This window comes from Balaenoptera acutorostrata, chromosome 16, assembly GCF_949987535.1.
Source record: "Balaenoptera acutorostrata chromosome 16, mBalAcu1.1, whole genome shotgun sequence".
Classification (NCBI taxonomy): domain Eukaryota; kingdom Metazoa; phylum Chordata; class Mammalia; order Artiodactyla; family Balaenopteridae; genus Balaenoptera; species Balaenoptera acutorostrata.
The window spans coordinates 12,548,180-12,692,358 of NC_080079.1; the positions used below are offsets into that span (position 1 = coordinate 12,548,180).

Genomic DNA, 144,179 nt, shown 5'->3' on the forward strand with positions numbered 1-144,179 from the left:
CGTGATAAGAAGTATGGAGGTAAGGCAGTTCCAGGGTTAGTTAATTTACTTTCAAAACACCCAGGCTCATTCCATCTTCCTGCTCTACTAACTTCAGCATGTTGGCTTCTAACCTCAAGTTTGTGGTTGTGTGACCGTTGCTGCATCTCCAAGCTTTCCCATGTCCCTAGAAGAGGACATGCCTTCCTTGCATCCCTTGAGTCTCCAGTAGATTAATCATGACTCCTTGGCAGGACTGCCACCCAGGCCCATTCCTAAGTCAACCACTGTTCCTAAGGAATCACCATGATTGGCTTGGGCAAGTCAAGACTCATTTTGTAGAGCCCATGGTTGCCTGATACCTGCCAGCCACTTAGTAGACCTGTGGGGAGAGGGAGTAGCTGTCGGTTAGGCTACCAACTGTCCTTGCCTGGAGCCAGTGTGCCCACGGAAGATCTGGCTGGACCCAGCCTGGGTCTGCAATATTGTGATCAAGGGAATCCAGCTGCAAATCATTGCTTCTTGACTTTCCATCCGTTGTCTGCTATCTCTGTATTCCTCAGGGCTAAGCTTTAGTTTTGCTTGTAGGTGGTGTTGGCAATATAAGGCACAGCAAGGCAGGGAAAAAGGATGGAAAAGAGCAGTTAAAGAGGGACTTCCCTGGTGGCACGGTGGTTAAGAATCTGCCTGCCAATGCAGGGGACATGGGTTTGAGCCCTGGTCTGGGAAGATCCCACATGCCACGGAGCAACTAAGCCCGTGCGCCACAACTACTGAGCCTGCGCTCTAGAACCCTCGGGCCACAACTACTGAGCCCACGTGCTGCAACTACTGAAGCCCGCGCGCCTAGAGCCCGTGCTCCACAACAAGAGAAGCCACCGCAGTGAGAAGCCCGCATACCGGGACAAAGAGCAGCCCCCGCTTGACGCAACTAGAGAAAGCCCACGTGTACCAACGAAGACCCAACACAGCCAAAAATAAATTTTAAAAAAAAGAGTGGTTAAAGAGAGGACTGTTTAGAAGATGACGGAGGAGGCAAGCTGACTGGAGGATGAGAGAGATGTGTGTATGGCTCTGAGGGTGGCCAAGCTGACCCCGTTGCCTCTGGGGAATATCGAGAGCTCTGCCTTGGGAAGAGGGTATCAGAGAGAATGGGACTGGCCCTCAGCACCTCAGGAAATGCTCCCTCTAAGGTGGTATTATCTTTCTGACCCAAACTCTGCTGTTCTGCCATACCAGGCTGCCTGTCTCTCCTGTCAAGCCTCCAGAATGATGCTTAAACGATCACCTTGGAGACACTGGGCTCCAGGAGAGAGGTTTCCATTTTGAATTTCTGCTGACAGCCCAGGCAGCCTCCGCTTCCCTACAAAACATGTTCTTCAAGATGCTGGGACAACTGTATGCATGAAGTTGAACATTGGACCCACAAAGTTATAAAAGGCTGTTCCATTCTCAGAAAGCTAAAAATACCATAAAATCCTCAATCACGATTGTCCTTTTTAACACTCCTTGATGATATTCTGTTGCCTTTTGAATTTCATTTTGTTCTTTTATTTTGCAATTAAACACGTGAGTAAGTGGCTGAAGTCCAGTGACTGACCAGTAGAGATTAGACTTCTTGCGGCACTCCTAATCGTTTCCATCTGTGTCTAAACAGGATTAACTTTACAGCTTTCTAAAAATCACTAGTATCAGTTCATCCAGTTTTCCATTTTCCACTCATTTTTACAGAACAGTACGGCAAAAACATGCAATTCTCATAAACATATACTGTTGACCAGATAATGAAAGGGAGCTGCCCAAACTGACCAGTTGGCAGACAGGAGGCACAACTGTGCCAAACCTGGAAATATTTGGGTTTAGAATATGAAAGGCAATTTGGGGTATAATGTATGAAAGTGCCAATTGTGTGCAAAACAGATGGAGTTGAGGCCCATTTATGTCTGTCCCTTCTTAAACATGACAAGATGGATGTCGGCTGCTACCAGATGATCAGTGTGGCCTTTAAAAGGCTCTGGGCCCTGCCCAGGGCTAATCCATTGAGTATTGGCCCCAAGATCATGACGCATCTTGGTCCAACCACCTGGAATGCTGATGAGAATTGCTTGGATTGATTGGCCATGAAGAACCAGGTGTTTTGTGCGCACCGCTGCCAACCATGTTTATGTCCATGGCACCTGCTGGTGCTGGCTGAGGGCGGAGGGCCAGTCCTGAATTTCAGTCTCAGGAAGGCCCTTACTTCCAGGCCACAGCTGAACTATGTTAGGACCAGATGTTCCCTTCCCCTAAGACTCCATCGGGCTTGGATGCACTGGACCTTTCAACGCCATTTTATCACTCTAGGTGCAAGTGGTAACTTTTAATAAACTTCTAATTCTCATCTCCAAACTTCTCTGTAATCTTCTCCCCTGACACAATCCTTCACCCCTTTCCTCCTTCATAATCCCTTTCACTGTGCCTTCTAGAATACTTGTTCCATGATCAGCACATTCTTTCATGTATTTTTCCTTCAAATATTCCCTCCATGTCATTGTCTTAACCCAGACTTAGCTCTCCCCTGAGCTCAGCTTCCCTGTGACCTCCCAAAGGGACACATTTCTTGTTGCCTGTGTTCCTCTGACGGGGAGGTGGCCTTGGTGTCCTCCTTGTTCCATTCCATTCCTTCCCGTGCCTGAGCTCCACTGAGGCTCACACCATTGGAGTTTTCTACCCCACCTCCTCATAGTGACCACCTCCTGGTCATTAGCACTCCCGTCACTTTCGTTTCCAGATTCCCGTTATCTCCACGTCAGCCCCTGCCGTCATTCCCATGAGGGAAACACCAGCTTCTGTGCAAACGGCCCTTCCAGCCCTCTAGCTTTGTATGTCGCTGACCTCCTCACCAGGCCCATTTCTAATATTCGCTGCAAGAGTACAGATGAAGGCTCATCTCTGTGTCCAAATATTGACATGTTATCCATCCAGCTAACAGAATATTAAATAACACATATCCCCTTTTCTTGACAAATATACCTTTATATGATGACAAGATTAAAAAATGTATAAAGTGATGGTAAAATTTCAAAGATGACCGAATTTAACTTTTTTTAAAAAATTTATTTATTTATTCATTTATTTTTGGCTGTGTTGGGTCTTCGTTTCTGTGCGAGGGCTTCCTCTAGTTGCGGCGAGCGGGGGCCACTCTTCATCACGGTGCGCGGGCCTCTCACTATTGCGGCCTCTATTGTTGCGGAGCACAGGCTCCAGACGCGCAGGCTCAGTAGTTGTGGCTCATGGGCCTAGTTGCTCCGTGGCATGTGGGATCCTCCCAGACCAGGGCTCGAACCCGTGTCCCCTGCATTGGCAGGCAGATTCTCAACCACTGCGCCACCAGGGAAGCCCTAACTATTTTTTGTGTATGGCTGGGTGTTCTTTCTATGACCTTATTATTTGGATAAGTAATAAAATGAACTCATACAAAATTCGTAAATTATATTTACTCCATGAAAGTTAATCTTCTTGCCTTCATTTAAGTAAATTATTAATTATGCTGTTATAATCAAGACTTTCACATAATTTGTGTTCTATTGACAGTAATGATGACTTAGGCAAACTTCTGGGGACGTTGTGGTTCTTAGGGTGTTCTTCATTAATTTCAAAATGAAGAAACTATGTTTGGCTGAGGTTGGAACAACTGGAATTGTCAATTAAATTCTTAAAGCAATACTTAGATTGGAAATGAACTGTGAGTCTAACATATCATGTTCATATGATCATGATTTATCATGAGTTTAATACATCATGTTTAATATAGAACATTTTGATGGGGTTAGGTTGTATATGATTAATTATTGTTACAGAAAATAGCACAAAATATTTTAATTTCATTATGAAAGTTTCTTTCACCAATATCATGAGTTTCACTCTCTCTTAAAAGCAAGATCAAGATTCATACATTCTTTTTTTTTTTTTACCGGAACATCATGTAAGTTTATTTGAGATATAACAGCCATGTTAAAATCAACAAGTTTAAATCTTAACTGCACTAAGTAAACTCAGCTATTTAAGTGTTTTTAAAGTTATTCCCTCCAAAAAACTGAGGGAGCTTTTCTTTTCCACCCCATATGTCATGGTTTCCCAATAGTTCTTTTTTTGGAGGACTTTCAGTTGATGAGTAAACTACTTTGGGGATATTTCAGAATTCTTTCTGCAAATGAAAACTAACCTGGACAAATTATATATTGCATAGATTTCTCTGCAGATTCTTTTCTTTAGAACCTAAATGCAATTACCATACAATATCATTTTTACCTATTTGCCCCGCAGAAAAAACTATCTGCCCTGAAAAATATGGTGGATATATCCTGTGATCTTCCAGTTAATAGAATTGTTTTACCTCAATGATAATTTTTATCATATTTCAAAATAACCGACTCAACATGGGACATTATTTCAATCTTTACTGACTCACAGGCACATGAACTAGCGCCCAGCTTGTATATCTTCTACATCCTCCTCCTCCGTAAGTGGATGGAATTATTTCATGTAAGTTTGATATAGGACAATTCACCCTTTACAAACACTTACACGTTAGGTTAAAGTCAGTGACTAATGTGGAAAAAGAAACACTAAAATGACAGGGAGCCTACACACTCAATTCAAAATTTGATATTTTTTCCTCCGTAAATAATATGTACTTAATTGTCATGAGGCAGCTATTTGGTTTTCATTAACCACATTTAGGGATATATTCATAGGACTGATTAGATAGTCCAGGTGAAATGGTTATAGAAATAGAGGCAGTGTCATCTCACAAAAGTCATTTATATATCAAAATCTATTTTGATATGTGAAGTTTACAAAAAGGCTGAATTTTCAAACTAATTATGCCTTCTGTAACTCAAGCACTCTTCTCTTGGCAAGAGCAAGCTGAAGCTTATGCATGAAGGTAAATGTGCTTAATGCTAAACTTTTCTTCTAAGCTTAGATTTGGACTGCTTAAGAAACTGATACCCAAGAAACCAGCATGGTCTTTCTACATTTTTACCACCTTAAGATTATAACCCTATAAACTCATTTATCAGCTATCTTCCTTTTCTATATTATTCTTGGCACTCAACTAAGACTGTTGAAGTCTACTGTACCTTGTATTTTTACATTCTCAAATAAGAACTTAAGATTATAAAATGTGCATAAACATTGTGTAAAATAATTTTGCCATTCCACATATTTGAAGAGATGAAACTTTTATGCCAGAATTTACATAAGAGGATAAATATTATGAAGCAACCTTCCTTTTAAAGTCAAATGACAGAAAATTCAAGCCCTGTGCATTGTTTTAAAGTCTAATGAAAACATTTCTTGGTCCAGCAATATTGGCAATGTAGAAAATTTTAAATATTGGAGATGGGATTATGGAGGAAAATATGAAAATTTCAGATGTCTTCTATCTTACAAAAAGTTATTGACCCGTCAAAGCCACTCCCTATGTGCCAGAAAACGATCTGGCATAAACGAGTCCTGTCACTAGAGGAGGTCACAGTGACATTTGCGTTATTAACATTTCTAGACTTCTACTTTTTCCAAGAATAGAAGAAATATGTTTAATAATTCCCCCACCTCCAAATCCTTAAACTCAATATCACAAGCACAGAGTGTAACCAAATCTGGGATGTTCTTCAACAGATAAGCAATAGCACAGCTATGTTATTCTCAAAAATGCTGTCTAGATATTCCTTCCTCTAAAATCAAATGCTCAGTGGCCACACTTCTGACAGTCTGCATTAGCTGACATTAAATGCATTTGTTGTGCCACAAGTCCATCTAAGCTTCCTTTTAGGTATCTTTTAATATGTCCAAGAGACAGCACCTGCTTCACGTTTATTTAGGGGCACTGACCTATAAGGACATCAACTCCATTTTTAAGGTTTGACTAACTATTGTGGGTTTACTGAAGAAAAAGGACAGGAGAGAAAATAGCAAATCACAACAAACCTCTTTAGGTCAGTTAAAGGCCATATCTCTAGCTAGGATATTAAAAAAAATTAATCTCACCAGCCCACACTCTAAAAGTTAATGCCACTTCTAACAATCAACAGCAGGAAAAATAAACCTGCTAACAACTAGACCACTCATTAGCAAAAAGCAGCTCAACTCAAATGCTGAGACCAAAGTATAATACTACCTACTCAGACTGTCCCACCTACCCTCAGCCACCAGCGAGGAAGGAAGAAATAACTGCTTAACAGAACAAAATAAGCTTAGGATTTCTTACAAGGATAACAATGGTCCAACTCCTGAGCTAATACTCAGAAGGACAAAAGGTGGAGTGAAGGCAATGTATAGGGATTAGTATCCCACAAAATCTTGAAAAACCCAAAGTACCACAAACACACTAAACTTGTCTATGAGTTAGAGAACAGGATATTGCTGCTGCTGCTTCTTGGCCTTTGAAATATACGATATTTTGTAGGCTCTGCCCTTCAATGTGAAAGCAGGACATTAAAAAAAAAAATTGAAATTGACGCTCAAGTTTTGGGGACCATATATCTTAACTGTGAAACTAAACAGATCTATACCTTCTCCTTCCTACAATCAAACCACCTCACAAAAATAAGAAAACTAAAACAATCCAAACACGATTAATAAGTCCTTAAAAGTTTAAAACTTTTAGAGGAAAGGGAAGGAAGTTTTGAAAGGAAGAAACACAAGAACAAGGAAGGGGGAAAGCTTTAAAAGAAAAAAAGGGGGAGCGGGAATCAGTGGGCCTCTCTTTTATTTGGTGAGCAGCAAGTGCAAGAAAGTTCATCTGTAATTTGTTCAGTTGTCTGTCTTTTGCACATCTGCATTCTGGCCAGAAGGGACTTGGAGGTTTTTCTGCAGCACATGAGTGTCAGCGGGCTCTATCCTCTTATAGTAGTTCTTCTTTGTCTCAATAATCTCCAAGCCAAGCTTTCTGTAGAAGTCAATTGCAGACTCACTGCTGATCTGGACATGCAGATAGTTGTTGTCAAAAGTGCCATCTTTTTCACAGATGTTTAAGACATGATTTAACATTTTAGTTCCTACTCCTAGCCTTCCGTATGGTGCCAGACACCCTAGTGTCATGAGGTAAAGTCTCTTCTGATTCTGTGAATGATCCACCCTACAGCATACTGCACCTACTGCAACATCATTGAAATAGGCAAGTTTTGCTAGCTCGCCAACCTCCAGCGCATCCTTATAGAACTTGTCATTGTAGCTGACTGGAAAGATGACCTCTTCAGCCGATTAATATGGTGTGGTGTCACATCTCCCAGCTCGATCCGGCCTTTCATCTTCCCCGCCTGCTGAGGACGTTGTTACCTCCGATATCAACGCCCGTTGTCGTCGCCGCCCCGAGCTCTCCGCGCCCTCAGCTTGGGCCACTCAACCCGGCCAGCCGGCCTCCTCGCCTAGGGCAGGGAGGGAGCTGAGCCGGGTGACCGAGGCCGCGAGAGTGGAGCGCGGCCCTGCGTCTCCTGAGGGGGCGGGGGTACCTCCCGCCGCCGCGCTGGTGCAGCGTCTTCTCCACACGTGCGCACGGGGCACTCGCCTCCCGCCGGCCACGCCGCCGCGCTGTCCATACATTATCTTAAAGTATCTTCCTTTCAAATTCCCCAATGCTGAGATAGAATAAGAAAATTGACGATGGCAGCGTGTTATTTAATTTGTTAAAATCTTTCTTCAGATTGCATTTTGATCTATAATGGCCAAAAATAGTCTCCAAAAAACTAGCTTGGGGAAATTTCGTCCAAGACTTTCTGCAGTCGTGCAAACATTTCTGTTTCTCTTAAATTTTTCTTTAAAAATAAAAATATTAATGCTTTAAAAAGTGAAATAAACAACTGTGTATCGTTTTCTTTCGTGAGCAGCAATTCACACCAAACACCTGCAGACGGTGCAAATACAAATACACAAAAAAGTAATTTTATTTTCCACTAAAAACTGCAGTTCACTCATACTTGAGGAACTTCTATTGTTTCACTTAACTTTTCAAGTGTATCTCATCTATCTTGTCTCAACTAAATCAAATGGCTTTAACATAGGGAGTAGCTCCAAGACTATAAATTAGAACACGAAAATGGACACTTGTCACAACTGGGAGATGATACTTTGTTATGCAAGAATCCATCACATTAATGCCAAGCGGAAAGGATTTCAGGAGTTATAACTTGTCTTCTCTTTCAGTTAAGCACTTCTGTTGCTCAGATCCTCCTTGCACTCTGATATGTCACTGTCTTGTGTGTAGGTGGTAGACCCCACCCAGAAACCTTCATGGCATCCGGAAGCTGTTGCTTGTTGTTTTGAGGATGTGGGGTGGGGAGAAGCAATACTGACTTGCTAATTCAAACATTCCACCCTTCGGTTATCATCTATCCTGCTGGTTTCTTAAGGACAGACATCCTTGCAGTAGCTCTTCAACATCATGGAGACCTCTCATCCATGAACAACTCTCCCTCCTCTCTCGCCATCTGCCCCATCTGTCTTTATTTTCTTATCCAGCTTGAAGTCCATGGCTGATTCATCTTTTTCATAACTAATCCAACTCCCCTTCCATTGCACGCCTCTGACAAAACCCCAGCTTTAGAGAAACATGATCATCTATATCAGAGCAGCTGTGTCATCCTTGAAACCTTTCTTTCCCTCAGCTTCAAACTTTAACCCATCAAGTCCTGTCCATTCAAATTCCAAAAGAGGGACTTCTCTGGTGGTCCAGTGGTTAAGAATCTGCCTTCCAATGCAGGGGACATGGGTTTGATCCCTTATCGGGGAACTAAGATCCCACATCCCACATGCCACGGGGCAGGTAAGCCCGCTCACCACAAGAGAGAAGCCTGCGCGCCGCAACGAAAGGTCCCGCCGCAACAAAAGGTCCCGCCGCAACGAAAGGTCCCGCCGCAACGAAAGGTCCCACATGCCTCAACTAAGACCCGACGCAGCCAAAAACAAATAAATAAATATATTTTTAAAATGCCCAAAGAAACCTGCAGTCCACCACATCTTTCTATGACCATTACCGTCCCCATAGTCCAAGCCACCATCATCTCTTTCCTGAAGTATTGCTTTAACTCCCTAATTGGTCTCTCTTTCCACTCTTTCCTTCCCTATAGGCCACTCCCCTCAGGGCAGTGAGATGCTCCTATAAAATGTAAGTTACATCTTACAGCACTTCCTTACCTCTTTTCCATTCAAACAGAAACACAGAATCCTCAACAGCACTTACAAGAGTACCCATAACGTGGCTATTTCCTACCTTTCCTCCATATGCCAGATCCCTTTCTCTCTCCTTCACGCCACTAGAGTCTCATTACCTTTCTTTCAGTTCCTAGATGATGTCAAACGCTTTCTGCCTGGAAAGTTCTCTCCCTAACTTGTTGACTAACTTCTACCCATCCTTTTATCTTGGCAGAAATACACTTTTTTCAGGATGATTCTCCTTGATCACCCAAAGTAAAATAACTTTCTCTGTTATGCCCTCTCATAGCACCTGGTACCAATATTTTCCTTTACTGTGCTTGTCAGGCTTTGGTTCCTGTGGTTAATTGTTAAATCTGGATACTTCAGAGGACTGGAAACTCCATGAGGGGCAGAAACCCTTTTTGTCTGTTTACTCTTGTAGCCCCAGCACAGTACCTGAACACAGAAATATTTGTGAATGACTGAATGAAAGGAATAGGCCAGCAACAGGGTGCTGGTAGGGAAAGCTTTTATCCTACAGCCTCCTTCAGCCTGAAGTCCTTTCCTTCAGCTCCTAGATTCATCAGGTTTACAGAAAGAATCTGCATCATTATCTTTGTTCCCCTGCTAGGATGCAATTTGGATTCAGATGCTAAGATATACAAGGAAGGAACAAAATCCAACATGGAAAGAAATATTGAATAGAGAATACTCCCCCGAGTGGCTACACATCCTCACTGTAAGCAGTAATCTCAGTGTGCAGCTACTGAGGCTTGCTTGAGTTATTTACGTATCTCTAATCCTCTTACCTTCTAACTGAGATCATTCCAATAGCTTTGCCTTTAGACTTCCAATTGCCTTATGCATTCACAAGTCATTTCTTTGTCAAATGCTGTATTGTAATCTCCTAGGGAGATTATTTAAAAAGTATTCATTCTTCTTTATCCTAATATAGTTTATCTATCTCCATCGAAGTTGTGTTTTAAATTTTTCTGTGCTAATGCCTTCATGAAATTAATAGTAAATTTAAAATGAAATAGAAATTAAAATAATTAAAATTAAAACATCATCTATAGGTATGTTGTCTACCACAGCTTGTCTGATTCAATGAGTTCAGACTTGACTACTTAGAAGAAGCATGTATGGTCTGTGGATTTTTTCATATAATTTTTCATCTCTTCTTTCCTCTTCCTGCTCACATCTGAGCAATTTCATTTCTTTCTAACAATGCAAGAATTAGGATGAAAAGATGTAAAAATGGCAATAATAAGTTTGCTTTCTCTTAGGAAAAATGTATCTCTCATCATACAGATGATGTTTTAAGAGTTGACTGAAGAAAAAAGGACTATTGATATAAAATAAGATTTCAAGTAGATTTAAGGTAGTCATGCATTTATTCATTCAAAAATGTTGAACAACTGTAATGACATATTCTGTGGGAAAGGCGACATAAAGGTATTTAAAGCCATAATAAACAAAGACTAATTTTTAGTGACGAAATCTGTGCCACAACCTCCACTCCCATTTTAACTATTTTAGATAATTAGCTACATATTTATTTTGTAATTGTCTTTCTTGATTCTAATCAGAACATACACAATCTTGCATACATATATTTATTAGGGAGATATTTGTGAGGCGGAGGGAGTCGAGTGGTTGGGATGGGTAATGTAATGGATAGGCTTTGGGGCTTAGGTACTTGGGCCTATAATGGGAATTGCACCCATTTCAACCTCCCTACTTGACCCCAGATTTTATTCTTGCGTCCCACTCTGAGTACCAGGAGTGGGCCTCATTTTCCAGGAATAAATCCATACCCTTTCCAGTAAATGGCTTTGGAATTCAGGCGTAAATGCCATGTAGATTGGTTCAGGAATGAGTCAATGAGACATTGGAAAAGAAGTATGCTGAGGACTTCTGTGAAAGAACTTGCTTGCTCACAATAGATGTCTACCAGAAGTCACGGGTCCTCTTCTTCTGGACATTGTTGTCCAAATATATGAGGTCTGGGGCTGTGGCAGCCATTTTGGTGGCAGCCTAAGGATGAAGCTTGCAAAAGAGGAGATCAGGTCAAATAACAAGGCAGAGAACAGAGCTGGAGACCTGACTGAACCACGCCTCACCTTTGCCCTTCCTAGACCCTGTCAGTATGTTAGCCAATGAATAACCTTGACTTTTAAGCAATATTTTAGTTGAGATTTCTGTTTCTGGAAGCCAAAATAAATATTTTAATGTACAGAATCCCAATTTATAAGTTCTTTTTTTTTTTTTTTAATTTTATTTATTTATTTATTTATTTATGGCTGTGTTGTGTCTTCGTTTCTGTGTGAGGGCTTTCTCTAGTTGTGGCAAGTGGGGACCACTCTTCATCGCGGTGCGCTGGCCTCTCACTATCGAGGCCTCTCTTGTTGCGGAGCACAGGCTCCAGACGCGCAAGCTCAGTAATTGTGGCTCACGGGCCCAGCTGCTCCACGGGATGTGGGATCTTCCCAGACCAGGGCTCGAACCCGTGTTCCCTGCATTGGCAGGCAGATTCTCAACCACTGCGCCACCAGGGAAGCCCAATTTATACATTCTTAATATTGTTTTTATTTTTTAAACTTTAAGGTTAAGAATGTTTTTCTGATTATAAAAATAATATGTGCTCACTGTAGAGAATATAGAAAAGATAGAAAGATACGAAGAGGATAAAAACCATCTATAAGCCTATTAGCCCTAGATAATTGCTATTGATGTTTTGAATTAGTCTTCTCTTTACATAAACAAACTTACATATATATTTTACATATATATGTATTCTGCTAAATATAGATTTTTTTATAATGGTGTGTTTAACCAATTACAGTTTAAATAAATGTCTTATATAGATTATTTTGGCAGTATACATGTAAAGGGTTCAGTGTTCACCAGTATGCTGGGTAAAACCCCCTGGAGTAGGGCCTTACTAGATGGAAGTTATATTGCTGTGATAGTACCAATCCCTTCAGTTCTAAATGTCTTCTAGTTTCCATCATGATTTTCTGACCCATATGTTGACTGGAAGACTAGAAATACTAGCTGTCTGTTGGTTATTGATTTCTAACTTAACTACACAGTGGGCAGAGAATGTGGTTGCTATGATACCAGTCCTTAGACATGTTGAGAAACTTGCTTTATGACCCAGTATGTTCAATTTTTGTAATGTTTCACATATTCTTGAAAGGAAAGTATATTTTGCAGTTGTTGAGTACTCATTAAATCAAGCTTGGTAATTGTGTTATTCAAATCCTCTAGTCCCTTAAAGATTTTCTGGTCCCTTTGATCTGTGTGTTAGTTTCCTGTGGCTGCTGTTAACAAATTAGCACAAATGGGTGGGTTCAAACAACAGAAAGGTATTCTCTCCCAGTTCCAGAAGCTAGAAGTCTGAAATCAAGGCCCTGGCAGGGCTGCCTTCCCTCTGAAGGCTCTAGGGGAGAATTCATTCTTTGCCTCCTCTGGCTTTGGGTGGCTGTAGGCATGGGGTGTGAGTGTAGCTGCATCACTCCAACCTCTGCCTCTGCGGTCACACTGCCTTCTTCTCTTCTGTTTCTGTCTCAGATCTCCTCCTCCTTTCTCTAAAGAGGACACTTGTCATTGGTTTTATGTTCCGCCTGGATAATCCAGGAAGCTATCCTCATCGCAAGATCTTTAATTACATCTACAAAGACCTTATTTTCAAATAAAGTAACACATAGATTCCAGGGATTAAGACACTGGAGATATCTTTTTTGGGAGCTACTATTCAACCCACTGCAATCTGATACAGAGATATGTAAAAATCACCTACTCTGATGATAGATTTCTCTTTCTTCTTCTACTTCCGTCAACTTTTGCTTCATATATTTTGTTACCATATTATTAGAGACACATTTATGACTCTCATATCTTGTGTATTGAGTGTTATCTAGTCACACCCACCCACCCACCTCAGAAGTCTATTGATGACAAACTGTCAGCAGTTGTTTGTCTGAAAAAGACTATAATTTGTCTTTCCTCTTACATTCTTTACTTGCAGGGCATAGACTTCTAAGGTTACCTTTTTTTCCTCCTCAGCATTTCACTCAGGTGTCTTTTACTTGAAAAAAATTTATTTACATATTCCTAAAATGTCCCAGGGCCAGAAAATTAGTACGGTTCCAGGCCCAGAGAATCAAAACCGTGTGCTGATTCAAAAAATATATGCCATTAATTAATATGAGGGAGCGTTGTCTGAAATTAAATCATTCTAAGTGATTGGTCAAAACATTTCATTTAGTGCAGAATATATTGGGAAAAAATGTGTAGAGAAGATGAAACAAATGTGGACACTGAAGTATATCAGAGACAATTTCTCAGTGACTGAAGTGATTCTTCACTTCACACTAATTGCATATCTGTGGAAATAAAGATTCATTATTCTCATATAATATACTGCTATTGCAGAGGAATCAAATAAATTATAATAGAGTTACATAATCTTTCTTCCTTGCCCCTCAAGACTCTCATACATAATCTCAAATTTGTAGTTAGATTTGTGAAACAGCATACGGAGACAGGCTTTTTTTTTTTTTTTAAACATCTTTATTGGAGTATAATTGCTTTACAATGGTGTGTTAGTTTCTGCTTTATAACAAAGTGAATCAGTTATACATATACATATGTTCCCATATCTCTTCCCTCTTGCATCTCCTTCCCTCCCACCCTCCCTATCCCACCCCTCTAGGTGGTCACAAAGCACCGAGCTGATCTCCCTGTGCTATGCGGCTGCTTCCCACTAGCTATCTATTTTACATTTGGTAGTGTATATATGTCCATAACACTCTCTCACCCTGTCACATCTCACCCCTCCCCCTCCCCATATCCTCAAGTCCATTCTCTAGTAGGTCTGTGTCTTTATTCCCGTCTTGCCACTAGGTTCTTCATGACCATTTTTTTTTCCCCTTAGATTCCATTTATATGTGTTAGCATACTGTATTTGTTTTTCTCTTTCTGACTTACTTCACTCTGTATGACAGACTCTAACTCCATCCACCTCATTACAAATACCTCCATTTCATTTCTTTTTATGGCTGAGTAATATTCCATTGTATATATGTTCCACATCTTCTTTATCCATTCACCTGTTGATGGACACTTAGGTTGCTTCCATGTCCTGGCTATTGTAAATAAAGCTGCAATGAACATTTTGGTACATGACTCTTTTTGAATTATGGTTTTCTCAGGGTATATGCCCAGTAGTGGGATTGCTGGGTCATATGGTAGTTCTATTTTTAGTTTTTTAAGGAACCTCCATACTGTTCTCCATAGTGGCTGTATCAATTTACATTCCCACCAACAGTGCAAGAGTGTTCCCTTTTCTCCACACCCTCTCCAGCATTTATCGTTTCTAGATTTTTTGGTGATGGCCATTCTGACCGGTGTGAGATGATACCTCAATGTAGTTTTTTGTTTTTGTTTTTTTAATTTACTTTTGGCTGTGTTGGGTCTTCGTTTCTGTGTGAGGGCTTTCTCCAGTTGCGGCGAGCGGGGGCCACTCTTCATCGCGGTGCGCGGGCCTCTCATTGTCGCGGCCTCTCTTGTTGCGGAGCACATGCTCCAGACGCGCAGGCTCAGTTATTGTGGCTCACGGGCCCAGCTGCTCCGCGGCATGTGGGATCTTCCCAGACCAGGGCTCGAACCCGTGTCCCCTGCATTGGCAGGCAGATTCTTAACCACTGCGCCACCAGGGAAGCCCCTCAATGTAGTTTTTTTTTTTTTTTTTTTTTTAACTTTTTGGGTTTTTTTATTTATTTATTTATTCTTGGCTGTGTTGGGTCCTCGTTTCTGTGCGAGGGCCTTCTCCAGTTGCGGCAAGTGGGGGCCACTCTTCATCGCGGTGCGCGGGCCTCTCACTATCGCGGCCTCTCCCGTTGCGGAGCACAGGCTCCAGACGCGCAGGCTCAGCAATTGTGGCTCACGGGCCCAGTTGCTCCGCGGCATGTGGGATCCTCCCAGACCAGGGCTCGAACCCGTGTCCCCTGCATTGGCAGGCGGACTCCCAACCGCTGCGCCACCAGGGAAGCCCCCCTCAATGTAGTTTTGATTTGCATTTCTCTAATGATTAATGATGTTGAGCATTCTTTCATGTGTCTGTTGGCCATCTGTGTATCTTCTTTGGAGAAATGTCTATTTAGGTCTTCTGCCCATTTTTGGATTGGGTTGTTTGTTTTTTTGTTATTGAGCTGCATGAGCTGCTTGTAAATCTTGGAGATTAATCCTTTGTCAGTTGTTTCATTTGCAAATATTTTCTCCCATTCTGAGGGTTGTCTTTTGGTCTTGTTTATGGTTTCCTTTGCTGTGCAAAAGCTTTTAAGTTTCATTAGGTCCCATTTGTTTATTTGTGTTTTTATTTCCATTTATCTAGGGGCTGGGTCAAAAAGGATCTTGCTGTGATTTATGTCATAGAGTGTTCTGCCTATGTTTTCCTCTAAGAATTTGATAGTGTCTGGCCTTACACTTAGGTCTTTAATCCATTTTGAGTTTATTTTTGTGTATGGAGTCAGGGAGTGTTCTAATTTCATACTTTTACATGTAGCAGACAGGCATTTTTAAGTTTAAAATTTCTGGCCTCAGTGTACGAAGGAGTTAAGGAACTTTTAAAAAGTTCTTGAATAGCTCAAACACATTTATTTTTTAAGCCACTCTGCTGTCTCGGTTGTTTTCCTCGATTTTGAGGGTTTGGGTCGTGTGGGCTGAGGCTCAAGAGCAATCCTGCCAAGGGCCGCCCTGGGCAGTCCCACCCGTTTATAATGTGCGACGCGGAGCTTCTACTGGCCCCCTAGCTCCGTGGTCAAGCAAAAGCTGGGGCTGCAAGGCCCTCTGCAGTGCGAAACCCTGTAAATCGGGCGAGCGGAAGAAAAACACCGCCGAGACGGGGAGCCTGGAGCACACCGACCGAGGGCCAGGCTTTGAGCGCGTCTTCATTCCCCGGCTCATCTCCCCGTAGTCCTGGTAACCAAACTCTGAATGCGCGTGCGCAGCCAAACTCCCTTATCACGTGAGGCCGGGCCGGGGGCGGAGCCGACGAATGCTCCTCAGGACTAGTTGCCCAGTTCCTCTCTGCATGGGACCAGCCGAGGCGGGGCGAACCTCCACTGTACTGCGATGGGGTGGCTCACAGCTCCCGCCCCTTTTCGCTTAGCTTTCTCGCGGCTGGTTCCTCGCACCACGTGCCCTCCTGGCCGCTCCCCCAGCTGCCCTTTCCAACTGCCTGTTGGAAGCTGCTGTAAAATGTCGTGAGGGGCGCTGCTGCTTTACGGCTGCCTCTCCCAGACTGGAGCCCGGGAGCGCCCACCGCCGTCAGCCCTGTCTCTACAAGTCGGCCCGGCGGAGATTGAGAGACCCGGCGCGCCGCTGCCCTCTCCGCCGCGCCCGTTCCGGCCCTCGGCGATGTGAGCTCGAGGAGGCTGCGGTGCCCCCCGGCCCGGGGTTGAGACGGGCGGCAGGTGCCTGTGAGGCGGGCGGGTGCTGGGGGCCTGCAGGATGGAGGAAAGCATGGAAGAGGAGGAGGGGGGCAGCTACGAGGCGATGATGGACGACCAGAACCACAACAACTGGGAGGCCGCCGTGGACGGCTTCCGGCAACCCCCCCCACCCCCTCCGCCCCCCTCTTCGATCCCAGCCCCTGCCCGAGAGCCTCCGGGGGGTCAGCTGCTGGCGATGCCTGCGGTCTCCGTGGACAGGAAAGGCCCCAAGGAGGGGCTCCCGATGGGGCCGCCGCCACCGCCGGAGCCGAATGGGGTGATCATGATGTTGAAGAGCTGCGACGCGGCTGCCGCCGTGGCCAAGGCGGCCCCCGCCGCCACCCCCACCTCCAGCATCAACATCAACACCTCCACCTCCAAGTTCTGTGAGTGCAGCCTTTCGTCAGAAGCCTTGGCTTTTCTCCTCCCCACCCGGACGCCGGATCCTTCCCTCTCGGCCGTCCCGCTTCCTTTGTTTCAGGCCTGGGTCTCTCCTCCCCTCCCCGCCTCCCTCCCCCCCGCGTTCGGTGTCCGCGGCTGGCGCCGGAGCGGCCCTGGCTTCTTGTATTACCTGGCCTGAAAGAGCAGCCTGGTTACGCACACAGCCCCAAGTTCTCCTACAAACGCGATTCGTATCACGACTGGCTATCTCTCAGCATCAGGAAGCTCTTTTCTTCTCCGTTCCCCCTTAAGTTTCACCCTCAAACGTGAAGGGAAAATAAGGCTGTCCGAGTTTCGTTAGGGAGAGGCCTTCAGTGTTTTTTTTTTGCAACCAGGGGAAAAAGAAATCTGGCCACTTGTGTTTCTGTGCTTTTAGCCAGTCTGCGTTAAACAAATCAGGAATTAGAAAGTTGACCTATATCTACACTTCGTTCTTTCCCTTCTCCAGTGCACGCCTTCTGCATCCCGGTAGGGAAATGTATGAGTTGCTTCTTGAGTAACAGCAGCGCAGTGGGAGCTGCGACATCCGTTTTGAAGCTAATAATGTATAAAATTACTTTTTCAAAGCCTACACTCATAAGAATAAGCCATTCGGTATGTGTCCAATTCTAAGATTCTGTTCAATGTTGAACTTTTATGTTAGTGATCTGCCTTAACGCTCAACTGCAGGCAGAAAGATTTAAGACCAAAATCTGTTTTGTAACTGACACTATCTCCAACCAAGGATGTATGCTTCCACAGCTAGGAAGAAAAGTGCGTTTGCTTTAAGTGGTGTTTTTGGGGGCTGGTGATGGTGGAAATTGACCGTCACAGCCAGAGTTTTCTCTCCTATTAATAACTGCAAGTTTTGAATGGCATCTGGTAAAGCAACTGGAGATTTCATTTCTAGTTGCTAATTTTATCAAGCTGTACCAGTAATTGTGCAATTAGCTGTGCAGAGAAAATATCTGTCTTGGTTCAGATGTATAGTCATAGCTTTACACATTTTTTTTTTTTTTTTTTGGAACAAGCACATATTTGCCTTCAAGATACTGCTTTAGTCAGAGACGTTCATATGTAGGTATGGTTGGTAAGATTTGTCTCCGATTTTTTCCGTATTATGTGTGAAAATAATGTTTATATTGTATAGTTTGTGTGTTGAAGTCTATGTAGTGAAACCAGACCTGGGACACAGTGGCAGGGTGACTTATCTAAATGCTGAAGGAAGCTTGCTTTAGTGTTTTAACCAAGTTCATTTTAAGAGTTCAAAAAACAGCATACAGCTAAGAGCAAAAATTAGTGAAATTAGGAACAAAAGAAAGATTTGCCAAACCAAAAGATTGTTTTTTGAAATTAATAAGCTAAACGGACCTCCGATTTTTAAAATGCAAATACAATAAGTGATAAATGGGAAAAAGGTACAAACATGAGGTGTTTAAAAGAAGAGTTTTATGAATTGCTATGGGTTTATAAATTTGAAAGCCTAGAAGAAATGTGTAAATTCTTAGAAAACTACAAACTATGAAAGTTGGTAACAGAAGTAGATAACTTGAGCTGACTAATAAATATTTTTTTTAATTTATTTTATTTATTTTTATTTTTGGCTGCGTTGGGTCTTTGTTGCTGCGTGTGGGCTTTTCTCTATTTGCGGCGAGCGGGGGCTACTCTTCGATGCGGTGCGTGGGCTTCTCATTGCGGTGGATTCTCTTGTTGCGGAGCTCAGTCTCTAGGCGTGCGGGCTTCAGTACTTGTGGCACACGGGCTCAGTAGTTGTGCCTCGCGGGCTCTAGAGCTCAGGCTCAGTTGTTGTGGCGCATGGGCTTAGTTGCTCCGCGGCATGTGGGATCTTCGCGGACCAGGGTTCGAACCTGTGTCCCCTGCATTGGCAGGCAGATTCTTAGCCACTGCACCACCAGGGAAGCCCGAGCTGACTAATAAATATTTAAAAACTGAAATAGTAAAACGTCCCCTTTCAAAAACTCTGGATGAAGATAATCTTATAATTGAGGTGCAATGAGCTTTTAAATAACAATTCCTTTTTAAAAGTTGTTCTGGGAAATAGGAAAAAGAGAGAGAGAGAGATGCCAAGCTCATTTTATGAAGTTAGTGAAATCTTGATTCCAAAACTAGGTAAAGTTAATATGAGAAAGTTATACATCTGTTTTCAGTTATTAGCATAAATGTAAAAATCCTACACAAAATACTAGCTCTTCAAACCCAACAATGTGTTAAAAGAATCTTGATCCGTAGAGTTTGTTTTAGGAATGTAAGTGTGGTTCAACATCTATTTATCTGTTAATGTAATTTATCTTATTAATAGACTAAAGGAGAGTATGTGGGTTCATCATTCTCTCTACTTTTGTATATGTACTTGAAAATTCCCATATTAAAAAGTTAAAAAAAAATAGACTAAAGGAGAGAAGTCATCATTATTTCGATACCATAAAATTATTTGATAAGATCCAGCACCCATATATGATAAAAACTCTTGGCAAGCTTGGAGCGCAGGATAACTAAATGATGGTCATTACCAAAAACCTACAGCAAATAATAATACTTAACAGAGAAATTTTAGATACATGTACTTCAAGATCAGTAACAAGGGACTTCCCTGGTGGTCCAGTGGTTAAGACTCAGCGCTTCCACTGCAGTGGGCACGGGTTCAAACCCTGGTTGGGGAACTAATCCTGCATGTGGCACAGCAAAAAAAATAAATAAAAAGATCAGTAACAAGATAAGGATGCCCTCTGTCATTGTTACTGTTTAACATGGTAAGAAAGGTCCTGACGAACACTACAGGGGGAAAAATTAAAAGGATAAGGATAAGAAGGGAAGCAATAAAACTCATTATTTGCAGATAATATCACTTATCTAGAAGAACCATTAGAACCAAGAGAAGCTATTAGAACTAGTAAGAGTTTAGCAGGGTTACTGGACTTAAGATCACCCTACAAAAGTTAGCAGCATTTACTACACTAGCAATAACCAATTAGTAAAGGTAATCAAAAGTAAATATTGTAGGGCTTCCCTGGTGGCACAGTGGTTAAGAATCCGCCTGCCAATGCAGGGGACACTGGTTCGAGCCCTGGTCTGGGGAGATCCCACATGCTGTGGAGCAACTAAGTCCATGCACCACAACTACTGAGCCTGTGCTCTAGAGCCCGCGAGCCACAACTACTGAGCTCCACATGCTGCAACTACTGAAGCCCGCACACCTAGAGCCTGTGCTCCACAACAAGAGAATCCACTGCAATGAGAAGCCCACGCACCGCATCGAAGAGTAGCCCCCGCTCGCTGCAACTAGAGAAAGCCTGCGCGCTGCAACAAAGACCCAACACAGCCAAAAATAAATTAAAAAAATAAATTTTTTTTAAAGTAAATATTGTATACAATAATAGCAAGAAAACTATAGTCTCTAGGAATTACCCTAAGTACATAAGATCTTTAAGGAGAGAACTTTAATAAGGAGCTAGAAGAGGACCTAAGTAAATGGGAAAACTTTCCATGCTCTTGGGATTAGATTACTTATTGTTGTAAGGAAGTCACTTTTCTCCATTTTAATCTATAAATTTGATTAAACTGCCATCAAAATTCCAGTTGGTTTGTCTGACAAACTCAATAACCTGATCTGAAATTTATATGGCAGGTGGGATAAAGTCTGTGAATAGCTAAATCAGTCTTAAAGATTTGCTTTCGTGGGGGCTTGCCTTACCAGAGGTTAAGATACTGTTTCAAAACTATAGTAATAAAAACTAGTATAAGTGCAAGAACATAAAAAATACACTGGGGGAACAAATTGGAGAGCAAAGACTTAACTATATGTTCAGGAAGTTAAGATAAAGGTAGTATCATAAATCATCAGAGAAAGGAGTCATGTTGCTAGGAAGAGTGGCTCACTTTATGGAGAAAAACCTAACACCACAGATGGGATGAACTATGGATAATTAAAGATCTAAATGTGAAAGGAAAAGTTATAAAATTAATAGAAGACAATGTTGAAGAAGCTCTCTCCCTAGGGAAAGCTTTATCTCCTAAAACTTATAAAGGTGAAAAAGTAATGAGTTTGATTATATAAAAATTAAAGGTTTTCATTCAGTGACAGACAGATGATAGAATTAGGGAAGATATTTGCAGTGCCCAAAATTGCCAAGGGATTTAGCCTTGAATTTATTCAGCTTTTGTTTGTCCCCAAAAGCATTTTACCTTCATTTTCTAAGGATATTTTTGCTGGATATAGAATTCTAGATTGATAATCTTGTTTTGTTTTTGTTTTTCCTTTCAATACTTTAAAGATGTCTTTCCGTTGTCTTCTGGCCTGCATTATTTCTTTTAATAAATGTCTGAATATTCTTATCTTTGTTCCTCTCTAGTAATGTGTCCTTTTTTTCTGGCTGCTTTTAAGATTTTCACTTTATCTTTCACTAAATCAAATTTAATTTGATTGTGATATTCCTTGTGGTAGAGTTTTCTTTAGGTTTATTCTTGTTAGTGTTCTTTGAGCTTCTTGGATCTGTGGGGTTCTAGAATTTGTCAAATCTGGAACATTATCATTCATTTTATATTTTTTCAGAATTACTGCCCCATGCCCCTCAGTTGCATATGTGTTACGCCACTTGTTATTGTACACTAAATCACTGAGGCTCTGTTCATTATCTTTTTCAGCTTTTTCACCCCCCTCTGCTTCAGTTCAGATAGTTTCTATCGCTGTGTTGTCTCTGGTGTCTAATCTGTTGTTAATTCACTCTTAATCAGCAAGAGTTCCAACTGTTTTTAACATAGACTGTCATTGAGTCCGGGTTTCAGTCAGTTAACTGAGCAAATTGTTATAACCATATCTAGTTTCTTGAGATACTGCAGTGAATAAAGAATCTTCAGTAAGTGTATTCCTTTTGATAACTTAAGTCTTACCTAAAGTTATGTTTCAGTCTTTAGAATTCTTAAAGTCTTCCGAAAGTCCACAGTGGTGTACCTCAGAGATATTATGGGTTCTGTTCTAGACCACCACAGTAAAGTGAATATCACAATAAAGTGAATCACACAAATTTTTTCATTTCCCAGTGCGTATAAAAGTTATGTTTACAGTATAGTGTAGTCTGTTAAGTGTGCAATAGCATTATGCCTAAAAAAAAAATTGAACATATCTTAATTGAAAAATACTTTATTGCTAAAAAATGCTAAATATCATCTGAGCCTTTAGCAAATCATTATCTTTTCGCTGGTAGAGGGTTTGAAATATTGCGAGAATTACCAAAATGTGACAGAGATGCAAAGTGAGCAAATGCTGTTGGAAAAATGGCACCGATAGACTTGCTAGACTCAGAGTTGCCCCAAAACTTCAATTTGTAAAAAGCGCAGTATCTGCAAAGTACAATAAAACGAGGTATGCCTGTAGTTCTTTTGGAATGAAGGCTGGCTCCTGTTTGTTTAGATTTGGTGCTTCTCCCCCTGGGAAATTTGATTTATAATAGTTGGAGGTTTAGAGGCGGTGGGAGCTGCTTGGAGGTAAGGCATGAGGAGAATCTGCATTCCCTTGCAAGGCTGCAGGTAATATTACAGCAGGGGAGCAGGGGCTTCAGTCAAGGAAAGATTAGCCTCATATTGGGTGGGAAGGGTGCTTCTCAGGTATGGAAGGCTCAGTGAGTTTTGTAAGGTCAGGTTTCTCAGATCGATCAAACTCCACCAAACTGACCCTGTTTCAGGCCTCAGGGTCTTATCATTTCACCATCAGTGCCCAAACTTTTACTTAAGAGATCTGTCTAGGCTTTGAATTATTTTTATATGGTAATTCTGTAACTTGCAGAATCACTGTTTGATTTTTGGCTATATCAACCCTGTGCCTGTAAGAATTAAGAGGTTCTTTTATGCACTCATGGATGCTCTTTGGTCCTTTGTTTATTGAGTTAATCATTTTCTTAAAGCTTTCATCTGTCCTCAGAATCAGCCCACTCCACAGTCCTTGTCTTTCTTGTTTCCATCATAATGCACTTAGCAGTCTGCCATGTTGTTTTCTTCGAGAAGAACTTTATTCCAGGTATCTACAGGTGATAAGTAATTCTTTGCTGCTACATGCCATGTACTATTAGTATTATGTTATCTAATGGTGGCAACGTCATCATTGCCTTTAAATCCAACTAGATTGGAAAACCAAAGCCAGGTTCCTAGCTTTCAAGAGTCTGTGTCCTGTAACCACTGTGGTACCAAATACTTTATCAGTCACAGTTCAGCGCAAGAAAACACTCTAGGTATCTAAAGCAACAGGAGATTTAATAGCAGAAATTGGGTCCATTGTAAATTGTTGGAAAGGTCAGAGGTATGAAGTCAGCAAGGCTGCCCGACTAAAGCTGCATTCCAGAGGGCAGGCTGCTGCTGCCACTACCGCCGTTCTTACATCGTCACACTTGCCTCCCTCATCCTTGAAGTTGGTGACCAGACAGTGGAACTTGGAGTTCGGCTGCCACGAATTCTGACGTCTCTAACCTTACTTGCCAGAACCACCAGCATCAAGAATCTGTCCTTTGCCTCCCTTTGGCCTTGCAAATCGCATTCAAATGTATCTCATTGATGGAATGTAATTTGGGAAGTGTAATTATTTAGTTTAGTTTTTCATTGCACATTAGTCAGCTTGATAATTACCCCCAAATTTCAGGAGCTTATGGACCAACAAAGGCTTATTTCTTGCTCATGTTATGTTAGTGGCTGACAGTTGGTTGTGGCTTTTCACATGTCATCTCATTCTGAAGCGCAGCTCTTTTCTGGGTCCTGTCACTCTTGGCAGAGACAAAGAGAAGAGAGTGGACAGCAACACACAATGGCTTTTAAAGCCTCTGCTCAGATGTAGCATATTGTCACATCTGTTTACATTCCAGATATATTAAACAAGCTAGAATGGTTCCCTGTCTGACTGTGTTGGGGCAGGTGGGACTGGAGCGTGAGGATAAAAGGCACTGAATGGCTGGATGGAAGGAGGGAGGGGGGGTGGGTGGGATCTTGCCTTGACTGATGGTACTGTGCCATGATCTCAGGATAATTATGAATCCAGTGCACCAAAAGCTTCTCCAGATGAATAAAAGCTTCACAGTATTTTTTAATTGAACTCAATGAAATTATTCTTTTTTTTAAATTAATAACTCAGAAGTATGTTAAAATTGACTTTTGAATTTAGTGAAAGTGTTAACTGATTTTAGTAAATCCTAAATAAAGTTGCTCTACTTGATCAGGTCCTATCTGCCGGTTTCCAGGTTGGTTGATTCTTTTACAAGTGGATCAGTTAATGTATTCAGGCCTTAAAATATGCACTGTTCGCAGCATCCGCGGTGGTTATTTGGTATCTTGCCTTCCAGCTTAGTGGGATTGTGCTGCAGCAAGCATCACTATGGTATCGATCGATTGTCCAAATTCCAGGATCTCATTGGGGATCTTGTCTTGCCATTTTTTGACATGAATTGCACAAAGTGATGGTGATGAAACTGTAAGAGAAAGCCATTGTAATGTTTATGTAAGGCCCAGTCCCAAATCCCTAAAGAAAATGAATGCTGTTTACTTTCTCTTTAAACTGTAACTGTAAGCCGCAGACCATATATAATCACGTTGTGAACTGTTAAATGCTATATAAAAAATGATTGTGGATATTCTTTTATAATATGCCTTGGCAGAGCAAACTGGCCTTCCATTTTTCTTCCTACTTTTGTAGTTGTTTGGCTATTAACCTCTGTAGTTAAGAGTATAGATAAGTAATTTGTAGTTGCAGGTGTGCTGACTACAATGGCATTTTATCCAAACAGATACTTATGTATCGTCTTCTGTATGCCGAGGTAATGTTTTAGCCTCTGGTGATGAATGAGACAGAGTTTAGTGTGGTGGTTGATGAACAGATGATTGTGATACATTATAATTAAATGCTGTGGTAAAGTTATGTATGTACATGGTAGCATAGAGGGAAAAAGAATCTTTGAAAATGAATAAAAGTTTGTTAGGAGGACTGAGGTGGCAGGGTTGGACTTGAAGAGACTTCCTTTGCAGAGGGAGAAGACTGTATGGAAGACCCAGAGTTGAAATTATTGTAGGAACATAGGGTGTGAGGAGAGAGTGGCACAAATTAAACCTAGATCGATAGAAAGGTCTAGATGCGAGGGGCATGCCAGGTTAGAGGTGGGATTTTCTTCTGCAGGAATACGGGCCACTGAAGTAAATTAAGGGAGTCAACTTGGTAAAATTTGTCTTAGCATGTTAATATAGATTAGAAAGGAGAGAGAATGGAGGCTTAGAGACTGGTTAAGGGGTTTAATTATTGTAGTCTAGGCAATAGAGATGCCTAGATGAGATGACAAAAGAGATGACAGCCTGAACAAATAAAGCATTGGAAGAGAGGTGCTTTCTGACTTTGGAAACATTTGGGGACTCCAGTCTGTAAAATTTGGGTGGGAAGAAGGGAGGATAAGGATTTGGTAGGCGTATAGGTAGGGGTGTGTGTGTGTCTTTTGTAAGTTATCTGTGGAACATTTGGGTGGAGAGGTCCAGTAGGCAGTGGGTAAACTGAGCTTTCTCATTTCATGTGCCTTAGAATATTGGAAGTACTGAAGCAAAAATCTAGTTTCACCAGATTTGTTTTTCCCTTTCTGAGGATTTGAGTTTCATCAAACTCTTTGGCCTTAGAACAAAACAACACAGAACTTTGCTTTTATATAGGCTTATACTTTAAAAACTTAAACTGTATGAAAAGATATATAATGAAAATCAGTGATTCCTTCCCTTGTTCCTTCCCATTCCTGGACCTGTGAGCCAGAGTCAATTATTTTTAATTCATTTAGTTGTCTCTTCTGGTATTTATCCACACATTTCAGTGTGTTAATGTTGTTATTGATTAATTAGTTAGTTTTATATTACCTGTTGACCTGTTATTTCCACGACGTTTTAGTTCTCTTATACCTCTACACACCTTACCTCTTTAATTCTTTAAATACCACAATTTTTGGTTCAAAATAAACCATATTTACATTACAACTAAATATTCACTGAAGGGCCAGGAGTGTACTCAGATTACATTTTCTTTCACATAGAACTCTGCTGTTAAGTTGCCTTGTTTATACTTGCATAGTTTTTGAAAAACTGATTCTTAAAGGTTTTCAGCATCTTTATCACATCCACCATATACCTGTCACTGGTGTTTTTTTTTTTTTTAAGGATTTTCTTTTTAATTAATTAATTTATTTATTTTTGTCTGTATTGGGTCTTCGGTTCGTGCGAGGGCTTTCTCCAGTTGCGGCAAGCGGGGGCCACTCTTCATCGCGGTGCGGGGACCGCTCTTCATCGCGGTGCGCGGGGCCTTTCTCCATCGCGGCCCCTCCCGTTGCGGGGCACAGGCTCCAGACGCGCAGGCTCAGCAATTGTGGCTCACGGGCCCAGCTGCTCCGTGGCATGTGGGATCTTCCCAGACCAGGGCTCGAACCCGTGTCCCCTGCATTAGCAGGCAGATTCTCAACCACTGCGCCACCAGGGAAGCCCTGGTGTTTTTGAAATGCTCAGTTAATCAGTATTTTCTTTTTGTCTGCTTGTGGAGCTGTTAATCTTCTTGTTCCTGTCTATTTCTTAGGGCCCACAGTTGCCACTCATGGACTTCCCAACAGGTGGAATGATTATTACTTGATGTCTTCCTTTTTATTTATTTACTTATTAAAAGTTTTGTTAAAAGTTGAAATATAAAAAAAAAGTTGAAATATAGTTGATGTACAATATTATGTTAGCTTCAGGTGTACTGCATAGTGATTTGACATTTGCATACATCATGAAATGTTCACCACAATAAATCTAGTAACCGTCTCTCCCCATACAAAGTTACTACAATATTATTGACCACGTATCTTAAGCTGTATATGTGGTACAACATATATACATATGTGATTGTTTTCAGTTGATGATCTCTTAAGTTTGAATGCCTTCTAACAACGATACATTTTTATTCCCCCCATCATGTTGAATGTTTTTGATGTATTTTCCATCTTTTTGTTTTGTATATCCCTGAACTATTTATTGTGGTTTTAGATGATTTTACTACTTTTGTCTTTTAACCTTCCTACTAACTTTGTAAGTGGCTGATCTACTACCTTTACTATATGTTCGTCTTTACTAGTGAAATTTTTCCTTTCACAATTTTCATATTTTGAGTTGTGGCCTTTTCTGCTTAGAGAAGCCCTTTATCATTTCTTGTAAAGCTGGTTTAGTGGCGCTGAACTCTTAGCTTTTGCTTGTCTGTAAAACTCTTTATCTCGCCTTCAAATCTGAATGATATCCTTGTCAGGTAGAGTATTTTTGGTTGTAAGTTTTTTCTTTCATCACTTTGCAAATATCATGCCATTCGCTTCTGGCCTGCAAAGTTTCTGCTGAGAAGTCAGCTGTGAGTCTTTATGGGAGTTCCCTTGTATGTAACTAGTTGCTTTTCTCTTCTGCTTTTAAGATTCTCTCTTTATCTTTAATTTTGCAATTTTAATTATTATGTGTCTTAACGTGGACTTCTTTGAGTTCAACTTGTTTGGGAGTCTCTGTGCTTCTTGGAATTGGATGTCTGTTTCCTTCCCCAGGATAGGGAAGTTTTTAGCTATTATTTCTTCAAATAAGTTCTTTTCCCCTTTCTTCTCCTTCTGAGACCCCTGTAAAGTTAATATGCTTGATGTTGTACCAGAGGTCTCTTAAATTATCCTCATTTTTAAAAATTATTTTTTCTCTTTTTCTGTTCAACTTGGGTGATTTCTACTACTGTCTTCCAGATCACAGTCTGTTACTCTGTGTCATCTAATCTACTGTTGATTCCTTCTAGTGTAATTTTAATTTTAGTTAATTGTATGCTTCAGCTCTGTTTGGTTCTCAGTATTTTCCAACTATTTGTTGAAATTCTCACCATGTTCATCCATTCTTCTGAGCTAGGGAGCATCTTTATGATCATTACCTTGAACTCTTTGTTGAGTAGATTGCCTGTCTCCACTTCATTTAGTTCTTTTTCTGAGGTTTTGTCTTGTTTCTTTGTTTGGGGCATGTTCCTCTGTCTGCTCATTTTGCCCAGTTTTCTGTGTTAGGTTGGTTACATTTCCCAATTTTAGAGAAGTGGCCTCACGTAGGAGACATCCAGTGGGTCCCAGTAGCACACTCCCTTCTGGTCACCAGAGCTATATGCTCAAGGGGTGCCCCCGTAGGGCTGCCTGTGCCCTTTTGTGGCAGGGCTGCTATGGTGGGTGTGCTGGTAGGCGGGGCTGTCCCCCAGCCTGGCTGTGAGGCCCTGCCTCATGTAGTGGCTGCAGGGCTGCTGGAGGGCGGGGTGGGCTTCCCAGCTGTCTGCCTGGCCCTGGGGCTGGGGCTGGCCTGCTGGTGGGCGGGTAAGCCCCCAGTGCTAATAATCTAGGGGGAGGATTCCAAAATGTCACTTGCCAGTGCTGTGTTATCTTGGTAGAACGAGCTCCCCAAAATGGCTACTGCCAGGATCTCCATTCCCAGGGGGAGTTCCAGTTGCCTCCTGCCTCCCCAGGAGGCTATCCAAGATCAGCAAATGGGTCTCACCCAGGCTCCTTTCAATTTACTGCCTCTGTGCTGAGATTTGAAGTGTGTGAGATTTAACATATGCCCTTTAAGAGCAGAGTCTGTTTCCTACAGCTCTCTGGCTCTCCTGGACATAAGCCCTGCTGGTTTTCAAAGTCAGATGTTCTGGGGGCTCATCTTTCTGATGCAGGAACCCTGGGCAGGGGAGCCTGATGTGGGGCTCAGAAAGAATCCTCACTCCTTGGGGAGAACCTCTTTGATTGTGATATTCCTCCCATTTGTGGATCGCTGACCTGGAGTTGTGAGTCCTGACAATACCGTGTCTCAACCCCTCTTACTCAGCTCGTTGTGGTTCCTTGTTTAGGTATGCAGTTGTGGAATATCTTTTCTGCTAGTTTTTAGGCCGTTGTCGTAGATAGTTGCTCTGTAAGTAGCTGTAATTTCGGTGTATCCATGGGAGGAGGAGTGAGTTCAGGGTTTTCCTACTCTGCCATCTTGGCCACTTCACTTCATGTCTTTCTTTTTTCTGGTGTGTTCCCATGTATGTGTGTGTATGTACAGAACATATCTGCTGGCAGTCTGTTGGGAAAATGTGTATGGATAATAATATCAGGTCTTGACTATATAAAAATGCTCACTTGATTGTTTGGGTATAGAATTCTTACCTAAATAATTTTTTTTTAAATTTTATTTATTTTTGGCTGCGTTGGGTCTTCGTTGCTGCGCGTTGCAGCGAGTGGGGACCACTCTTCACTGCGGTGCGTGGGCCTCTCACTGCGTTGGCTTCTCTTGTTGTGGAGCACTGGCTCTAGGCACGCAGGCTTCAGTAGTTGTGGGACATGGACTCAGTAGTTGTGGCTCGCGGGCTCCAGAGCGCAGGCTCACTAGTTGCAGCACACGGGCTTAGTTGCTCTGCAGCATGTGGAATCCTCCTGGACCAGGGCTCGAACCTGTGTCCCCTGCATTGGCAGGAGGATTCTCAATTGCTGCGCCACCAGGGAAGCCCCCTAAATAATTTTCAAAGTGTTGCTTCATTGACTTTAAGCTTGCAGTGTTACAGTGGAGAATTCAAGTGCCATTTTTATTCTTGTTATTTTGCATGTGATCTTTTTTTCCCTTTGGAAAATTATTGGGATGTTTTCTTAGGTTAATGAGTCAGTGTTTTTCTCCCTTTACATTTTCTCTCTTCTCCCTTTTCTCTGGAATTATTGGTAGTCAAATGTTGAATTTCCTGTTTTGATCTTCTAAGTCTGTTAACTATTTTTTAGTATATTCTATTTCTCTTAATGTTCTGGGAGAGTTTCTAGATGTTTACTTTTTTCTTTTGGATTTTTTTTATGATAAAGACATTTATGATGAGATAAATGCTTTTATTTATTCATTCATTCATTCATTTATTTATTTATGGCTGTGTTGGGTCTTCGTCGCTGCATGCGGGCTTTCTCTAGTTGCAGCGAGTAGGGGCTACTCTTCGTTATGGTGCGCAGGCTTCTCATTGCGCTGGCTTCTCCCGCTTCAGAGCACAGGCTCTAGGATGCGCGGACTTCAGTAGTTGTAGCGCATGGGTTTAGCTGCTCTGTGGCATGTGGCATCTTCCTGGACCAGGGCTCGAACCCGTGTCTGCTGCATTGGCAGGCAGATTCCCGACCACTGCGCCACCAGGGAAGCCCTTCTTTTGGATTTTTAACAATGGCTATATTTTTAATTTGAAGAGCATTTGGAATTCTCCTTTTTCATTACTGTTACTAATTTTTATCTTCTCAGCATAGTAATTACTGGGGTTTTTTTAAAGTTTTCTTTTGTTCTTTTAGTTATCTTTGCTTTTATCTTTGCAATTTTTGTTTGTTTTGATCTCTGATGTCTGAGACTTTGCAAATTTTGGTGATCCTTAGCTGTCTATTCGTATTTAAAAGTGAAAAAGGCTAATTGGTAGTTCTGTGTTTACAAGGGACCTTGCCAAGTTTAAGTGTTGGGTTTCATTTGGGGTTAATTGGATGCAAAGCTTCTATTTCTTGGGGAACTGCCAAATAGTATGTGAATGTCTTTTCTTTGGGACTGTTCCGTTTCTCTAGGGAAGGATCTTCTTCCTTTCTGGGAGAATGGTAGGGTTGGGTAGGTGGGGCAGGAAGTAAAGACACTTCTCCTGGCCGATGGCATTCTAGAATTAAAGAAAAGGAGCAGGGTTAGATGTTTGAACGTTTCTTATTTTGACTTTTGACTTTACTTAAATCTGCCAGCCCTGTGCTTTCCACACACCCACCCACCCACCCACCATGTATCTGTCCTGGAGTCCCAAGCTTTTACCTTTCAGTTTCTGTGCAGAATAACTCTTTTCTTTTTTACTGTTTAGTCTACAGACTTGCAACCAATCTTCACCCTTCCCACTCCAGCCACCAACTCTCTGCCTCTAAACCTCGCTCATTGTATCCTGTCCTTAGGTCCTGAACTTCTCAGGGTCCTGCAGGGCAAGATTAGCTCACCTGTTGGTGTTTCCACCTCAGCACACACTGCCTTATGCCACTACTTCAGTTACTTTCCTGGTCTTAATGCCATGGAGAGTTTGACTTGTTTAAATCTTGCAGGAAAAACAGAATTTTAAAACTATGGCAGATGTGCAGTTAGCATGGTTTGCACATATGTAATCACAATTGAGCAGATACTTTCTATTTGAATATTATGAGATTTTGGATTAGTTGGAGTTGGAGCCATAATGGATGTTTTGATAGCACTTGACCTTTTCATATATGTACTTTCATAACATGTTCATAGTGAGAACTGTGTCACGGGCTCAAGTGTGATGTTGTAATTGTAGAATAATGTTGTGCAGTAACTATTCTAAAGTAATGTATTGATAGATTTCACTCTTGCTGGTAGGCCACTGCAGCTTTCTGTTTTTAAGATAGTAGTGATGAAGGAAGTTTCTACTGTTCTGTTTTTTCCTCAATTTGAGAAATGTGTCTATTTCTAAGCAGTAAAACAACAATGGAGTGTGTTTTCTATACAAGTTTTTCAGTGTTTGGGGGAAAGAAACATGTCATTTGAAACAAGGCAAAGCAGGTTATATGGTTTCATATAGTTAGTATGTTATAAGCCTTATCTGGACCAAAATGTTATCTAGTTATTTGTTTATATAAATGTAACCCTAAACCCCAAACCCTATAACTTAGAAACTTCCCAAACACATGCAATTTAGAGCTTAAAACTTAGAAACTCCCCAAAGAGCATATAACTTTTTAAAGTTTTTAGCTTACTTCAGAAACATTTGCTTCATTAGGACTTAACATTAGCTATCATCTTTTACTGGCGAATCAAAATATACCCGAGTAGCTGGCACAGCTTTTGTTTTTTTCCTCCTGATATGGAAAAGGATCTTTAAAGGATTTGGTCACTTCTGTTACTTTTTTTCCCAACTTGGCAGTTCTCTTAGGAGCAGCTAAGTATTACTCTTTCCTTTGCCAGGATCAAATTATTTTCCTTTTGAGAGAAATAAGTAACTGGGATTTTGTTTTTTTTTAATAAAGAGTAAAACTCCATTTATTAGACTACACAACCTTGTTCTGATTCTGATTCTCTTCCACTCTGACTGATCTTTTTCTTTATTCCCGAAGGCTTCTCCCCATTCTGCAGGCTTTGTTCTTGGCCTTCAGCTTCTCTCTGTCCATTACTTGAAAGATTTCAGACATCCCCTTGTGCTGGAGGGAGAATAATATTCTACCAGGTGGTAATGTTTTGGACCACACAGATTTACAAGATTGTTATTGATAGATGGGCTTGCTGTGACAACAAGAAGTTGTAATTTTTCTCTTAGATCACATACCCTAGCCAGAGTTAAAAGGAAAGCCCAGAGCTTTTTTCTCTTAGTCCATTTGTCAGATTATCTAATTGTAATTAGTTACAATTAATCTAAGAGGTCACTATGTTTGAGGCACAATTTAGCCTGTTTAATTTGGCTTAATCATTTATTCATAATTGCCAACACTGTATTCTTCTTAAGGAGCCAATTCTTAATGAAAGTGGCCTTTTTGGTGGGGAGAAGGGACATGGAAGAGTAGAACTTTAATGCTTTTTTGACATAAAACAGTTCCTAGCTGCCCTTTAAATTTTTTTCTGTGCTACATTTACACCTTTATTTGACTCTCCAGTTCGAGTTGTTCGGAACCAACAACCATGTGCTAGCAATTGAGAACAGAGGAGCACTGTGACCCTTGGCTGTCCTGAGCTTGAATAGGAGCATTAGGCAGTGGTTCTCAAAGTAGCAGGCATAAGAGTCACCTGGAGGGCTCAAATGGATTTCTGTATCATGTGTTACACGCTCCCCACTTTTCTGACTCCATGAGTCTGGGATGGGGCCTGGCAGGTTGCATTTACATTAAGTTAACAAGTTTCCAGGTGATGCTGATGCTGCTCTGGGATCAGATTTTGAGAGCCACTGATAGAAGGTAGTGGCCAGTCTTCGCAGTAGACCAAGGATGAATTAATAATACCTGCTGTAGTTTCTGAATATATCCTCCCCTTACAAACAAGTAACAAGAAAGAAACTCAAAAGGAATATCTGGTAGGGCTTACCTGGTTTGCTTTAGCCCGTGTGAAACCAAATGCACTTCAATTTTTAATTCCAGAGCTACTAATAAGTAGTATGCCTTGGACTGTTTTTATATTAAACATTTATTTTGACTTCCATTAAATTAATTTACTTCACATACATTATTGAATACCTAATCATATGATAGTTTGGAGTTGGGGCTCTAGTGCTGAATTCCTTCTCCAAGGGGCTTATGTCTAGTTTGAGGAAGATTGATAATAAACACATAATATGTCAAGTGTTGATAAGTTACTTGGATAACAAAGTATGAGAGTTGAACATATTTATTCCTGCCTGGTATGAATTACATATCCCTAATAGTTTTTCATTTATTAGCAACCTGATAGTATTTCCTGAACCGTAGATTCCAGCTATTCCATGTGTTTTAGATTTTATTTCACTTTATTTTAGTAAAGGTCAGTTGTAGTACTTTCTCAATAGAACTGAGGCTATGTGAGCTTGTTATTTTATGAGTTTCAAGGTTTAAGCCTTGTGGCGTGGTGTTTTGAGGGCAACCTGAGGGTTTTTACATTTTGTGAATTTGAATGTCTCTAGAGGGCATATGCATTCTCCAGCTCATTGAAATGCTCACTGCTCTTTTTTATTCTTATACCAGGCCTGTTTTACTCATTTATGCTAATGGCCTGGGCCTTGTAGGCATTTGAGTTTAGAATACCTTCTTTAAACAGTTTAAAAAATAGTGCATTTTTTTCAAGCTGGAAAATCTAACCTAGATAAAATTTAGTTATTTAATGGTAATTTCATTTTTGTTTAGGTTCCATGTTTCATATTTTTTTTGGTTAGTCTGAACGTTTTTGTGGGCAAAGTTGAAAGCGATTGATTACATTTCTCTAGCTAGAGGATCTAGTTTTAGAATTCAGGACTGCACGCACGCACGCACACACACATACACACACACTTTGAGGCTGTGCGTGTCAAATGTTAGATAAACCAAACAGCTAATATATTTTGTTTGTTTTAAGTCAGAGATTGGGTTGAGGTTAGCAAGGAATTCAATATCTTAAAATTTTCTGGATTGTCATTTTAAGTGTTGACCACAGATTGGTATGAAAAACCTTCCTAATCTTTGGCTAAGTGTATGAATACCAACTAGTGCTCATTCTTCAAACTCCCTGTAGCTCTGCAGATGCTTCTCTGTATTCTGCTTTCCTTTGCTACTATGGTGAAGATTGGGTGGCTCCTGAGAAGAAAGTCATGTTAGTGTCTTAGTCTGTTCATGCTGCTGTACCAGACTGTCACAGACTGGGTGGCTTATTTATCTCTCACACTTTTGGAGGATGAGAAGTCTAAGATCAAGACGCTGGCAGATTCAGAGTCTGGTGAGAGAGCCTGCTTCCTGGTTCATAGAAGGCCATCTTCTCACTGGGTCCTCACATGGCAGAAGGGTGAGGGAGTTCTCTAGAGACTCTAAATCCATTCATGTGAGGGCTCCACCCCCATGACCTAAACACCTCCCAAAGGCTCCACCTCCTAATGCCATCACATTGGAGGTTAGGATTTCAACACAAGAGTCTTGGGGGGACACAAACATTCACTCCGTAATAGCTAGCATGTAAGCGAATTGGTTTTCTGTTGTTTTTCAAGCAAAATATATGTGGAAATAGATATAGCTTCTTTTTAGATGTGGAAATAGGATTTAAGATTTTCTACTGTGACTTGTGCCTTTTTCGTTTTGGTTTGAAAGTCTGTTTTCAAAGATATTTAAAACCAGAGCAGTTTTTGTTTTTTTGTGTTTTTTTTTTAATGCCACATGAAAGACACCTGAGAGGTATCAGAGATCATTGCTTCTGTGGAACTTCATTCTGTCCTTACAGCTGCGGGACTTCACACCTTAGGTTCTTTTTCCTCTGTCATATCTTTGACTTGGAGATTTGCCGAAGTGTGAAACGTGTGCTTGGAAAGAAGGTGTCTCCCCACCTTCAGCGCAGGGTGGAATTAACTGAACCGAGTGGTCCAGGAACCCATGGGGTTGGTGTGTTCATTCTTGGCTTTCAGTACTTGAAGTTTTCTTTCTGAGCTTGTCACTTACCTTCCTTAATTCCCAGGGGTTGGCGTAGAGCAGGTGTATGATGTGGTTTAGGTGATAAACACTTGATAGGAGGTTCAATAACCTAGAATCACATAGTGAGAAAGTTCTTTGTTTTTCAGTTATTTAAAAAAAATTTTTATTTTATTTTTTAAATCCTTCTGAAAGCAGAAAGGTGGTATTTTGGAGCTAGTGTGTAACACTTCTCAGCATCTGCTGATCTCCTTTATTCACAGGGAAAGCAAGCTTCACTCAGAACCTTTAAAGGCAGTAGGACCTAGCTAGAATTTAATAACACTGTGTTTATTTCTGTATTGCAAATGACACTACTTTTCTGTTTTTGATCAATTCTTATTTTAAGTGCGAGTAGTTTTATGCACAAGGGGGTGATTCTAGGAAGCACCTGCAGGAGTGTGGAGACAGAGACAGGGATGGTAAGGACGCCGTAAAGAAGGCAGCACTGCGGGACTGGAGTGGAATCCCAGTGGGGACTTGGGAGTCAGTCCATACTCACCCAGAGTAAAGGGAGACGCTGGGTCTCCCTTCCCAGCACTGAGTTCTCATTAGTCATTACTTGATGCTGGCTCCTGGGGGTGTTAATTCTCTAGAACTTCCAACCTACCTCTCCTTCAGGCAGAGCAACCCCGGCAGCCAGAGAGAACACTGGCAAATAATGGTAGGTGTTGACAGTGGCCTTTGTGGATCACTGTAAATGGGTGGGGTACCAACAGTTTCAGCTTCACTCCCAGACGTGCTAAGCTTCTCCTACATCCTCCTCATCTTAGTCAACGGCAACCCCATCCTTCGGTGCTGAAGGCTAAAAACTTCAGAGTCATCCTTGACCCTTCTCTCACATCTCACATCCAAACCATCAGCAAATCTTGTTGGCTCTACCTTAAAATATATTCAAAATCTGACCTCTCGTCTTGCCCTCACTGCTACCACCTGCTCCAATCCCCCATCACCTCACAGCCTTCTAACTTAGTTTATTGCTAGTACAGAAGCTGGAATGATCCATAGAAAATCAAAGTCCAATTACATCACTGTCTGCTCAAAACCTTCCACATGTCCTCATCTTAGAGTGAAAGGCGAAGTCTTTCCATTGCCCATAAGGCCCTCCAGCATCTGGCCTCCTTCTACCTTTTGTGTATGTGCCTGTGTGTGCACATGCATGTATAGTTCTTTTTGTTTTTAGCCTTATATGTAGTCAAAACATTCCTTTCTTCTCCATTTTCTTCCCTACTTTTTTTTTTTTTTTTTTAGTGTGGGTTATGTGATTCATTTGTAAATTAGATTCATTTGCCACAGTTTGCCGTTCCATCTTTACCACGACATCCTGGGTGAAAAAACTTTTTTTTTTCATACAGTGAATGTACTTTTTATAGTGTATAGTTCTGTTGGTTTTGACAACTGCATGGAGTGGTGTATCCGCTACCGCGGTTCCATACAAAAGAGTCCATTGTCTTAAAAATTCCTTCCTGCTTCCCCTTTGCAGACAGTCCTTCTTTCCACCTTCCAGTCCCTGGCAACCACTGATGTGTCTTCCTCCCTATAGTTATGCCTTTATAAATAAGTGAGAGTCTTACCATATGTAGCCTTTTTTGGTCTGATTCTTTGATTTAGCAGAATACATTTAAGATTATTCTGTGTTGTGTAAATCAATAGTTCACTCCTCAAGTGTCCTTTAAGTATATTTAAGCAAAAAAAAAAACAACAAGTGAACTGATTTAAAGAAAATATTGAACAAACATGATATAGGTGGCACATAGATATGAGAAACGTCTTGAACCTGAATGACTAAAATTTGGAAATGAGTAGTGTGATAGAAAGATGCGAGGTCAAGGCTCTGCTTTGCCTGGTACCTCTGCCAGTGGTTAGCGTGTGCTCTCGGGGCAGCCAACTTTCTGCTCTTGAGTTTCTGATAAAAATAAACAGTAAAATGGCTGATCTAGTAGTTGTTAGCTCCTACCATGGTTCATAAGACACAGGGTATCTTAGGTGCTTTGGGTAGCTCTTCTTAACATTAGCATTTCATTGTTGTGAAGCACCCATCACCCCTGGATTTCACAGTTGTTAGGACAACCTGTTACAAATGCTTTATTAAACCTATCATGGAGGAGTAAGAGCCAGCCATTAGGAATGAGGTACGCTTTTCAATGTAAGGCTCCAGTTCATCCACGTTTTTTTTCTGTTGGGCTTATCTAAAGGGTAGGCTAGGGAGAGCCTCCGTCAAGAGCTGTAGTCGTGTCCAGGAGGTACTGGTGATGCCATAAAATCTCTGTGAGTTTTTAGCACCGTAGCGTTTGGAATTTAATTTCCATAGTCCTTTCCCTAGGTTGATTCCCCAGAGCTGTCTGTAAAGATTGATTGCAGGTCATAGTTTCCCAGCACTTCATCGTGGTTCATGAATAGGCCGTCTTGTCACATCATTGGCAACGTGTATTTGAGGGTCAGTGCGTGTTAAGAACTCTCCACTGATAACGGAAACCGGGAAAGGGAACCAGAGATAATTGCTTGTTTTGTTTTTATTTTTAAAGATGAACAGATTCATAGTAATTCTTTCTTAAATCATAATTAATGGCTGCTTAAAATCCCTTGCCAGGTTGGGTTTTTTGAAATTGGAAATGGGATAATAATTGAGTTGTATTTAGGTGACAGAGTGTCAATGTAAAATCAGAGAGTAAGTGAGAGGAATTTGGGAATGCAAAATTGATTTGTGTTTATTTTACATGTGGCACATAGTAATATTAATTTTGCTTTTTACTTTTAGTAATGAATGTTATAACTATTGAAGATTATAAGAGCACATACTGGCCAAAATTGGACGGTGCCATAGATCAGCTTTTAACTCAGAGTCCTGGTGACTATATCCCCATTTCCTACGAACAGATATACAGGTAAGTCAAGGTTTAATCTGCTTGGGTTGTAGAGGGTACACTGAAGTTCACAGCAACTTGAATTATGGCAGGATGTATGCATGTAATATATGATGCCTACATTAAGGCTCTGTAAGTTATTTATATGTTCCATACTTGTGGATTGGGGGTTTGATTTATACTTTTTGCTTCAGAATTGGCTTTCAAATGAAGATAGTGTTAATCCTACCTCAGCCTGCCACACCTGCCATACCTAATGCAGAAATTATAGAGGTCAGTGAAAAAGGCAAAAAATATGTAGTTTTAGTATCACAGGGAGATGTTAGCTTAATCTGCTGATGTTTGTGGCACACAGGTTTAACTATCTTTGGTTATTTTGTTTCCCAGCTCCTGGTAAATGGAAGTAGCAAATTAGTGAGGACTGGGGTGGGTTGTGAGATCAGCCCAGTCACAAGAGGAGGAAGTGACAACTGTGCTGTTCTACACAAGTGATGCACAAAGAGGTTACATAGCAAACGTTTTTGTTAGTTAGAAACCTTCTGCTGATTGTCACTCTCTCTTCCTTATTTTGACATTCATGAAAACGAGAGAGAAACTGGCTTATAAGTAGTTATCTTAGTCAGACTCTCAGATTGTCACCCAATATTAGATTATCTAATACTGATAAAAAATTTAATAGACTACTCAAAAAGATTATTTGTAGCTGATGATAATGTCTCTGCCATATGAACACTGATTGGGGCAGGATAAATTTTTGTTTTAAGAGTTGCAGTTGGTCACTTTTTGAGGCCTGAATTAATTGTTTGACCAGTGGTTACATATTGAGGGTATGCCTTAACCTTAGGTTGAATTAAGTGCTTCAACCTTAAAATCATTAACTTGGTTTTTCTGTCTCCCCTCCTCCCCACAGTTGTGTGTATAAATGTGTATGCCAGCAGCACTCGGAACAGATGTATAGTGATCTGATTAAAAAGATAACTAATCACTTAGAAAGAGTCTCAAAGGAGCTGCAGGTAAAGAACTTATGGTATTGATTTTAGCTTCTTTGGGATTTTCTGACTGGTTGGAATTAGCTTGTATAGTATACCTTTGGAGGCTTGTTCATTTGATTATGATATAAATTTATAAATATTTTATAGATAAATATTGATCAAATTGTCTTATCTTTGGAATAGATTAATTTGAAAATTTGACATAAACTGTGGACATTTTTGGATTAAATGTATTTCCGATTTTAATCCTGTTTATTACCATGCAATATTTCTTTTATGTAAGACCTTATTTGTTCTGTTTACTTCAGTATTTGGTGACTTTTATATTATAAACGTGTATATTTTAATTTTTTTCTGGAACTTTTTAAAAAATTATTATCTTTAAAGTGTTATTTGCCTACCAGTTTCTAATATTTGCTAATATAAACAACTGAAGTCAGCATTTTGTTGATAAACCCTCTACAGATGAACATCATCCCAGCTGTAAAATCCGGGGCAAGTTGCAGGAAATATTTTATTTAAGGAAGCACTTGGCTTCTTGATCCTACTCTGCCCCTCCCTGCCTCAGTAAAGTTTCCAGTGCTTGAAGGTCAGGTACTATCTTTATTCCAGGACCAGATCACATTTTAGTTGTGGTGTAGAAGTTACAAGATGTGCAGAAAAGTCACTCAGCAGTAGATCACCAGGGTCCACACCACAGTTAGGAAGTGCTCCAGCAATTCTAAGATATCCACAGTTTCTAGCAAGTGCTGCGTTGCTATTTTGGAGAATATTTGGATATTCTCCTCACTTACCTTGTGTTTTTTTTTTTTTTTTTTTAAGTATATCCAGAGCTGTGTTTATCATAGCCAAATATATCTTTTTCCTGTTGTTAGTGTAAATTGTTTTCTTCATCTTTTTGCCGTTAAATACAAAATCTTTATTCATTTAACAAATATATTTAGTGCTAGGCATTGTATGTAAACCATAGATGAAACCTAAGATCTGCGCATTGTAGCTTTGAATGATTTGCTTACTAATTCTTGACTCTACCCTCTCTCTGAATCCCCATGTTTGATTTACTGCTGAATCCTACTTATGTTCTATTTCTCTCTTGGCTCCTGTCCACTCGGCCACCACCCAGCCCAGGCCACATCATCTCAAGTTTTACTAAAATGCTCATCTTAGTTGGTGCTCTGTCTCTAGTCTTAACACGTCTAACTAGAATCTTGCGTTTCAATCAGAGTGACTGTTTCTAAAGTACAGCTCTGATTATCATATTCCTATTAGAATAAAGTCTAAATTTCTTAATATGATTTAGGAAGCCTTTCACTTTCTGACTCCTGCTTATTTCTGCGCCTGATGTCTTACCTTTCTGCTCCTGCATACTGAACTTATTTCAGTTCCTTGAACATTTTAGGTACTATCTCACATCTTGGCTTTTGCCATGTTAACTTTACTGCCTGAAACATTCTTCCTTTTCCTCTGCCCTCTTATTTTTTCAGTCAGTGTGAACTTACCATTTAGGCTGCCACTTAGACACATTTGTTTTGGGAAACATTCTCTGATACCTTGTTCCCCAAGTCAGGTTTGGGAGCCCCTCATCTGTGCTTCTGTAACACCCAGTACATCATGGTAGTTCATTGTGTAGTTTCTGGTTTAGCTGTTCCCCTTCCCCACATTCCCCACCCCGGTATTGTGTCCTGAGAGGGCAGAGGAGCATGTCTGTTTTCATTATTGTGCTGTTAGTACCTTGCCCAGTATCTCATACATACTAAGCATCACTTGCTGAATGAAATGTATAGCAAATGAATGTTTATAAATATTTACTCTCTGTTGGATAGTGAAAGCTTTTCTAGTAGAAATCCGAGTTTGATCTCGTTTTTTAACCTGAAGTCTAGGTGGTCTTTGGGGTGCAGAGTGTACCAGAGATTTCATTAGATCAACAAAGAACTCATCTCAAAAAGGATTGTTTTATGAATACTGTTTTGCTATTATTGAAATAATATTAAATATTCTAAAACAGAAAGGGAACCAGTTCAATTCAAATTATAAGGATAAAATAATTACTTGTCCTGCTTATAAAAGTTATCTATGAAATGTGAATTGGAAATTTTATAATATGTTTTACACGTATGCTTTGCCATCACACGTGAGTCATTAATTTGACTGATAGAATTGTGATTTGCTAGTTATTTGTCATATTGCAGTTTCTGCTTGAGTAGAATTTTTTCTTGTACTTAATTTTGTAAGCACTATACGACTACATTTCATTCTTACAATTAGAATATTACTGTAAGATATTTTTTAAAGTTAGAGGGCACTATAGTACTGTGTTATCAAGCTCATATCTAATTGGCAGTTTTGGAAGGCCGCTTGGCTACATTCTCTGGCATAAATTTGCTTGATCAATTGTCAGTAATACAAAGGTAACCTGTTACTTGCCCAGGATGGGCTGCACAGGGTACTAATACTTGAGAGTCACTGAGGTTCAGAGAGTAAGTTTCTGAGGTTTTGGAGAGTGATCCCTGTCAGCGTGTGCAGAGCTCCTTTATTCTTTATCAGGAATGCATAATAGTTCATTGTACCTTGCTTTATTGATGTACCTCAATATATTTAACCACTTTTTAATCAATGAATATTTAGGTTGCTTCCAGTCTTTTGCTGTTACTAACAGTGCTACAGTGAATAATCAATCTTGTAACTTTTACTGTGCTTCGCTTTATTGTACTTCACAGATATTGCATTTTTTACAAATTGAAGGTTTGAGGCAACCATGTGCTGAGCAAGTCTTTCGGCATCATTTTTCCAATGGCATTTGCTTGCTTCTTGTCTCTGTGTCACATTTTGGTAATTCTCGCAATATTTCAAACTTTTTCATTATTTCTGTATTTGTTATTGTGATTTGTGATCAGTGATCTTTGATATTACTGCTGTGACTTGCTGAAGGTTCAGATGACGGTTAGCATTTTTTAGCAATAAAGTATTTTAAAATTAAGGTATGTACATTGTTTTTTTTAGACATAATGCTATTGCACGCTTAACAGACTATAGTATAGTGTAAATATAACGTCTGTATGCACTGGGAAACAAAAAATTCATGTGACTCGATTTACTGATATTTGCTTTATTGCAGTGGTCTGCAGTTGAACCTGCAGTATCTCCGAGGTCTGCCTGTCATGTCATTTACTATGTCCATATTTTGTGGTTCACAAAAGTTGTACCAAGTTATATGCTCCCACTGGTTCTGTATGTTTCAGAGTGCCTGTTTTCTCTACCATTACTAATACAGCGTATTAGGTAACCAAAGAATTTTTGCTTTATACTAATCATAGGAATAATTTTTATAAAAATAACATAGGGCTTCCCTGGTGGCGCAGTGGTTGAGAATCTGCCTGCTAATGCAGGGGACACGGGTTCGAGCCCTGGTCTGGGAAGATCCCACATGCCGCGGAGCGGCTGGGCCCGTGAGCCACAATTACTGAGCCTGCGCGTCTGGAGCCTGTGCTCCGCAACAAGAGAGGCCGTGACAGTGAGAGGCCCGCGCACCGTGATGAAGAGTGGCCCCCGCTTGCCACAACTAGAGAAAGCCCTAGCACAGAAACGAAGACCCAACATAGCAATCAATCAATCAATCAATTAATCAATAAAAATAAATAAATCTTTAAAAAAAAAAAAAAATAACATAGACAAGGGTGATAGCTCTTTTGATGCTAGTATTTAAAAAACCATATTGATAAATGTGAAGGTAATATACGATGTAAAACCAGGGAATTTAGCTTGTTTTTAGACTCAATAGATGTCCTACTTTGAGTTCAGCAATATGGGACCATAAAAAAATCTTACTTTGAAATGATCTTTTTTGTGAAAGAGTGTAAACTCGAACCATTATTAAATAGCAGGGTAAAGTGGATAAAAACATGGGGACCTGGGCTCTGGTCTCAACTCTGCCACTCAGCAACTGTGTGCCTCTTGATTAAACATGCTAATACCATCTTGTGAATTTTCTCAACGTTGAAATGAAGTGGCTTTACTGAAACATCTGGTTGCTTTAAGCTCAGTTCTAAGATATTTTTTCTTTGCTTCCTGCTTGGCAAATGCTTCTTCATTCTTTTCTCAGGCTTAAACTCATTTGTGTCCACCTGTGTAAAATCTTCCTAGAACCCTCGCACTCCCCTCAAACAAACAAACAAACAAAAAGGCCATTGGAACTTTTTCTTGTGTGCGTTCGTAGCGTCTTGGCAATAACAACTCTGTATTGTTTTTGCGTCCACGTGTGGCCACCTCACAGCCCTGTCCTCCTTTGAGGGCTTGTTTGTGTTTTTATCCTTAGTGCCTGGCACAGTTACAGCTCAGCAGAAGTTGAATGAATGCTCAGCATCAAATTTGACCAGTGGGCAGAGTAGCATAATTAGCCTCGTATGACCACTAATCTTTGTGTCTCTAGATGCTTAGGCAATGAATTTATTCATTGTTCAGTTAATCCAGTACATTAATTTATTCAGTGTTGCAAGTATGTGGCATAATCTTGGTGTAATCTCTACCTTATAGAGACCTTAAGGGCAGTTTTCACTGGGGACAGAACAAGAGTGTATGCCAGGCCCCATGAGCCAGAAAAGTTTTATTTGGGTGGAGTGTTTTGTTTGCAGTTGCAGCTCTGATTTTAGTAATGAAATATTGTTATTATGAGCTAAAACAGGAGTGTGGGATTAGTTGAATTTGGCAGATAATCAGAAATTTAGTGTTGGGGTTGATAAAATCAATGAGTTGAACCTTTAGGGCATCAGCCTCTTATCTCTCAAGGGCATCTTAAAATAGCTACTGGTGTGTGTATAGTTTACATGGCCCAGAGTGACTTACTTATCTCTATCAAAAGCCATATCAGTGTTGGAGGGACTGAAGAGTGTATGAAATAATGTTTCCTATTCCCCAGTTATTGATTTAAAAGCTAGAGAATACTGGTTTTTAGAGATTGTAAAAGATTATTTTAATTTGTTGAACCTAAATGCTTTAATATAACAACGTAATCTAACTTGCTTCCTCTTTTAAAAAAATAAATATTGTTTTCATTTTGGAAACAATGACTTTTCAACCACTTCGGTAACTTTAAAATTTTTTTTGTTAAATTTATTAAACTACTTATATAGCTAAACCTACTTAGTATTCTGCTTACTCTTGTATTTTATTACGTGTATATCTATACTTTTTACTTACTACTAGATTGTTTGAACTGTGACATATGTTTTGCCTTAGTTTTTTTTTTAAACCGTTCTCTCCGCTTGTGCTTCACTCCTCTGTTCTTTAAATGTGGTAATGAACATCTCTATTTTATTTTCCTTTTTCCATGTCTCCAAAGCCTCAAAATGTGAATTTCCAGTTCTGATTTTTGGATATACCAAAATTGGTTTATTAGTTCAGTGAACAATATTCTGGTTAGTTTTGGCAAATTCTCTTGAAACTTTTAGCAATCACTATACTTTTGGTGAGGGCTCAAACCAGCTTTTCCAAATGCCTATTGGACATTTCAACTTGGATTTCTTCTTACAGATACTTCATATTCATGTCTGAATCTAAATTCCTCTTCTCTCAAATCAGTTTTACTCTCAGACTTGAGATTTTATATTCACCTTTGACTCCTTTTTTCTCCCTTACCTGTTATTTCCAGGTGATAGTCAAGGTTGATAGAATACGGTAACTTCATGTGCTTCTGTCCCCTTTCATTCCCATTGCTCTCACCTTTTTCCTTATTATTGGCTCATGCCTGCACTAGAGCAGTACTCTCCTTACTGGTCTGCCTTTCTGCAGTCTGTTCTTTTGACTGACTAATCCTCTAAAAATGCTAATTTTTGATGGGCATACTTTCTTGTTCCAAAACCTTAAGGACTCCCTGTTGCTTTTCTCAATCACAGTTGATTTCTTGGACAGTATAAAAACAACTGAGCTGGTTGATTGGTTACAGGGCTTCCTAGTGGGGAACCTAATACAGCTAGCTCTTTCCTATATAACTATGCAAGGTACTCTGTTAGGTACAGCCGTAGACATATGATTGATAAGGCTAGATAATTTTAGACCAACCCTCCTGCTGAGAACAATTTTTTAAATGGGCCAGGGAGCTAATAAAAAAATGAAGAATTGTAGGACGAAGACCTGGGAAAAGGAGGAAATCCAGAGACGGGAGACTAGCACTTGACCCATTTCTCTACTAGAGGCACCTATTTATTCTGGAAGAGGAGGCTAATAGGCTGAGAAATTTAATAGAGCTTTGATGGGTTTATGGGGATAGGGTAATAAAAATTGGAGTTCGGGTCCCACCAAACCTAAAGGATCACATCCCAGGTGTAGTAAGAATAATAAGTTACAGACTAGCTTGTTGTAGCTGGCACTTGATTCCTGATTGGATTAAGATGGTCTGGATTTGCTAGCTCCTCTAGTTGCTTACCAGAAGCGAAAGTAAATTCTTCCTGGAGAAAGAACATTATCCTAGACATCAAATTGTTTCCATAATTTTTCATAAACAGTGTCTGACGTTCAGTCAGAAATACGTAGTTATATTAGGAGGTGAGGTGATCATAAAACCAAGAGAAATGGAGAAATACATTTTTTAGACAAGAATTGGGAGAATTCATCACCAGTAGTCTCTAACTTTAAAGAAATACTGGAATGTTCTTCAGATAGAAAGAATATGTCCCTAGATGAAAATTTGGAGAATCAGTAGGAATGAAGGAAAACAAAGATAAATATGCAAGTGTAGAATAATAATAGTGATAATGTCTTATAGGGTATAATATAAATAACTCAAACACATGACAGTTGCATGGAAGATGGAAGAAGGTAAAAGGATTTAAAATGTTCTAAGGCCCTTGCATTGTTGAGGAAGAAGGTAAAAGGATTTTAAATGTTCTAAGGCCCTTGCATTGTTGAGGAAGAGGTAAAAGTACTCATTTATTTCAGACTATGGTAAGACAAGGATGCAGTCTATAACCTTAGGGTAATCACTAAAAAAAATAGTAAAAAGTGTAATTAAGATAATAGAGAAAATGGAATAATTTGAAAATAAAGGAGTCAAGAAAGGATAGAGAAAGGTACAGAGAACAGATGGGACAAATAGAAAAATAGTAAGATAATAAACTGACACATTATTTATAATAAACTGACACATGATTTATAATAAACACATTTTATTTTATTTTATTATTTTTATTTATTTTATTATTTTATTATAAACTGACACATTATTTATAATAAACTAACACTAATTATTTGTTATAAACTGACACAAATAACACATTATTTATTTTTGGCTGCGTTGGGTCTTTGTTGCTGTGCACGGGCTTTCTCTAGTTGCGGTGAGCGGGGGCTACTCATCGTTGCGGTGCGCGGGTCTCACTGCAGTGGCTTCTCTTGTTGCGGAGCAGGGGCTCTAGGCACGCGGGCTTCAGTAATTGTAGCACACAGCCTCGGTAGTTGTGGCTCACGGGCTCTAAAGTGCAGGCTCAGTAGTTGTGGCGCACGGGCTTAGTTGCTCTGTGGCATGTGAGATCTTCCCGGACCAGGGCTCGAACCCGTGTCCCCTGCATTGGCAGGTGGATTCTTAACCACTGCCCCACCAGCGAAGCCCATTGGGAGCTTCTTTTTTTTTTTTTTTTTTAATTATTAGCACCTTTAATTATTATTTATTTATTTATTTATTTATTTGGCTGTGTTGGGTCTTCGTTTCTGTGCGAGGGCCCTCTCTAGTTGCGGCAAGCGGGGGCCACTCTTCATCGCGGTGCGCTGGCCTCACCATCGCGGCCTCTCCTGTTGCGGAGCACAGGCTCCAGACGCGCAGGCTCAGCAGTTGTGGCTCACGGGCCTAGTTGCTCCGCGGCATGTGGGATCCTCCCAGACCAGGGCTCGAACCCGTGTCCCCTGCATTAGCAGGCAGATTCTCAACCACTGTGCCACCAGGGAAGCCCCATGGGAGCTTCTTAAGGGCATGAATCCTGACTTACTTGTTTCTCTTGGCCTGTGTGGTATTGAACTAAGTGCTCATTAGGTAAATATGCTGGTCTTAATGCTATTAACCAAATGTTTCCAGTCAGGAGTGTACTTCTCTATCCCATTGAAGTTAGACTTGGTCAAGTGCTTTGGCCTGTGAATTTTAAGAGAAAGTGAAGTGTGTTTGGTAAGGTATATACCCAAAGATCTGAAGCCTTTAAGATCGGCAGTGCAATTTTCCATGTTTCCCTTTCTCTGCCAAGTGTTCTAGGTGGTAGAGGCTCCCTTAACCTGCGTCCCTGAGTGCTTATAACATGAAGCAGACCCTCAAGATGGGCATGTAACATGGGAGAAAGAAAACTTTGCTATATATTTTTTTCTTTTTAAACACATTAAAAAATTTTGTTATTTTTTTATTGCGATACAATTCACATACCCTAACATTCACCTTTTTAAAGTGTACAACTCAGTGGTTTTTAGTACAGTCATGAAGTTGTGCAGCCATCATCACTAATTTCAGAACATTTCAGTCACCCCAGAAAGAAGCCAGCGCTTATTAGCAGCCACTCACTAATCTCCCCTCCTCTCAGCCACTGGCAGTAACGAATCTACTTTGTGGATTTGCCTATTCTGGACACTTCATGGAAATGGAATTAGTCAATATATGACCTTTTGTATCTGGCTTAATTAACTCATTAGCATGTTTTCAAGGTTCATTCATGTTTATAGTATGATACTTTATTCTTCTTTTTGGCTGAAAAACATTCCATTGTTTGGTTATACCACATTTTGTTTATCTAAGCTCTGTTTTGTTAAGTCACTGAGATTTTGGGGGGACGTTGACTGTTAAAATCAGTATTTGAATTGATAATACTTAGAAGATTCTGTTTTATCCCACTACCATTTGGATAATTGAACTTCATGGATATAACATCCTTTACTCTTAAAACTGTTTTTCTTTTTTCTTTCTTTTTTTTTTTTAAGTATTTATTTATTTACTTTTGGCTGTGTTGGGTCTTCGTTTCTGTGCGAGGGCTTTCTCCAGTTGTGGCAAGTGGGGACCACTCTTCATCGCGGTGCGCGGGCCTCTCACTATCGCGGCCTCTCTTGCTGAGGAGCACAGGCTCCAGACGTGCAGGCTCAGTAATTGTGGCTCACGGGCCCAGCTGCTCCGCGGCACGTGGGATCCTCCCAGACCAGGGCTCGAACCCATGTCCCCTGCATTGGCAGGCAGACTCTCAACCACTGCGCCACCAGGGAAGCCCTAAAACTGTTTTAAATGACACTTAGACAATTTGATTATTTTTGTGTACATCTGAATCTGGAATCCACTAGAGCAGTTGGGAGGCATTTTCTCCCCACGTAATGTTGATACATTTATTGTATATGTTAATATACTTTATTAAATTGAGAGTATATTTTCACTTTGGCCAAACAAAAATATTCTGATATTTTGATCTAGTAGCTTTATAGTCGGGAACCCACTAGCAAGTGTGTTTCTTCCAACAGTTTCTTTGTCAGTGGTTTGGAACTTACACTGTACATTACCACCAAGAAACAGTGTTTAAACAGAGATTTTGGCTCCCAGGCCAGGACAATAACATTGAAATGTTATTCGGAACAGCACTGATAATACTAACCTGAGTGCAGGATCCTAAGGAGGAGAGACCACAAAGACAGAAGCAGAAAAGGAAAATGGTGCGATTTTTATTCTCAAATAAGGCAGAATTTAGAATAGTTTAAATGAGTATTTGTCAGCTCTTTTAAAGGAAGTTAACTAATTGCATTTAAACCATTCATTTAAATGAATTTAGAGTAATTTTAATGTCTTTTAAGCTAAATGTATCTTGGTTGAGTTAAATATAATTTGACTCTCAAACCAATTAATAATGGAAATTAATAGAAACTAAATCATAATCAGTCAACATGACTTAATTTTGATTCAGTCTTCGTAGACCCCAGATTACCTGTAAAAGCTTTATTGCCAAACTGCCAACAAATGAAACCAGGTTATCTTCGTGTTTAAAATGAGCCATGGATTGCTTTGCTATTTGTGTTTTGTCCAGTGGGTGGCAGCATAATTCAACTAGTTGTATGCAGTCATTTGAAAGCTTGTACATTTTTTAAAGGCTACAATTTCTATATCTGTTGAGCTACAAAGTGTGTTTAAAAATCTTTCATTCTCCCAAAATAATGCTGTTTACTCCGTGCTATAGTAGGAAGATTTTTAGATAGTGAGAAGATTGTCTGTTATCCTTTTTACATAGATTTCAAGTAAGGTAAATATCATTGCCAACTGGTAACTATCTCTTCACAGAAAGTCTTTCTTTCTTTTTTTTTTTTTTAATAAATTTATTTATTTTATTTACTTATTTTTGGCTGCGTTGGATCTTTGTTGCTGCGTGCGGTCTTTCTCTAGTTGCGGCGAGCAGGGGCTACTCTTCGTTGCAGTGCGTGGGCTTGTCACTGCGGTGGCTTCTCTTGTTGCGGAGCACGGGCTCTAGGTGCGCGGGCTTCAGTAGTTGTGTCACGCGGGCTCAGTAGTTGTGGCTCGCGGGCTCTAGAGCGCAGGCTCAGAAGTTGGGGCGCATGGGCTTAGTTGCTCCGCGGCATGTGGGATCTTCCTGGACCAGGGCTCAAACCTGTGTCCCCTGCATTGGCAGGTGGGTTCTTAACCACTGTGCCACCAGGGAAGTCCCCAGAAAGTCCTTCTGAATAAGTTATTTGGAGATCTATTTTTAAGTCCAAACTAGAACTTAAAGTAGTTGTTATAGCAGAGTTGTTCTTAGAGAATTTGCCAGTGAGACGCCTTAACCCTCTATCAGTCTGTAGGCTTCCATTCAGACCATAATTCTAATAAGTTTACTACCATCCTTTGAAGGCAGGGTCTGTGTTTTCTTTTCATGTGTCCTTATAGAACTTAACATAGTGCCAGGCCCCAAAGAGATCCTGTAAAAGTACTTACTAGTTGACAAAAATAAGAACCATATGCTTGCCTTACAGCTGAGATTATTAGAACCATCTACTTACTCCAGTTAAAACAGCATCCTTAACTCAGGAAATGGAATTTATGATGAGCAGGAGAGTCAAATCACTCAATAATGAATAATTATTTGCAGTTGTTTATTAATCAGAGTGTAAAGAGTACATTTAGGAGTTGTATTCTTTTTAAAATAAACTTTTTTTTTGAGACAGAGTTATGTACTTAAATTGGAAGTTTTGCTCAGTGGTAAAAGAGATGAGGCGTATAGGAAATTGAGAAGTCATCCTAGTTCATCTGACTTTGGATATTTTCTCTTATGAAGTAATCTTGAACCTTCTGTAACTGTTCTTTGTTACCTAGCTTGTCTGTTAAAAAGCTGAGATTAGAACCTAGGTTTATCTCATTGTTATGTGGATAAGCTAAAGGAATCCAGGATCACAGAGGCTTGGCTTTAATTATGTTTAGTGTTCAAGTCCAAATAGTATTTGGAAAAGGAGGCAAGTCTTATCTTAGAAATAAGCGTAATAGTAATGATAGTAGCAGTTAACTTTGAAAGTTAAGAGACCTAAGAGAGAAATGTCTTCTGCTGTCTTTTAGACTCACTTTGACTTTTTTATTGTTGCTTTTAATTAGAAAATCATCCTTACAACTTATATTAGGAGCATCTAATGTGTACATTATAGTTCTTACCAGCTCCCGAGATTCATTTACCTTCTACGTAACTTACGTTTTTTGGATACTTTACTGTGGAAACAATATCTGCACAGCAGGAATGGGAATGGATAAGAATATAATGCCAGATGTATGTATTTGTCTATTTGGAAAGAAATTCCAGTTTTATGTAGCATCTCCGTCAGCCTTAGGTGTAATTAGTATTGCTTCTGGAGCCTTGATAAATCTGTCTGTTGGCAGAGTGGTATTGCTCTGGAAAGTCATGGAATAAGTTGGTTAGACTAAAAGTATATTACACGCTATTCATTTTTGCTAAAGTTAGTCATGTAGAGGCAAATTTTTTTAAAAAAGTAATTTCCAGTTTGATATAGAAAATAATATTAAGAGAGCATTCAGGTCCATTTGTATCGTATCCAAAATGCGGAAGTCATACTTGGTAATATAGGAATAAATGTTAAAATGTTAAAAGATTATGAAGGAACTATTTGAAAACTTTTAGCATTTCTGTTTGACTTTTTAAAAAATCTTTTCATTTGTCTGCTGTAATTCCCCATCTTTTTATGCATGTTGCCCACCTCTTCTACTGGGTCATAACATACATTAGTCATAGTTATTTTAAAGTCTCTGTATGATAGTTCCAGCTTGTGGGCATCTCTGTGTCTGGGCCTGTTGACTGTTTAGCTCTTGACAGTGGGTGTGTTTTCTTACTTTTTGGCGTTTTTAATTGAATGCTGGACATTGTATAAAAACATCAGTAGAGACTGACATAAATAATATTTATGCTTAGTAATGGGCCTGCCCCTCTTCTGTCGGGCTGTTGGTGTGAGGAGTTGAGTCAGTCGTATTAGTGGTTGACGTGGGTTTGTGTTTTATCATTTCAGTAAACAGTAAGGCCTAGATTCTCTAGCAGTGGACGGTGACTGCTCTGTTCTTAGTGTGAATCAGGAGGGTTTTTTCCAGTGCTCCTGCTGTAGCCTCAGCCCTTAGCAGGCCCTCCTTTGTGGCGGGGGCCTTTCTTTGCACTATTGCCCTCTCCCAGCAGTGAGTGGATGGCCGTTGCCTGTTACTTGGTGCAAGGCTTCGGGGTGGGGAGCAGGATTTTGCGTTTGGGTTTTTTCCCCTGGTTCTCTTGCTCCTGCCTCAGTCATAGGTAGTCCCCGTGCACCTGAACCCTCGGAAGTGGGGCTTTCTCAGTGTTCTCGTCTCCCTCTTCCTCACCCCATTTGCAGATAACCTTGTCCTTCTCAGTTCAAGGTCTAGAACTGGGGTTGGTAAACTTTTGCTGCCAAGGGCCAGGTAGTAGTTACCCTCACGGGCCTTGTAGTCTCTATTGCAGCATCTTTAACTCTGCTGTTGCAGCGTGAAAGCAGCTGTGGACAATCCATACGTGAATGGACATGACTGTGTTCCGGTCAGACTTTATTTATAAAAACAGGTGGTGGGCCGGATTTGGCCTGCAGGCTCTGGTTTGCTGACCCCTGGTCTAGAGCTCCGGAGGGCTTCTTGCTTTCTCCCTACCCCTGCACCTCTTGTCCCCCACACCCTGTGGCAGCCAAATTTCGCCTTGCATCCATGGGGGGCTTTGGGAGTGAGCAGGTTTCCTGCACTTCCCTCAGCAGCAGGATGCTTCTGTTTTGTAGTAGTGCAGAAACCTGGGCGTGAATGGATTTTCTGCTCCCTCCCCGCTGATTGCTGACCTTTGCCTGTGACAGGAGGGCTAGAGGATTCCCTGTCCATCCCCCCATAGTAGACAGTTTCTGCCTCAGGTAAAAGAAGGGTCACCAGGGTGCAGGTGGATCTCTTACCCCTTCCCTTCAACAAATGGCTTTTGCTTTGTAGGCGAGTAGGGTCCAGCGCACAGGCAGTTTTCATTCATGTCTTCCATTGGCAGCTAATCAGCAGCTGTTTACTCTTGACGTGTGCATGGGTTTCCTTAGGGACTCCTGCCCCACCCTCAAACCTTGACAGGCCTAGCACATCTGTGCCATAGAAGGTGGCTTTCTGATCTCTTTCACTGCCCTCAATTATTCGTCTCAAAGGCCCAGTGGAAACCCACGGAAAAGAGCTGGGGAGTAGGTGTGGACTGCCCTTGTGTCGAGGCTCCCAGGGATTCTATACTGCTAGTTCACACTTGGCCTTTAATGGTTTATTTCAGCTGTTGTTCTTGTACCAGCTTTTATGGCTGCCATCACCAGAGAGAAACAGTTCACGTGTCCTTTCTTTCCTTAGAAGAGCTTGTCACTCTTTGGAATTCAGTTCACTTGGTTGGACATGGCAGTTGTAAAATGTAGTGACCTCAGGTCTCTGATGAGCTCAGAAAATTGATTATGTAGGTTAACTAGCTTTTTCTTATCATCGGGGCAGGACTGATGTTCTCTGGTGGCTTTCTGCATTCTAAATGGAGTTAGAACTTCACCGTTGCACTTTAATAACTTCATAATCACTGAAGTTGATAATAATCAAGAAGCTGTTAAATTAAAAAGAACAATTCACCTATAGTCTTAACACTAATATTAAAATGTTAGTGTATCATATTTTTATTGATTTCAGTATACTTTGCAGCTGCAGTGTCACTATTGTCATGCAATAAATGCCTTGTATAGGGTGGGTAATTACTGCTCTGCCCTCTCTTGGATCCTCTAGACTTCCTTCCCATAGAGCACCTCTCTTTCCTTTGAAGTGGTCTAAGGTACAGGCTTCTAAATGCTTAACAGCTGCTGGGCCAGCTGTTTAAAGAATCCCCTGAAGTTCTCTTTAAAAATATACACTTCTGGAAAGTTTCTGAGTCTGGACTTTGTGGCAAAGGAATCTGCATCATTAACAAGCCCTTCAGGTGACTTGGAGAGCAGCATTCTTTGAAATTCACTGGCCTAGGCAAATGTACCATAGTTCCCGAACCTGGTCTCTCTCAAGCAACGAGTGGTGTCATTTTTTGTTTAAACATAAGATTGTATTGTTGCTGAAGACATGCAACACATTTGCACCACTGAAGTGCTAATCTGGAGTAGAAGTACCACGCAAACCTGGATAATGCAGACAGCAGAGCTTGGTTTTAAGTATCTAATGAAGAGGGACTGATGAAGTAGACAGTGGTGGGGCCCGACAGTCATTATAATCATGTTGTTGAAATACATTTGGTCTGTGAGGTGTCGATGATATATATAGCTGAGTGATAATAGCAGATTACAAAATAATTCCATATTTGTTATAAAACATACACACAGAAGAACAGAAGAAAATGTTGATGGTAGTTATCTACCATTCTTGGTAGTGGTTGTTTTCCTATAATTGCATTGTTAATTTTAAAAATTTCAGTGAACATGTATTACTTCCACAAAGTAATTTTTTAGTGGCCTTGTTATGTTTATTAGATCCTTCCTTCCCGTCTTTTCTTCCTCCCTATTTCATTATAACATATGAAAGTCATCTCTTTATTTAAAGACAACTACAACGTTTTTGTGAACATAAAAGCATATATTCTTAAATTTTTTTCATGTTTCATTTTGGTGGGATGGGGATAGGGCGTAGATAGAAGAGGAGGGATATAATTATGAAATTGTGGAACTTATTTGTATTTTACATCTGCAGTGTCCAGTTTGGTTACCACTAGTCACATGTGACTTTAAAATTAAAATGACATAAAAATTCACTTTCTTAGTTTTATTAGATACATTTCAAGTGCTCAGTAGTCACACATGACTAGCGGCTGCCTTATCGGACAGTGCAGATATAGGACATTTCCATCATCACAGGAAGTTCTGTTGGGCAGTACTGACCTAGACCATAGTATATTTGTCTGTTGGCTAGTAAAATTATTTAAACAAGTCATGCTGTTCTAAAAATTAATATATGTCTAATTAGAGTAACTGACCAAGCTTCCTTATCTAGCTTTCAAAATTAGAGATAATTAAGGAATATACTTAGTAAGCAAATATATATATATGTGTATATGTATATATATTTTTAAGGGATATTTAGCAGGTTGGTTCTATAAAACTCTTAAGTACCAAAATTATTTTGTTTTTATATGATGATACATGATTATCATCTAATTCTACTTTTTTTAAACTTAATTTTTCTTTAAAATTACTCTCTACAAAATAGCATCTGTATGAAGTAATCCATTGCAACATCTTGTGGCAATAAAAGATTAGCAACAAGCTATCAAATGGGGGACTGGTTAAATAAATAGTACATTCAAACATTGTACTTAAAAGAATAGATTTCTTTAAAAAGTGGTTTGAGGACCTCTAAGGGTCCCTGAAATCTTTACAGGGGGTCTGTAAAACCAAAACTGTTTTTCTAATACTACTAAGATCTTATTTTCCCTTTTCACTATGTGGATATTTGGTCTGATGGTGCAAAAGCAATGGTGGGTAAAACTGCTTGGTGCCTTAGCATGAATCTTCACTTCTACAAACTCACAGCAGAAAACAAAAGCATTTCACTTAAGAATGTCCTAGATGAAGCAGTGAAAAATATTAATTTTATTGAATTGTGACTTTGCGTATACTTAGAAAAATATTCTTTGTGAAGAAATGGGAAGCTGTCTACTAAAGTAACAATGATTGCTTTGAGAAATAGCACTTCTGTGGTTATATGAGTTTTGAGCTAAACTAGCTATTAAGCTAGTGTTTTCCCCTATAAAACACTCCTTTTATTTGAAAGAATGACTGACAAACTATGGTTATTTAGACTGGTGTTTAATAGACATTTTCTGAAAAATGAAAGAAGTGTGTCACTTCAAGGAAAACAACTGATGGTATTTGTTGCCAATGATAAAATTTGAGCTTTGAAGTGAAAATTAGAATTTTGGAAAACCTGTATCTACAACGATGATCTTGATAACATCCCAATACTTAAAAAGACTTTTCTGATGAGATAGATGGTGATAATTTTTTTTTGATGTTGTATAGTGAAATGTGTCATCATTTAGATCTACATAACTCAGTGAGTCAGTATTTTTCAAATGACCGGTTTGTAATGCTATAAAATGTATCTGTAAAAGACCCATTCAAAGTAGAAGATAGAACAATGGGTTTTAATGTAATAGAGTATCAAGAATTCATTGATAGTTTCAGATTTCATATCCCAACTAACCTTTAAGAAACTACCACTTGTCAAGTTTCAGAGAAGAATATCTACAATTATTTGAAAAGGCTATTAAAATATGCCTTCCTTTTCTGACTACATATCTGTGTGAAGGTGGATTTTCTTCTTTTACTTTAACCAAAACATCACATCACAACTGATTCATTACAGAAGCAGATATGAGAATCCAGCTGTCTTCTATTAAGCCACTCTCAAGAGACTTACAAAACTGTAAAAACAATACCACTCTTCTTACTAATTTTTTGGGGGGGAAATATAGTTATTTACATATAACTTAGTTTATAATATAAAATATTTAACTGTATTTTAACATTAAAATTGTTAAAATGTGATGAGCTTATTATTGTCATTTTAGAATATATTAATACATAGTTTTAAAACCCAGTTTTAGTTTCTAATATGGTAAGTATTAATAGATACAACCTACATTATAAATAAAAGCTTTTTGGAATTTCCAATTATTTTTAAGAGTATAAAGGGTTGCTGATATCAAAATGTTTGAGAAACACTAGAATAAAACAGTCTCCAAGATACATTGTTAGGAAAAGTGCAGATTAGTATGATTGTAAGTTAGCATTTGTGTGAAAAAGGATATAAATGGGATTCTTATTTTTTTGTATATATGTAAAATTCTTCTGGAAGGTTATAAAGGAATTAAGTGTTGGTTTGTTCAGTGCGGAAGGAATGAAAGGTAAATTCTTTACTCTAAACCCTTTTGAACTAATTTGAATTTTAAACCAGATGAATGAATTACTGATTTAAAAAAGAAGAAGAAGAAGAAATTAAAACATTCCTACCAGCTATATTACAAATTTCAGGGAATCTAAGTCTGTTATGAGAAGTTGGAGCATGTTTGGAGTAATAGTTATTTTTCTGGCCAATTGCTTTTTCTTACTTTATTTGAGAAGAAAATGAAGCTTATTTTAGGGGTAAAAAATTTCATTTAATGTCCAATCCAAATACATTCATGGTGAAATTATGTAAATCAAATAGGTAGCAATTTCCCCAATGGGACCCAAAGTATACTGAACTTAAGTTTTAAGGAGGAACAATTCGATTAGCTTTTTTACTAACAGGTATTTCTAGGTTTCTAGTAAAGAGAATGGATTTATTTTAGAAGACTATTATAATTTGTAGTCTGTCATTTAAGAGGTTTTGAATAAGTGCTACATGTAATGTGGAAGTAAAAAAGCTAAGTAAATGTTCTGACATTTGATTCAGTACAAAAAGTACTTTTTAATACTCATAACCTTTGCGGCTTTGGGAAGTCTTGAAAAGAATAACTAAGGAATTCAATTTTATTTATTCTGTCTGCTATTAAATTTAAGTGTGGCTTTTGATCAATGTTCATACTTTTAACTTTTGGATAGATACAGTATCCTTTTATGAAAAAGGAAAATTATTTTAATGCAAAAACTCTTCAGATTTTCTTTTTTCATATCATACTTCTAAAATTTATTTCTTTGAATATTGAAATATCATTTCCAGAGTTCTTCGAAGCAGTTTAGAGAAAGATATTACATATGATTCTGTTCATTAGTTATAGTGAAAAGTTTGCCCATAATGTGGAACTATTTTCCCCAATTTTTTTAGTTAACAAAGAATGCCTTTAATAATGTTAATAGGTTTTTCTGAAGTATTAAACAAATAGGTAGTTAATTCATAAAGGAGTTTACTCTTGCTACTTGCATGTGCATGTGTAATAGTTGACATTTTTCTAAGCACACATTATTTTCTTTGATTCTCAGCACATCTTGGAAATGGCACAATTAGTGTTTTTCTTATTTTTTATATGTATGGAAATTGAAATTCAGAGGGCTAAATGAATTGTCGTATAGCCTTGTTAAATGATCAAATAGCAATTTAGATTTAAGCAAGGCTAGATTAGATTTAGATTTTAAAAAGTTTAGATTTAAGCAAGACTGTCCTAAGTGCAAAAAAAAAAAAAAGCATTTATCTATACCTACTATGTTCGGGTTCTGTGGTCTGCACTAGAGATATAAAGATAAGACACAGATCTTGCCCTCTAGGGGCTGAAAGTTTAGTGACAGAGACTACCCAGTGGAGAAGTGAATAAGTGTGGTGGTGCCCTGTTGAAGGGCCATATAGCTCAGTTTCGAGGAAGTGACACAGATCTTGAAGGATGAGTAGGAGAAGTTAGCCAGGGTGAGTCTGGTTGGGGGGTGGTGATAAAAGGCGTCAGGTAGAAGATACAGTCAAGTAGGCCTAAGCAGCACACGGACATTGTTTGGGAACTGTTAGTAGTTCCATGTGATGACTGTGCTGGGCTACATGGGAGAAGGAGCAGGATGTGAAAGCAGAGAGGTAGATAGTGGCCTAAATTGGAAGTCTGAACTTTTTTCTGAAAGTTTCAGGGTGCTAAAAATTGATTATAAATAGTTGGAAGGACTGAGTTTGAACAAGGTTAGAATCTTAATTCTTGGGTTAGCTGTAGGACTGTAATCAGTTGACTAAATATTTCTGAGCCCCAGTTGCCTCAGATGTTAAATGGAAATAACATTCAATTTATTGCAGTAGGAGGACTAAGAAAAATAAATGTTAAAAAAAAAAGCACCAAATGTGCACCAAACCTGTATGTAAGAACTCAGTAATGAAAGATGAATTAGAAGGACAGCTTGCTGCACATATCTAAGCTTCTAAGTAGAACTGAAAAAAATGAATTAAATTTTATTTTAAAATATTATTGGACAATTTGGACATTTCTAAAACAGCTTAGCTGAAATGGTTTTATAATTTCAATGTTTAAATTTAATATTTAGGAGTCTTTCAACGTGGTGTTTCTTTGTATACTTGTTTGAAAGCCGGACTTTGTGTATATGATGTGGTTGTCAGATGAGGAGACTGTTCCTGCGTTAGCCCTCGTGTGGAATCAGTTTAGTTTGTGTGATGTTTTGTGCCATGCCATTCCCCCAACTCCCTGGCCCAGGAATGAGTTCATAGCTGGAAGACTTGGATCTGTCATTCTAATTTTAGGCAAATCCTTGCCCATTTGTGTGTTTCTTCAACATTAAAATGGTACTTAATTAATTTAGCTTTAGAGAATAAAATGAAATAGTACATGATACGTTTTTGTAAACCACAGTGTCTTAGTCTGCTTGGGCTGCCATAACAAAATACTACAGACTGAGTGGTTTAAACAACGGAAATTTATTTCTCACCATTCTGGAGGCTGGGAAGTCCAAGATTAAGGTGCCAGCTGATTTGGTTCCTGATGAGAGCTCTCTTCCTGGCTTGTCGACAGCCATCCTCTTGCAGTGTGCTCACATGGCCTTTCCTCTGAGTGTGCTTTGGGGGAGGGGAGGGAGAGGAAGGGGAAAAGAATGAGCCCCTTGGTGTCTTTTCTCATAAGGACACTAATCCTGTAGGATAAGGGCTCTACTCCTATGACCTCATTTAGCCTTAATTACTTCCTTACTCTAAATAGAGCTGCACTGGTTAGGGTTTTAACATATGGATTTGTGTGTGGGGATACACACATTCACATTCATTCCACGATGTGCAGTTAAATTGGAAGTGTTCTCTTTTGATGGCTTTATGACATGGTATTTGGTAACAATGAGTTAAATGCCAGTCATGTATTGTATTTATTTTAACTGCTCTCCAGAGCTGCAGATGTATATGGACCATTTGAGTCCTGCCTTCTAGCCAATAGGTTTATAATTGGTTAGCTACAGGAGTGGTACAACCAAGTTAGTATCAACTTAGAATATTACTGTACCTAAGGTAATTCTAACATATCAACAGACATTCTCATAGTATATTAAGCCTATATCACTTCCTTGAATTTCCCCCCCTATTGCAAGCCCAAATATAGTTTGATTCCCATAGTAAATGTCTGTAGTTTAGTGGTGATTTAAAAAATCATATCATTTATCTTAAGTGTAAATTTACCTTTTTACTTGTTAACAGAGCAAGCCTTTTAACTGACATGGTAAGGTTACACACATTTTAAAGGCAGCTAAATCAAACCTCAGTTTTGCATAGCAGATATTGGAATAGAGCTAGAAATCTTAACTAAACTTCAGGATATAAGCCTCCTCTTTTTCTTTATTGTGAATTTCAGTGTGAACTTTGATTGAGTTCTAAGTCTGCATTTTAGATTGTGCCGGAAGATCTTCTGGTTTCCTGGAATGATCACATTTATGTTCTTTTTCACAGGCCAGCCCTCCAGATCTCTATATTGAAAGATTTAATATAGCTCTTGGACAGTATATGGGAGCATTGCAGAGCATTGTGCCTCTTTTCATATATATGGTAAGTTAGAGCTGTTTCCCCTTTCCAAATACCTCGGTTTATTGGTCTAAGTGCAGATAGATGCAGAAAGTTAAGCATATTCTATTTTTCTTTTACTATGTTTTATGTTAGAAATGGAAATTAATCTATTTCAGCAATGTTGATAGTGTTGGCATAGAAGACTTATTTAGCCTTTCACTGTTTTAAAATTTCATAAATACCATTGCTGAAACAGACAATTAGGCATTAATAATCAGCAGTCACCCAATTAACATTTATTTTGTTTCTGCCATATGGAAGATGCTGTGCTTGGAAAATAAAGATATATCAGAAAGATTTCTTACCTTCAGAAAGTAGAGAGTTAAGACATGTATCTAAAAACATGATGTATAATAAATGCCAAGGAAGTAACTCCATAAAAAGTAGAACAGTAAAGTTTGCTTTCATTGTGATAATCTTTTTCACTTGGAGAATTATGCCATGAGTACATCTTGTAGTCTGTTGACTGTGTTGAGGTGTCCCCGCCCTGTCCCCCACCCCCGCCTTTTAAATATATAAAGCTATAGGATCTTAATGTTAGTGTTCCTATTGAACAGAAAAGCCCTTAGAAACCAGTGTCCCACTTTCTCTTTGTTGATTAGATTAGGGAATGGTTGTTTAGGTTGATCCTACATTCTGTAGCCTAGAGATAAACTATGTGTATAATACCAATCTTCAAAATGATTTATTCTCCATAAGATATGCTTTACTGAAAAAAACAGAACATTGGGAGGAATCTGTGTTATCAGTGGGAGACTACTATTTAAATAATTTATGGAGGATATTTACGGTAGAAAAATACACAGTTAAAAATAATGACATGTCTGTATGTTATTTTGGAGAGAATCTTTTCAACATACAATGTTAGGTGAAAAAGCAAGATGTAAAGCGGTGTGTGTTATATTTCTTCATTAGCAAGTGTTTTCTTCTTCATTTTAGAGGGGAAAAAAGCATATCCAAAAAAATGTAAGAACATTTTAGAAAGAGTTTTTAGAAAAGTTTTTGCAGTGTAGAATGGGACCTTTGGGAATGGGACAGAAAGTCTTCTGTGGGAGACTCCTTTTTATTGCATACCCTTTTGCATGGTTTTATTTTGTAATTATGTGCATGTTAGTTTTATAATTTTTTTTTTTTTGGCTGCATTGGGTCTTCATTGCTGCGCGTGGGCTTTCTCTAGTTGCGGCGAGAGGGGGCTACTCTTCATTGTGGTGCGCGGGCTTCTCATTGCAGTGGCTTCTCTTGTTGTGGAGCATGGGCTCTAGGCGTGCGGGCTTCAGTATTTGCAGCACGTGAGCTCAGTAGTTGTGGTTGACGGGCTTAGTTGCTCTACGGCATGTGGGATCTTCGCAGACCAGGAAATGAACCTGTGTCCCCTGCATTGGCAGGCGGATTCTTAACCACTGCACCACCAGGGAAGTCCCTTATGATTTTTTTTAGAGAGAAAAAAACATGTTAAGAATCGAGAGAATCAGTGAGCAACTTATTGACATTCATTCCTCTTTGTATTTTCCACTCCTGTACATTGAGTTAACATTTAAACATGAACAAATTCAATCTTTTTGATTTGCCAATCATTCTAATTAGGGTGCTTTTGGCTGCAAGAAACAGAAAACCTGATTCAAAGTGATTTGTAAATGAGAAAGGTATTATCTCTTGTAATAAAACTCCAGAAACACGGCAGTTTCTGGGTTGGTTGAATCCGTGGTTCAACAATGTTACCAAAGCCTCAGGTTTTTTTTGTCTCTTTGCTTTACACATCTGTTTCATCTTGTTCTCCTCATGGTTGTAAAATGATTTTTACTCAAGCCTAGGTTTCCCTTAGTCTGATTGGGTTACCTTGGATCACTTGTCTACCTTTGAACCGAAGACCATCCATCCCTAAGGAATGCCATAAGCTGAATGACTTAGACTAATCATTAAAGTGAAATGTAGGGGAGTCACCCAGTGCATGCCCACTGCATGCTTTCAGCCTAGATCATTGATAAATAGGGTACCTTTCACTAGTGTTCCCTGGTGTTGCCTTTAGATGATGATGTAGTCATTTAAAAGGGCATATTAAGTGCCTGTCATACAATATGGTCCATTGCATCCCTGTCTAGTTAATGTTGAGTATCTTCCCATGTTCTTTTGTATGATTTATAGCATTTTATCTTGATGTGCTTTTAACCCCATGCTAGGAAGACTATAACTAATAGTGGCAGGGCTTTTGTTTTCTGATGTTGGGTTTTTATGTTTTAATTGATGCCTTTATGAATTGTTCCCTAAAATTATTTTTTAGTGCTTCAGTTCATTAGACTAATCATTTCTCTCTAATTGATGCACTGAAAAATAACTTATTTTCTTTTTCAGAATAAGTTTTACATCGAAACCAAGCTTAACAGAGACTTAAAAGATGACCTTATTAAGCTGTTTACGGAACATGTTGCAGAAAAGCACATTTACAGCCTAATGCGTAAGTAATTAAACTTACAGGGATGGCATAACACTAGCAGTGTTTTGGGGGGTTTTTTTTTTGAATCAAAGAGCATTGGCATCTAAACCCCAATGTTGATGTCTTCTGAATCTTACAGCGATCATAAAGCCTAATTCTATAGAGAGAGACACTGAGGAATTGAAAATGTGACTTGAAGATCACCCAGTGAGCTGGGAGCAGCCAGGTCATTGGACAGTGCCTTCGTATCTGGCATGATACTTGCTGCCTTTTTTTTTTTCTCTGACATTGGGGGAAATATTAAGAAGTTCACCCATAACTTAGTTACTGGTAATTCTAGGAGTGTAATGTTAATATCTTTGAAATGGTAGCACAATATCCTCTCAGTTTCCTTATTTGTACTAAAAAAAGATAGATGACAATTAAGCTTGTGAGAAAGTAAATCCTAAATTAAATAAAGCGTATGAGAATTAAACATATGTAAAGTACCTAGCACCTGTTAAATGCTCAATAAGTATTTTCTTCCCTCTCTCAAGCTACTTCTCCCTCAAATTCCCATTTTCTTTTCCTTAAAAGGGGAGTTCAACTAGAAAATTTTGCTTTTAAAGACTTTTCCTACAACGAATTTTAAGTGGAGAGGATTTTAGTGAAATGTTATACCCTCTTAACCTTACCTTTTGTTGCTGAATGTGATTATTTTTCAGTTAATTCATCCCAAATTAATTTATATACATTTTATGTATAACTTAACCTGTGAATTTATCATTTCCTTATAGCTATCAAATTTGACGTAGGTGGTTATACTTATGTAGAAGTTGTTTGCAAATGTATATATTTGACCACATAATGAATGTGTGATTGAACATGAAGAGTTGGTGGAAACAACACTTACTGAAAACCAAACGATCGGTCAAAAAGTAGGAAGAGGGATTAATAGAGATAGACCCTGGGTTTGGGGTACATGTTGAAATTAGAGAGAACCTTGAGTAGAAGAGCCTCTAAGAACCTAAAATTTAGAATTTCAATTTTTAAACATGACATTTAAAATTTTTCTGCAATGCCTAACATTGCAAATGTAACTCACATTGCATGTTTGAAAGTACAGAAATCATTGTTGGCCAAGTGAGATGGTGTTTCCATTTTTAAAAAGGTGGGGATAGAAGAAAACAACTTATATAATTTTACAGGCTGGCTTAGATGAAAATTATGCCAAGTTTCATGGGTATTTGGTTAGTAAATTACAGGTCTGTGAGAGATGAATTAAAAATGAGCCGTTTTGAGTCAGTAGTATCTGTCCTATTCATTAAATGATGGAGTTCGTTTGTATATGTTTTGTCTAGAGGAAGTATTTGTATCCGTTTAACATATTTTAATAAGATTTTTTGTGTGACCATAGATAACCTAAAAGAAAACTGACTCTGTTGTCATGTTTAGTCAGGGTCACATGGTTAGACAGTGTGATGTCTTGCCTTTACCTTTAGTAAGGAAAAGTACCTGCAGTTGTAGCATTTGGGAAAGTGAGTTTCTGACTCTGATCTCAGTTACTAGAATTACTAATAACATGTCTTTCAGAAAAATTCCAAGAGCCTCATATATGGGTGATTTGGGGGAAAGGGAAATGATGGAGGGAGTTAGAGAATGTTTCATTCCCCAAATGTAAATCTTTTGAATCGTGAACTTAATGGGAAGTATTTATAGCTCACTCACTAAGTACCATGAATACTGTTGCTTTTAGAAAGCTTTACTTATTTTCAGAACCTCCATCAATTGAATCATTTCCGTTAGTGTTTCAACAGATACACACATATCTACTTGTTAGATTGAGCTCTACTGCACTGGATTAAAAAAAAAAATCTTTACTGTACAAATACTTGGTTTGCCCTCTTGGGTTGTTCTTTTCTTGCCCTTGTTTACCCTTCAGTCTTTGGGAGAAATACTGATAGAAAGTGAAACCTTGACAATCAATAAAGTGTTGTATCATTTTTATAACCCATTTTCTCTCTATTTCAGCTTTACTTTTAGAAGCCCAGTCAACACCATTTCAGGTCACACCTTCAACTATGGCAAATATTGTGAAAGGCCTGTACACTCTCAGACCAGGTAAACATTCATCATTTCTTTAGGGGTTGGACTTGTTTGTTTGTTTATAGCACTTCCAGCCCTATCTGCGAGAGGATAGTGTTTCTTTGTGTTTTCTGAGGCCTAATGGTATTTGGATTTGTTATAGCAAAAAAATTGAGTAGATACTCATCATTGTGAAATGTAAACTCAGGACCTCACTTGGAAATCTTTCTCTGCTAGTGAAAACCAACTAGTTTGGGGAATACAAGAAATAGTTTGTAGGAGACACTTTAGATAAAGTAGAATCTTATGTCTGGCTTTAATCTCTTTTTTTGTTGTGAGGTTCTTCTTCACTTCTACCCCATATTGCAAATATGCACGGGCATACACATTCACAACTCCATCTTGTTAGGCCTATTATATAACTTACAAGGAATCTAGAAGTGTTGGTAAAGTTACAGTCATTTCATAACGATAGTTTGAGGAGAAAGATAGTCAGAATAGCAGAACCAAAAATCAAAGATCACTGTATTCAAAGGCATGGTTTGTAAATTATCTTAATGTATCTGTCTTATAATAAAAACATTATGGGACTTCCCTGGTGACGCAATGGTTGGGAATCCGCCTGCCAACGCAGGGGACACGGGTTCAAGCCCTGGTCCGGGAAGATTCCGCATGCTGCAGAGCAACTGGGCCCTTGTGCCACAACTACTGAGCCTGTGTTCTAGAGCCCGTGAGCCACAACTACTGAGCCCTCATGCCACAACTACTGAAGCCCATGTGCCTAGAGCCTGTGCTCCGCAACAAGAGAGGCCACCGCAATGAGAAGCCCGCGCACCGCAATGAAGAGTAACCCCCGCTCAACGCAACTAGAGAAAAGCCTGCGCACAGCAGTGAAGACCCAACGCAACCAAAAATAAATAAATAAATAAATTTTTAAAAAACATTGTGAACTTAAAGGACTCTCAAGATGCTTTTGTATGTTTCTTTCTGTTTTTAACCCAGACCCAAACTTATCATACAGTTGTCTAGCCAATTAAAAAATGTCCATAGGAGAGAGATTGCAGAAGTTCAGGGTAGAAAATCGTTTTTCAATGTAGAAACTTAAGGTTTGCTTTTTTGACAGCAATTATCTTTTTATGAAATTCTTTTGTCATTTGGGGATTGAATGAAATAAAACGTGGTCTAAAGAGCTTAACATAGTACCTGATAATGTAATGAGCATGCTAATATTAACTGTTGTTACTACTATTCATTTCGGTCCAGTGGTTATTTTATTTTAATTAATTGATGTCTGGATAGTTTACTTACTTAATTTAAAAGATATATCAGAATTTAGCTTGCTAAAATGGAAACCAATTAAAAACTGATACTAGGGGTAGTCTGTGATGCCCAGAAGTACCATCTTTCTCAGGCTACTTTCAGCAGTTAGTGACTTCTAGAGGAGTCAAATGTAATGTTACTTAAATTTGGATCAGTTCTTGCTCTATTCTTCATAATTTTTAGACAAATTATTCCTATAAAGTAATTATATAAAGTAGCAAAAATATTGCATGTGTCCAATAAACTGATATATTTCTTTTTCCAGTTTCTTAGAATTTTGAATTTCATTTTACTAAATGTGATGAAAATAGCTCATGAGTTTTTCTTTTAGTGCTGGGTTATGAATGATTTTTTTCTTTTTCTTTTGGAAGACATCCAAATACAATATGACAGATTTCTAAATTCTCCCTCCCAAGTGGGCAGCTTTATCAGCTCTGGCTTTTATCATAAGTAACAAAATTGCAGAATAAAACCAGTCACTAAGGGTAGAAAAACTTGTAGATACTTATTTATCTAAATGCTATTTTTATCCAGGTTTGAGCTCTTGTAATAGGTTTCATACTACTTGTGAGGAGAAATCTGTATTTGAGAACTGTCCTTTTGAAAAGGTGAATTTTATCACAGACTAACCTTTTGCTGTCCTAGCTATTTTCTGAGATACTATTAAACATATTTTGACGTTTACTTGCCTTGCCCGTACCCATTGTGTTCCTAGTTTGTTAAAGCAGATTTATTCACCTGACAGATTAAGGTTAAAATATTTTAAAAGTTGAATTTTAAATGTAAAAGTTTCTTTCATTGCAGTAGTTCTTAAGTGCTGATTTTTATATAATGAATGCATCTGAATCACCCAAAAAAGTTTGTTAAACTGTAGATTCCTGGGCCCTAATCCTTGGAGATTCTGATAACATCTCTTATTTAGATGTGTTTCTACCTAGTCTTTAGAAGCTCAGTCTAGGAATAGTTCCCATCATCCCATCCTGCATTTCTTCATTTAATACACACACTTTTCATGGTTTCTTTATCTTTATTTTAATGATTGCCTGGAGTTCCACAAAATGTCAGACTGGTTTGACTCCTTGCCAACTCTGACTGGTGGGTTAGTGGTTCCCCAGGGCACTGAATTGAGACTCTTTCTAAAGCCATATTTGAACTGAGCTTGAAGGAGGGACACTATTGAGAACATTTTGACATGAGTTTGTACAGAGGGTGAGTGGATTGGCCTTGGTGGTGTTTGTGGTATTGGGGTTTTTTTTGTTTTTTTCTTTCCCCATCTTTAATTTAGCTATTCTTTTGGGCATTTTTTTTTTTTAACTTGCCAGTGACCCAGCATTGCATAGCATTAAATGTGTTTTTTTCAGATTTAGAATTATTTACTTAGATTACAGTTTTTAAAATGAGGATGCTGGATTACATAGAGCATTGACATTTTATGGGTTTTGATACACACACACACACACACACACACACACGCACAGCCAAGATGTGTTCCAAAAGGGAAAACTTGAAAGGGCTCGATTAAAAGAATCCAGAGGGCATAGAGATGGGCAGTATTTATATTTAGTGTTCACTGACTAGGGGAAGAGTATCTGATCTGTTAAAACGCTTTATAATAAAGATACTAATTTATCTTTGTCATGTCTGATGCAGATATTTTCCTTAGACTTCTCTTTGTCTTTTTACTTTGATGAATGAATGTTTATTTTTCTGTAGATTATTCTGTTGATCTTTTGTCTTTTCCTTAATAATTTGATAACCATTTAATTTCTGTTTTCTTTCACTGTTATATATGTTTAATTTGCTATAATTTAATATGAGTCAAAGTAGGTTTATATTTTAAAAGTACTTACCAGTTATCTCTCCCATCTCCCTCCGCATTTTTGTGGTACTTTTTTTATATGTCTGCTTACTACCACATGTACTATTCTATTCTTAGGCCAGTGTATTGTTTTAATTAATGCTTTATAGGGCTAAGTATTTCCACCAAATCCCTTCCCTCCAAGCCCCCTCCTGCTCAGAATTCTTTGGTTATTTCATTCATGTTTTCTTCCAGATTTAGAATTTTTGATAAGGTTCCTTCAAAAATTCTCTAGGGATTTTTGTTAATGTTGTTAAATCATAAAAAATATAAAAATATCCACTTTCTGTAAATTCTGTTTAGAAAGGAAACTTAACCTCTTTATCAGAAGGGGTTGCACTAGTTTTTATCCCCATTTTAAGTTTGGTTTAATACATAATCTTGTTCTTTGGGAAGAAAACTTTCCCTTTCCTATTTAATTTAATTTGTCTATACGGTCTCCTTATTGAATCTTTTCCTTCCCTCACAGAGTGGGTTCAGATGGCTCCGACTCTATTTTCTAAATTTATTCCAAACATTCTCCCTCGTGCGGTGGAGTCTGAACTTTCTGAATATGCTGCTCAAGATCAGAAACTTCAAAGAGAACTTATACAGAATGGTTTTGCAAGGCAAGTTTTCTTTTCCTTTTGTGACAAAATATGTCCATTTCCTTTGACTTGGCAGGGGAGGGATGCCAGCATTCTTAGAATGGGAGACAGCTGTGTGAGAGTCAAGGTGGTGTTGCTGGGAGAGGTGGTGAGCTCCCTTCTGTGGAAGTGCTGAAGCTGGGTTTTGACTTTATGGGAGCTGCTCTTCACTTAAGTGGAGTTTGAAGAAGGGATTTCTCATTGGGTGGGCAGTTAAGCTGGGCAGCCTCCAAAGAGCTCTTCCAACTTTGATCCGCTTATACTAGTTTTGAATATTTGGAAAAACCTTGTAGAAATTTTATGATCGGTTATGATGTACATTTATGACTAAATTAGCAAATGATTTTTGACTAAACTAACAAATGATATTGTAACTAAACTGGTAAAGAGCCTTCAGATTCTGTTTTTCATATTTCCATTTTTCCCCTAAATTCTAGCTGTTTCTTCTTAAAAAGTAGGTTATCACTTACATGTCTCCACAGAATTTGCCTCCCTTGATTTTTTTTTTTTTTATTTTCTCCTGTTCATTTTTTATTTTTGGCTGCGTTGGGTCTTCGTTGCTGTGTGCGGGCTTTCTCTAGTTGTAGCAAGCGGGGACTACTCTTTGTTGCAGAGTGCAGGCTTCTCATTGCAGTGGCTTCTCTTGTTGTGGAGCACGGGCTCTAGGCGCGCAGGCTTCAGTAGTTGCAGCACGTGCGCTCAGTAGTTGTGGCGCACGGACTTAGTTGCTCCACGGCATGTGGGATCTTCCCGGACCAGGGATCGAACCCGTGTCCCCTGCATTGGCAGGCGGATTCTTAACCACTGTGCCACCAGGGAAGTCCACCCTCCCTTGATTTTGATATAAACACTTCGCTAATTTTTCTAAAATTTGCAATTCAGTATCATGGCTTTATCCCAGAAAATCTTTCAAAGTGCATATCTTCAACCAAAATTATGTAAAAATTTTGTGATTCCCTATGGGAAAGCACCCTGTTCTGTCACCAAATCATTAAAGGGTACAGTAGTACTTTTTTTGTTTGTTTTTGTTTTTTTGTTTTTTTAATATCTTTATTGGAATAAGTAGTACTTTATATTTTCATAATCCTGGCCCTCTACTTAGCACTTTTACTTATCTTCTCTTATTTGAATCCCTCGCATTAAAGGAAGAAAGTCGTGGAAAGGAAGACACCTGGGTTCCTCACTGAGGCATAGTTGTGACCACAAGGAGTGGGTTGGGTATTGATTCACTTATCTGGCTGGGGCAGAGGATGGACACTGTCTTTCATAGACTCTGAGGCCATGCTCAATCTCAGAATACCAGCCTTGATCAAGATCACTGTTCCTAAGTTTCTAATTTCAGCACAGGTTAGGAAAGAAAGCAGATAATTTGTTCTCTGTTGGCCCATGGATTGGCATTTATTCCCCTTTTGTCCTGGTGGCATCTTTATTCATGTGGTAGAGGGGGCACTGAGTAATCCATGGTTCATTACCTTCCTCACTGGCAGCTCACACTGGAAAGGCTCAGTCAGCCATCACAGGGAAGCTGTGTAGACAGGCCTGCTAACCGTGCCTTTCCTATGGCAAGGAAAGGCCAGTGGGAGATTCTGCATGTAAACAGCTGACTTCTCTCCCCAATGTCCGGTGGTCAGGGGTCTCCTGACATCAATTGTAGTATTTCTAACAATTATTTTCATACACCGAATGAGGCCATTTAATGTTATAGTAATTTTACTCGTTCATTTTTGAAGAGCTGATATATTTATTTATAGGGTTTTTTTAAAAAGGTATAAAAAGTACATACTGAGAAGTTTTATTCCCACCTCTCTCCTTGTCTGCTCCCAGCTTTTAGGCAACTGTTTTAATTAGTGTCTTATGATTCCCTCCAGTGCTTATTTTATATACAGATATAAGCAAATGCAGTATATATTCTTATTTTTATTCCTTTCTTACACATTCCATTGTGTAGATGTACTATAACTTATTTAACCCGTCCCCCATAGACGGCAACCTGAATTATTTCCAGTCTTCTGCTGTTACAGAGAGCGCTGCGTGTGTAACTTTGTACCTGTTGTCAGTATGGTTGGAGAGTAACTCCCTTAAGTTAGATTGCTGGGTCAAGAGTAAATGCAGCGATAATTTTGATTAAATTGCCAAATTGCCCTCCATAGGGGATTGTGCCATTTTGCATATCCACTAGCAAAGTTTAAAAGTGCCTGTTCTTCATGGCCTTGCCTATGGAGTATGTTGTTACACTTTGAATTTTTGCCAGTCTGGCAGGTGAAAAATAATTAGAGTTGGTTTCGTTTGCATTTCTCTTATTATATGAGTGAGGCTGAGCATATTTTCATATGTTTGTATTTCTTTTCCTGTAAACTGTTCTGGTTTTCTCGTTTTTCTATTTGATTGTTAGTCTTCTTTTCGTGGTTTCTAGGAGCTCTTTCTACAGTGAGGAGATTGATTGTTTGCCCACGATAAGAGTTATTTTTCTCAGTTTCTTTTGACTTCGCTTATGGTGGTTTTTTGTTTTATTTGAAGTCATGCAGAAGTTTTTTACTTTATGTAGCTAACTTTATCAGGTTTTTTTCTGTATGGCTTATGTATTTTGAATTATAGTTAAAAGTTTTTCCTTAAATGTTTTTAAATAAATGCAGAATAAACTGAGTATACCTCTTATGTTTTTTCCTAGGCTCACCATAATTTTGAAGTCTTTTATGCTTTTTTTCATGTTTTATTTGAATGTTTGCTTTTAATTTTAGAAATGAGCTTACTGATGCCTTTAACAAATAAACAGCCTTCTGAAAACTTTTATTTCTGTGAAGCAGTGTAGGAAGATAGCTCTTGTAGATTTCTCTGAACACCTTGAATTCACCTTCCAGAAGAGTGTGTGGAACTATTTAAACATATCCAGAGATATTTTTGTAATCCTAATTTTGGAACTGGAATAAGAGAACAGGGTGCAGGACTGTTTGGTGTGTCGTTGCTTGGGATGACTGACTCCATAAATAGTCTCATTTAACGTTGCCTTTGAAGGACTAGCCTAGCACTGTTCTGACAAGGCCAAGTTGGTCATATTCAGGGAAATGCCTTGGATTTTTGGTGTAAATGTGAATTTTTGTTTCTCTTAGTGGAATTCTTTCATATGAAATTTAAATGCTAGTATTCCAAAACTTGATAAAATTAAAATGTTTTATTTTACAAACTGAATTGAACCATTTCTAGAATTAAGCTAACAAATTATTATACATTTACTGTGAGGATTAAAGGCTGCCTCATGACTTATTCTGATGGGTGCTTTGCACAGAGTAGGCCCCGCTTTACCTGACATTCTGGACTCATGCTGGACTAGCTCAGACGGGTCAGAAAGGGTGTGCCCGCACCATATACTTAGCAGCTGAAGACGTTTTGCCTGTGCTTCCAGCACTTGTGTATGGACCTTCCATATTCTGCCCTGCCAAACTTGATGCTGCCTTTGATCATTATTTGGCTAGGATTGTTTTGGAAGAAATGATGTCCACTGATGCAAAAATATAGTCTAAGCTATCTAACAGAAATTCTGTTACTGGCTGTCCTGATATGAGCAGTCATTTTATGGTTTGTGTCTAGCCTATCACATGATTCCTGTTCAGCTTTGCGAACTATTTTTTTATTTAAGGCTGTGTTCCATTTATGTGATGTAGGGAGTAGGCAGCACACAGCTTTAATGTGGATGGCACAGAGAAAGTCTTCGAAATGTTTTGAAATAATATGTGAATATTGTCAAATATATCCTCTTTTGCAGTTACTGGACAGATTCTTGTTTGGGCTGGAGTTTATGTGAAACATCTTTAGGTTCATGGAAATATAGTGTGGAGTTATTTCAAAGCTAAAAGTAACATACAAGCTAAGAGCAATATTTTCTTTTTATGTGTTACCTGCATAATTGAATTGCTTATTGGGGGAAGGGCAGGTCGGTGTTTGTTGTCAGAGATTACATTATGGAAGATGAGCTCATTTGGGAACTTCTAGCGTGCAGGCCCTCAGGTGGAGCATCCTCATTCAAACCAGCCTATGGGCCTCTTCAGAGGATATGCCAAATAGCTTTTAAAGGCAAGTAAAATGTTCTTGCTGAGTGATTGTTACCTGGATTTCTGGAACAAAATAGAACGTTGTTAGGAGTATTATTGGTCTTTTAGCTGAGAGGGTCACTCCAGGATTGGGGCTTTTTCATTTAGTAGCAGGGGTCTGGTTTTGAGGGCAGCTTATAGCTTTCTAGACTTGTGGCATTATTAGGTAATATCTCTGGCAGTCTCTCGCATGCATACACCACATTTACATTCTTTGTGCCTCCTGTTGTTTTCACATCTGCATTTTTCTCCTGTTAATTTTGCATGTTCCATTTTAAAAAAATTTTGGGGGGGTGGGAATGAAGGCTGTCTGTAGAAGTTGAGGTTCCAGATACAAGATCCATCCTGTATCTTCCTTTTTTGCTCAGCATTAACTTACTTGTTTCAGGATATTTGGTGAATGCTACTGTGATGATACTAGTGTAAGACTCTCAGCGGGCTTTGGCCAGATACTGTGTTAACAATAGAGGTGTTTAAAAGCGGTATTAAGGTGGATCTGTTTAGGGCTCTTTAGGCTGTCTAAAGCTAGTTTGTGCTAAGTTTTTCTCTAAATGCTCAGCCTAGAGAAAAACCCTGCAGAGACCCTTTGGTGTGTTCTCTTCCTGCTGGTCCTTAAGACTCCTCACCCAGCTCAGCAAGAGGTTTCTGTCCTGGTCTTGAGTGTAACCAGAGAAAGAAAGTGGGAAACTTTGGTAATCTGGAGGATTACACAGAAGCATGAAATAATTACTTGGGCTGCATTTTAATCCATCTGTAGAGGCTATTTATGAATTATTTACTTATTTGTTAATTCAGCAAATATTTTGTATTTTCTACTATGTGCTAGACGCTGCTCTAGGTACTGGGTGAACAAGACAGGCAGAGTTCCTGTTTTTATGGAGCTTATGCTCTGCTGTTGGGAGATAAGTAACAAACATGTAAACAGATTATTTCAAGTAATAATAAGTTCTAGGCAGAAAATGAAACAGTATGGGATAGAGAGTGAGTGACCAAGGCATGCACGAGGGGCTGTCCCAGCTAACTTGGTGATGTAATGCCCCTGAGGAGGAGAATTCCAGCTAAACATTAAGGCGATAGCCATGTGGCTAACTCAGGGGAAGAGTGTTGCAGGCAGAGAAAGTAGTAAGTGCAGAAGTGCTAACATGTCCAAGGGACAGAAAGAGAGCCAGAGTGGCTGAAGTATAATGAACAGGAGTAGAAAATGAGCTTGGAGAGGTAGGCAGGAGCCATATCTCACAGGACTGAGAAAATGAATTTTTTTTATATATATAAATTTATTTATTTTATTTATTTATTTTTGGCTGCATTGGGTCTTCGTTGCTGCGCGTGGGCTTTCTCTAGTTCCGGCGAGCGGGGGCTACTCTTCACTGAGGTGCGCGGGCTTCTCATTGCAGTGGCTTCTCTTGTTGCGGAGCATGGGCTCTAGGTACGCGGGCTTCAGTAGTTGTGGCGCACAGGCTTAGTTGCTCCGCGGCATGTGGGATCTTCCCGGACCAGGGCTTGAACTCATGTCCCCTGCATTGGCAGGCGGATTCTTAACCACTGCGCCACCAGGGAAGCCCTGGGAAAATGAATTTGAATTGATTTTTTTTAACTATGATGGAAAGCCACTGAAGGGCTTTAATCAGAGGCATGAAATAATCTTATGTATGCTTTTACATAAGATTGCTCTGGCTCTTGTCTGGACTAATACTAAGACTCTTGCAGTGGTGTAGGGGAGGGATGATAGTGGTTTGGATTGGGATTGTAGCCGTGGGGCTGAGGAGTGGTTGGTTTTGGATTATGTGCTGGGACAGAATGCTCCAGAGTGAGGGAAAGAGAGGAATCAAGCATGAGCTAGGATTTTGGCCTGAGTAATTGGACGGGTGGTGGTGTGATTTATTGAGGAAGTCTGAGGAAGGAGTGGGGATGGAGTGCATTCTGGCCATGGTAAATTTGCAGTACATGCAAGTCATCCAAGTGACAGTGGCTGTGAGGCAGTTGGACCTACAGGTCCGAAGTGTCAGGAGGAAGTCAGAGCTGGAGATAGAAATCTGGGAGCCATTGGCATATGGATCGTATTTCAAGTCACAGGACTGGTATGACTGCTGTCCTAGATGAAGGAGAATTTTACATGGAGAAGAAAAAGTGGCCAAGGACAGAGTGTTGGGCAGAGCTTGGAGTGTTTCAGGAAGGAAGAGGTCAGCTGTGTAAATGTTGCTAAGAGACCAGGGAAGAAAAAGCTAGTGGATTGGTTATTATTACTCATTACTTAAGCATTTTAGTCATTTGTCTGAGAACCTGGAGAGACAAAAATAGGATTTACAGACAGCATAGGACTTAATCAGACTTCTATTTTATTATCTCTAAAGTAGAACTAGAACTTCTGTGGGTGTTTAAGAAGAACTGGTTATTCTCTGTAAAGGTTCACGTTCTTCTGTCTGCAAGAAGGGTATTCATGTCCATTAAGATTCTGAGATTTTTCAAAAGCTTTAAGCAGCTTTTGGTCCCGTAATACGGCTTTTAGCGGAAGATTTTGAATTTTTCTATTCCATATTTGAAATTTGCCCTGTTATATGCAGGTCACCAGGGATGTCGATAGTAGAGCCAGATGTGTCTTCAAAGATGTTTTAGTCAATCGATTTCTAGGACCCAGGGTAAACCATCTTTATAGATAGTCCTTCCTTCATTTAATAGCTTTCTATATTTAAAAGATAGCACCTTTTAGCTAAGAATAGTCATTATAAATGACTCAGCTACTGCTTAAGTTTAATGTCTGTTTTAAAATAAGTTGTTAGGATTGAAATACCTGCTCTACTTCCATTGTCAATTATGCCAATTCATTTCTCCTACTTTGTTGTGTGAAGCTGTCAGTCAGTTCTGTTGACTCCCTCTTCTTTTTTTTAATCCCCAGAGGTGACCAGTCCCGGAAGAGAGCTGGGGATGAGTTGGCTTATAGTAAGTAATGATGTTCCTTACCATCCTTGATGGTTTTGTGATGTAAGGCAGCCACTGGCTATAATGATATCCAGTGTTCTTGGTTGTGGTCTCCAAGGGCACTGTGTGCGGTCAGGGTCAGACTGTTCTGTAAGCTGTGGCAGCTCTGAAGCCCAGTTGCTGGTGGTAGTTTTCAGGCAGTTGTCAAGAGGCTGCCAGTTCTTTAGTCTCCACTAGAATGAGATAAGGGCCCAGACTCAGCTCCTGATGATTTGGTCCCCTTTCACTTCATTCAAAACCACATGGTTTTGAGGTTTTCTCTGATCTCCTTTTGGGGGATTGGGAGAGGGGTGAGAAATATGTGTCAAATAAACAGATTCCTACCATTATCAAATGCTGTCTGCTGTTGATACTTTAACGCTGTTTTTTTCAGACAGCTCATCAGCATGTGCAAGTTCCAGAGGGTACAGATAGTGAATGTATTGAATGTACTTTCCTTCCTGAAAAGAGGACACACTGGAGCTGCAGAGACTGTATTCAGAGCACAGCGGGGTCCTGCAGACACTCAGGAGCTCTGTCACCAAGCTGTTCTTGGAAGAGGATGTTGGAGTTCTTACTTTGGTTTGTAATTTTAAAAAACAAAAAACTAACAAACAAAAACAAAACAGTTGCTGCTAGACTTGGGGATGATTTTGAAATGGGACAATCTTCTAATGACTTTATCTACAGATTCCGTGAGGAACAAGCGTCATGAAGAGTGACCCTTGCTAAGTGAGATCCAGCAGCCAAAGTCAGCAGCTTCCTCCAAAAATATAAGAGCAGAAGAATCTTTTTTATTTTTTTTTTAAAGCACTTGTTTTGTTCATTTGCGGACTTGGCACTTTGGCATATTGGTTTCACACAGCAAGATATCTTTTGCTTTAAAATCAAGCAGATCATTACAATACAGTATTTTTCACCCCTAACCAAAACAAACCCCTTTAAAAGAGTTGGTCTTTGTTTCGCATTAGAAAGTCTCCTTACAGGAAGACGCTAACTCTGCTTCCAGTGTAACTTCTCCCCCCACCCCTGCCCGCACCATCAGTTCACAATCCTTTTCTACTCTGTGCCTTGAGCTTTGTGCACTTTGCAGCTCTGTGACCATGTTGTCAAACTCACAAATGCTTCCTGAAAAAGTTGATGGTATCACAGACTAACTTGCCAAGATGTCAGGTGTGACTTCATAGCAGGATGCTCAATAAGTGGGAAAATAGAAACATGTTGCACGTTGGTCAGATTTCCTCCTGCCTCACGTGGCTTGTTCATGTTAATGTTGGGGACCAACTCTCGTAGACCATTTCCATTCCCTCCGTCACTTAACATGCTCTCAGCGGCTGCTGGAGTGTTGGCATTACGCTAGTTTAGGGCTGGCCGGTACTTTAGCACTAACGCTCCCTTTTTAATATTGTTGAGAATTAGCCAGTGGTAAAAGCTGATTCCTGTGATGCTCTAGGAAGCAGATATGGTAATTAAATTCGAACATAGTCAATGGTGTGGGATTCCTGATTGATTTCATTTTTCTGGGTGAGATAAGTACTTAAAAAAAGTTTGCAGTCTGCATCTTTTAAAACATTATATTCGAATATAATAGAGAAAAAGTAGCACTGCTGTTTTAAGGCCCCCTTCCCCTGTGGCCAAGCTATATTTTCTGTTTCCATACACCCACAGTGCTACTTAGTTCCTTGTAAAAGACTCTGAAGCTTATTCTAAGTTGTTTTTGAAAGGCAGAGTAAAATAGAAAGATGTGGCAAGGGAAAAACATTTTTCTTCTCAGTTTTGCGTAAATCTAAATTGAGCATGTGCTTGACCCTCTTTGGCTGTGTCAGCTATGTTAGACTAATATTTACCTCTTCAGAGGACTAGGGGCAAAAAAAGAAGACACATCAGGGGTACCGACCATCACGCTTCTGATTTGCAGGTTGTTCATAGGGTTGTCTCTGCCAATTCACTTGGTCCTTTTTGGGGGGAGCAGGCTGGGGGGCGAGTTTGAAGTGTTAGGAGCAAGTCAGTCATATTATAGAAGAAGTCCTTTGTAACATGAGTATTCAGAGAAGTAAAAGTAAGGTCATCAGATTTATTTTTTTAAGTACTTATCAACCAGGGTTGGTGGATTTTGAGGAGGACTTTGAATTGGGCTCATTTCACTCTGTGAGCATCTTGGGTTATATTGAGAAACACTGAATTACTGTAAGAATAAATACAGGCTCTCACTGTGCCCTGTACAGTTTGACTTGCTACACCAGTAACATTCTGATATCAAGGAAGAATTCAATTTTATCAAGAAGTTCAATTTTACTTAATGGAATGCTTGCTGCAGGCTTAGAAATAACACCTGCAACTGAACTGTTGAGCAGTTTTAATAATGTTTCTGAAAGGAATGAAATTAGAATGTTTCTTTAAATGTGGGTGAATTCTTCAGTATCCTAGTAATATACCCAGATGCTTTTTCTGGGAAGGGAGTATTCTTTGGCCAACAACGGAACTTTCCCTCTAAAAGCATTGTATTAGGATGTGGATAGGCATTAAAATCTTTGGATGCTTTTTGCATTATTAAGTTAATGGAGAGATATTTTATATTGTCTTCTTTTTATTATTATGTATGTGTTAACAAAGTGGGCAGAGTAAAGTTTGCAGAAGTTAGTTTCTCTGTACATTTTTGCACAGTGGCTGCAGCTTGCTGTGGGTGAGGGCTTAGTGGCACAAAGCTGTGATTGGAAGGCACTGTAGAAAGAATATACACATCCTCCCAGTGCATTCGACCTGCTTCTTACTCATTTTGACCCCTTGAGGTACATTGCATTATGAAGAAACTATTCCTTTAAGTCATTGTTGACCTTGCTTATTAAATTGGGATTCTTAACAAAATTCTCAGTTTGCAACATGAGGGGAATAAGATTTGCCTCCATTTTGTATTGACTAAGCACTGTTTGCCTAAAAGTATTTTCTTCTCGTGTTTACTTGTATTCTTCCTGCCAGTACGGTATATAGTTTCTGCACTCCAGTTAAACACTGGCTTTTTGTGGGGTCCAAATCATCGAAGGCAGAACATTGTAAAGCAGATTGATTGTCTCATGAGTCAACACATGCAGTTGGTTTGGCCATACTGACTGGTGTGTGTGTGCAGCCTGAAACCAGACCCTCCAAAGAAAGCCAGTTCACTCACCTTGGAATGATGACACGTAACGTCAGTAGATGATTGTCGTTTTGAGAGACGGTGCTTATTTTCAAGGTTGGCCTTAAGCTTCAGTAACAGTGTCATCTCATATCCTCTGTTGTCACAGCTGCACCCTAACCCGACTGCTTTGTTTTCTGTGGGGCAGAGAGCAAAACTTGGTGTTGTGATTCTTAATCTGCTAGTTCTTAGGTAGAGTTAGTGAGAAGAAACAAAAACCTGGGTGCATGAGTTGTGCATTATTAAATTTTGTGGAAAAGTTACTTTTTTTTCCTGTCCCTTTTGCAAGTTTGAGGAGGTTCCCCTCCCTTTCTTTGGGGGCATGGGATGAAAGGCAATTTGTGAGTAAGTGAGATTGCGGAAGACTGGATGCCCAGTGGTTGTGGACACCGCACGAGCATCTCCAGCACTACAGCCCCGTAAAGCTGTCACTCCCCGTGCTACATGCCATGCTTTCTGTCAGGTTGCAAATTTGCACACATAAAGAATTCCTCAGGAAGAGTTTGCACATGCATCACCTCGCAATATTCTGTACTGACCGAACAAGGGATTTGAAAGTTTTTCAGCACAAAAGGAGAACTTCAGAGTGGTGGTCTGTGCCCATGTACTAGCAAAGGTAACGGTGATCTGACAAACACGATTGGTTTCTGGAGTTAAAAAGTGAACAGGAGCACTTGTATCATAGTATTTAAATAAGCCTGTTTAATCTCCCAGGGTAACCCTTCCAGATTTTGTCATCTTCTCATTGAGACTAGCTCTATTTTCTTCTATGTTTCTTCTGTTTTATTGCAGTTTATTATTTCCATGATTATTATACAAGAGGCATTGCCCTTGAGCTAAAATTCAATTGTCTAATAAAGCAGCTATTATTAGATAACATTGTTTTATGAATATACACTAATCTGAGATATTAAAAAAACTTTACAATTAAAAAGCAAAACAGAACCCCTACATGAGCTATCCAGTCATTGTTTCGATGTTTTGGGTTTCTTTTTCTTTTTCTTTTTTTTTTTTTTTATGGTGTCTCTTTGAGCTTCAGAGTATTATGTTTACTTTAAACCAGGTTTAGGCCTCTTAAGGGGACTTGAAAATTTAAGATCGGAGTATGAATCCCTTGACTGACACCTAGAAGAGGTTTATAAGGACCTTTTTGGTTGTGATTACTGTTTTCAATAAGATTGCATAAGTTGAAGTTCATGTTTATCAGAAGTTAAAATAGGTCATAGGAGTTTGTGGAGAAATGGCTTTCCTATTATTTTCATTACCTTGTTGAAATTTGCCCCAGTTTCTGGCCACCAAGATATATGAAAGGACCCTTGTTCTTTCCAAAGGAAATGATTCCTCTTCTGTCCCCACTGTTTATTAACTAAGTCATTGACACTTTGCCACCTCCACTGGCCAAGACCCTATTTTGAACCTCTTTCCAGAGCCAAGTGGCACAAGTACATATACTGTTTCTACTTATGTTGGTGGAGTGGTTGTGGGAGAATTAAAGAAAATGCTAATCAGGGGTACATTCTTCTAGGACCCTAGTATATATTGTACCCCTGCTGATTGGAAGTTATCTTCATTTCTGGTTGGATTGCATTGTTTAGAAATGCAATGTTAATGGCTTACAATTCTGGGAAATTTATGGTGTGGCTTTGGGGTGAATTCTGTGGTTTGAAAAATAAATAAATGTTTTGTATTGATTCTCACATGTCATTTCAATGTTGTGACTATGTACTAAATGCAGTAAGACTGGATATTCTCTTAGAAGGGTATGTTTTGTTAAACAGATGGCAATTGAATTGCTCTCATTAGTCCTGTTTGTCAATATCACAGCCATGCAATTCAGACGTGATGTTGTGGGGAGCTGTGGCTGGAGACAGGAATGCTTAAGAACAAACGGGAGGCCAAATGCAGACAAGAGGCTTTTGCCACCCACCAGCGTAGCCAGAGCAAGGATGAAGCAATGAAGTCTAGTCCCTGGTGGTCCTTGTTTGTTGGAAAGCATAGTGGAGCTTAGAACAGGGTGTTCTGTACGTCAACTCTTTTATTAATCCAAGAAAAACAAAATGGTGGATGAAACTCTTATTGACCGGGGATTCAAAGCCACTGACTTTGGCTCTGACCTTTAACTCTTGATGGATTTTGAATCACTCCTTCTGTATTAGGGTGCATACCATCACTTGATGGATTTTGAATCACTCCTTCTGTATTAGGGTGCATACCATCACTCTAAAACATTGTGGTTAATGAAATAAATCTTGTACAGATGTCCTTGGCCTTGTTATGTTGATACCTGGTTTATTAGAACTTTGTTTTAATATAGAATATATGGTTTTGCTTACAGTACATTCATGATGCCTCATAAATGATAACGACACTCAGTATTCTACCACGGTCAGTTAGCCCTCAGGATGAGTGTCCATCTTCACCTCTGTACCAGGGATTAAAAAAAACTCTGTGTGTGTGTGTGTGTGTGTGTGTGTGTGTGTGTGTGTGTGTGTGAGATGATGATGATGATCAATGATGACCAAATTGGATTTATCTCAGGAATGCAGATTTGTTAACGTTAGGAAATCAATTAATGTGACTCATCTACTAACAGATTGATGTTGTATGATCAGATTATCTGTGAAAATCCAAAATATCTACAAGGCAAATTAGAAGACTTATGAGTTTATCAAGGTTGCTGGAACAAAATCAATATCCAAATGTTAATTACATTTTCATGCAGCAGCCACAAGCAGTAATGGCTTTAAATTTTTTTAATGTTATTAAATAGAATTTACAGTAGGAATGAAAAAGTCATAAAGTACCTAAAAATCTTAATAAAATGTATATAAGCCTTTTAATGAGAAAATGATAATTTTAAAAAAGCACCTTTGTTGACCTAAATAAATGGAGAGATGGGTAAGAAGATCATCTAGGTCTCAACTCTTTCTCCAAATTTGTTAATAGATTAAAGGAATTCCAGCCAAAAATCCCAATGGTACTTGACAAGCTGATCCTAACATATAAATGGAAGAGCAAAGGACCAAGGATATCCAAGATATTCCTAAAAAAGGTGAAGCGTGAGGGGAGCTAGCACTACCAGAGTATAAAACTTACTGTAAAATACTGTGAGTGATTAAAACACTGTGGAGTTGGCACAGAGGTTATAAGTAGATGAATGGACAGGAATAAAGAGCTCGGAAACTGATGTACTCACGTGCAAGAACCTAATTTTTTTAAAGGTAGTCATTGCAGAGCAGTGGGGAGGAGGATGGATTATTTAATAAATGGGGCTTCAGTAATTCTTCACAAAGGAAAGAAATGAATTGGACTTCAGCCTTGCACCAGGTACAGAAGTCAGTCCCAAGTGGATTAAAGATTTACTGGTAAAGTTAAAACTATAAAACTTAGAAGATGATACAGAAGAATATTTTTATGACTTTGGGGAAGGGAGGATAGAAAGTGCAAACCATGAGTTAAAAGATAAATAATTTAGCTGCATTGATAGTAAGTACTTTTGTTTACTAAACATGCCACAGAGTGAAAAAATAAGCCCAAACTGGAATAAGATACAGATAATCACGATGTATACATAACTGTTAAAAAGCACCAGAATGCAAATCAGTAACAAAGCAAGAACTCAGGAGAGAAATAGGAAAAAAAAAAAAAAAAACAAGTAGGCATATCACAGAAGAAAAAACAGAAATGGCCCATAAACATGAAAAGATGTCCAACCTTATTAGTGAACAGGAAACGCACATTGAAACCATAAATATAATACCATTTCCTAGTCACCAAATTGGCAACAGTTAAAAAGTCAGAAAAGTAGGGAGGGATAAACTAGGAGTTTGGGATTAGCAGATACAAACTACTATATATAAAATAGATAAACAGCAAGGTCCTGCTGTGTAGCACAGGGAACTATATTCATTATCCTATAATAAACCATAATGGAAAAGAACATGAACAAGTATATATATATATATATAATATATATATATTATATATATATATATCTGAATCACTTTGCTGTACATCAGAAGTAATGCAGCATTGAAAATTAACTACAATAAAAATATAAACGGGGGGAAAAAGTCAGAAAATACCAAAAATTGGAGAGATTATGACAACAGGAGCTTTCATCTGCTACTCTTGGTGTCAGTCAGTACTGCCACTTTGGAAAACAGCATTATCTAATGAAGTTGAACAGGTGTATCTTATAGCCCAGGATTTCTGCTTTCAGAGAAACTCATGTCAGGTGTATATACCCAGGAAACATGCCCAGGAATGGTCACAACAGCATTATTTGCGATAACCAAAAAGGAGGGAAAGAGAGAGCCAGCTGTCCATCTACAGTAAAATGAATAGATGAAGTATATGTGTGCAGTGGGATTCTGTGGAACTCTTAAGTGCAGCGTAGAGCTTTGTGCGTCAACGTGGGTGAGTCTCAGAAATCATGTTGAGTTAAAAAGAAGCAAGTCGGAAGAGTCCAGTCAGCCTATATTGTTTAGGGATTCATAAGTAGTAAAACTGTAGAGAAAAGAAAGAATTATTAATATTCAAGATCATGGTTTCCTTGGGGGTGGGGTAGAGGGGAATGAGAATGGAGAGGAACATGGGCTTATAAACATTTGAGAATAGGAACATTTTGACCATTGTAAACATGTCAGTTCTTGAGTTAATATCTAAATTCAGCACAAAGCCAATCCAAATGCCAAAAGTATTTTACATATAAATTTAAAATTCAGGGCTTCCCTGGTGGCGCAGTGGTTGAGAATCTGCCTGCCAATAATGCAGGGGACACGGGTTCGAGCCCTGGTCTGGGAAGATCCCACATGCCGCGGAGCGGCTGGGCCCGTGAGCCACAATTACTGAGCCTGCGCGTCTGGAGCCTGTGCCCCGCAACGGGAGGGGCCGCGATAGTGAAAGGCCCGCGCACCGCGATGAAGAGCGGTCCCCGCACCGCGATGAAGAGTGGCCCCCACTTGCCACAACTAGAGAAAGCCCTAACACAGAAACGAAGACCCAACATAGCAATCAATCAATCAATCAATTAATCAATAAAAAAATAAATCTTTAAAAAAAAAAAAATTTAAAATTCATATGGAAGTATAAGCTGATGAGAAAATAAAGTCTTCATTGAAAGGGGTGGGGGGGAGAAGAGGAACTTGCTGTACCAAGAAAACATTTTTTTAATTACAATTAAATTTTTACACTGGTATAAAAATAGACTAATAGAAGATCATTTAAAATAGACTCAAATGCTTTTAAGAATTTTTAGTACATTAAAGGTGGCTTTTTGAAATGATTCTGATCATGATGGATTATTCAGTAAAAGGTGCTGATATAACTGGAGAAAATTCAGTCACACCATTTGCCAAAAAGAAATTCCAGATGGACTAAAAATGGAAAAATAAGGTATAAAAACTAGAAGATGATACAGTTTATATTTTCTTGAGGTGGGAGAAGTTTGTTCTAAGAATGTAAGCAATGGTCTGAAAACAGAACCCTGTGTAAACCAGTCACCTGACTGCACTAGGTAGAGCACCACCCCCAGTATTTGTATATACATATATATTTTTAAATTAATGTCTGTGCACTATACTAATACATGTAAGACAAAAAATAGAAAAGAAAAAAGATGAGGTGAAAATGTTTTAAAATATTTTTTGTGTGTATTGTGGTAAAAAAACAACCTTTTACTTTTTTTGAAAAGTTTAGTGAGAGCCATATGATTAAAAATGCTTCATTATTTTTGAAACTCCTAGTTTTAACCCTTAATGATAAAAACAACTTAATGTCTGATTCTAAGGTAAGTTTATTTTAATGCTAGTTTTTAATGGCTATTGTAGCTGAAAAAGCCACTTCATTAAGATCTGTGGATCCAGATGACTCTGCTTTCTGAAAAGCAGTACTCAGTTTTCAGTTCCATCTACTAGTCTTAAAAAAAGTGTTTGTTGAAATCTTTATAATAAATTTCCATCTTTCTCACTGTCACTAACTTGTTCTGGCTCAATCATTGCGTGTGGTATTTTTATTGTTAACAAATGGGTTCAAAACCTACTGAAACATCACTTTTGAATTTTAGTTCCCAAGTTCATGTGTGCACTTACGAGAGTTTTTATAGGTGACAGTTTTTGGCAACACATTTTCATAAAGCTGGAAACATGTCTAGCCATTTTCAAGATGCTCTTAACATGAATTTCTTTAGGAAAAATAGCTACTTTCTTACTCATAGTATATCATCTTTACCTTGAAGGGTCGGATAAAGTCTTTTTTTGTTTGTCTTTTAAAGTCTTTTTTTTTTCATAAATTTATTTTATTTATTTATTTTTGGCCGTGTTGGGTCTTCGTTGTTGTGCACAGGCTTTCTCTAGTTGCGGAGCGGTGGCTTCTCTTGTTGCAGAGCACGGGCTCTAGGCGCGCGGGCTTAGTAGTTGTGGCTCACGGACTCTAGAGCGCAGGCTCAGTAGTTGTGGCGCACAGGCTTAGTTGCTCTGCGGCATGTGGGATCTTCCCAGACCAGGGATGGAACCCGTGTCCCCTGCGTTGGCAGGCGGATTCTTTTTTTTTTTTTTTTTTTTTTTTTTAAGAAATGACTTTTTTAAATTATTATTTATTTATTTATTTATTTTATTTTTGGCTGTGTTGGGTCTCCGTTTCTGTGCGAGGGCCCTCTCCAGTTGCGGCAAGCGGGGGCCACTCTTCATCGCGGTGCGCGGGCCTCTGTTGTGGAGCACAGGCTCCAGACGCGCAGGCTCAGTAGTTGTGGCTCACGGGCCCAGTTGCTCCGCGGCATGTGGGATCTTCCCAGAGCAGGGCTCGAACCCGTGTCCCCTGCATTGGCAGGCAGATTCTCAACCACTGCGCCACTAGGGAGGCCCGGCAGGGGGATTCTTAACCACTGCGCCACCAGGGAAGCCCTTTTGTTTGTTTTTTAAATACCTTCTTGATTGCATATTACTGACAGGGACTTGTCACCGCAGGAAAGGTTGGCAAATTGCAGACGTTTGTGTTTTTATCAATAAAAAGTATATAACATTTAATATTGACAATACTTTTCAAAATGTTGCTATAACCAACAAACCTCTTTTGGGATTTAAATTTCTCCATCTCATAAACTGTTGTAAAGACACTCTTATGTGAGATAATAAAATCTAAGTCCGGTTGCCTTGTGGGAGCACACAGACTACAATTTTCTGGAAGAGAATGACGTCATTGTCAGTCCTCCGCACTGTGGAGTCCCACCGCTCCTTTCAGGATACCTTGCTTTTTTTTTTTTTTTTTTAAACCAACCATGGGGAAATGGGGGAATAGCATAGAATGGGGGAAATAGAAAATCCTTTAGAGAACTGCAGTAATAACTGCTATAGATAAGATCTGCTGTTGGATGCTAAATTAGTGGATGGATGTTGTTTAAGGAGAAATAGGATAGTTGCATAAGTTCAAAGTTATCCCATCCCCCAAATATTTATTAGTTACATTTTAACACATGTATACAAATGCTTTGATATTCCTGCCTTCAGGAGATGGAGCTTAATTACCCTTCCCCTGGGTGTGGGCTGGACTCAGTGACTGGCTTCTGAGTATGGAAAAGAGAAAATACTAACATCATCACAGAGACACCTGGGGGCAGCCCCTTAACCAAGTGGTCACGGTTCACATCCCGGCAATGAGTCATGTTGGTATCCTACCTCCTGATATGATGCCCTGAGAAGGACACTTCACCTCTGTGGTATTTTCTCCCAAATCCATAACCTCAGTCTACACATGAGAAAAGTCAGACAAATCCAAATGGGGGACTTTCTCCAGGACACCTGACTGCTCCTCTTCAAAGGTGTCAAGGTCATGAAAAACCAGGGAAGACCAAAAAGCTGTCACAGGTGAAGGTAACTACAGAGTCATAGTGACTAAACACCATGTGGGATCCTGGGGTCAAAGAAGGATGTGAGTGGAGAAACTGGAGAAATTCAGATAAAATCTGTGGCTTGGTTAATGGCGTTGCACCGATGATGATTTCTCAGTTTTGATAAGTGTACCTAGGTTATGTGAGGTTTTAACCCTAGGGGAAGCTGAGGGAAGGATTTATAGAAACGCTGTACTGTCTTTGCAACTCTTGCATATGTAAATCTAAAGCTGTTTCCCCAGGAGAGTTGTTGTTTTTGGTTTTTTTTTTTAATCCCATGGGTTTCTCAGAATTATCAGGGGGCATGAAATAATAGTTCTTGCAGGATCGGAGCTTCTAATTCCTCTTTTAGAAGCTGTACAGGGAGCCACAGTAATTTCAGTGGGCACGTGGCTACTGGGGCTGGTGGCTCATTTCTAAGCTCTGTCCTCAGAAGTCTGTTCTGAGATGAGTTAAAGTGTTCATCTTCAGATTGAAAGGTCTGAGCTTCACAAGCTGTCGTGTGAATCACTTGTGTTTTGTTCATAGCATCCTCTTGCTGTCGTTGATGGTAAATGTTGGCTTCCAATCAGGGTTAGAGAATTGGATTGACATTGGTATCACTGGCTCGACTTTGGAGAAAATGTCATCGCAACCCATCAGAGGAAGTTTTGATGGAGGGGCAGTTGGCATCCTGGGCGCCCGGTCTCCGAGCTGAAGGTCTTCCCCGGACACGAAAGGGGCCCCCTCTCTTCTGGGTTCCTCACACTCTCCGCTCTCAGGCTTTCCAAGGATGTCCTGGTTAGAGTCAGACCCTCCCAAGTTCCCGCAGACCTGGAGTTCTCGAGTCTACCGAAAATCATGCTAAATCAAGTGTGAAGTGGGGAATTGCTTCAGAACTACAAGTACAGCAAGAAGGTTAAAGGCACCAGACCCATCTGCTAATACAGGAAAGGAGATCAAAGAGAAGAAAGCAGGCGTTGAAAGGGCTTTCCACTATGGGGTGCCACCTTGTCGGGGGTGCGCGGGGGCCTTGGAAAGAGAAATGGGAAAATTCAGGTGCAAGGCAGGTGCTCTGGGGAGGGTTGATGTAAAAGCATTTTTAGGGCCCAAGACTGCCAGTCGCAGTAGGCCATCTCGGGCCCGGGCCCAGGGTGAGCTCTCGTGGGCAAGAGACATGGGGGACCTGGAGACACAGACTGGCTAGAGGGCAAGTGCAGACATGGACCAGGACTTCTGAGAGGCCATGTGGTGCAGTAGAGACGACATAAGCTCTGGACTCAGATGCGTTTGGGTTCAGTAGCTCCCCATCCTTCGTGTTGTGTGTCCCCATGCAGGTCACTTCAGCTCTCTGAGCCTCAGTTTCCTCTACTGTAAAACCAAAGTGCTCTCACCTTCACTTTTTCCATGGCTTCGATGTTTCTCATCCTCAGGTCTCAGAATAACAACTTCCACTACTGTTACTGCTTCCACTGTTACACTGACCCAGTCATCACTGCATGCCTGGCACTGTGGGAAGCACTCTGTTCCTCTGTCTCAATTGACACCTGTGACAGCTCCATTTTCCAGTGAGAAAGCTGGACCTCACAGGCGTGAAGTGACCTGTCCAAGGCCAGCCAGCTGTCACAAAGCAGCTGGTCCTTAATGATCACATACCGACAGGAGTTGATGTAAGGGCTTCAAGACGGAACCCTAACACAGGGCCTGGTACAGAGCGGGCGCCCGGCAGGTGCTCCTCTCCTCCTGTGGGAGCTGCCTAGATGGCAGGGGTGTCCAAGGGGTGTGAACTCAGCCACCTCGAGACCGGACAGCATCGTCGTCATGGGTGCTGAGCCCTCAGCCTGCAGGCCGTCTCCGTGTCAGCAGCATTCTCTGCCCCTAAGCTCCGAGTGGCCTCTGGGCCTGCAGACAGAGCCCCGGCCTAGTGCCCCAGCATTTGGGAAGGGGGGACATTTGGGGCACACGGAGAGAAAGATGCCCGACAGGTCTGTCAAGAGTGGGCGCTCTCAGCAGGGCCAGAGACACTCCCCTAGCTAAAACGACTGTCCTGCCAGCACAACCAGAAAACACGATTGAGTGGCTACTCATTGCTGTTTGGAGGGAGAGAGATGTAGGCCAAGGTCAAAGGTACTCAGGGAGGCTGAACCCTGGTGTAGGGAAACCTCTTCCCAGAATCTGGATCCAGCTGGGAATTTTGGCTCCACCATTCATTCACCAGGCAAGTCACTGAACTACTCTGACCTCCAGGCTCATCTGTAAAACAAAGAAATTGGCTCACGGTGGGCCACCGTTGTTTGGGTTTGCTCCCCTTCTGCTGTAATTTACTTCAGAGAATTGCTCCTCCCCATTCAGCACAGTGTTTGGACAGGGCACTTGAAGGTGTCCCGCCTTCCTCAGCCTTTGGATGGGCATGTTGCCTGAGCCAATCAGCTTTCTCCCCTGCAGATGGAATTGTGAATAGAGCCATTTGAAGCCTGAAGGGGCAGGAGCTGGCCCTTCCCAAGGGTGGAGACCCCAGGGACCAGGCTGGCGAGTTCCTGGAGCTGCTGGGCTCTTGTCCTCCCGAAGGCTGGCCCTGCCTACCACTGTGTGACCACCCTTCCTTCTCCGTAAGGGGTGAAGGTCAGTGTTTGCTGCTTGCAGCCCAAGTGCCCTAAGGCCTCCAGAAGATCTCTCGGGAGCTCTTGCTTCTGTGTGATCACTTCCCTGTAAATGGGGTCTTTGTTACCCACTTCGGAGTTTTTCTGAAACAAAGTGGCGAACAAATAAATTAATACATTTAAAAGATGGAGATGGTTTCTTCCTCCTCTGCATTTCCTCTCTGGAGGGAAATGGGAGATGTCTCAGTTGATCCCAAATCCAAGGTTCCCGGGGTGGAGTAACCAGGCACGCAGTCCCTAAGAGGCCCCATCCTTGGTCACCCACCCGCAGAGAAACCCCGGTGTAGGCTCACCCAGACACTCACTGCATGTCTCATAGCCCTGGTCAGCACTGTTTAATAAACTGCAAAACACTTCCAGCCCGCGCTCTCCTCCGGCTGACCGTTTGTAAATTGCTTTTGCCCTGGTGCCTGACAGAGTGAAAAACGCATTTTCAGTCTCCAGGCAGCGGTAGGTGTATTTCTTTTTCTTTTTCTTTTTCTTCTCTGAATTTTATTTTATTTATTTTTTTTATATAGCTGGTTCTTATTAGTTATCTATTTTATACATATTAGTGTATGTAATTCTATGACAGCATTTCTGAGCTCACAGGGACAACCTGACATCCTGGGCTGGGTCCCGGGCGCTGGGTCCCCTGGGCTTCAGAGTACAGGTGATGTTCTGGGAGAGTGGGAGCCAGGTCGGCGGGGGATGGAGAGGGCGGGTGACAGGCACCGTTTGTTGACCGTTGTCCCCATACACAGCGGGCTCTAATGGCGCTCTCATTCTCTGCCAGGTGAGATCTGGAAGGAGACCCCACTGGCCCCGGGCCTCAGTATGTCCTGAGCAGGACGCTGAATTGAAGGCCTTGGTGTCTGTTCTCAAAATGAGGCCAACTGAGGAATAAAGCCCCCTTTAGCGAGCCCTTGCTTTGTGCCAAGCACTGTGCCAGGCGCTTTGCACACTTTGTGTCACGTGTCCTCACTCTGCTACCATTACTACCCCTGTTGTCCACGTGAGGCTCAGACCTGGGTCCCGACCGGGGCTGTCTGGCTCCGCAGCGGCTTCCATCAGGTGGTGGCCCTGGGGAGCCAGCTGGCGATAAACCCAAGTGCCCGCACTTTCCCACAGGGCCATCACCTGCCGACGCTGCCGCATCCACGCACCTGGACACTGCCAGCGCCTGCTGTGGCGGTATCATGGTGTCCGCTCACTTAGCAAGTGATGTTGGAGGGCTGCTTTGGGCTGCATCCCTCTGTCCCCTTCCCCAGGGGAGACACAGAGGTGTGAGAACTGGTGCTGCCGTTGGGTTTTCCTCCTGACGTTCAGTGCACAGTGCTTGTTAGGAAGGAGCATGGTTCCAGGAAGGCAGATACATTTCAGCTCTGCCACTTAGAGCTGTGACTCTGCTCCGCGTTTCCCCACCTGTAGATACACTGGGCTTGTACTAGAAGTGGGGCTAGTAATTATCCTGGGGAAAATGAAAGTAGCTACAATTATAGTGAATGTAAGTGACTTTTTTTCTTTAAGGGAAAGCAGTTATTACATAGTAAGTGCTGGAAACTGCCGCAGTTACTATCATGCCGTCTGGCCAGAGCCCATTACTCAAGTTGCCATTTAACTTTCTCTTCTTTGGGCTAAAATTAGATCCCTGTTTTCTTTTAACTCAGTAAGCAGCCACTGAGCAGCCTCCACAGATTAGATTAGACGCTCTCCACGGTAATCCCAAGTGGTTCCATCTTCGTACCTCCATACCTAGGCGTCCAAGGCTTCAGGAGCCGGAAGGAAGGCCTTGGGTAGAAACAGTAGCTTTCAGTTATTGAGCTTGATTGTCGTCAGGCAGTGGGTGAAGCACGTTACATACACTGTGGCATTTAATCCCCAAGGCGGTCCAGGAGGGAGCTATGAACATTTTCAGCCCCATTTTACAGATGGGGTAAATGGGGTTCAGAGAAATTCAGTAACTTATTCCAAGTCCCTCAGCTACTAGGGGACAGAGCTATGGTCCAACCTGTCCCCAAAGGCTGTGCTCTCCGTCCTGGGCCACACTGCAGACCCCAGTTTGGGAACGAGGCTCTGAGCCGCCTCAGCATTTTAGGACCCTCACTAGAAACCAATGATTTACCCCCAAAATGCTGCCCAGATTGGCTCATTTGTCAGCTGGGACGCTATTAACTGCAGTGGCCATCTTGGCAGCCAGTCTCACTGTGGTCTAACTGATCCTGATGGGCAGTTAAAGATGTGATTAATAAAACAGCACATGAGTTAGCACTTAACTGCAGGGTGGGGAGCCTCTTCCCAAGCAAGGAGTCTGGTGGGGGCCAGGAACCGGGAAGGAAGCCATGGGGCTCTGCCCCCAGGCGGGAGGTTTGGGAGGCTTAGGGCTGGGAGCAGAGTTGGAGCTCATGTCTGCCCCTCCTCCCCTTTGTCTGCTCAGAAACAGGGAGAGATGAGGGTGGGCATCGGGGAACCAGCAAGGACCTGAGAGCAAATGCAATTGAACAGCTGCATTATCTCTCGCCCCTCCCCGCCCCCGCCCTCAGCTTCCCCAGGGAGCAGGAACCCCGCTAGTCCCAATTTTTGGATGAGGAGCTGAGAGTCAGAGAAGTACCCAGGGTCACACAGCTGTTGGGTGGCAGAGCCAAGGTGGCCAGACCCAAAGCAGAGCCCCACCTGAGCCACTCCCTGCACTGTCAACTCCGCTGCCCGGTGGCCGCCCCGCAGCAGCAGAGCCCAGCCAGTGGATGTGCTCCTTCCCGAAGACCCCCTGGGCTGAGACTCCACCTGCCAGGCTGCAAGAGCTGCCAGAGCCCGAGTCCCCTGAGGTCCAGAACCTTCCATCTACCTGCCTCCCGAAGAATCAAGGCCTGGCCACCACCCCTCTCCCCGCTCAGCAATGGCAGCGTTTCTCAGAGCTGTTCCCCAGGCCTCCTCCTGATGTTACTTTACTGGGGGCCCCTGGCCAACTGGCTGCCCCTCTTCTTCTCACTGATGAGAAGAGTGTGTTCCTGAACTTCGGCGAGCAGAGCTATCGCCCAGGGGGATTGTTACCCGCTACCCGCCACCCCGGAGGTTCTGATTCTGTAGGTCTGGAGCAGGGCCCAGAAACCTGTGTTTCAGCCTCACGCTCCAGGTGACTCGGATGCACGTGGGGCCCAGCCCACGTGGGGACACAGGCTAGACCAAGTCTAAGGTTCTGACTTCTGTGAAGTCTTCTAATTGAAGACTAATTCTTAAGTCATCTTTCATCGTTTCTCATCTAGGGCTAAAATTAGAATCCCAGATTTAGTTGATCTTTTTATTCAGTTCTGTCACTGTGCCCTGGGCACCCACGCTGGTGCCAGGACCCAGGGTGGGGGGCTGATGGGGCACCTTGTGTTGTAGGTTTACACACAGAGCCCTTGGTGGCAGCTGGGAGGAGCTGAGCATTTCAGCGAGGGCCCAGCATGCAGGGTACATTTTCTGGAATTCGTGATGGTTTTCTCCCTGAGCGTTCTCAGCCTCCCCGGATTGGGGTCCCCGTCTCCAGCAAGCCCTGTGAGCTCCGCTGCAGCTCAGCCCCAGGGGGCCCGTTGTCTGCTGGCCCAGTTAGGGTGGAGTGATTACCCCAGCTAGCTGGGATGGATGGGACAGGACGGGAGGAAGCTTTGGTTTGGACCCCTTCCTCCAGAGCCCTCTGCTGTCAAAGGCTTTATTAATATAGATTAATGGGCATAAACAGGATTCTTGATTTCCTCAAATAAATGGATTTTGAATGGTTGCTCTGGCAACCAGGCCTGGCTGCATTTGTTATCCAGGGGAAGGAGTGAGCTTGGTAGGATCTCTGTTCTTGCCCTTGTATTTTGCAATCTGTGAGTCTGGGGTGGGCAGAGCATTCAGTCCAGCCTGGATGAAGTAATACAGAATCTTGCAACCACTAAATTTGTTAAGGTCAATGCATTCTCTACGCAATGCCTGAAACAGCAAGGAGACTGCTTCCTTCCCCACCGGAGGCAAAGAACTTACCTCTTGCATATGGCAGACCCAAAGCCATTAACCAAGAGATGTTTAAACTCTCATCCCTGGATGTTACTCACGTGGCCTTGGTGAATAAATTCTGGGATGGCGAGAGGAGGGTTGTTATTCAAGGGGGTCCATTGGCCTCTTGGTATGAGGAGAAATACGGCAGGTCTGGTGTGGACTCGATGACCTCCGAGTTCTGGGCTAGTGGGCTAGGGCCCTTGAATACCAGCAGCAGTTGTTCTGACATTAGAAGACAACAGGGGGATTATCTCTGGAGCACTGACCCCGAGAGGATTTGAGGCCACCTGGCAGAGGGGAGGGCCCTGGCCGGGAGTCAGGATGCCTGGGCAGAGTCTCCCTCTGTGCTACCCCACCCTGGGGGCTCCCTGTAGTGAGGCTACGTGCTTGAGAGGCACGCAGAGCAGGAGCTGGGGAGTGTGGACGGCATCTACGCACCAGCCAGGCAGGACCCTGGAAGCACTGGGAAGGGGACCTTTGGCAAGCAGAGCCCAGGTAGGTGTCAAGCCACCGCACCAGCTGCTAGAATTCTCTCTGTAGACACACTGCTGACCCAGCATGGATGATAAGACCAGGCCGAAGTCAAAGGCCCGTCAGGTGGAAACCAATCTTCCAGGGGCAGGTGGACTTTCACCCTTACCGCAGCTGCCGCCGTTTCTTGAGCGCCATGTTACACACGCTCTCTCTTTGCCTGCGTGTTCTTGGCTCATCCTCGCCGTAGCTCTGTGAGGCTCAGAGAGGTTCGGCACTGGTCCAAGGAGGCACAGCCAGCAAGCATGGTGCAATCTCAGGTGGCCTGGCTCCAGAATCTGCACCCATCAAGGTAGTTGTTCGTTCAGCAATTCTTTGTTGAGTGTCTTATTTTTTGCCAGGTACTGTCCTCAAAACCCATGGGAGTCCCAGAGCCTCTGAGCGTACGTCTGGGACTCTAGCGTCAGTCCCACCCCACCCCTCTCATCCCATTCCCTGGAGAGGTTGGCAGTGTCCCTCTGCCGGCATCACTCATGTGCCACACAGAGAGGTAAATGGCCCTACTGCGGTTTATGGAACACGGCAGATGAATGGTCTTCAAAGGCCTCCTGTCAGGCTCAGACGGGGAAATTGCTAGGGAAGACCTAATTGCCACCCCCAGCTGCCCTCTGAGCCAGGCTGCCAGACAGGCAGAAAACCAGCAGAGGCAGGTCTGGTCCCTGCAGAGGCCGGTGGATGGGCTTCTCATCTGTTCTGGTGGAGATTCTAAGTCTCCCCCAGGCAGTATTTGGGCTCTTGCTTGTGGGGCTGTTAAGGACTCTCATTGTCTTAGCCTGACTCTTGCTTAACCCTGCCCAGAACAGCCTCCCACTCGCCTAGCTCAGGAAGAGACACAGCAATGCCTGATCTGTGTCAGGAGACAGACGACCCCCAGAGCAGACTGCACAACTCGTGCCCCTCCCTCCCTCTGTCCTTTCCTCCCCCCCACCCCTCCTTTTTCTCTTTTTATTAAAAAAAAATAATAATACAGGAAAGTACAGAGAATAATTAGATCAAGGTTCTAGAGCAGTGCTGTCCAATAGAACTTTATGTGAAGGTGGGAAGATTCTAGATTTGCACTATCCAGTATGGTAGCCACTGGTCATGTGTAGCTATTGAGCCTTTGAAATGCGGTTAGTGCAAATGAAGAACTGAATTTTTAATTTTATTTAATTTTAGTGAATTGAAAGTCAAACGTCAGTAGCCAAGTGTGGCTGGTGGCTACTGTATTGTGCAGCACGGCTCTAGAAGCAAGGAAAGTACTGAAAACTGGAGGGCCCCATGTTCTAGGAGATTCTGAGCCATTCTCAGTATTTTAAGACCCTGTTGGACACAACTTGTTTGTACCCAGTAAGGCTACACAGGCTGAGGTCACATCAGTTCAGTGCCTTTGAACAGATGGTAGGAGGGCAAGGCAGTCAGTAGCCGGGGTTCAAACACGGGCCCCACTACTTCCTAGCTGTGTGAACTTGGACTTATTACTTGGCCTCTCTGAGCAGATTTCCTCATCTGTAAATTCAGGATGGGGGTGGGGGCGGGTATTACTAGCATCTGTTCCTAAGTGTTGTTTTGAAAATTAAAAGAAATAATTTGGAAAAGTACACTTGAACACTGGAAGGGGCCAGGCTCACAGGAGGTGTAGACATACTTCTCCAGAGTCGTCCTGGCCACAGCTCAGGCAAGGAGTGCTAGGAGGACACTCAGTGCTCCAGGTACCTTGCAGGTATTCCTCCTCTTACTCCGCCCCACAGCCCTAAGGCATAGCTACTGTCTTTGGCTCCACTTGGCAGATAGGCACAAAGAACAATAGGCACAGAGAGGTTAAGTAACTTGTCCTAGGTCACACAGCTGGGAAGTGGTGGAGCTGGGCTTCCAGCCCAGGTTTGGTTGACCCCTGAGACTGCTCCACTAACCGTTATGCCAAGCAGTCCGTGATGGAGGGGCTGCTTCCAAGTAGATTCTCAGGGGCAGTGGTTCTCCGAGCGTGCTCCCTGGAGTAGCAGCTGCAGCATCAGTTCAGAATGTGTTTCCAGTGCAAACTCGTGGGCTTTACCCTAGAGCAACAGAGTCGGATCTGTGTCAGGAGACAGACGACCTGGGGGTCGTCTGGAGGTGTGGCCAGCAACTGGCATTTTAAGAAGCCCTCCAGGTGAGGCTGGGGTACTAGGGCTTGAAAAAAGTAGATGCTCTCGAGGGGCCTTCCAAACCCTGGCTTTGAACTGTGCCGGAGCTCGCAGCCCTGGCTCTGTCCCCTGGTCCCACGTGACTCCCTCTCCCAGCCCGGCAGCCTCCCTCTGGCCCTGATCTATGTCCTTTCCAGACCTACTCATGGGCCTGAGGGCAGGCCAGGAAGTAAGTGGTCAGGGAGTGCTGGCCCTGCCTCTGTCCCCACTGCTGCTGGCGCAGCTCCTGGTGGGGTCTCATTGATCTGCAGTCTGCAGGGGTTGCTTCTTGGACTGTTATCCTGCCAGTAATTAGTCCCATGGAAAGTGGTGTGGACAGGCATGCAACTCGCGGGTTGTTTTGAAAGGGGCGTATCTCCCTGGCCGACGGCTTGTTGTGACTGACTGTCAGCTTCAGATGATAGAAATCAGGTCCCCGTGAGAGCATCTACCACGGCTTGGAGCGCCCAGGTCCCCAGGAGGACAAGAGGGGAGGGAGAAGATGGAGAAATATAGGCCCCAGACAGCTGTGGAGCTGGAAAACAGGGAACCCAGACCTCACCCCCAGCCAATGAAATCAGACCCTCTGGGGCTGGCACCTGGGCCCTGACGGTTTTTAAAAGCTCCTCAGATGATTGCTTTTTTTCCCCCTTAGCTTTATCTAGATATAATTGACACACAACATTGTGTAAGTTTAAGGTGTGCAGTGTGATGGTCTGATGCACGTACCTATTACAAAGTGAGTACCACAATAAGGGCAGTTAACGAGTCCATCACTTCACATGCTATTTTTTGTTGTGGTGGCGAGAACATTTAAGACCTACTCTCTCAGCAACCTTCAAGTGTACAATACAGTATTGTTAACTATAGTCACCACGCTGTACACTAGATTCCCGGAACGTATCCATCTTATAACTGGAAGTTTGTACCCTTTGACCGACATCTCCTTTCCCCCATCTCTCGGCCCCTGGCATCCACCAATCTATACTCAGTTTCTACGAGTTCAGCTTTTTTAGATTCCACATATAAGTATCATACAGTATTTTTCATTCTCTGGCTGACTTATCTGACTTACTTCACTTAGCATAATACCCTCAAGGCCCATCAATGTTGTCGCAAATGGCAGAATGTCCTGCTTTTTTTATGGCTGAATATATTATATATATTATATAGTATAGTATAGTATATAGATATACATATATATCTCACATTTTCTTTATCCATTCATCTGTCAGTGATGGATACTTAGGTTGTTTCCATGTCTTGGCTATTGTGATTAATGCTGCAGTGAACATGGGGGTGCAGATACCTCTTCAAGATCATGATTTCATGATTCTAATGTGTAACCAAGGCTGAAAATCATTGCTCTAAATTAGCATTTCTCAAACTTGAAGACAAGTCGGACTATCCCGGAGACCTTGTTTAAAAATGCAGACCCTGATTCAGTGAGTCTGGAGTGGGGCCCAAGAATCTGCACTCTAAGAAAACTCACCAATCAATTTGCCAAATGACCGATTTGTCTACATCATCAGATTTCCTGTTTGATTTGGTAAAGGGAATATTTAGTAGCTTATTACAGGAGAGTTTGCTTTTGCTTAAGATATTTCATCAGCAGAAAGACTATCACCAACATTGCGTTTGAGATTTTTAGCATTCATGCTAATTTTTCATGTAAGATATTTTCAATTCCTTCGAATGATTTGGTATCTGGCAAAATGATTCGTGGTGAATGGGCTGCTTTTAGTGTCCATGGAAGAGTCTCTCAGCCAGCCTTGGGGAGAGGAACCACAAAAATAGGTCTTTGGCTGAGCCCCCGATTGCTCTAAAACCCCCCAGATTTATCAGCCTCTGCCTTCACTTCTTATATGTTGGAGGGCTCTGCTGCTAAATGTTTGAAAACAGAATCTTTTTAATCTAAATGCTGCATTTGACAGTTGAGAAGCATGAGGCTCAGAGAAGTTAAGCAACTTGCCCAAGGTTGCACAGCCAGGCCATCAGACCAGAGAGATGCTGCAGGCCCTACATTATCAACTCAGGGGCAAAGCCTGGCCCGTGGCTAAGCAGGCAGACTGCCCAGACCGAGGGTGGGGCCTGGGAGGAGTTTGAACGCAGCACCCTCACTCCCCCTGCTCCCCTAGTGGCATTGACTGTCTGCCTCTGAGGGTTTCCTTCTCCATCTCCCTCCGCGGCAGTGGCAAGAAAGGGGGATCAAAGGCTTTTCTTAAACTTGAACACATCATGGCCTTTGGAGGTCAGAGAACAGAGGCCTGCGTCCGCTGCTCCTCTGCTGCCTGTTCCCTAAAGGAGAAGATCCTCCTGCAGTGATGAAGGACCATGTGCTGGACTGAAGGCGGCAAGGACACGTCAAAGCAGCAGTGAAGGCAGCGCCCCGGAGCCCAAGGGTGAGCCTCTCACCTGGAGGAGAAGCCCTCCCTCCTGTGGGGCTGGGCTGCCCCACCTCATCATGCGGGAGCCTCCTTAGCTGGGGAGGGGCTGCTGAAACTCCACCCCAGGGCTAGCGTCACAGACTGGCCAGACAAGCCCCGCCCTGGAAATCAGGAGAAGGATTAGATCCTGCAGCCTTCTCTGTGCACCTGAAGATCCCCAGTGCTACCTGTGACCTGGGAGGGAGGGTACCAGGCCCCTGGATCAGCCCATCAGACAGTTGGGGAGCAGGACATACCTTCGGGAGTTCCTGTGGTCCAGGCCTCTGCCTCCGGGTGGGTCAGTAACTTTCATGTCCATTGCATAGATGAGGCAGCTGAACCCCAGAGCTGATCAGGATTGGAGGGAGACAGACCCAAACCTGGTCTCCTGCCCTCTGATTCGGGGATGGAGGGCTGGGGCTGGACTAGTGTCTCCTGGTGTCTTTCACATCTCGTCATCCCTTCCCCCTCCCTGGTTGCCACTGGATAGCAGAGTGGAGATCAGGCTGGGGACCTCTCCAGCAGATGCTCCATCTGGGCACGAGAACTCAAAGGGGTGTATAAAGACCCACACCAGGCAAGTCTGCCCGATGCCCTGTGCCCTCCGAGAGCTGACAAGGAGCGTGGGGACCCCCCTCAGGCCACCACGGCCTGATCAAAGTGTCAGACATGGGTTACGTAGAGCAGCGTTGGGGCGTGGCGACAGTGGCTGCTCATTCCCACCCCAGGGAGATGCCCTCGCCCACCCTCAGGACCTCCTCCACCGCACCCACCCGGCCCGGCTCTACTGCACCATGCTTGAGAGCGGGTGCGCTGGGCTCAAAGCCACCAATGCCACCACCTCCTCGCTGGGCAATTTCCCCAAGCTCTCTGCATCTCCTTTCCCTCATTGAGGAGGAGGACAGCATTAGGACCTGCCGCACAGAGATAAGCTGAGCATTAAGTGGGAAAGGCTCAGGATGATGCCTGGGCACAGCAGCTGTGCAGGGAGTGGTTCTTTGTCCTCACACCGTCTTTGGGAACCGGGAGGAAGGGGAGATCTCAGAGGCAGCCCCGGGGGAGGGAAGGGAGTAGGGCTGCCGGCTCAGCTACATCACAAGGACTGAGGGACTCAGCTAGAGGAGGGACGCCTGCATCCCATGTTTCCTGGCCTGCTCTTCTTCCCCCCACCGGGCATACCCTCTGGAGGCTGCAGGGTCCCTGTTCCCAGCTGGGCCAGGCATGGGCACCAGGGCTTTGAGAGCAGGTGGCCTGGGAGCTCGGCAGACCTGCCTCGGCATCGGGCAGATTGGGCCTCTCATGACCTCTGACTGGAGGGGGGACTTGTGCCTGGAGGAGGAGGGGAGGGGTGGGTGCTGCAAGCAGCCAGCCTGGGTGGTGGTGAGAACGCTCTCCCAGCCCTGATTTGAAAAATTGAGCTGAAAAAGAGTCAGACCTCTTGTGTGACTCAGCACCATTATCCCTATCACGCTGAGAAGGCACCAACCTCTGCCTGGCGAGTTCCCAAGGCAGCAGCTTGAGAGTGACGGGCGTGTTGAGGGAGGGGAGAAGGGAGCCCGCAGGGCAACTGGACAGGAAGCCCCTCCCTGGCCGCTGGAAGGAGGCGCTGTGACGGGGCTCTTATCCAGGTGGTGCCTTCACTTCTGTGCCCGAGGCTGGTCCTGGCCCTTCCTGGGTCTCACTTCAGCCAGGCTCAGGATCCTGACCTCAGGGAGCACCTGCCCCAAGACAGAAAGAAGGCGTTGCTTTGACACATCAATAGCCTCGATTTCAGAAACGCTTAGTAGAAGCTGAACGTAGGCATTAAAAATGACACGGTAGCCCTTACGGGGAAGGACCCCACCAGATGTCCACTCTACACTATTAAGTGAAAGAAGCAGTTTATAAAATGGTGTGTGGTATATCTTAGTCTGCTCAGGAACAACAGGCTGGGTGGCTTATACAACAGATAGTTATGTTCTCACAGTTCTGGAGGCTGGAAGTCCAAGATCAAGGTGCTGGCAGATTTGGTAGCTTTGAGGACTCTCTTCCTGGCTTGCAGATGGCTGTCTTGTCACATGATCCTCACAGTTTGGGGCTGGGGAGAGGGGGGGAGAGAGAGAGACGGTCCTCTCTGGTGTCTCTTCCTATAAGGGCACTAATCCTATCAGAGCAGACTCCCCTCCATGACCTCATTTAACCTTAAATAGGGCTTTAGAGGCTTCACCTCCAAACACAGCCACACTGGGGGCTAGGGTTGCAGCATGCGAACTTGGCAGGTGGGGGGACCCAAACATCCAGCGCATAACAAGGAGCAAACCTGGGCTCCAACCAGCTCCTCTGTTGGTATGTGGGGTCACTTGGGTGTAGTGACGTGAGCTCTTTGAGGTCCTGAATTTCCCCGCCTGTACTCTGAGGGAGATTGTACCTTTGCCTCTCACTTTCTGGGACTGTTACAAAGATGAAGAAGATGACCTCGAGACTGTGAGAGAGCCTTGGTGAATGGTGAGGTGCCTTGGAATGAGAGGTAAGGAGAGCTGGGAGTGGTATTAGGGAACCCCTAACGCTCAGGACCACCTCAGGTGGGGAGGAGGTGATTTCCAGAGATGCCCAGAGCTCCAGGTCTCAGCTGCAGCACCTGCACCGACCAGGAGCACGTCCGCAAATGCGTGTAGGCTGACCTGGTGCCTGTCACTCAGGGGAGTGGAAGTGAGCGTGGGCAGGAGGGAGGGTTGCCATGGTGACAAGGCACCTGGAGCCCCTGCTCCCCACCCTGCTCCAGCCCGGAAAGTCGGCTTTTTTTCTCGCTTTTTGAATTCTCAGGATGAGATGGAAATTTGACTTGCTCTGCCAGTAGGTAGCTGATTAAAAGCATTAAACACTAGCAAACTGAACAAAACAGGCCCAATTTGGCCCACAATTCAGCAATTTCTGACCTAGGTTATCAGAGTTGCTGGTGGGACTGGGCTTGGGAAGGATAAGGGAGCTGGAGAGAGGCAGGGCTGGGGAGCTACTTGTATCCAGCGGGTAGAGGCCCAAGATGTAGCCAGACATCCTCCAACGCACAGAACAGCCCCAGGCCACGCACAGCAAAGAATTAACCAGTCCCAAATGTCATAGTGCCGAGGTGGAGAAACCCTGTTGTGTATTGGGCTGGATGATTCTTATTCGGGGCTGTCCTGTGCGTTGTAGGACATACACACACACACACACGCGTGCACACACGAGTTAGGGAGCCAGGCAGAAGAGGACTGTCCCTTCACATTTAACCTGATGCCACCTCTTCATCTGAAACACATTCAGGCCAGTTCCAAGCTGCCCGCTCCGTGTTCAGAAGGCAGTTCTCTGATGGAAGATGTTTGTATAAGTGTAGCCATCCCTGCTTTTCCCCAGGGTCTCTGGGAGAAGAGCACAGCCTAAATACTGGTTATTATCATGTTGACAAGATTGTATCTGAAATGTTTTACCCTGGGTATGATCAACTGGGCTCTTCAAGAGAGAAACAAGCTCATTTCATTTACGCCTGAAGCTTCCCATTTGGAGCCCAGTTTCCTTCCCCTCCCCGCTCCCCGCCAGGAGGGTGGTGCCTCCTCACTGAGAGAGGGGCGGGCGGAAGGGCAGGCGCACAGGCCCGGCTGGCTCAGCTGTCTTGGGCTCTGAGTCCCTAACAGCTTCCAGGGCTACTTCTCCATGAACCTGAGCTCTTGGAGCGTGTCTGCCATTTATTATTTGATTAGTCTCTCCAAGGGCATCTTAATTTGTCCTTCCCAGTCACGTACTCCAGCCAGATGGTTTGAGAAATTACATCCCTGGGCCTGCTATAATAAGACAATTATTCCAGCAACGTGCTGCATCACAGCAATAAGTCCTGAGCTTGGTCATGGCCTTAATTCCCTTCTGGGGTGAGAATGCACGGACATTCTGAGAAGCTGTAGCTTTCAGACGACCAGTGTAGGGCGGTGAAATTCAGGCAGGGCCTTGACTCTGGGGGCGATGCTTGTTCCCTTCGACTTGCTGTGGTCTCTGGAGTCACGGGAACAGTGTGGGGAGCCATGGCCTTTGGAGCCCGCAGAATGGAGCTGGAATCTAGTCTGCACTAAGCGCGTGCCCCTGGGAAAGTGATTTAACCTCCCTGGGCCTCCGTCTACTCATCTGTGAAATGCATGTGGTTATAACAGTCCTAAAAATGAGCTGTTTATTGGCTGCTCAACATCTCTTTCCCCTTCTTTGGTAACAGCCCCTTGATTTACTTTTGGGGAATTACCTCCCCACCATGTGAAATCTCCAAGGGACGTAAGTCAAGGTGTCCTGCACTCCCCCGGCCATGGTGATCACGTGACCAAACCGGGCCAAAGTGACTCCAGATGGGGACACCCTCAGGATGACCGGTGCTCCTCATCCCGGCAGCCAAGCCCTGACAAGATCCCTGCGAGAGCTGCTTCCTAGACCCCTGGATCTGCCTGGGTTCCAGGTCCTCTTTTGATCCCATGTCTCCAGCCTTCTTGTCACTTCCATGAGCTAACCAATCTCCTTCCAATAGACTCCTTTTTGCTTTCATTCTTCAGGGTTAATTTCTCTTGCTTGTAACCAGAGAACCTTGTCACCCACAGGCTTGTTGGGAGATGAGAGAGCCGGTCTCTCATATAACTAAGTGCCTGCCTCAGAGCCTGGTGTTGGTGGGTACTCAGCCGGGGGACACTCAGTCTCTGCCCAGGAGAGCAGAGTTTCTGGAAGTGGAGGAGACAGCCTGAGACGTGAGGTGGGGGGCACCCCACGGGTGAGGATTTGTCTGCTGCGAGGCTGTTTCCCTGCCTCGATTCTCCTGCTTTCCTTAGATCCTTTTCTGACTCCTTAAGGTGAGGGGAAAGCTCAGGGGAGGGTTTGAAGAGGGACCACGGATCCTGAGATGTCCCTCCCTCCTGCTCTGGAGGGGGCAGTGGGCTCCAGGGGCTGGGGTTCCCGTCCGCCTCCCCCCAGGCTGCTGAGCCTACGCGGGGTGGGGAGAGACGCACCGCCAGGAGAGGAAGATGTGATGATTTTAAACTGCATCTTCATATGCGGAGATGAGTTGCCTGAAGCCCCATCAATTTGCCTAAACCTCGGAGAAGCAGGATTTGCTGGGCCCCACTGGACAGCAATCACCGGATCCAGACATGTCAGCGAGAAACAAATGTTCATTGAGTTGCATTAAATGTGCAAAACCACTTCGCATCACCCACCTCCTTTTCTTAAAAAAAAAAAAATCTATTTTGTGAGAAATTTAAATTGCACAGAAAAGTAAGTACAAAAAGAATATACCAACGACCATATTGTCACCACTTTAATAGCTGTCAACATCTTATCCTATTTTCTTCCACGCTTTTTTAAAAAATAGCGAACGTTAGCAGTGACGCCATCTTGTCGGGTCCCATCTCTCCCATTTTTCACTCCTCCACGCCCCGGTTATGTCGAGCTAGATTGCTGTGGACCCTTCTGCACTGCAGTGAGCATACACTTGTGTGTCCATAAGCAGGGTCAGTGCTTTTTGTGTGTGCATTTTAAAAAATGAAATAAGTGGTATTGTTCTGTATATGTCATTTGTCTTCTTGCTTCTCTCACCCAACATTTTGTTTTTGAAATCTGTACTGGTGTGTGTGACAGGTAACACACATGCTCCCTTTCCATTTCTGTAAAGTATTCACTGTATAGATAGAGTGCTTTGTGCAGCCCTCACGCTGTAATTTCCCCTAATTCCGTGTCCCCGTGCCTGTACTTGTCTCTCTGAGCGTGTGTGTGAGTTTCCCCCAGAAGGGTTCAGGGTGTACTTCTCCAGCTTTATGAGATCCTGCCAAATGGCCACCGTTGTTTTATTCCCTCCCTCCCAGCTCTCCCTTGCTGCTCCCTCCTCCAACCTCACAGGAGCTTCTTGGGGTCAAATCCAAGGGCCACTGACCAGCCTCTCCTTCTCTGATGACCACCGACCACGCCCACCTTCCTGGCTTCTCTCCCCCTCACGCCCACTCTTGCTTTTCCTGCTTCCTTGGCTGGCTTCTACTCCCCCCTCTCCCTGTCCCAGGCTCTGCCCAGCCTCTCCAATCTGTGTTTCTGCCAGGACTCTCATGCTTGCAGAGAGAGGCAGGTGTGGCTGAGATGTGTCTTGTCTGGCCAGCATGATTTTCTTGAAAAGTTTAGAATCTGAACCCCCAGACTTCTGTTCCAACCACCATCTAGGATAACTTCCTCCACGGCAGAGACTGGAAAGCTAAGATCTGAATTTCCCAAACTCCCTGCGGGTATGGCTCTAGAAGTGATTCCCATTGACTATCAGATGCACTTGCTGACACTTGGATTCAGAACTGCATTAAGCATCTGTTTGCTTTAGCAGATTCCAGCAGGCACGGTGTAGCTCTGTGGCCAGCAGTGCTGGGGGCCGCTTCTGGCCCCTGACCACTGGTGGTGTAGACCTCCAGCCAGCAACTGCTTCTTGCAGCTGCAGCTTCCTGACTGTAGCAGAAGTAGCAATTCCCTTCCCTTGATGGACCAGTTCTGTGCATTTTGGGGAATCTCTTCTCAGACTAGAGATCATTTTTTCTTTCATCCGTTCCGATGACTCTGTAAGCACTCGATTCCTGGCATTAAATTCATTGCTGCTTCAACTAGCTATAATGCTTACTGTTATCTGCAACTGAACCCTGACTAATAGAACCCTAAAGAAGCGGGGGTTTGACCCCTGACTTATCCTTTACTTTCCCTGAGAGCACATTCTGACTTCAGTTTCATTCATTTATTTATTGAATCACCCAAAAAGATGTATTAAGCATCTACTAGGTACTTACCACTGTGCTGAACATGGAAGACACAAAACTGAAATAGTACGGTACCAACCAGCACCTGTTCCAGTCTTTGGGAACACCATTCCCCTGTCTTTTAAACTAGAAACTATGCATATAGCTGTGACTTCTCTTTTTACTCCCCTCATATCCCTGTGGTCCCTCTGTAAGATCTGGCTTTGTGGTGCCCTTCCTTAAACCGTTGATTTTATTCCACATGACCCGAGGCCCTACCCCATCCAGGCATATCCCTGTGCAGATGAAATGATAGACAAGCCACCGAGAAGGAGTTTGTTAGCTGAGAAGGTCACCTATGTTCTTGAGGTTTTCAAAGAGCAGAATTAGCATCTGCCCCCCCCAAAGCCCAGGGATTTAAGTCCAAGAGAGAAGATAAATTGCTGCTTTTTCCCAAGACAAAGGGCCTTATCAGCCCATCTGACATAAACAGCTGCTTCCCCTGCAGCTGAACTGGAATTACATCTGGGAAGGTTTAAATCAAACAGACCATTTCTTTTTGTATAAATGGACGCTCTAAATGTTGAGATCTGTCAGGCTCCAAGAGAGGGAGTGGAAAAAACACAGACTATCTTTGACTTTAAATAAGTCAGGCCTGCTGCAGAGTCATACACGCTTTCTTGTCTTTTTCCTTTTCTGAGTTGGAAGGGAGCGTATGAGTTACTTAACCTAGACTTCAAGATAAAGAGTATTGCCAGAGATAAAGAGGGGCCCTTCATAATGATGCAAAGATCAATTCTGAGAAGACATAGTCCTAAATGTACCCAATAACAGAGCTTCAAAATACAAGAAGCAAACCTGACAGAACTAAAAGGAGAAACAAATGAATCTACTATTCTAGTTGGAAATTTTATTACCCCCTTCTCAGTAACTGATAGAGCAAATAGACAAAGGATATGGAAGATCTGAACAAACCTATCAACCAACTTGACCTAGTCGGTATTTGTAGAACTCCCTACCCAACAAGCAGAACATACATTCTTTTCTCCTGCAAATGGAACATTCACCAAGTTAGACCATATACTGGACTACAAAACAAGTCTCAATAAATTTTAAAAGGATAAAATCATATAAAGAATGCCACCTAACCAAAATGAAATTACACTTGAAATAAAAAAACAAGGTATCTAGAAAATCTCCAAATACTGGGAAATGAAGCGACACATCTTTAAAAAAATCCATTGGTCAAAGAAGAAATCATAAGGAAAACCAGAAAGTATCACAAATTGAATGAATGGTCACATTCCTTTTCATTTTCAAAAGTAGAATGACCAACTGTCCTGTGTCCTGAGAAACTCCTAGTCCCAGGCAAACCAAGACAGTTGGTCATCCACTGAAATGTTTGGGTTCAGGCTATAAGTTATGTGTCACCTTAGATACAGGGCTTTTCTCTCTCTGTCTTTTTTTCTCAGCATTATTGAGGTATAATTGGCAAATAAAAATTTTATATATTTAAGGTGTATGAGTTGATGCTTTGATAATGTATACAGTGTGAAATAATTACCACGATCAAGCTAATTAACATACCCATCGCCTTACGTAGTTACCTCTTTTGGTGGGGTGGTGAGAACTCAAGATTTCTCTCTCAGCAAATTTTAGGTATACAATACAGTATTGTTACCTATAGTCACATTGCTGTACATTAGATAGCCAGACTTATTCATCTTGTAACTGAAAGCTGGTATTCTTTGACCAACATCTCTCTGTTTCTTCTACTCCCACCCCCAACCCTTGGCAACCATCATTCTACTCTCAGCTTCTACGACTCTGACTCCTTTATATTCTACATATAAGTGAAAGCACGCAGCGTTTGCATTTCTGCATCTGGCTTATTTCAATTAGCATAATGTCTTCCAGGTTTATCCATGTTGTCACAAATGGCAAGATTTCCTTCTTTTTTTTAGGCTAAATAATAGTCCATATAATATATAATATTCCATACTCTATATCTCTCTCCCATTTTCTTCATCCATTCATCTGCTGGTGAACATTGAGGTTATTTCCATATCTTGGCTATCATGAATAATGCTGCAATGAATATGGGAGTGCAGAATCTCTTTGAGATCCTGATTTCATTTCCTTTGGCTATTTACCCAGAAGTGGGATTGCTAGATCATAAGGCAGTTCTATTTTCAATTTTTCGAGCAAGCTCCGTACTGTTTTACATAATGGCTGTACCAGTTTAATTCCTGCCAACAGTGCACAAGGATTCCCTTTTCTCCTCATCCTCCCCAACACTTATCTTTTGCCTTTTTGATAACAGGCATTCTAACAGGTATAGAGTGATATCTCACTGTGATTTTTTCTTAAGATTTATTTATTTTTAAATGTTATTTTTGGCTGCATCGGGTCTCAGTTGCGGCACGCAGGATCTTGGTTGAAGCATGCGGGATCTTTCGTTGCGGCGTGCAGGCTCTTCCTTGCGGCACAGGCTTCTCTCTAGTTGTGACATGCAGGCTCCAGAGCGCGTGGGCTCTGCAGTTTGCCGCATGCAGTCTCTCTAGTTGAGGCGTGAGAGCTCAGTAGTTGTGGTGTGCGGGCTTAGCTGACCTGCGGCATGTAGGATCTTAGTTCCCTGACCCGGGATCAAACCAGCCTCCCCTGCATTGTAAGGCGGATTCTTTACCACTGGACCACCAGGGAAGTTCCTATCTCACTGTGATTTTGATTTGCATTTCCTTGATGATTAGTTATGCTGAGCACCTTTTCATATACCTGTTGGCCGTTTGGCCATTTGTATGACTTCTTTTGAGAAATGTGTATTCATATCTTTTGCCTATTTTTTATTTGGATTATTTTTTTAAATGTTTTGCTATGGAATTGTATGGATTCCGTATATATTTTGGATATTAACCTCTTATTAGATATATGGTTTGCTAGTATCTCCTCCCATTCCACAGGATGCCTGTTATTCTATTGAATATTATCTTTGCTGTGCAGAAACTTTTTGGCTTGACACAATCCCATTCGTCTATTTTTGCTTTTGTTACCTCTCCTTTTGGTGTCATATCCAAAAAAATCATTGCCCAGACCAGTATCAAGAAGCTTTTCCTCTATGCTTTCTTTTAGTAATTTTATAATTTCAGGTCTTATGTTTAAGGCTTTAATCCATTTTGAGTTGATTTTTGTATACGTTGTGAGATAAGGGTCCAATTTCATTCTTTTGCATGTGGACATCCAGTTTTCCCAACACCATTTATTGAAGAGATAATCTTTTCCCCATTGTGTATTCTTGGCACCCTTGTTGAAGATCTGTTGACTACTGATGCCTGGATTTATTTCTGAGCTTTCTATTCTGTTCCATTAGTCTGTGTGTCTTTTGCCAGTACCACACCGTTTTGATAAGTCTTCTCTCTTTTTTACAGAGGTGGCTTCAGTGGTATAATGAAAAGATTTGGTTTCCAATCCAGGCTCTCCCATTTGTTAACTGTGTAACCTTGGGCAAATTACTTCACCTCACTGGCCCTCAATTTTGTCATCTTCCAAATAGTGGCTAATATTACCTACTTTGCAAGGTGTTTTTGAGAAGTAAATGAAATAATGTGACTCCAGTGCCCAGCACACAGGAGTTTAGTAAACAGTGTCTATGATTACTATTACATCAGCTTCCTAAATACAGATGTTTTGCTTGTTCGGCTATAAGGCAGGAAGGGACCTTAGAGATGAGTCATTCGTCCAAATGCCCCATTTGACATTATCATCATCATCATCAAAATAGCTAATATTCATGGAGCATTTGCTACGAGCCTCTCACTGTGCTAATCACCTTTTATGTGTCTTGTGAGGAAAGTAAGTCCCAGAGAAGGGCAGTGATTTCCCACGGTCGCACAGCAAGTCAGAAGTAGATGTGGTGTCAGCTCCCCAGTTTCTTTAGTGCAGGGAATGTATCTACACTATCTTGGAGGGTCTCCTAGCTTTGGGGAGCATCAGAAAGCAGAGGGCTGAGGGGGCCGTGCAGGTTCCCGAAGCCCTTGTGTGGGCCCCATCCCTTTCTGATCTTCTCCTGCTGCATGTTCAGAAATGACTGTCTCTTTGGGCCGCCCTTTCTGCCACACCCAGCCCAAGCCTGGGGCTTCTCAGGAGTGAGAGGGAGCGCACTGGCCCTGGGAGTTGCTGTCGTCACAGCAGATTCTTTTCTGCTCCCCGATTCAGTGCAGCTGATTTGTAAGCCAGCTCTGGGGCCCCCCGCTCCCCTCTGAGCAATGGCCCTATTGCTCAGAGCTTCCTTCTCGCTATAGGGAGGGCAGAAGGCACAGACCCCACTGACCTGCAGCTGGCTCTGTTGTGACCTCCCTGTTTCCTCCCATCCGAGGCTTGTCACAGAGTATCCACGCTGGCCGTGTGAAGGCAATTATGTTTCCATCCTTACCCTGGAGGGGAAAAAAGAGCCTGAGTGAGGCCACTCTGACTCAGCAAGGGGGAGCTGGGGCCTGCGATTTTCTGCTTGTTATTTCCTCCCTGAAAGGGTAGCAGGGTGAGATGCAGAGCTTGTTTCCCTGGTAAAAACATGCTGACCGCCCTCATGCTTTGCTGGATGGCAAAATGCTTCTTCATTTCCTTTTTTGCCCAGAATTGGCTGATCCCCACGACTCAGATGCTCCAATTGCTCCCAGGGTACAGAAGCCCCTATAACAGCATGGCTGGCAGAGGGTCCACACCCACGGCTTTATCTTGCATCTGCACAGGAGAGGGCCCAGCAAACCTATTCATAAACCCATGCGAATCTTCACCTGGTTGGGTGACACCACCTCAAACACAGCATGTCCCAAAGTGAAACAATCATCTTCCCCTAAGTGCACTTCTCTTTCCATCACGCAAGCCAGATCCCCTGGAATCTGCCTGCTATCCTTCCCCTCCCCTCGGCCATCATCTATTTTCGCAATAGGATTGAGTACATATCATGCATGTGATGTGTATTGGGTACATATCTAGTCCACAATTGTGATATTGTGACATAACTGTTGATCAGGAAGATATCCATTATATAGCATGATCGAAAGGCATCAACATTACCTAGTAGAAATAGGAGCTCAATTGATAAATTCAGGAGAAGCTCCGTGGTCCAGCCAGATCTTGAGGAGAGTAGGATTTGGAGGAGAAAGAAAAGAGAGAGGGTGTGTGTTGGGCAGTGGGGTGGGGAGGGGGGAGTCGGCAAGAAAAAAGCAGACTGGGCCTCAGCCCCAAGATGCATTCAAATCTAACACATTTGAGTTTCTGGGAATGTTTGGGTGGGAGCTGAGACAAAGTCCGGCAATTAAGAACAAACTGTTCAGCTGCCAGGTATCAAGATGGTCAATTAGGAAAATGAACCAAACTGAAAGTACCAATCAACGTTCATTCACTAACTGTGATGAGAGCACAAGCCAGAAAGGTGCTGGGTGAGTGCAGACTGGGGGGTGAGGGAGATGGCTTACCACTGAGCAGCCTTGAACAAAAGGACCAGGGGAGCTGGATGGAGAGAATGTGTCAGCTGAAAGCCCTCCCCTCCCAATAAGGAGGCCTCTGAATGGAGGTACATTATGAGTATGCGCATAACGTGTATTAATTCATGCTAAAATTTAGGTATTTGCACCAAAACTTCCTGTGGTTGTGACTTGTTGAATTTTGTTTAATTTTATTTTTTAGTATGGCTCCCCAAACTCCTGGGGATGGGAGAAAAAATATGGTAATTATTTGTAATGATACTGGGAAATATCTAAATGTAAGGTCACTGTGGCCTTGAAACTGAAACATAATAATCAAGTTGTTTCTTTGCCTTTTACGGGTTGATTCTTGATTTGCACAGTGTAAGTCAATATGGTGGAAGGCATATCAGATATGGAGGTTGTTTTGTAAACTTTCTGGGTGGAAGTTTTAAAATTATTTTACTAGGCAAATGGGGTAGACTGATACCAAAACCCGCCTCCATCTCAATGTCTTAATACAGTAAAATTTCACTTCTTGCTCATGTCAGTCCAGTGAGGTCTCGTACTGGTTATGGGGAAGTGGGCAGCTGGGCTTAGTCTGTTCTGTTCTGTTATTTAGGGACCCAGGTTTCTTCCATGATGTGGGTCTTAAATCTTCTAAGGTCTTGTCCTCTTTACAAGCTGGCAGAAAGGAAATGAAAGCTCATGAAGGAGGATTTTTAGAGCTCAGACCTGGAAGTGGTGTTCAACAATTCTTCCTGCATTCCATTGGCCAGCACTTAATATATTTATTTTGGTCTTCCTCCAGGGTTCCTAGTACATAACTCCTAAAACCCTTGTAATTTCCTAAGTGATAAGAGCTATAGGGGCATCTTTTGTTACAATGTTTCACTTTTGTTCCCAGTTCCTGAAATAGCTCCAGAGCAATGAAGGTAAAATGGGTGTCTTTTATTATTCATAACAGTTCTCTTTCAATCACACTTGAGTTCATATTAATGAGATGACTTTTGGAAAAGCCCTAAAGATGAGGGCTGGTTGCCAGGGGAATGAACTATGTGATTAGAGGGCTGAAACTTTCAGCCCCACCTCCTGGGAGGAAAAAGGAGCTGGAGATCAACTTAATCACCAGTAGTCAATGATTTAATCAACCACCTGTTCAAAATGAAGTCTCCGTAAAAATCCCGGGTTGGTGGATATGTGGAGGTGCTGGGGGTGGGCTGGGGGTGTGCCTGGAGAGGGCATGGAAGCACGAAGCCTTTCCCCCCATGCCTTGCCATATTCATGTCTCCCATCTGGCTGTTCCTGAGTTATAATAGACCTGTATAATGTTCCTTTCATAACAGACCTGTAATCTAGTAAGTAAACTGTTTCCCTGAGTTCTTTGAGCTGCTCTAGCAAATTATCAAACCCAAGGTGGGGATGGTGGGAACCTCTGACTTATAGCCAGTCAGTCCGAAGCACAAGTGATAACCTGGACTTATGATTGGCGTCTGAAGCGTGGGGACAGTCTTGTGGGGCTGAGCCTTTAACCTGTGGGATCTGAGGCTAACTTCAGGTAGACAGTGTCAGAATGGAGTTAAATTGTAGGACGAGTAGCTGGCGTCACAGAATTGCTTGGAGTGGGAAAATACCCACGCGTCTGGTCACGGAAGTGTGAGCATGGCAGAAGCAGCATATGAGAGTAAAGGAGAAACAATTTTTTTCCTATTCAAAAACAAATTCATATATGAAACTCCAGTGGAGAAAATTAGAGGAGGATTTAAAAACAACCCTCAGAAGCTAATATTTTCTGTTGTTCTCTCCCTTTCGTTTTTTATCATTTTTTTAAGTGTATAAAAACATTTTTAAAAAATGACACTGGGTGCTCTGTACCTTAGGGCTGTTTGGTATTTCCCTGGGGAGAGGCTTGAGTTTCCCTATTCAGATTCTCAGTTGGATCTCAAGTGATGCCCTAGGGCAGGGCAGGCCCACACCTACACACTTTGCAGTCAATTCCAGGAAGCTGAGCCAAGAGTCAAAAACAGAAATTTGCAAACCCTGCAGGAAACAGTTATTTAAGCACAAATTCTGTTTGTTTAGCTAGGAGATTAACAGTACGTATGGGGGCTTTCCTGGTGGCGCAGTGGTTAGGAATCCTCCTGCCAGTGCAGCGGACACGGGTTCGAGCCCTGGTCCTGGAAGATCCCACATGCCGTGGAGCAACTAAGCCCGTGCACCACAACCACTGAGCCTGCGCTCTAGAGCCCGTGAGCCACAACTACTGAGCCCACGAGCCACAACTACTGGAGCCCAAGCGCCTAGAGCCCGTGCTCCGCAACAAGAGAAGCCACCGCAATGAGAAGCCCGCACACCGCAACAAAGAGTAGCCCCAGCTCGCCGCAACTAGAGAAAGCCTGCGAGCAGCAACAAAGACCCAATGCAGCCAAAAATAAATAAATCAAATAAATAAATTAAAACAAAAACAAAGAAACACAGTACTTATGGGGAAGGTGGGTTTTATTTTTTTTAAATAAATAAATTTATTTATTTATTTTTGGCTGTGTTGGGTCTTCGTCTCTGTGCGAGGGCTTTCTCCAGTTGTGGCAAGCGGGGACCACTCTTCATCGTGGTGCGTGGGCCTCTCTTATTGCGGAGCACAGGCTCCAGACGCGCAGGCTCAGTAGTTGTGGCTCACGGGCTTAGTTGCTCCGCGGCATGTAGGATCTTCCCAGACCAGGAAGATCTTCGAACCCGTGTCCCCTGCATTGGCAGGAGGATTCCTAACCACTGCGCCACCAGGGAAGCCCGGTGGATTATTTTTAACAGGGTGGTGCAAATGTAGAAGGACACATGAAAAGGAGGAGGGTCACTGAGTAACCTGTCCGGCGCTTGCTGTGAGCCTCTTGCGCGGAGCTGGTGGCCAGCCCTGAGGCGGGCAGTGCTGCAGGGTCCCCACTAATCGTCTGGGACCATTCTTGGGGAGCTGGGCCAGAAGCAGCTGTGGGGCCGAGTCCTTCCCAGCTCTGAGCATGCTGTAGGGAAAGCTGGGTCCCACGTCCCTGCTGGAGAACTGGAAGCCCATCTTGCTTTTCGATGGGGAGCTGAAACAGCATCCTCTGGAGAGAGAGCTCAGATCCCTTTGAGAGGGCAGACAGTCAAGTCTCCTCAATGCTGCATGGAAGCCCCTTGTTCCGAAGGTCAGTTTGCCGTGGTTCTTTTGCGCCACACCCACCGACACACCGCCTGGGGGGATCCTGAAGGGGCCCCAGTGGAAGGACTTCAGGGATGAGGACGAGTTCTTTGTAGAAGAGCTGACACAGAGTCAGTGTCCCTACAATCGGCTGTATCTCTTCCCGTCCTGAGCGACAGGTGCTTTTAAGGATATACCTCTTGACATCGCAGAAGGCCCTGAATTGCTGTGTCAAAAAGGGAATTTGTGTTTTTGTCCTGAAAGAAGCTTACCTTTACCATGAGCAACACAGCACTTAAAAAACCATTGCAAAAAGTGGCCCCACGTGGGTGGGTTACCAGCTACACAGAACAAAGGGAGAAGAAGCAAGTCAAAGCCCTCCATCTGCAGTGGGGGAGAAGGGGCTCCTGGATGCCGCGATCGGGCTGGATAGGGGAGTGTCCCTCTGCAGAAGAAGGGGCCTAGGAATTGGTTATATAGCATAATAAGGGGAATTACGGTAATGGGGATGGCATTATTTTATCGGTGTTACGTTTTCATGCAGAGCAACATGAGGGAAAAATGAAACAGGAAGCGCAGATGGGAGAAATAATTACCTCTGAGCTCCCTTTATTGACAGGTAAGTTTAGAATGCCTTTTGTCAGAAGGGGGGCGAGTGCTGTGTACAACGTATGGGTGAGAGGGGGCAGCTGTGGTTTGTGAGGAGTCAAGTTTGCCAGTAGATACAGGAGATGAGTTAGCAAACTCAGGAGGAATGCACTGGTCCATCAGATCTTGAGGGGAAGGAGAGAGGGAACCTGGAGGAAGAGGAGGTGAAATGAGAGGAGACGGTCTTGGTGGGATGGCAGCAGTGGTTTGCATCCTGCCGGTGGCCAAGGACATGGCACAAATCAGAGCAAGTCCCAGAGTTAATGGATCCCGACGCCATGCTCCATCGTCCTGGCAACAGGTCCCCATGTTATCACCTGGCATCAAGTGAGGATAAACAGAGTCAGGGAAGTGAGCTGTATTTAGGGGCAGGGCCCCACGTGGGTGAGTGTCTCCAATTTGGGAGGACTGCCTGGGCACAGGCATTTGGAATGGTTTGTGGAGTAGACAAAAGAGGGAATCATGAAGGCGATTAATAGGTTAGGAGCCCGTGTGTCCAGGAGAGAGAGGGAGCACCTTCCTGGGAGCTGCTGTTTCCCCTGTGGACCCCGATAGAGGCCGTGGAATAAATATCAGGTCATGGAGCCCCACCTGCTACCTTGTGTGTGTTTGGAAGGAAACCTAGCATTTGAGGAACCCAAGATGGGCAAAGGGTGGGCATGTGTGCTCTAGGTGCCCCGGGGTAACATGTGGAACAATCCAGAAGGCTGGTACATAGTCCCCGTCCCTTTGATTCCTCTCTTCCCTCAGCCGCAGCCACACTCAGTTGTGGGAAGGGCTGAAGGGCTGGTACTGGGAGTTAGTGGCTCTCCCGCCCTGCTTGGGTTCTCCTCCCCTCTCACCTGTACCTCTGCAGCAGCCTCCCAATGGGCACCCCAGCTCCTACCTATCCCCCCTTCTATTTTCCCTCCGTACTCCCACTGGAACAAGCTTCATGCCCCTACTTAAGACCTGTCATTGGGTCCCAGTGCCTAGAGAATAAAGCTCCAACTCCTTAGCCTGGCTTACAGGTTCCTTCCAGATCTGGCCCTGCCTCCCCAGCCTGCCTTTTCTGTACATCTGACCCTCTTCGCCCAAACTCTGCTCAGCCACCTGCACCACTGGCACTTCTGGGCTGGGTGACTCTGATCTTCCAGGTCTCTATGTTTCTTTCTCTCTCAGTCTTTCTCATCTTCCAAGTCTCATTCCAAGCATGTCCTGACCCATCCCCTCAGGTTGGAACTAGCCACTTCCTCCTGTGGGCAGGGCCAGGGTGCATCTGGGCTTCAGGAAGAGTGGGATCCAGGTGCTTGGACACTGTCAAGACTCTCTCTTGCTCCAAGTTCTTAGCTACTCTCTGCCACTCAGCTCCATTCAGTTGGGGTCTTATTTCACTTAGTGGGAAACAGGCCTGCCCAGGATTCCCTGTGATGGAGTTCATTCAGGACACACTACCCCAAGATATGCCTCCTTGGCATACTGAATATCTTAAGTTGAAGGAATTAAAAAACAAAAAACAAAAAAACGACAGAAGCAGGAAGGTCACTCTGACCCCTTCCACCTTCATTCTTCTTCCCTGAAACAAATAAATCTCCCAAGTGGAAGGTACCCTCCCTGCACCAGGAGTAAGGAGACAATTCTTATCGCCAGACACAGGAATTTGGGGCTGAGAAATCCGTACAAACAAACCTTGTTAAACCAACCCTTATCTTCCTAGCTATTTCATCATGGTTTATCAGCCCTAACCCAAGCCTTTTTTCTTGTCAGTTGTTCACAAATTTATTGTTTCTTTGTCTAAAAGGTATAAAAGCTTCTTGCTCTGGACACCTCTTTGGGTCTTCGTTCTCTTGTGAAGGCTCCCATGTACATGTAAAAATTCAGTAAAATGTGTACGTTTTTGTCCTGTTGATCTTTGTCAGTTTAATTTTTAGACCCAGCCAGAGACCCTACGAGGGTTGAGGAAAATTTTTTCTTCCCCTACACCTGTCTTATTTCTTAAGGGCTCAATCTTAAGAGGGCTCAATCCCTTTCTCAATTTCAATTTGAAAAGTCTTAGGAAAGAATTCCGATTGGCCTTTCTTGGGTCAGCTGGCCACCTCTGACTCAGTCAACCATGGTCAGTGGGAAGGGTTATTATTATTATTCATAATGTCATCTAAATATATGTAGCTTTTTAATTAGTCTACTGCTAACTTATTTCTAATGACCTTGATACCAACTAACACAGTGAGTTCATTGTGACTTGACTGAAACTTCTCGCATCTTTGTATCTTTTCCACATGACCTGCCATCAGGTTAATTCACAGACAACCAATTTGCTGAATGGCCACTGTCAATCCACCACATTGACTGAAAAATTAAAATAGAAAGATAAAACATGGTAGTTTTAATTTACTGATTTTCTTTCTGTCTTCACGGAAGTATTTTAAGGACTATTCAGTTTGTTTTTGCTTTCACTCTCTGTTAGCGAAGCCAGAGCCTGAAGAACAGAGACTAATGATGAGGGAAGAAAGCTGGGGACCCCAGAGGAAAAGACAAGAAGATGAGGAATCATGAATATATTTATAAGAACATATTCCTAAGACTATAGCCTTAAGATGATCTATTCATTGAATAAAATTAACTCATTCAAAAATATATTCAAGGAAAATACATGCAAAAGGAATAGTCTTGAATAAAAGAATTCTGCTTGCTATATTCTTATGAATAAATATATGTCAATGACAAGTGTGTTTGTAGGAACCTTCATATCCAAGATAATCTTATTAATGTATTTTCTTGGACCCCGTGTAACAGGGAAGAGCCAAATCCACGTGTTGGATCTGTTTCTTTAACCTTTGCTTTCTGCTGCTTTTGTTTACTAAACGGATACTGTCTGTACATAATGGCCTGCCTCAGGGAACCCTGCCCCTCTGCCTGAAAGTTAAACCAAAGTGCCTTTGTTCAGGGAAACATCCGGACCCTTTTCCACCTGGGGATGGCTCTAAGAAAAAAGAAATTAACACATCCTCTCCCCAAGGCTGGCCATTCCAGGGGATATTTGCAAAATTTATGGCCTTTTTACTTTACTTCCTCATCTCCTCCCCCTCTCTGTGCTGTAAAAGAAACTGGCATCCAAACCCCAGAAGATGGTTATTCTGAGACATTAGTCTGCCATCTTCTGGGTCTGCCGGTTTTCCAGATAAAGTCATATTCCTTGTCTCAACACCTCGTCTCCGATTTATTGGCACATTGGCCTGTCGTGTGGCAAGCAGAGTGAGCTTGGACTCCGTTAACACCCTCAGTCTCTCCCCTTCTCTGCCCCAAGCCTTGTTAATTGCTACTTTGTTTCTTTAACCTAAAGGACCTCAGTGCCATGAACTTTTCCTCCTAGATGTGCCTTCTTTTTATCATATAAACACTACTTTTCCCCCTGTGTTTCTTCCAGGCTGGCTCCAGGTCAGACTGAGTGTTAAGTAAATAAGTGAGATCGTGGGACAACCATCTCCTTTAACTCACACCCTGTTCTTCCACTAATCGTCCTCCTCTTCCTCATAATTATTATTAATGTTGTCCAACAGGTGTTCATTTTCTTGGTAACTACCCCTCACAGTGAGTCAGGCTGGGCTTGCAGCCAGAAAACCCCCCTCCCACATTTTTCTCTGAAATTGCCACCAGCCTGAGGAAAAGATTGTCTACCCTAGAACTGGGGGCCTTGAAAAGTAATATGCCTCTCCACGTTTGTGTTCCCTTATCTTTGAGTGGGAAGAAACAAAACTGAGATCTGACCTCATTTGAAAATGAGTGTTTGTGCTACTGGTATTTTAAAATTGTTTAGGAAGCATTGGTTTTTAAAATTAATTAATTAATTTATTTTTTGGCTGCATTGGGTCTTCGTTGCTGTGCGCGGGCTTTTTGTAGTTGCGGCGAGTTGCGGTGTGCGGGCTTAGTTGCTCCGCGGCATGTGGGATCTTCCCGGACCAGGGCTTGAACAAGTGTCCCCTGCATTGGCAGGCAGGTTCCTAACCACTGCACCACCAGAGAAGTCCCAGAAGCATTGGTCTTTTTACACAGTTTGGCAGTAGTCTTAAAGTGTGTAGAATGTGCTCGATACCAGTTTTATGTTAATCCCAGCAACGCCATGTCTTGATGGCTTGAATCTGTGTGTGCCCACCGTACTTACACATTTTCCTTTTTAATTAAATCACATCATGGCATCTTTGGAGATCTCCAGGGCACGTTCTATGACTTAATTAGATTTTTATTTAACCACAGAAAAGAAAAGCATATTATGTTTCCAGACAGTGTTTTCACCTGAACTTGAGAGTATTTCCCATTGTGGTCTAGAATCAGAGTGTGCTTTCAACCACGCTCTCAACCTGCTTATATTATTCTGATTTTTGTTGCTCAAGGTACACGTCAAAATTAGCCTTTAAATACTGGTTTAATCTCTGTCATAATTACATTGCTCTTCACCCCTGAGGCTTTATTTCTTGATTGTGTGCTAAAAAGCAACAAGGCTTCAGGAAATAAAGATACATCTAGTTAAAATTTTTGAAAGAATCCCATGATAGTAGAAGGCGTTATGCGTGGATTGAGTTAGACGGAGGTGGCTGACTGTTTGGGCAGGTGGCTGACACTGGCACTGAGATGCTCCAGCCGGGTGGATCTGGCCTTGAGCAGATGGGCTGGGCTCTTAAGGGAAGATGGGGAGAATTCTAGAAACCGAGCTTCGAGTTTCTGCCCCTCTCACACTCTTCATCTGTAAACTGGATAGTTGGAGCTAATATTTACTGAGTGCTTACTCTGTGCCAGGTGCTATTCTAAGCACTTGAGTCATTCAATCTTCTGAGATGGGTACAAAAATTACTATGTCCATTTTAGAGACAGGAAAACTGAGGCCACCTAGAGATTAAGTAACAGCCCATAGTCACATAGCTGGTCTGTAGTGGAGCCTCTATTTGACCTCAGCAGTCTGGCTCCATAATCTACACTCTTAACCCCAAACTGTACAGCATGAGAGCAGTTATCCTTTCAATTTATGAAGGAATTAAATGAGGGATTTTAAAAAAAAATTAATTGATTTTATTTATTTTTGGCAGCATTGGGTCTTCGTTGCTGCACGCAGGCTTTCTCTAGTTTCTCTTTAAATGTCTCAGGGAAAGCAAAGCCCACCTGCTCTCTGCTCCAGGTTGGACTCCTCCCCAGTAGTGTGTTTCAGCTCAAAGGCCATTTTCAGTGAAAAAAAAAAAAAGGAAGGTGAACAGACCTTGTACAAATCCATTCTTTCTCCTGTAAAGTCAATGCTCTGCCTTCGAGGAATCGAAGGAAAAAAGGCAAAGGTCAAATTTATAAAGCAGACAAGATCCTGTCTCACTCTATCTCCAGGCAGAACTTTTTTTCTTGTCTCATCCCCACTGGCTGGAACCAACATCGTGTCTTACCGGTCTGCTCCTGTTCACGCTGCTTCAGCTGATTTGGGAAGTTGTCAGTCTCCTTCGTCTGCATGTAACTTAACCAGAACCTACCACATGCCGTGGGGAGCGGAAGGATGAATCATCGTCCCTGGCTGGTCTCACGGGGGCAATCAGCCCAACAAATGAAACCCGGGGGAAGGAGAAAGCAGCGCGTGCAAGCGAGAGCGGGACCCAGAACTGGTGGGGCAGCTGGAGCTGCAGGAGTTGGGAAGAGGAAGAGGTCAGTGTGGGCTTGAAATGGGGAAAAGTGGTCCATTTTTTCTTGGTTTTATAAAATAAACAGGATTTTAGAAGATAAACATGGTTGAGGATGCCCTTACTTATGGGATGGGGCGGGGGACGGAGCAGGGCACAGCCCAGGCAAAGGCGGTGAGTTGGGAGTGAACAAACTTGGCCTCTGAGCACAGCTCATTTTCTCTATTTTTATTACTGTGTCTGCACAGCCAGCGTGGTTTTCAATTTTGAATGAAGAGACAGATCAGAAAGTTCTGGAAAACCAGATGAATTGGTTCCTCTTTCAGGTGGTCATTAGTGTCACGAGAACTCCCTCCACCCGGAGGAAAAAGCACTGAGTGTGAGTTCCAGAGAGCTGGGGCATGGCCTCGCTGTGCTACTGAGTGGCTGGGCAACCTTGGCCTGTCCTCAGTCTCCTCACCTGTAAAAACCCCTTTTACCCTGAATTCCATGTTTGTCTTTTTTCCTGGGCTCATTGGGAAGCACCTGGGTGCCCTGGATGGCTTTTGCGGTACCAGAGCTTGGTTGAGTGGAGCCGGTGACCCAGGGACATGGTGCTTTCAGCAGTGAGGCACAAAATGCTGTGTGGGCTCTGCAGCGGGTGAGACATTTCCGTTCAAAAGACCAGGACAAAGTCAGGGGAAACTCTAAACAGTTCCGGTCTTTTCAGGGCCTGATTATTGGCCTGAGCTACATAGAGGGGTTTTCCTAAATGGTACTGGTGTATCTGCTCAGATGCAGAATGAGGGATATGATTCTGAGAACCCAACTGTGAAGGCAAGATGGAGAAGCTTCTAGCACAGTGCTTCTCAAACTGAAACGTGCACACCGATCACCTGGGACCTTGTTAAAATGCAATTCCGATTCGGGAGGTCTGGGGTGGGGCCTGAGATTCTAATTCTAACAAATCGCAAGTGAGGCTGCCACTGCTGGTGCATGGACCACACTTTTGAGTAGCAAAGCCTCCAAAATAGTTAAATCCATGTCTGACAGATCAGTAAATAGAACTGAAAAAAATAAAACAAAGAAATGAAAGCAAGAAGGTCTCAAGTCCTAATGTTTTCCCAGGATTGTCAGCTGCTTGAGCATTTGATTTATGGCAGGACAGTTTCTAGGAAAACATCTTATTGCCTTGTGTCCTGTGTGTTTTCTGTTTTTTGGTAATGAGGAGACTTGCATAGGAAATATCTCAGGGACCTCTCCAACTATGTTTAATTTTGTGGGTTTGATTTAAGGGAAAAAAGCCCAGCATATCCCTTAAGTGTGTTTTTGAAATTTGTGATATGAAAGGGAAGTAGCTGGGAGAACAGTAGATGGACTATTACGATTGTTAAAAAATCTTGCATGCAAAAGCATGATCGTAACCGGCAGAGCCTTCACACGACCAGAAAACGCATGAAGAGTGAGAATGAATACGTAATTCTTTTGATTGGATCTGGTGAATCATGAGAATCAAACAAAACGCAACTTCCTAAACTCTGAAGCCTGCAGCAATTACACAGGTTGACTTTCCTCATGCTGCTTATGTCTTGAGAGCTGAAATGTTGTGAGGGGTACACATGGACTAAATTATTTTCTTCAGAGAATCTTCCCTCAGGGAAGTTCGACTCCAAGGGCCTAAGGTTATTTCCTAGATTTGTAAGAAGGCCAGTGTGTGGAGAGGAAAACTAAAGTGAAGCTGTAAAAGGATGTCCAGGTGCATTGGCTAGAAGGTAGACCATCTTTCATTAAGGAGGAACCAGGGACAAGTGGTGTCATCCAGATGTGTGGACAGATAATGTCATCCAGGTGTGTGCAGACAAGTGAGTGATGGCATCCAGGTGTGTAGATAGTTGACATGACTCTCTCAGGACCACAGACTTGGGCTCCTGGACTATCAGAACTTGTGGAGACCTTTGGGATTGTCTAGTTCTCCTTCTCCAACCTGCTTTACCGATGAGGACACGGAGATCCCGAGTTGGGTAGGGCTTGCTCTGGGTGACTCCGGTAGTTATTTTCAGTGCGGGAATTTGCACCCAGTGTCCTGATTCGTGGGTCCAGGAACATAAGGCTTTCCTCTTATATCTCTTCAAGCTGTCTGCTCCTCCTCATCCCAGCTCACTCCTACAAAATCCTGGCTGGTGATGGTCCCTCCACCTGGTCCATCCACCAGGACTCCACCCGGTCCAGGGGTCCACTGGCTGAGATTTTGGCCTCAGACATTTTATTCGTCACAGGGTTATGAGCTTCAGTGATGTACCCCACGGGTGCCTCATTTCAACAACATATTAAAATAGAGGTCCCTCTGCTGAGCCCAGAACCAAGTGGAAAGCAGTACCTTACTTAGGCCAATGCGTGCACTTTACACAGCTCCTGCCGGCTGAGCCAATGTTCCCCCAACCATGCCCCCGCCCCAGGAGAATTTGTCCTTCCCAGCAGCCATCGTGAGGCCCTGGTTGGCCATGGGCTGTAGGAAGGGGAACATGCAGGAAAAACCAGGTTGGGGTGTTTGGGGGTTTTCCCAACATCCATGAAAAATGCTGCATTTCCTTTCCACCCTCACCTGGCCATTATAAGAACTCATGCTGTAGTTAATAAGCTGTTACAATTCATGAAGCAAAAGAGAGTCCCCTGCAGTGCTGATAAGTTTGAGTTGGGTCATATCTTGTGACTTATAAATTTCCCTTTGCTGAATGGCCCCTTGGAGAAATCTCTCTAGGAAGGCATATGGGAACATGTTTATTTTATTTTATTTTACTTTAATTTCTCTGAATTTGAATCTCGAGTTTTTGCAAAATAATGAATATAGAGCACTATAAGAATATGTTGGTCAGCTAGAAAACATCATCACTGACAAGGTGCCTTATTCTCAACCCAAATATAAGTATATGGAATCTTTTTTCCAGCGTCATTGAGATATAACTGACATATAGCCTTGTGTAAGTTTAAGGTGCACAACTAGTTGATTTGATATACTTCTATATCGCAAAATGATTACCACTATAGTGTTAGCTAACGCCTCCATCACGTCACATAATTACCCTTTCTTTTTTGTGGTGAGAACAAATTTAAGATTTAGCCTCTTATTGACTGTCAAGTATATAATGCAGTATTATTAACTATAATCACCATGCTGTACATCAGACACCCAGAATTTATTCATCTTATAGCTGGAAGTTTGTACTCTTTGACCAACATCTGGAACATCTTTATTATCTTTATTATAGTGAGGTTTGTAATAACAAAAAGTGGCAAACCACCTAAATGTCCATCAGTACTTTTCTCCGGGTTCAGATATATGCATGTAAATGCACAGAGAAAGGACAGGTATAACCTCTGAGGGAGAGAGTGGGATTTTAGGCTTCTCTGTTTTATGTCTGTTAAACAGGGGAATGTGTTCAGATGCTACTTATGTCATTAAAAGTAACTTGAAAAAGATGTGATATAGAGAAACCACCGAGCTAGTACAATACAATTGTCTTCCAGTATCTGTCATATAAGGAGAGTGTGAGGGCTGAAATCCACTGTTGGGCTTCTGTGGCAGAAAGCCAGGCTGCATTTGGCAGCTGCTTCATCAAGTTTGGGGAAGTAGGGAGCCAGGATTACTAATGGCAGATTGTAGGGCAGTGGTTCTCACAATTGAGTGTGCATCAGAAGAACCCGCAGTACTTGTGATAGCTTCTTTTTCCCAGGTCTCACCATCAACAATTCTGATTTAATGGGTCTGTCTTTTGGTCCATCAATCTGCATTTTTTGTTTGTTTTTGTTTTTTGGCCCTGCCTCTGGGCTTGCGGGATCTTAGTTCCCCGACCAGGGGTCAAACCCTGGCCCAAGGCAGTGAAAGTGCTGAGTCCTAACCACTGGACCACCAGGGAATTCCCGCAATCTGCATTTTTAATAAGGGCCAGAGTTGATTCTGATGAAGGTAGTCTTTGGGAGGAGAATAATACATTTCTGTTCTTCCACCTTTGCTGAGACACTGCTCATGATGTCCTCACAGATGAAAGCCAGGGCTGTTTCCCTGGTGACAAGGACCCACTTGCTAAGATAAAACACAGGGAAGGTACACCCATCCTAGACATTCTAACTGCTAGACTGCCATCCCTAAAAGCTGTGTGTGTGTGTGCGCGCGGGCGAGCACACATGAACAATGCACTTGAAAAACACTGCGAGGACCATAGCAGTTCTGTGCTTTGTCTAAAAAAAAAAACAAGAAGGGGCCATCACGTTAGATAGCAACACCAGAATGAACTTTGATATGTGTACGTAATAATTCGGAGGTGGACGGCAGTTAGGCTCATCACTGTGTTTTGTCAGGAGACATATATTAATGGAAACCCGAATGAGGGGCTTCTGTAAGGTCATGGTTTCCATGTAAATGTGACCACAAAGAGCCCTTCACCGCTAAATGGCACAATGCAGATGCGAGATGATTTTTACCATCCATAAAAGCCATTTCTAGTCAATAATGAAATGGGATAGGAATCAAAATGGGAAAGCAAATTGTCTTGTCCCTGCCTTAGGAAAAGAATGTAATAGAAATGGCTTTCAAGTGTTTTGTTTTGGTCTCCATGTTTATCCATCTATCTATCTATCTATCTATCATTTATCTATCTATCTATCAATGCACTTGTATATATTTTCTACTTCTAATAGACTAGGATTAGGTATGCCATCCATGTTGCTAATATCTGGCTATTGGTAAGAGTCCAATCAAAAGTTGAAAAATAAAATGGGCTGAGATCCTGACTTGGGCAGGTTGGCCAAGCCTTATGTCTTTTAAGGGGGTTTTTGTACAGAGTGTCACTAAAGAAGGTGGCCTGACTGTGTCCTGGATCTTCAGGAATTCAGTGAAGTCCAGGGATGGTTGCAGTGAGACTGCCTGTGGCAAGAGACCCTAGATAAGTCAAGGGCAGGTACTACAGCTGCCCTAGAATGTCTCAGAGAGTTCAGGTCCAGCAACTCAGCCAGCCTGGACCTCCCCCCAGCCCTGGATAATCACATCAAAAATAGGCAGCCCCGGCAGCATCCGTCATGGACCTCTTGGGATATTGTTAAAGACATACATTTCAAAGACATACACGATCAGAGGGAGGAGGAAGGAGCTGTGCCATGAGCAGCCTCACCCAGGGCTCCACACCAGGGCCTGCTAGGGATGCAGGGATCACTGGGAGCACCTCCCCTGGGAAGAGATGATGCTGAGCGGCGGCTGGGGAAAGAAGGGGGATGGATTCCTGACACAAAGCTTCAGCCTGAAGAACATTTTGATAATTAGAAAGACATAGTGAACACTCACTTCTTGTTCATTTCCTGCCACCTGAACACTTAACCTTCATAATGGGCCCTAAGTTGTTGTGTATGTTTGACATAAACATAAGAAGGGGGACAGGTTTAAGCAACCTGTGCAATGTTGATATGGTTGAGTAACAAATGTTGTGAACACTTTGAAGACTCTTGTGCATTAAAATAAATATGATCTATAAGGGTAAACACAGTTCTAATTTACTAAAGCAATTAGTAAATTTCCCAGTGAGCATTCATGTCCCCCTTTCACAGCAGGTGGTGGTAGTAGCATTTATCATGATCATACAGCATAGTGATTTTTGTAGACTTCTCTCTTACTAGACTGCAAAATTCTAGACAATGTTTTCCTTTTCTTGGGGTCTCTGATTCCTCTTGCAATATCTCACCCTGGGCTTTGCATGCCTGGTAAACAAGGATGAAATGAAGGAAAGCCTTTAGACTAAAAACTAGCAAATTCTTCTCATTACAAAGACTATCTTCCAAAGTAACATTCAAGTGAAAGAGTTGGAATTGCACGCCAGAAACCTCTTGACAAGAGGTGGTGACATAAGGCAGGACAAAGGGTTCCCCCAAAGTAGCCCCCATCACTGTGAGCCAGCTGTGTGCCAGTTTGTTCACACGTATTGGATCTTCTCAACGTTCTTCAGAGATGGGCATTATTATGAATTTCTTATATTTTCCAAAACTGGGATTCTTCTGGGATTAGGACAAGGCAGCGCCGTTACACAAGCCCGAGAGCTGTATGCTTTTCCTTATTTGGTCTTTGAGACCATTTCTGTCCTCCTATTGGCAATCAACTTGTGCTTATCGTAGGGATTTCTTTTTGTCTTAAACATCATCTTTCTCCATTTGCCCTGTTGCTATTTTAAGAAGCAGTAAGAGGACAATCTGAGAAAATTCAATGTTTTTGAAACACAACTCTGCGGTCTTGCTGTCTGAAGAGAGCCAACTACGAAGGCTAGTAGCACTCCCAAGCCAGAGTACTTTGGGAATTTTAAAAGTGCTGTATTGGTGTAGGGCACTGCTTCGCAACCAGGGGTGATTTTGTCTCCTATCCCCACCCCAGGGGATATTTGGTAATGCTAGAAACGTTTTTGGTTGTTGCAACTAGGTGTGTGTACAACTGGCATCTAGAGGGAAGAGGCCTGGGATGCTGCTAAACATCTCATAATGTAAAGGACAGCCTCCCACGACACAGGATTTATCCTGTCCAAAATGTCACTAGTGCCGAGCGTGAGAAACCCTGGTATAAGGTGTTGCTACATTTCTTATATCTTTGGAAGCTGTTTTCTGGGGGGAGTTTTTCTCATAAAGTGGGGCACAGTTATTACATATATTAGGGTAAACTAAATTAACATGCTCTAAAATATACATAATACTTTTACATCCTTAATTCTCTCATGTCTTTATCTGACATTTTCATTCAAAATGATGGAGAAGCAGGGTAGCAAATTAAGAGAGCATATGGATCTCCTCATAGCTTTTGGTCTTTAAAATTGGTGTTGAAGACTGATAATAGGGTAGAGTGAATATTTGTTATAACTCATGGCTGGTTGTCATCTGCTCTTGTTTGGAGAAATTCCTTATCATCTTCCATCAAAGTGGAAGTCAGAACCCAAATTCCCAGCATATTTTTTTTTTTAATTTTATTTATTTATTTATTTATTTATTTATTTATTTTTGGCTGTGTTGGGTCTTCGTTTCTGTGCGAGGGCTTTCTCTAGTTGTGGCAAGTGGGGGCCACTCTTCATCGCGGTGCGCGGGCCTCTCACTATTGCAGCCTCTCCTGTTGCGGAGCACAGGCTCCAGACGCGCAGGCTCAGTAATTGTGGCTCACGGGCCCAGCTGCTTTGCGGCATGTGGGATCTTCCCAGACCAGGGCTCGAACCTGTGTCCCCTGCATTAACAGGCAGATTCTCAACCACTGTGCCACGAGGGAAGCCCCCCCAGCATATTTTGCAATTAGAACTAAGGTATGAGATCCAGGCTCTGCCCCTCAGATACACCTGAGTGAAACTTTCATTTAGAAATGAGGGACCTGGACCTCCCTCATGGTCCAGTGGCTAAGACTCTGTGCTCCCAGTGCAGGGGAAGCAATCCCTGGTCGGGGAACTGGAGCCCGCATGCCTCAACTAAAAGATCCCGCATGCTGAAACGAGGATCCCACATGCTGCAACTAAGACCCGGGGCAGCCAAATAAATAAATAAATATTAAAAAAAAAAAAAAAAGAAATGCGGGACCTGAGGACACCTAAGGAAATGGGGGCCCCATTTTGTTGGGACACAGTGGCTGCAGAGGTGCCTGGCTTTGGGGAACAGTGATGGCTGCAAGATGGAGTTCCTGATGCAAAATGGCATTGGTGGAGGCGACAGCAGTGGCAGCAACTTTGCATGTGGGGTGGAGATTTCTTCATCAAGGATGGTTTTGGAAGCTGGGTCTTGAGGCTGATCCCGCAGTCCTCTCGGCAGTTACAGGGGTGAGCTGCCATTCTCTTCTACTTAAACCAGCCAGAGTGGGTTCTGTTGTTTGCAAGGAAGAGCTCTAACTGATGCACGAGGTTTATCAGTGGTGAAGTTCTTTAAAACCTAGAGTCCTTTAAAAAGTCTCCTTTCATCTAGTAACGTTGTGCCTATTCAGTCTAGAACCAAAGACTGAAGGTCCTCCTTTCTTTCCAGGCTCTAGGTGCGGGGCTTTAGAACTTGTGGGAGCAGGGAAAAGACCGGGCAGAGCGAGACCACGTAAGGCAGCTCTTCCCTGAGGGAACTGGAAGGCTTCACATTCTGGGCCTAGAAGAGGTTAAAAGAGAACAGGAAGGATTGAGGGCACCTGCCCCACTCCAGCCAAGAGCAAGCAGATTAACATTTGGTTTGCTGTGACAGAAGATTGGCTTAGAGAATACTTTTATGTTTTATTTTAGCATATTGATCACCTTTTCAATGTGTGTTGGAGGTGGGGAGCTTTGTGTTTGAAAACATCTTTTGTGTTTATTTCATTAAGTGTTTGGATACTGAAGAAACTTGTCCAGAGATGGGTGTAGGAATAGACCAGCCAGGATTGATGCAAATGTGCCCATCAATATAGAGTGCTTGTGTGCACCTCTTTATTCTTAATACCCTGACTGCTAACTCAATGTATTATTTCCTTATTTCTAGCTGAGTGGGTAATTCATGTATAAACCATTATGAAAAAAAAAAAAGGAAAAAGAAATTAGAGAAACAGCTCTAATGAAATATGTAAATCTGAAAAGAATTGGAAATCAAGACTCCCAGAGATAGCTAATTTACTAAAGCCACAGGGCTTTTCAGTTTTAACATTGGGTTTTTTAGAGTAGCAGCACCCTGAGATTATTTTCATAGTTCCTTCTGCTAGCTGACTCTGTTTCTAGAAAATTCTGCCCTAGACTGTGAGCTCTTTGAGGGCAGGGAGTGTGTCATACTCACTCATCTTTCACTCAATGCACCTTGTCCAGGACTTGTCACATATAGATGAATCACAAACAGCTGTTGAATTAGCAGGTTTTATCATTCCCTTTTCTCACGTGGCAGGGAAGTTTCCTACCACACCCCAACTCCTCATGTTACTCTGGGGGTTACCCACTCCTTTCCTGGGGAGATAGCCTAACTTCTGGATCGGTGAAGGTAGAGAAAAGACAAGACTTTGTTAGTCTGGTTATAAAATTATGTAATTAGCAGGAATCTACACTGTAAAAGGAAAGTGTAGTTGACTTGTAGATGTTCTACTCTGAGACCTTGCCAGCAAGGATCACCACTGGCATCTAGTGATTCCCTGGGACCCGTCCAAAGTCTGCCCGAAATAAGTATGGCCTGACAGGTGACGAGTGAGAAAAATAAAGGGCTGCCTTACCCAATCCTCTGAACTCCACGTGTGTGTGGTGAGATCATCTAATAGTAAGTTTTCTCTCTAGTAAGTTTCTGTGCCTTCTCACCCTTCCAGAGCTAAGAGCGTGGTCAAGAGCTTTCACACAAGGTTGACTAGAGAAAGCCCAGAGGTTGCCTAGGTATCCAGGCCCAAGAGTGGGGGCCCACAATGGGGCCCAGATTAAAATGAGACATGCAAGATGTATGCCCTGCATGCTACTTCAGAGATGACTCTGGGTTAGAGAACACGAGGCCATTTGCGGCTCCCTTCTGAGTTTTTTTTTTTTTGGCAGCGCAGCGTGGCATGCGGGATCTTATTTCCCCAACCAGGGATTGAACCCGGCGCCCCTGCAGTGGAAGGGTGGAGTCTTAACCACTGGACCACCAGGGAATTCCCTCCCTTTTGATTTTTGATGGGGTGAGAAGAAAAGTCCAACCAAAGAAAGATGATTTCTGGTCAGAATAATAGCATTGAAGCCTCCACTCTGTGTTTGGGCAAAGCTGAATTGAAGAGTTAAAAAACAAGTAGTGTGTGTGTGACAGAGCTGGAAGCAATAATTAGTATGTCTGGAGTATGAGATGAAATAAAGCATTTTCCCAAAGTCGTCTAAGGGAAGCATATGGGGTTTTCTTCGTGTTTGTTTGTGATGCCGTGTCCATTCTCACACTGCCTGTCACTGGCTATCCTCTCCCGTAGGTGCCCAGCCTGCCACACTGAGTTGGCTCAGTCTGAGAAGCCAGGGGGTGCCTGGCTTTTGCAACACACACAGGGCAGGCTTAGAAGACAAAACTCATGTCTGGGGGAGCATCTATTCTGTCATTGCCTGGACTTAAGTTTCAAAAACTGCTCTCTCCTCCCTAGTAATTAAAAATATGACCTCTAGTGGTTTCTCATAAGTTTGGGCTAATTACCATGTATCAGCATGCACTTAGCTGTCATAAAATCTTCAGAGCCCTTAAGCAGTTTTCTCAGACTCCTAACTGCAGTCTTTACCTCTGTTGTCTCTGTCTTCTGTTCTCTACGTCCTGTTGCCTATTGTCCTCATAAAGCATAATACCACCTCCTGAAGTTCATACAGCCCAAGGTTTTGTCTCCTGCATGGGCTATAAGCAAGGGACATTTATTTGGGTGAGGCATAAAGATCTGTTTATTTATTTATTTTTAAAATTTTATTTATTTATTTTTATTTTTGGCTGCGTTGGGTCTTTGTTGCTGCGCCCGGGCTTTCTCTAGTTACGGCAAGCGGGGGCTGTTCTTCGTTTCAGTGCACGGGCTTCTCATTGCAGCGGATTCTCTTGTTGCGGAGCACAGGCTCTAGGCACGCGGGCTTCAGTAGTTGTGGCTCACGGGCTCTAGAGCGCAGGCTCAGTAGTTGTGGCGCATGGGCTTAGTTGCTCTGCGGCATGTGGGATCTTCCCGGACCAGGGCTTGAACCCATGTCCCCTGCATGTGGGATCTTCCCATACCAGGGCTCGAACCCATGTCCCCTGCATTGGCAGGCGGATTCTTAATCACTGCACCACCAGGGAAGTTCCTAAAGATCTGTTTAGCTTAAATACAATAAAGGTAGAGTTGTAACCAAATTTGTTAGAGCTTCCTGTAATAAACCACTGTGGGGGAGGGGTTCCCTATATTTATTCAACCCCATCAGAACCTACTTGTATTTTTCAGTGCATCTGTCATGGATTCAGAGGCAGTAAAGTACAGTAGTGGAGTGTTTGCTTGCAGAATCAGGCAAATCTAAGTTGAGATTCCAGCCCCACTGCTTAATAGTTGTGCCATTATGGTTAGTTACTTAGCCTTGAAGTACCACTTTCCTCATTTGTAAAATAAGCATAATAATAGTTTTGAGGGGAATTTCCTGGCAGTCCAGTGGTTAGGACTCCACACTTTGACTGCCGAGGGCCTGGGTTCAATCCCTGGTTGGGGAGCTAAGATCCCACAAGCCCTGTGGCGCAGCCAAAAACAACACAATAGTTTTGAGGGGATCAAATGCGATAATGTGTGTGAAGTACTTAGCACAGTGCCTGGCATGTAAAATGCCCTCAATAAATGGGGGCTATTTTTATCCATTCAATCAAAAGGGACATTTATTTGGTATCTGCTGAGTTCAGGCATGTTGTAGGTACACAAATGCTTCAAGACATTGGCTCTTGCCTGTAAAGAGTTTACATCATGGTTGGTGGAGGCTCCGGAGGAAACACTTTCAGAATTTCAAAGGTAGAATGTAATAAAGGACAGAAATATCATGAAAGGGAAAAGGCTTTGAAGACAGGGTAATCTTTGAGTTGGGCCCCGTAGGATGTGAAGAATGTAAGTTGCGTGGGGATGAAGCAACCAGTATTCTAGAGAAAGGGAATAAACCCCAAGAGAGATGTTGGATAGTGAGGACATGTCTGTGTCCAACAGTCTAGTGTGGCCTGAATATAAGGATTGAGACAGAGGTGGGAAGACAGACCAAAAAAAAAAAAAAAAGAGGGAGGATCAGAATGGGGGGCATGGGATTGGAAATGCCATGCTAAAGGCTCTGGTCTTTGTTTGATGGGCTATTGAAGACTTTGGGGGTAGAGGAGGTAATACAGTCCTGTAGTTTGCTATTTACTATGTGAAGTACTATCTTTCCTTCATTTGTCCTAAAAGTCTTTTGTTTATTCATGATCTCTCAGGTTTCTGGAGCACTCTTAGTACAGGAAAGTCTGAACATTAGTATGGTTTAATTGTGATGTCCTAGCTGAGAGGGACACTAGCCTTAACTCCAGTGAGGACCAGAGAGAATAGAGATCTAAAATGGGCTATTCTATTCTGAGATGTTCACTTTCTTTCCATCTTGCAAAAGCTCAAAACATTGAAACCCTTACCAGATTTTATCAGGAGCTTGGCAAATGATCAACTTTCTTCTCTGGAGGGTACCCCAATATTGAACTTTCAAATACTGACATTTACATGGCCTCTAGTTGTTGATAAGTTTGTCTTGTTACTATTTTTAATATTATATAATCAATGATATTGACTAGAGTGATGGCTCTAGTTATAGGCCTAACTGCACATCCCGAATCCTTTTCAACTATGTTACCACAATTTCCTCTGCTAAAGATATTTTTCTTAAAGAATTCTTTTTTTAAAAAAATTTATTTATTTCATTTTTGGCTGTGTTGGGTCTTCGTTGCTGCGGGCAGGCTTTCTCTCGTTGCAGCGAGCGGGGGCTACTCTTCGTTGCGCTGTGCAGGCTTCTCATTGCGGTGGCTTCTCTTGTTGCAGAGCACGGGCTCTAGGCGCGCGGGCTTCAGTAGTTGCAGCTCGCCGGCTCGGTAGCTGTGGCTCACGGGCTCTAGAGCGCAGGCTCAGTAGTTGTGGCACACAGGCTTAGTTGCTCCGTGGCATGTGGGATCTTCCCGGCCCAGGGCAAGAACCCGTGACCCCTGCATTGGCAGGTGGATTCTTAACCACTGCGCCACTGTTAAAGATATTTTGAAGCAAAAGAGTGCCTCTGCTCTTGGGTACATATAACCCTGTTGGTGAACATGATGAGAAAAATCACTGGGTAAGGGATTAGGCAGGCACAGATTGTATTTTATTTTGAGGTTTTTTTTTTTAATATCATACTTGCTTTAGCTAAAGTGATTATAACCCAGAACACGTGGGTTTAGAATAAATACAGGTGCATAATATTGGATTGCTTTTGTTCCAATGTTGACTTTTCTCCCTGTATGAGTGAATCACTTAAATTTGGAGAGTAGAATCATTTTACTTCTTTCCAGCCTAACTGGAATATCTGCAGCCAGAAGACAAAGTACAAGGGCTTATGAGAGAGGGCACACTGAAGCTCCATCCTCTGGGAAAAGGAAAGAAAATGTGAAGGGAGGAGATAGCTTCAAAGGAGGGAGGCTACAAAGTCTCCTTCCTGCCTTCCCCAACTTGGTCCAGGTTAAATTTACATTTCAATGATGACTTAATACTACTAAAGATTGTATGTAACTTTTAAGTTTTTCAGATGTTTGTTATCCTGGTAGAAATTCTGCATATCTGTGTGTGTGTGTGTGTGCATGTGTGGTGAGGCGGCCTAAGGGTGTTTATTTAAGGAAGGAGAGGGTAGGGTCTCAGAACTGACATTCCTTACTGGTATTGTCAGGCAGATACGGATTAGAGCTTGGTAGCCCAGAAAGAGGGAGAGAAAAAGGGAGTAGCAGGGAGCAGGTACTGAAGTGTGCCTGTCTAAGGTAAATGGTACGAAGGCTGCATTTTCTGACCCAAGGAGATAAAAGACAGCGGCGTCCTTGGCATTATGTGCGGTGACCCGTAGCAGGAGAACAAGTCACCACCCTCCGACCCCCAGAGACCCCGGCCCATCTTCCTCCATTCCGCCCTACAGCTCTTGAAGTCTGCAGCTCCGACCCAGGAAGCAGGCGGCGAGGCAGCTCTTTGAACCAGGCCAGGGACCAGGTTCCTTCTCCAAATGCATAGGACACAGAGACGGGCTGCACTCCCTAATCGTCCGCTGGCAGGCACTCAACGCGCGGCGCAGCCCGGGCCGTGGGAGCTGTCCGTGGTGCTGAACACTTTCTTGGGCTTGGTCGGACCCGCGACTCTCGAATCGCGTCGCCAGTCTAGGCGGAGGGAGGGCTCAGTGGGTCCCGGGGAGCGCGGGCGCCCGAAAGCCTGCGGCGAGCTCCAAGCTCTAAGATTCAGATCCCTGACAGAAGCCCCTGTGCGACTCTGTTAGCGCAAGCCAGGACTCCACGCAGGATCCAGCGCTTGAGGGCGAGTCCCTCATCTTTCCCCTGCATCCCGTCGTGGATCTCAACTCCCACCCACTTCCTCCCCTGCGCCTTCTTTGTTCAAACAGCACCAGGTCCTGCCGAGAGCCCGGGTCTTCACGCCCGTCCTCTCCCTAGTCCACTGCGCTCTCCTCCAGAGCGGGACTCTCCCAGGGCGCAGCAAGCTGCCGCAGCAGAGGGTCTCCCTCGCCCCTGCGGCCCAGGTTTCCGGCCGCTCCTTCCTCTTCGGTTTCTATTCTCCCCACACTATCCACTCCTCTAGTTCTCTTAAGCACCGAGTCGGGAGGTGCGTGCTCCGCCCCTATTTTCCGTACAAGGGCACGATGGAGTGGGGGGCGGGGCGGAGGGGAGGCGCCGCGAGCCCACTGGGAACGCTTGAATCTCTTCAGCTCCGCGGAGAAGCGGAGAAGCCTGCACGGCCGTCTTGGGTGGAGAACCTCTAGGGACAGCTAGAATTCTCCCCCTCGTTCCCCGGAGCGCTTTTCCATCCGCCAAGCCCCAGTCACCAGGTAGGACTGTGCTCCTGGATCTGGCCTGTGGGGACTGCGAGGGCTCTAAATAGAGTAGAAGGCATTTAAATAGCCTGTGCACATCTAACTCATAGATTTAATTTTACAGAGGTAGGGGTGACGACACTTTAAATTTTGTTGTTATTTATTGTGGCCAGTCATTCCAGAGAAATATTTGGGTCACTGAAGTGTGTGTGTGTGTGTGTTGGGGGGCGCAGCTGGTGTAGGAGGGGGCGGAGAGAGAATGGGAAGTGACGGACTTTGATTCTCTTTGGACAGGTGGCCATGGCCTCATTGCCGACTCAGGGTCCCGGGGCCCCTGACTTGTTTTCTGGGCTGCTGCCGGCGGCTTCAACGCCGGCCAACCAGAGCTCCGAAGCCTTGGTGGGCAACGGGTCGGCGGCTGGTCCGGGCGCTCAGGCCATCACGCCATTCCAGAGCCTGCAGCTGGTGCATCAGCTGAAGGGGGTGATTGTGCTGCTCTACAGCATCGTGGTGGTCGTGGGGCTGGTGGGCAACTGCCTGCTGGTGCTGGTGATCGCACGGGTGCGTCGGCTGCACAACGTGACCAACTTCCTGATCGGTAACCTGGCCTTGTCGGATGTGCTCATGTGCACCGCCTGCGTGCCGCTCACGCTGGCCTACGCTTTCGAGCCACGCGGCTGGGTGTTCGGCGGCGGCCTGTGCCACCTGGTCTTCTTCTTGCAGCCCGTCACCGTCTATGTGTCTGTGTTCACGCTCACCACTATCGCGGTAGACCGCTACGTCGTGCTGGTGCACCCTCTGCGCCGGCGCATCTCGCTGCGCCTCAGCGCCTACGCGGTGCTGGCCATCTGGGCGCTGTCCGCGGTGCTGGCGCTGCCGGCCGCCCTGCACACCTACCACGTCGAGCTCAAGCCACACCGCGTGCGCCTCTGCGAGGAGTTCTGGGGGTCCCAGGAGCGCCAACGCCAGCTCTACGCTTGGGGGCTGCTGCTCGTCACCTATCTGCTCCCCCTGCTGGTCATCCTCCTGTCTTACGTCCGGGTGTCGGTGAAGCTCCGCAACCGCGTGGTGCCGGGCTGCGTGACCCCGAGCCAAGCGGACTGGGATCGCGCGCGCCGCCGCCGCACCTTCTGCCTGCTGGTGGTGGTGGTGGTGGTGTTCGCCGTCTGCTGGCTGCCCCTGCACGTCTTCAACCTGCTGCGGGATCTCGACCCGCGCGCCATAGACCCCTATGCCTTCGGGTTAGTGCAGCTGCTGTGCCACTGGCTCGCCATGAGCTCGGCCTGCTACAACCCCTTCATCTACGCCTGGCTGCACGACAGCTTCCGCGAGGAGCTACGCAAGCTGTTGCTCACCTGGCCCCGCAAGATCGCGCCGCGCGGCCAGAGCATGACAGTCAGCGTGGTCATCTGATGCCACTGCGCCAGGCCTTGGGGAGCTCCATGTCCGCTTGTCTCCGAGGATGTCCACCCGAGGCCGGACTGGAGAGCTTCTTCCAGAGCTAAGCTGATGCTAAGCCAAGAAGGGGCAAAGCTTCCAGACCAGCCTTCTTGTCCAGCTGTCTTTCCTTGTCCTGTGTCTTTGTAAAATGCCAAGTGGGCTTTGTTGAGAGTCTTGTGCTTTGCTTGGAGGAGGCCGGGGAGAGGAAAAGAGGGTTTGTTATATCCTCCGTTTGCCCTTGAAGGCCAAACAAAGCTCTTTCTCCTGGTTCAGAACAGTATTGCAGAACCGTAGCTGTCTTCCTTGCTTTCTCTTCTGCTTGCTCAATGGGGAGATGAAGGAACAATGAACAGGGGGGTTAAAATGGCTTTGTTGGGGTTGGTAAAGCTTTTCAGGTTGCCTTTTAAAAGGGGCGCAGCCGAGATACAATTGCTTAGTCAATTTGAACCCATTAATTTCTGGGATTCCAGGGAAATATGTACTACAAATCTACATCTAGGATTTCAGCATTTCCTGAATAAGACCTTTATATGCCAAAGGGGTTTTAATTTTAAATCCACTTGAATTTATAGTACAAAAACACTTAGAAACCACCTTTCAAGAGGTTTTGCTACTGTTTTCCCTCCTCCTTATCTCCCAATTTCTATTTGAAAATGATGAGATGAATTAGTTGATGAAGATATAGATAAATAGGGATAAAGAGGAAAAGGTTCAAGTCGTTTAAGGGGCTATATAACTGCATAGGACAGACATCCTATCCGTGTGCATGTTTGTATATACACACCCAGTGTTTGTCACAAGGCAGGCACTCAAATATTTGGTTTTCTGGATACTCAGTGTAAGCTGTGTGTCATAGCATGCTCTTTCACGATCTCGCAACAGATCAACAGCTGTCAACTGACTGCTCAGCACCTGCTCTGTGGTGACACACTTGGAACACGATCAACTCAGAATATAAGGACTGGGAGAAGCTTATTTAAATCCAGAACAGAAAAATAAACTGCCACCTACAGGATGCACAGATCAAACACTGAATTCCTTTCAGGGTGAAGGGAAGAGGTGAAGACTATTGGGCCATGATACCAGGCTGCTAATCCTTACCTTAACCTCCCAAGAGCTCTTTAAATGAGGAGAAGAGCCCTGGGACAAGGGTTTCTACACTGATGTTGGAATAATTATAGTGGCAGTGAAGGCAGGAGTCTTGGGAAATGATACATGATATGCAGCTGTCAGATTAGCCCTTGTGGCATATAAACCATGGACTGGTGTCTGCAGCCATTCAGTTACCAACTGGAAGATTCCAGTACTACTCCAGCACTAAACAGCAGAAGCAGTGTTTTCCCATCTCTCCCCTTCTCTTACTCTCAATGAGCTCATTCACTCGTTAAAATGTGCCCTGAAAGGAAGGGAAAGAGGGGGTGATTTGGGGATGACAAGGATTATATCCTATTACTCTGATGTCAGTAACCACAATGGAAGAGGGGCTCCATTCATTGCTGGGCTAGTTAGCAATATGAGTCTTTAGTACTTATATGACTAGACTTTTCACAGCATGGGGAAGGGCAGGAAAAGGCTGGAGAAAGGAAAAGGCAGGTGAACTTGGGAGATGCCATTACCTCTGGCAATGGCGCTAAAACTAACTTTCAGCTTCGTCTGTGGATTTAGAGAACAAAGAGCCTGTGCTCTAATAATGTGGCCCACGCACATTATTGATGTCACTCCCCCGCCCCAAATGAGCTCATCTCCCAGCATCCCAGGGACTGGTTCCTGTGCTTCCAGCAGCTCTGCTGTTTGGGAGACTCAAGGCTAGACATTTCCTGTTTCCTCAGATCATTCTTTGGATGGGTATGTGTGGAGACGGGAGGGATTGGGGGAAGGGGTGGAAGTAGGTGGGGGAGGAATCTGATTAATTGTGGTCTCTTCACTGGAGGGTTTAAGTCACTGGTTCTCAGCCTTGGCTGTTCTAGAATTACCTGGGGAGCTTTCAGAAACCATCAGTGCCTAGGTCCTACCTATCCCCAGAGAGTCCAATTGATTTGAGATGGGGAGTGGGCATCAGCATTTTTCAAAGCACTTCAGGTGACTTTAACATGCATCCAAGGTTAAATGCCTTAAGAATTATTCTCTTTCTAATGAACCTCAGAAACATCTGAATGAAGCTTTGGGAATACTTGATTAGCCTTTAGACAATACCTGGTGGAGCACATAGAGGTAAATCCTATAATCAGAATATATAGGTATCCATTCAACGGTTTCCTTACACATCTACATGTAAGGCTCTGTATGAGTCCAATCAGTTTTTGTTTTTTTGAAAGTATTGTCATTCAATTTTAGGTCAATGGCATTATAAAGTTATACACCATGAATTATTCCAAATCCTGGTTGCTGGCATGTTAAAAAAATTGAAATGTTCCCTGATAGTTTGATTTAAGTCAACCGTGAGAGGAAAGCGTCCCCATTAATTACTAGAAAAGCTCCCAGCAGTTTCTATCATGCCTATAACTTAAGTTAAAAAAAAATTTTTTTTTAACATTTATGTGGACTTTATGGAGAGCCTAAAGAGGCTGGAGAATTGTGTATATAGACATCTTTACAAATTATGCAAATTGGCAACTGAACAGCAACTAATTAATTCTTACCCTATCTGAAATCTATTTGGGACTTGTCTGACTACAAAGCAAACTGATCAAACAAATCTCTCAGAAGTGAGTCCTAGAGAAATCCACAGAGGGTTGAGGTAGAACTTTCAATTTAATATAGTAGTTCATTTTAGTTAATACCAAGTATCCAGCCCTTTTCCTGCAAGGAGTCATAAAGCTGGGAATGGAGCCAGCCTGGTACTTGACACTGGCCCTTTCTGAGGCTGATGGGAGGTTCTGTACTCCTCTTTGCAAGTGTTGTCACGAAGTCTTACTTTTGGCAGTCAACCAAAAGATTTATCTCACTAAATCGGCTGGGGGCTGTTTCAATATGTGTTGGCCACAGTTACCTGGAAATAGCAACTGTGAGAGATGCTAAGGTAACAATACCAATTGATGTAACGTTCCTGAATTTTTGTTCTTGTGGATTTTCAGTCTTCTCTTCTACTGGGGGTGCTAAGTTCCAGGTTTATTTCCTCAGGTAGGCTAGTTCACCACCTCTGTCCTGTGGCTTGCATTCCTGAACACCTAGTAGTCTGGCAAATATAAGGCACAGAGCTGACATCAAGGGGACCCAGGCAAGAGTGTGGCTAGATCTGGGAGTGAACCCAGGGTCCATCCCCCCCCCCAGATGAGAGGTTAGGAGCACCTTTATTCCCCAAGGTAAGTCCCTGATTGATTTCCCTTCAGGCACTGATGTCTTTGTTATGTGCATAAGATGTATCTGTGGCTGACTCACTGTGTGAAGCTCTTCAGGCTGGGGCTTGTACTGTGTTTCACACATTGTGGGTTCTCAATAAACATTAAATCAGTAGAACAGTCTCCAGCCGTGGGATTAATAAACTAAGCCAGCTACACACACAGTGTAACCACACAACCTTAGGATGGCCAGGATCAAAGCAAGGATAAATCATGCCAAGGAAAACATGCGACTCAATCTAAATTTGTCAATTCCAGCTAATTCCAAGAATGAACTGTTCATTTGGGGCCTGCGACCCCCTGGCCCCAATCTAAGTAGTGATAGCATTTCTGTACGTGGCACCAAGCTCTGTGTTCTCCAAGACTGCAGGTGTCTAAATCCGATGGTCCATCAGAGGGAGAGTGGAGAATTTCATGCTTAATTTCTATATCATCATAAATCTGAATCATTATTTAAATGTTAGCATTTAATCTACCACTTCCACCTACGACTTGAGAAATTTAAAAACATTCAACACGTGGGTCTATAAACAAAATTTAATCATCTACATTCCAAAACCTTCACGATAACATCATAAACAGAATTTTCTGGTACATCTAAACTAAGACTTAAGAATGGATTATGCATACCTTTCCAGGGATTTTTTTTTTTGCAAAGTGAGAGAAGACAGTATACAGATGTTGAAAATGTAAAATATTTATTTGGATGGATGAAAGTTGCAATCTTGATTTGTTAAAAGACTGTACATTCCCAGTCAGTCTTTGGAAGTAGAAAGCCTTATTTTGAAAATTGAACGTGTACACTTCTAACAGGTTTTGAATTGTTCTTCTCTGTTTTCCGAGTCAATTCCTCTTCATTTCCCACTGTTTCTATGCTGCCTTTTTTTAGTTCTATTTTTCCTTATCGTCTATAAATACCTCTGATCTGAAGCTCCCTCCACCCCAGTGAAGGGGAGGTGGTGGGATTCAAGCGTCTATTTTCTGGTGAATCATGTTGGGGAGACACCCTGGCTAATCCCCTTGCGGAGGGCAGGCTGCAACAAATGAGGCAAGGGCAGCTGCTTGTTGAATTTCCTGCCCACTGTGGGGTCTTGGAGCTAATACAATTAATATTTCACAGACAAGCGCCAGGCAAAGGTGGATAACAGGAGTTTGCACAGAATCTCCGCAGGGCCCCAGACATGATAAATCTCATGCAGAGCTTTCAAGAGGGCCCTAATAACGAAAGGTCAAATGTGTTTCATTTTGATGTTTGGGGCTATAGCAAGGAAACCTGAGCCAGAAAAAGCAAAGGACAGTCTCCTCTTTATATATATATATTTTTAAAATTTTTATTTATTTTTCATTTATGGCTGTCTTGGGTCTTCTTTGCTGTGCACGGGCTTTCTCTAGTTGCAGCAAGCGGGGGCTACTCTTCATTTTGGTGTGCGGGCTTCTCATTGCAGTGACCTCTCGTTGCAGAGCATGGGCTCTAGGCGCGCGGGCTTCAGTAGTTGTGGCACACGGGCTCAGTAGTTGTGGCTCGTGGGCTCTAGAGCGCAGGCTCAGTAGTTGTGGCACACGGGCTTCGTTGCTTCGCGGCATGTGGGATCTTCCCGGACCAGGGCTCGAACCCATGTCCTCTGCATTGGCAGGAGGATTCTTAACCACTGCGCCACCAGGGAAGCCCGAGAATGGTTTTATCTGACCTGCACCACAGCACCTGGAGGTGAGTAGGACAGGGGTTATCCTCATTAGTGAAGGCAGCAAGGGAAGTGACTCACCTGGTCCAAGGTGAGCAGTGGGGACCTGGGATTCAAATCCAGATCCCCTGGTTCCAAGTTAGGCCCTCACCCACCACGCCATGCTGCCCTTAACGGTTTAGAAGGCCTGGTGGAGGATCACGCCTCCCTTTGCCTCTGCCTTCAGCCAGCCACGGCACTTCTCAGAATCACTGCACAGCTCTTAGAAAACACAGGGGCCCGGTCCCTACTTGAGACCTACTGTATTAGAGCCTCTTGGTGTGGAACCATATATTTAAAAAATGGTGTTTGGGAATCAGTTAAAGAAAAGTGTTGCTCTGGTAGACGTGTTAAAAAGAAAAAATCTTGCTAGGAAACACATCCCTCTGTTGTCGAACTGAAATTTGTAGTCAATCGGCTGAGATCGGGGAGGGTGCTTCTCAGGTGCCTTGAACATGTGAGGTACTGTCTCCTTTGATTATTTTCTGCGTCCAACTTCTAGCAAGAAATGAGGACTCTATCAGGGCGAAGGCAGCCCCACAGGGGCGTCAGTGCACCTGTGTTTTCTCCAGGTCCCTCGGAGCTCCAGGTGGGCCTGGGGAGGTGCCCACAGCGGGCGCTCAGGTCCTGCCGCCCTGGGTATGCCAAGCAGCAGGCGTGGTGGCAGTCGTGTCCTTCCGTGAGATTCCCACTCTGTGCCAAGCTCACCGCAGCCCTGCAAGGCTGGCATTGCTTGTCCCAGTTTTACAGGTGAAGAAACTAAAGCTCAGAGAAGTCATTTACCCAAAGTCGGTGAGTGGCACTGGCATTGAATCCATGCCTGTCTGGTTCCAAAGCCCCTTCCTGTCACATTGTCCTGCACCACACAAGTGACATGATAATGACAAATAACAGTATGATAATAATAACTATTGCTACATTTTATGGAAAGTTTTCTTTGTGCCAGGTAGCCTAGAATTTTATAGCTAGATAGTAACACCGTGAGACAGGAGGCATGAAAATCCCCACCTCCTGATGGAAGGAGCTACAGGGTGTTCATGGCCATTTGCAATCTACCTACTCCGCATTTTATAGGGCAGGAAAGTAAGTCCCAGAGAGGCTAGGTAGCTCGTCCAAGATCACACGGCTTGTCAGTCAGTCACAAAGCTGAGACTCAAACTCAGGCAGACTGCTCCAAAGCCCGGATTCTTTCCTCACTAAACTGTGCTCGCTCTCAAGAAGCAGGTGTTTCCCGACAGGGTGACAGGTTGTCCTGAACATGCTCTCTCTCTGCCCCCGTTAGCGCTGTGTTTGCCATATTCTCTTTTTTTCAGTTTTTATTGGAGTATAGTAGCTGGTTTACAATGTTGTGTTAGTTTCAGGTGTGCAGCAAAGTGAATCAGTTATACATATACATATATCCACTCTTTTTTAGATTATTTTCCCATATAGGCCATTAGAGTATTGAGTAGAGTTTCCTGTGCTATACAGTAGGTCCTTTTTAGTTCTCTATTTTATGTATAATAGTGTGTATATGTCAATCCCAATCTCCCAGTTTATCCCTCCCCCACTTCCCCCCAGTAACCATAAGTTTGTTTTCTACGTCTTGTGACTCTATTTCTGTTTTATAAAAGTTCATTTGCACCATTTTTTAAGATTCCACATATAAGCGATATCATATGATATTTGTCTTTCTCTGTCTGACTTACTTCACTCAGTATGACAATCTCTAGGTCCATCCATGTTGCTCCAAGTTTGCAGTATTCTTTGACACTCAGATAACTGTTCTCTTGTTGTGCAGAGGCTGGCTTTGAGACAAAGCCCAAACCCACAGTGGGTCTTCCAAGCAAACTCATGCCCTCTTTGGATGCTGACCAAGTGAGGTCTGAAATTTTATCATGGGATGGAATTCCCTTGTTTCCTTCCTCCCTTCCTTCCTCCCTCCCTTCCTTCCTTCCTTCCTTCCTTTCTCCCTTCCTCCCTCCCTCCCTCCCTTCCATCCTTCCCGCCTGCCTACAAACATTTATTGCCCATATTTTTGTTCTTCTGATACTGGTGATTTTCTACTTGGATGCAAGGATGGAGGTTGCTTTGGCTGCTTGAATGGGTGCCCTACTAAATACAAAAGTACAAGAGCAATTTGTCAGGCCATTACTACTCAGGTGCTCAGTATGCTAATCAAGAGGTAATGACACTCTGGGACTGTAGCTGAAGCCTGAATAGAAAACAGCCTTCCTGGATTAAGAGAGGAAAGATCGTGGCAAGGAAGTATTTGTTCATTTCTCATGCTTATTGTCAAGGCAGTTCAGACCTGTGCCTTAATGAATCCATTCATTAAGGGTGATTTTGTTTTGAGTGCATTTAATACTCACAAAGCATACTCATCACCCTTTCCCCCAGTCAGCACACCTGCTCAGAGAACAGTAGCTTGTTATGCTCTCTTTCAACAGCAAACCAGACTCAGTGAACAGGCCAAGTGCCTGATACCCACAGCAGATGAAAGAGACCCTAAAAGCGGCACGCATAGCCTTACACATCATGGGAACAAGGCCTGTCTCTGGATTTGATTGCAAGCTCTCACTCTGGGACAGTCCAAGAACTTCCCACATTACAGAACTCTGGCTACAGCTGTGCTAGCTGTGACTTGGAAAAGACTGAGGGTCGCCCACTGGCTGGTAGTGCTGCAAAAGAAAATACCCTATTCCAGTGGGCGAGAGGCTCTGAAACACATGTAGAGTCCAAGACCGTGAGAGGGACCCCGAGGGAGCATCTGGGCTCATCCCTGCCTTTAACAGTTAAGGTAACTGAAGTCCAGAGAGGGTGTGGGGCTTTTCCCAGGCCACACAGCCTGTGTTGGTGGCACAGCGGGGATATACTTCAGTGATTCTTTTTCAATTCTGTTAAAAAAGTTTTTTTCTGATTTTATAAATAATACAAAAATCTTATGGTTAAACAATACAAAAAAGTATAAAGAAGAAATGGAAACATATTAGTGATTTCTTAAGCTCTATAAGCATGTCACTGAGTTTATGCAGAATCAGGCTTATTTCAGACACATGAAGAATAAAGTAGCCAATGGGAATAGAGCAACTGGCAGGCAATTGAATAGCTAATATCCACTGATTTAAAAAAAAATTATTTATTTATTTGGTTGCGCTGGGTCTTAGTTGCAGCATGCATGTGGGATCTAGTTCCCTGACCAGGGATTGAACCCGTGTCCCCTGCATTGGGAGCACGGAGTGTTATCCACTGTGCCACCAGGGAAGTCCTAATATCCACTGATTGATGGGTTTTTTTTCTAAAGAATTTATTGAAAACACACCCTCACTCAC

At 42.7% G+C, this 144,179-nt stretch overlaps 2 protein-coding genes and 1 pseudogene across 3 annotated transcripts; 2 read left to right on the forward strand and 1 right to left on the reverse strand.

The window, feature by feature from the left end:
• Window positions 1–6,777: 6,777 nt before the first annotated feature.
• LOC103003935 (N-alpha-acetyltransferase 50-like) lies at window positions 6,778–7,274 on the reverse strand (annotated as a pseudogene).
• A 9,116-nt stretch (window positions 7,275–16,390) lies between these two features.
• On the forward strand, window positions 16,391–80,883 carry CACUL1 (CDK2 associated cullin domain 1). Of its 2 annotated transcripts, XM_007173173.2 has the most exons (9): window positions 16,393–17,041; window positions 37,998–38,124; window positions 39,014–39,116; window positions 59,998–60,093; window positions 62,461–62,563; window positions 64,553–64,642; window positions 68,254–68,392; window positions 75,389–75,432; window positions 75,845–80,883. In XM_007173173.2, the coding sequence occupies exons 1-9, from the start codon at window positions 16,675–16,677 to the stop codon at window positions 75,883–75,885; spliced, it is 1,110 nt and encodes a 369-aa protein (XP_007173235.2). In that variant the 5' UTR covers window positions 16,393–16,674; the 3' UTR covers window positions 75,886–80,883. The 2 variants fall into 2 exon arrangements, with proteins under 2 accessions (XP_057386958.1, XP_007173235.2); XM_057530975.1 differs by lacking the exons at window positions 68,254–68,392; window positions 75,389–75,432; window positions 75,845–80,883 and adding an exon at window positions 65,332–66,195 and having other exon boundaries at window positions 16,391–17,041.
• A 38,962-nt stretch (window positions 80,884–119,845) lies between these two features.
• Window positions 119,846–135,782, forward strand: PRLHR (prolactin releasing hormone receptor). Its single transcript, XM_007173172.2, has 2 exons — window positions 119,846–119,923; window positions 134,664–135,782. The coding sequence occupies exon 2, from the start codon at window positions 134,670–134,672 to the stop codon at window positions 135,780–135,782; it is 1,113 nt and encodes a 370-aa protein (XP_007173234.1). The 5' UTR covers window positions 119,846–119,923; window positions 134,664–134,669.
• The last annotated feature ends 8,397 nt before the right edge of the window (window positions 135,783–144,179 follow it).

Bases quoted from the DNA above. Each gene is read 5' to 3' on its own strand.
- CACUL1 (XM_007173173.2), top strand. From the start codon at position 16,675: ATGGAGGAAAGCATGGAAGAGGAGGAGGGGGGCAGCTACGAGGCGATG. The intron at 39,117-59,997 runs GTAAAGAACTTA...TCTTTTTCACAG, and splicing joins GAGTCTCAAAGGAGCTGCAG to GCCAGCCCTCCAGATCTCTA. The intron at 62,564-64,552 runs GTAAGTAATTAA...TCTCTATTTCAG, and splicing joins GCACATTTACAGCCTAATGC to CTTTACTTTTAGAAGCCCAG.
- PRLHR (XM_007173172.2), top strand. From the start codon at position 134,670: ATGGCCTCATTGCCGACTCAGGGTCCCGGGGCCCCTGACTTGTTTTCT.